Genomic DNA, 144,179 nt, shown 5'->3' on the forward strand with positions numbered 1-144,179 from the left:
TCCAGGGTGCACGTCAACATGAGGTGTTTGCGCACGGAATGATATAGAAGGGTCGACCTCCATGTGGTCGGAGCACCCGACGGGCGAAGACGACATCTGGTCCGGAGCGGGCAAGAAGTCCATGGCGGAGGACGGCTGGTCACGGGAAGCAAGCGGCGGCGCGTGACCCAGGGAGGCGCGAGGCGGCTGCAGCGAAGCGTCCGCTGCTGGCGGCGCCGGCGGCGGCTGCGGCGGCGCGACGCCATGAGGCATAATGGAAGGCATCGTCGGTAACACCTGGGGATGAGGCGAGCCAGTAGATGGGTCCCCAGGGCGCTGACCTGACGGCACCGTCGCTGAAAGCAGACGGGGAGCGGCAGAACCCAGGCGACGACAGAGGCGCAGCTGATTGAGATGCCGACGCACCTCACCAGAGGCCCCCAAAACCAAATACATCACGCGGCCGAGGCAGCGAAGAATGCGCCCTGCGAGCCAACGCCGTGAACCGCGATAGTTGCGATAATAGACAACGTCGCCAGGAGCAAAAGCAGGAGTCTGCCGCTGCACAGGAACCTGATGCGGCGGATGCAGCAAAGACATCAGAGTTCGATGAGGACGACCATGGAGCAATTCAGCCGGCGAGCGACCATCGCGGGGCTGAGAGCGATAAGAAGACAAAAAGAGCAACAAAGCGTCCTCCCGAGAATGCGACTCTTTCAATTTCAACATCCGGGACTTGAAAGTCCGGACCAATCGTTCAGCGGCACCGTTTGACTGAGGCGAAAACGGCGCGGATGTCAGATGTTGAATACCATTGGCCTTGCAGAACGACTGAAATTCTGCGGACATGAATTGTGGGCCATTGTCGGAAACAATAGTCTGCGGAAGACCTTCAATGCAAAAGATAGCAGACAAGGCTTGGATTGTGGCAGAAGACGTCGTGGAAGACATCCGGACAACAAAAGGAAAATTACTGAAAGCATCGACCACAACCAACCATCGAGCATTCCAGAATGGACCAGCAAAATCGATGTGCAAGCGTTGCCAAGGGGAAGTGGCTTTCGGCCATGCAAAGAATTTCCGCGGCGGTGCGGATTGTTGTTCGGCACACGCCACGCAAGAGGAGCACATATTCGTAATCGCAGCATCGATTCCGAACCAAGTACAGTGCTGCCGAGCAAGTTGTTTCGTTCGCACTATACCCCAATGTCCTTGGTGAAGAAGCTTTAAGACAGAGGACTGTAACGAACGTGGGACCACGACTCGGGATTGATCATTATCGGAACGCAACAACAAAACACCACGTCGTACAAAAAGTCTCTCCTTGTGAGCAAAAAAACGGCGAACCAAAGGATCCTCGATCCGTGACTTTGACAAGGGCCATTGCGTAGCAACAAAACGCAAAACGGAAGCAAGGACAGGGTCAGCAGCTGTGGCAGTAGCTACACGACGACAATCAATCGGAAACGATGTGACCACGTCATCGGCTTCCGAATCAATGAACATGCAAGCAAGTTCGGAAGAATCGAATGCTTTATCCTCAGCAACAGGCAAACGGGACAACGCATCAGCGTTTCCGTGCTTAGCAGTGGACCGATACAAGATATCGTAGCGGTACTGCGAGAGAAAAAGAGACCAGCGAATGAATTTCTGCGCTGTACGTGGAGGTACAGGCTTGTTTGGATGAAAAAGTGATGTCAAAGGTTTGTGGTCCGTGATGATTGTAAAGTGACGACCATACAAGAAATCGTGAAACTTTGTTACACCAAACACAAGAGCCAAAGCTTCCTTCTCTATTTGGGAATAATTTCTTTGCGCAGATGAGAGCAATTTTGACGCAAAGGCAATAGGGCGATCATGCGAACCATCTTTGTGCGCAAGCACAGCACCGATCCCGAAATCCGATGCATCGACCATCAACAAAAGGGGTTTTCGGGGATCGAATGGCGTAAGGCAAGTATTTGAAAGTAACGCCGATTTCAACTGGCGAAAGGCGCGTTCGCATTCCGTCGTCCAGACGAACGGAACACCTGTACGGCGTAAGCGATGAAGCGGAGCTGAAATAGAAGAAGCATTGCGCACAAACCGATGATAATAATTTACCTTACCCAGCACACTCTGTAGCTGTTTTAAGTTCTGCGGTGACGGCAAGTCCTGAATGGCACGAAGGTGCTCTGGACTCGGATGTATACCTTGGGCGTTAAGGACATGGCCCAGGTACGGTAAGTCACGAGCAAAAAACACACATTTGTCCTTCCTCAAGCGAAGACCATTCTGACGCAAGACCTGAAATAAGGTCCGGAGATTCTGCAAATGTTCGGCTTCTGTCTTTCCTGAGATCACAATATCGTCCAGATAGTTCGCAGCAGTAGGGACCGACGCACAAATAGTTTGTAAATATTGCTGAAATAAAGCAGGGGCGGATGCACACCCGAATGGCAGTCTGTTGAAGCGATACAAGCCAAGATGCGTGTTAACCACTAAGACGCGCTGGGATTCTTCGTCCACAGGTATTTGCAAGTACGCATCTGCTAGGTCCAATTTTGAAAAATATTTTCCCGGGCACAGTTTGTCAAAAAGATCTTCCGGGCGGGGCAAAGGAAAAGTAGCAGTCACAAGTTGTGGATTCACAGTTGCCTTGAAGTCCACGCAAAGTCTCAGTTTTCCGGAAGGTTTTGGCAAAATGACTAAGGGTGAGGCCCAGAGAGAAGCCTGCACACGTTCAATGACACCTTGAGATTCTAATTCGGCTAATGTTCTTGCGACCTCATCACGCAATGCGTGGGGAACATTGCGCGCTCTGAAAAATTTTGGTTGCGCGTTATCTTTCAGTTCCAAATGCGCTTCATAGTTCTTAGCGCAACCAAGGCCCGGTGCAAAAATGTCTGCAAATTCGTCACAAAGACTAGAAACGCTGGCGGAAGGCACAGTCTGATTCACTGATAGGACCTGATTTACTATAGACAAATTAAACAATTGAAACAAATCTAAACCAAACAAGTTCACTGCACTAGAGGAACGAAGAACATAAAATGACACAAGTTTTGTCTGTCCCTTGTATGTGGCCAGAAGGCTGCACTGTCCTAACACAGGTATATGCTGTCCTGAGTAACTAGTTAACGTAACATTTGCGGCACGCAATGGCGGTTTGCCCAGTTGTTTGTACGTGTCGTGATTGAGCAATGAAACAGCAGCTCCGGTATCGAGCTGGAATGGTATCACTTTTCCTGCAAAGTCTAAGTCCACAAAAAGTTTATTGTCTTGTTGACGACAAGAGCGACTGTCTCGTGCAATTTGAACGGAGACAGGTACAGAAGCACTTGCGACTTTACGGGATTTCCGGCGACGTCGACGCACACTTTGGGTGGGACGAACACAGTCACTGTTAGCTAAAGTGTCACTGGACGGGTGGGCATGAACTACATGAATGTCCATGGGCGAAGGTCCACGAGCCTGATTGTCCTGGGTTCGATTCCGGCGCGAAGCAAAGGGCCTGGAATTGGTGTGATTGTCTGACCTAAGCTTTTTCTGGCAAACACTTTGTACATGTCCTTTCTTTTGACAGTAAAAGCAAATAGCTTGGCGTGACGGGCAATTTTCACGCGAATGTCTAGTTGCACACCGCGGGCAAGATTTCACTGCATTTGCTTGCTTACGCGGCGCACGTGGTTGCAAGCTAGGCGGCCGCAGCGAAGTCGGGCGCGAGGGCCGCTTAGCGTCCCGTGCAGCGGGCCGGGCGGGCCGATTAATGTGACACACTGCTGGCGAAGTTTCAAATGATTCCTGAGCAAAGTCAAGTGTGTCTTGCCTGTCCAATATGTCTATCACTTGTTGCAGGGAGGGATTAACTAGTTTCAAAATCTGTTCCCTTATGCGAACATCAGAAACGTTCTGTGCAATTGCATCACGCACCATAGTATCTGAATATGGGAGGCCACATTCACAGGCAAACGCGCAGTCTCTAGTAAGGCCTTGCAAAGTTGCTACCCACTCCCTGTTAGTCTGACCGGCCGTACGTTTTGTACGAAAAAACGTATACCGTTTGGCAACTACATTAACTGTTTCTTTGAAATAGGCATCTAAAGCCGACAAAATTTCCTCGTAGGTCAGAGTTGCTACGTCGCGTCGGGGAAACAATTTCACTATCACACGGTAGGTAGACACACCGACACAAGAAAGCAAAAACGGCTGCCGCTCTTTACCTTGAATTCCATAAGCAGTGAGGTGGAAGTTGAACTGATCGGCCCACTCAGTCCAGCTTTCGGTTGTGGCCTCAAAGGGCCTAAATGGCGGTGCGACAGCGTTGTGTGGCTGCGGTAGCGAAGAAGCGGCTGCCGCCGCATCGGTTTGCAGCGCACGTTGACCCTGGACGAGCTGTCCAAGGGCTTCCAATAACGCCTGCGTCTGCTGATTCTGCAAGCGAAAAAATTCGGACAGTACATCTGGAGAATGCGGCGAAGCCATGACACAAGCAAATTAGAGCAAATAGAACACAAAGACTGCAACGTGGGCGCGGCACCACACCTCGGCGCCAAAATATTGTTGTGTCGATTCCCTAAGGTCTCGACACAATGAGTGGCTAGGTGCACGCGAAACTAACGCAGACGGGCGTAAATTCTGAAACAGGAGACTGGATGAAAACTATAAAGAAAAGAAGAGAGATTTTAATATACTTAACTTTAATGTAGTCTTGTTCTTGTTGAAATACATCTCTTGCATAGTAGTAAGCAATTAGCAATGATACACATGGCGCCTTGCTAGGTAGTAGCGATGGACTAGCTGAAGGCTATTCTATCAGTCTCTCGGCAAATGAGAGGAAGACTTGGTAGGTCTAGTCGCAAGCTATGTCGTCCGTACAACTGGGGCGAGGTCAAGTCCGTGTCTTGTGACCTGCCCTGTGGTGGCGCTACGTTTGCGAATACACAGTGGCGACACGCGGGTCCGACATGTACTACAGGACCGCGGCCGATTTAAGTTACCACCTAGCAAGTGTGGTGTCTAGCGGTGACACCACACTTCGAGTGCCCAGTCACAATGCTGCTCTGTCTGCATTAATCTCTAGCACTGTTACATATAGTTAGTAGATAGAGATCGTCATGTGAAATGGTCTCTTCAGTTCCTCATGGTGTGGATATAGTTCAGAATCAGCCAAGCTCCCATAGCATATTCCAATTACTACATCTTCATGTGTCATGTGTAAGATATTTTACATTCTACTTTTAACTTGCCAAGAATTACAATGGTTGAGTTTAGCTTCAAAAAATTAACTGCTAATGAATTTTAAACCAAAAACATGTCAGCAGACAGGGAAACTATTGGACAATTTGACAAAATCTCTTACATAATGGCACAACCACTTTATTTCATGAACATTTTCAAAATGTTGTCTCACAGGGAACAAATACTTTCAGCCTCAGGTAAATCAGCAACAGGCAATGGGAAAGGAGAAATTGCAGTACACACAGTACATTTTAGCTATGAACAATATTTATTTCTGTATCTGCATTACAATGTGTTTCAACAGACAAACAAAGAGACATAAATACTAAGAATTATTTACAGTTGAGGAAATTGCTTGTAGTTACTGGAATTTGAAGCGTCTGTCCCTATAGGCAACCTGTCCAGTACGAAGTTTGTGTTCTTGTTCATCCTGAAAGACAATTAAAAAGAAAATACAGTATTACATTAATGTAAAATACAATAATTATCAGTGGCAAGAAAATATTTAATTTATGTATCACACTTCAGAAACTTGCATTTTTTAAAGTGTACTCCAGGGTTCTCTTACACAAATACAAACACCTGAAGCATGAGAGATAAATGTAGTGTTCAAAAGACATTTCTTAGAAATAATATAAAGTGCATCAGTGAGAGTCAAAATCTTGGCTGCAAAATATACACAAACTCAATAAATGTTTTGAAAGGGTGTGGCTGTCTACAGTTAGGAGGGGAAGCAAGGCCAGGGGTAGAACGTGCTGGCAGACTACGTTCACTGGCCGTATCATAAAACCATGTTAACTGAATGGCGTCAAAATGAAAAATCAACACTTCGGTTATTAGCTACACAAAAGGAAAGTGTTTGTTTACATTAATTACAAATGATTCATATGCAATGTGACTGGCCTTGTTAGTGGAACTCCTACTTATTTGTAGAATCATTTTTACACTAGTATTCATTTTCTGTAGGTCATGTAAATTAAATTATTGTCAGTTACAGTAGGCCACAAGCCAGACATGATCATATCATCATGTGCTGAAACTGCATACCTCCACCACAGTTTACTGACAGAGAGAAAATTATAGGCAATTCGAAGGGAAGTTGTAATGTCAACATGACAATGTCAGCAGTTTCATGACCAGAACCAAGTAATACAAAATAAAGTTAAATTTACAACCTAAACAGGAGTACATTTAGATATGGTACTGCCTTCTGCATGAATGAGTATCTGGTTAAGCCTATACTCTTATCCCTGCCCCCAGTAAAAGGCAAGGTGAAGTCAACACTCATGGGGGAATAAGTGCAGATTACAAATCTCTATGCACTCTACGTACTATGTGCTCGGTATCCTCTACATTTGCCTTTGAGTTTTATTGTCATCAATAAAAACGAACCAGAAACATCATTAAAGGAGCAGAGTATTGGCACATGAACTGTACCAAGTCTCTACAAACCTGGTAGCTCCCAAAATGTAATTCAAGAAGAACAATATGAAGCAAGTAACCACTCACAAAATCACCTGATAAGGTAGAAGTTTTTGTAAATACCTTTGCGAATACCATTCTGAATTGGGATTCTGGCTGCTTTTTCACCATGCTCAACAAAAGCAAACCAGATGAGGAAAAACGCAAAACCAGCCTTTTTTCATACCTTTTATGAATGGAATACAGTCCACCATGAATTTTTTCCTTCAAGAAACTATAGTACACCAACACTACCTTCAAGTGCTCAAAGAATTTTGTACATTTCAGAAAATAGGCATGCTTTGTCATTACCAAAGAACAGGCTGCACCACCATGAAAATGCTGTCAGTGACACAGAACTTATGAGGTTTTAGGTAAAAAAAAATAATATCATGGCAGTTCTGCACCAACCAGATCTGACCACTGTGATTTTTTCCAGTTACTTGGAAAGAAAAAGTGACCTAAAAGGAAAACGTTAGCAGAAAACAGTAGAGATGAAACAAGTATCACTGCAGGCACTATGTGGTATAACTTCAGATGGCCCTAAAAATGTTTCCGTCAATGAAATGTAAGGACAAATGTAGTATGTCCAATGAGCATTATTTTAAAGGTAATGCAATTCTGTACATTTCCTTTGGCATACACAATGTACAACTTAACAATTCTCATTATTTTTGTATCTCAATATAGGAGCTCAATTTATAACAGGAATACTGTCCTAATGGGTTTCTACTATTAATAATAGAACAGTAAAAATTAATCAAAAGGCATCTTTCAACTTTTATTTTCACAATAAAGAATTCCGTTTTTACCATTTTTCCACCAAACTTCGTGAAGTATATATAGAACAATAGGAGGGGTGAACTAACCACTGGCACAACTCATTTTTATAATACTGCTGTTCTGATAATTACAAAGGCATTTTGTTGCATTTTGCTTTTGTCAGCAATTCCTGCCTCGAATGAGGATAGTCGCACTGTTAGAAAGGGTGTGACACCGGATGCTGGAATGTAACTTTACAGCCAAATTTCCTGTGTTGCTGTAGTTACTTGCCTCAACAGTTAGATAGCGTTCTTTGGCCTGTAAAACTGTTTTCAATCATGTTGTGTCTGTAGGTCATACTAATAAAGATATTCAGCACATTCTAGAAAACTCATATATTTAATCAGAAATTATATATCAGATCACGATGGTATTTATCTGCCAGAGTCAACTGACAATGAAAGTAGTGAAACAGAGGAAGAGTTGCAGTAGATGTCTCCCCATCACAATTCTTTCCACAACAATCTCAAGAGTTAGCTGGCATAACAGTGAAGATGGCAGCTAGAGATGGGACACAATGGATGGACACTAACATGTCGTCACAAGGAAGAACAACATAGGAGGGCCCACTGCATATTCCTGGCACCAAGTGTGTGACTCAGTCATGAGTGCCTTCAGGCTTCTTTTAGAATTGATGCCATGTACCATAAAAACACACAGAACTGAAGACTCTGAACAAAATAAGAAAAACACCACTCGGAACATATTGGAGGAACTAGAGACAATATTAGTTGTGCTATAGGTGTCCTGTTGAATGACCCTTAGTCACATTTTTGAGAGCATAATTTTATCACTGATAAAATGATGACACATTTTGAGTGTATCAGATTCCTCCACTTCGATGAGAAGTCATACCGAGCTCAATGCACCCCTGCTGAAAAGAGCGCTCTTATTTCTGAAATAGTGGATAAGTTTGTGCAAAACTACCTCCCCTGTCACCATCCTGCTGAAAATAATACAACTGATGAGCAACTACTTCCAAGTAAAGCAAGGTGCAGATTTACCCAGTTTATGCCAAATGTAACTGACAAATAGAGACTCAAGTATTGGATAGCTGTAGATGGGGCATCCAAGATCATTGCAATGCCTTACCGTATCTTGGTAAGAAGGTAGGTCAACCAAACAACCAAGCCATTGGAAGAGTAAATTGTTCTTAGGCTCATGGAGCCTTTTCTAAACCAAGGAAGGAACATGACAATTTTTTTCATATTCATTTAGCTTGACAAGAAAACACAAAAGGAAATGTTATTAGTGGGAACAATGAAGAAGGTTCACCAACTTGTGAAGAAGAACAATTCTGACAGAGATCCCATCATTTTGAAAAAGACTGATAAGCCAGAGTGCACCCAGACAGGATACCAAGTAACAATGAATGTGAATGGCATTATTCCAGCACACTACATCTTGAAGTAGCAGTGAGGGGAGAAGGAAATAAGAAACCAGAAACTGTGACCTTCTATAATGCCACAAAGTATGGTGTAGACATCGTTGATCAAATGATTCGTTAAAAGCAAACTAAAGTTGCTATCAGAAAATGTCTGATATGTCTTTCACAATAACCTGTACATGGCAACAATGTGTAAACCATGTAGATAAGGGTTGGCCAAGGAGTAAAAGCTTTACGCATATGTAATGTGCTGCTTGCTTGGGGTCCGACGCTCAGCCTGTCTCATCACTACTCGGTAAGTCTCAGCTTTGTTCGGTCCATCTCGGCTGTGCTCAATCCATCTCTTCAGGAACAGCACGACAGTTCATTTAGCAATGTGATGTGCCACTGTTTTTCCCGACATTTGGTGTAGCATCCTCTGCTCGACATAACTTTCTTCAGTTCAGCAGAATCTTAGTGACAGCACTGTTTATCCCTCACTATCTGCTCATGATATAAAGGAAGTTCAAAGGTCTAGCGGTTGCTGCTCAAACATACACAGTCTACCAATCTATCATCACAAGCCTTCAAAAATGAATAGAAACCACAGTTCTTTTTTGAAGAGAAGGCTGGGAATTCTTGGTATCTATTATGCAATCATATAATTGATGAGCATCACAAATTTACTACGGAACGGTATTACACCACAACACAAACAGAGTTTAAAGAATTAGTTGACAATGAAAGAGCAAAAAATTACAACAGCCAATAGATTTATCCAGAATTTATCATTCTGTACAACAAGAAGCACTTTGTGCTAAATTTGCAGGCACTTTCATGATGAAATTGGGGGTATAGACAGTAAATTTTCTGAAATTGCATGCACTATTACTCAGTCAGTTTCAACAGTTTTTAATACAAATAAACAAAGAGTATGGGTACATTACACTGATGGTAGGCAATGAAAACCTCTTACCGCTACCTCTACCTCTCTGTGGAAATTTGTAATTCCACTAACAAGTGACTTAACAATCAAAGAAAGATTTGTAAGTGTGTGGATTTCTCTTATCTGTCAATAACTAGGCCTCTATTACATGGTTACACATGCAGCAACTTTCTGTACTTTATATTATTTTTTAAGAAACCATTTTTGCTTCATCTCAAAAATGGAGTTACAAGGTTTTCATTGACTACAATTGATATATTCCAGTGGAATATGGTGTGTGTGTGTGTGTGTGTGTGTGTGTGTGTGTGTGTGTCACTATACTGTTTGTTCTGTTTCAAATGCACCATATGCTGGAACCGAGTAGTTTCGTATGTACCACTAGAAAATGCTGTCTACAATATAAATTACTTTGCCTTTCCGGGTTTTTGGGGAGCAAAATAACTGATGATGGTTCGAAGTAGAGAGGATATAAAATGTAGACTGGCAATGGCAAGGAAAGTGTTTCTGAAGAAGAGAAATTTATTAACATCGAATATAGATTTAAGTGTCAGGAAGTCATTTCTGAAAGTATTTGTATGGAGTGTGGCCATGTATGGAAGTGAAACATGGACGATAAATAGTTTAGAGAAGAAGAGAATAGAAGCTTTCGAAATGTGGTGCTACAGAAGAATGTTGAAGATTAGGTGGGTAGATCACATAACTAATGAGGAGGTATTGAGTAGGATTGGGGAGAAGAGAAGTTTGTGGCACAACTTGACTAGAAGAAGGGATCGGTTGGTAGGACATGTTCTGAGGCATCAAGGGATCACCAATTTAGTATTGGAGGGCAGCGTGGAGGGTAAAAATTGTAGAGGGTGACCAAGAGATCAATACACTAAGCAGATTCAGAAGGATGTAGGTTGCAGTAGGTACTGGGAGATGAAGAAGCTTGCACAGGATAGAGTAGTGTGGAGAGCTGCATCAAACCAGTCACTGGACGAAGACAACAACAACAACAACAACAACAACAACAACAAACCCTGGGTGGTTAGTGCAAATTTTACCCATGTGCTGCAATACAGTTTTACAAAAATTAAGCAGATTGTGTTTCACTATGTCTTAATGACTTAATATAGTTATGGTATTAGTTTTACCTAATACGCAAAGATCAAATATGTTGGTTTTATGTTTATGATTTCTGCTATTTTCATTTATTAACGCATAAATGTGTCCCACATCTTTCACTCATCATGTACGCTGCACACCATTGTTCCTGAAGAACATGGTAAGCAAAAAAGTGCACTGTGAACATCACACTCACAGATCCAACTCTTTTCATACTGAATTTCCCCAAGTACTCATTTTTTTACCACCACCACCTATTGTCTTTTGACCTACAAGGGTAGTAATCATAACGAAACTGAATATATTAATTTTACATATATAAATTGAACTGTTAAAAATATATTTAAATTTTATAATTAATTGATTAACATAGCAAGGGGGTGGGGAAAGAGGGAGTGAAAACGGGAACCCAACCCTAGCCAACAAATTGCTAGTCAGCGTGCTTAACCACTGGGCCACAGTAGCGATATGTCAACCACTACTCAAAACTCCATCATATCCTATGTTTACACAATACTTTACACACATTTTCAAAGAAAGCGAAGGAATGATGTCATATCAGGGCATGTGTAATCAAAAACAAGACAGCTGTGTCCCTTCTCTGAGCTGATTGTAGTACAGCTGACGATCATTTCAGCACTCACTCAACACTGGTTTCTAGTTATTGCGGAGGGAGCACTACGAAACACATCTTGTTTCCATTTTATTTGCCTAACAGCACCCCATTTTAAAAGAAATGGCATACTTTAAATGTGTTTTTCATCTCATATTCAAAAATAAATGTAAATATTGCACTCAAATTATGCCAGTGTGCTGTAATGTATTAGCACATGATCACTAGATAAGCATGCCCTATGGAAATATATGTTCTTGTACACTAATATTTTCATGCACTAACACCTTCAATTTAAGAGCCAAGTAACTAGACATTAGACAAAATAAACATGACAACAGTTGTGAAACTGTCAATATTGCTCTACAACATACACATGAATACTGGACAGAAAAGATGAAAAATGGCTGCATATCACAACACTTATTCTGATAAATTGAAAAGCATGGGCATGCGATAGCATAAGTAGAACTATCACTAGTGGAAATATTTATCCAGTTTTATGTGAAAGTAACAGAGTACAGCAAGATAATAAATGATTATAATGATGCATTACAGAACAGTGTGGTCTAATTTTAGCATAACATGACATCTTAAATTAGATTCTTCATGCTACAAATATGGGTGGCTCCTAGGACTGACAAATATATACTTTATTTATTTGATTACTGAATAATAAAAACTGTACAAAAAGAATGTGCTGAGAACAACTTGTTTTTAGTGGTTAAGAATGTAACCTGTTCCGTACAGATTCAAAGAGGGAAAAAACCTATCTTCCAAAGAACAAGCAGGATGCGATAGCAAGATAATATGCAAATGAACAGGACCATTCAAAAATCATACACATCATCATCATCATCATCATCATCATCATCATCATCATCATCATGTGTTCTGCCCTAGGGCAGGTCTCCATACTTTGCTCTCCATACAGTCTTGTCATTTGCTACCCTCTTTGTTTTCTTGTAATTGTTTTCTATCCTTATACTCTCCACCAAATTATCTTTTATCTTCTTCTCCTTCCATTGATCATTCCTTCCACAGCATCCATCAGTAAACAATCTCTTTATAAAAAGTCCAAGCCAATCGTGCTTCCTCTTCCTGTTAACTTTAAAATTCTCTCTCTTCCCCCAATCTTCTCATTGCCACCTCATTTCTCACTTTGTCTACCCATTTTATCCCTTCCATCATCCTCCAAATCCACATCTCAAATGCTTATATTCTTCTTTCTTCTACTTTCCTCAGAGTCCGTACCTCATCTCTGTACAAAGCCATGCTCAATATCCAGCACTTCGCCAGTCTCTTTCTGAAATCCCTGACCATCCACCCACATACAAGTCTCCTCTTATTAAATGCCTCTTGGCAATTGCTATACATGTTTTCACCTCCTTACTGCATCCCATGTCTTCTGTAATTATGCCTTCTGAGATATTTGAAAGCACTAACTTGTTCTGTATCTTCCTGCCCTATCTTTATAGTAATAGTTTTCCTGCACTTATTGCTATACATTTTGTCTTTTTCTTACTAATTCTCATTCTGAATTTCTCACAGGTCTCATTTAATTCTTTTAAAATTACAATCCTAGTCCTTTCACACTCTGCCAATAACACCACATCATCCGCAAGTCAATCACACACTTATCCTCCCACCACCAACCCGCTCTCCTCTTTTTCGTCTCAAACATTTCTGAGTAATATACTCCACATACATGTTACACAATACTGGGGAGAGACAGCAAGCTTGCCTCATTCCCCTTCCAAATGTGCTTTCCTCTGTCATCTCACTCCCAATCTGCACTGGTATCGTCTGTTATAGGTATCGATATTTAATCAACCTTCTATGCCTCCAGTTTACTCCATTCTTCCTTAATATGTAAATTCACTTATTCCACTGTACTCTATCAAAGGCTTTCTCCAAGTCAATAAAAACAGTTTAAACTTCTCTTTCAATGTGCCTCTCAACTCTAATTCTCAACAGTCAAACTGAATCTCTTTTACCTTTCCTCTTCTAAATCCATACTGTTCCTCTGCAATACTTTTTGCCAGTCTACTGTGAAGTCTTCTGTTTATCACCCTTAGAAATTTTGCTGCATGAGAAATCAAACTTATGTTTCTAAAAGCCTAACATTTCTTGGCATTGCTTTTCTTCTCAGTTGGTATCATTAATGCCGAGATAAAGTCATCCGGCCATTTACCTTTTTCATTACCTTATTATCTATGTAAGTTAACTTTCTCACACCACTACTCCCAAGGCTCTTTATACAACTCTATTGGTAATCCACCAATTCCACTTGCTTTATGATTCTTTCTCTCTCTTAAAGCCCTTTCTACTTCTCCTTCCAAGAAACGGCATCATTTGTCCTGTTCTGTAACTCTCGTCTCTTCTTCTAACTCAATATTGTTTGGTTTTTCCATCAGCCTTATATATGCACTCTATGTATTCCTGGCACCTGCCCAACACTTCCTCTGGTTTATGATCCATTACACTGTAACTTATTTCTATTTGGATACTTGTCCTGCTTTTCTTTGCTTCAAAGACTAGGTCAGCAGCTAATCTATACATTACTTCATATCTTCCTCCCTTTTCTAGTTTCTCTATTACTTTACATTCCTCTTTCATCCATCTCTTCTTGCCTCTTCTGTCTCTGTTCTTAATTCATTATTCCGCTTTCTGTAGATTCTTTTCCCTTCCTCAGTTCCTAATGCCTTACATCTTACCAAACAGTGTCTTAGTGAACTATTCCTTCCTTGTTCTTTCGAACTTCCACGCCCCTCTAACTACTTCTGCTGATTCCTTCAGGTTTTGTCTCCTCCTCTCCTATTTCTCACTTGCACTCTCTTCTTTGGATCCTCTATACCCTTTTGACAAATGTGTTTTCCAACTCAGCTCCCTTACCTTCTTCCTTCAGTCTTTCTCAGTTAAAATTTCTCTCTTGGCTTTCCTCCTCTCATTCTCTTCAACTTTATTTGCAAGTCCATCACCACCAAGCTGTGGTCCAAATCTGTTGGCTCCTGGGTAAGCTCTGACATATTTTATGCAGTTTTTGTACCTATACTGAATATGATATAATCAATTTGGGATCGGACCTGCTTCACCCTAGATATCTACATATATCTTCATCTTCTATGATGTTCAGGAACATTGTGTGTCACAAGAGATAATTCTCTGTGGAAATTAACCAGCCATTCACCCCTCTCATTGCTGTTTCCCAATCCAAATCATCCAACCACATCCCCCTTCTTTTCCGTGTCCTACAACTGCACTCAAATTTTGCATTAGGACGATGTAGGCATTAATTTTTTCTTTATTCATAATTTCTTGAATCTTTTCATTATATTTCTCTGCTTCTTCAATGTGTGGGCTTTCATCATCATCATCATCATCATCATCATCATCATCATCATCATCATGTCGTTTATCTATGTACTCCACTTTCAATACATTTTTCCATCTGCCATTTTCCTATCACAATTGCTACACCACAGCTGTCACTGTTCTCTCTGTTCGAGTAAAACAATTTATACTCTCCACAACCCAATTCTCCTTTACATGGGCATCTCACTTCACATGCACCTGATACACCCAGTCTATTCTTCATTATTTTCTGTTTGACATTTTCCAGCTTGTCGGTCTGAAATACTGTGTTCCAACCCTTAATTTCTCTTTTCTCATCCTACAATGTTTACTTTTCCTTCTTCATCCTCCTCCAACGCTTCTGCATTTGATCTTGATATAATCTCCTCCCACAGATCCGACAATTATACAGATGAATATTACATGACAATATAACAATGGCTATGTAAAAAGAGACAGAAAAGTCACAGAAGATTGTGAAATAAACAAACCTGACATGAAGCCAGAGACTGCAGTAGGAAATGTGTCAGTGTGTCAGATCTGAAGAGATGATGGCCTTGGCCACACCGCACACTGAACAAATAAACAAAGGAACTAAAAATAATGTTGAAGTTTGTTTGTTAGCTGGTTTGAGGGAACGAACCAAACACTGAGGTTATCAGTCCCATCGGATTAGGCAAGGATGGGGAACGAAGTCAGCCATGCCCTTTCGAAGGAACCATCCGGCATTTGCCTGAAGCAATTTAGAGAAATTGCAGAAAACCTGAATCAGGATGGCTGGATGCGTGTTTGAACCATCATCCTCCCGAATGAGATTCCAGTGTGCTAACCACTGCACCACGTCACTCAGCTGTTGAAGTAACAGATCAAAAAGAAAAGTCAATAATGGTGAAATTGATACATGATGCAACAAAAAAGCAAATATTCTGAAAAATTTGGAAATACCTAAATGTGGAAACACTATAAAAGATGCATCAGAAACTGTTACGTAAGTGAAGGTTCTGGATGTAAACCAAGCAAAACTGACGGAACTTGTGTAGTTAAGCATTCTAAATCTACAGCCTATGAACACACCTCTCCAAGGAAAGTATATTGAGAACAATCAATGAAGGGCAACAGGTAGATTCCACATTTCTAGATTTCCAGAAATGCGTTTGACATGGTGCCCCACTGCATGCTGATAACGCAGGTACAAGCATATGCAATAAATTCACAGATATGCAAGTGACTCGAGGACTTCTTAAATAATAGAACCCAGTATGTTGTCCTCGACATTCAGTGTTCATCAGAGAAATGTGTAGCGCAAGTGTGCCCCTGGCAAGTGTGATAGGGCTGCTAGTGTTCTCTATATACATAAATGATTTGGCGGACAAGGTGGGCAGCAATCGGCGATTGTTTACTGATGATGCCATGGTGTACGGTAAGGTGTCCAAGTTAAGTGACTGTAGGAAAATACAAGACAACTTACACAAAATTTCCAATTGGTGTGATGAATGGCAGCTAGCCCTTAATTTGGAAAAATATAAGTTAATGCGGATGAGTAGGAAGAACAAACCTGTAATGTTCAGATACAGTATTACTAGTGTCCTGCTTGACACAGTCAAGTCATTTAAATATCTGGGCGTAACAGTGCAAAGCGATATGAGGTGGAACGAGCATGTGAAAACTGTGGTAGGGTAGGTAAATTGTTGACTTCGGTTTATTGGGATAATTTTAGGAAAGAGGAGGAGACTGCGTATAGGACGCTGGTGCGAACTATTTTTGAGTACTGCTTGAGTGTTTGGGATCTGTACCACATCGAATTGAAGGAAGACATCCATAAATTCAGAGGCGGCAGCTAGATTTGTCACCAGTAGGTTCGAACAACATGTAAGTGTTAAGGAGCTGCTTCGAGAACTCCTATGGGAATCCCTGGAGGGAAGGCGACATCCTTTCCGAGAAACACTATTGAGGAAATTTAGAGAACTGGCATTTGAAGCTGACTAACGTTCTACAGCTGCCAACACACATCGCACATAAGGACCACAAAGATACATGAAACTGGGGCTCCTATGGAGGTGTACAGTAATTTTTCCCTCACTATTTGCAAGTGGAACAGGAGGCAAAATGACAAGTAGAGGTACATGGCACCTGTCACGCACAGTACGGTGGCTTGCAGAGCATTTATGTAGATGTACAAAGTTGTAAGTGGAGATACAAGTATTAAATGCATAAGGAAATGTACTTTTGTACACAAAATAAAAATATGGTCTGATTCCCACAATCAACAGACATAAAAAACAGTAGTTAGTGAGTTGTGATACAAAAAATTCTAATCACAGTCCTTGCTTACTGAAACTAAGCCAGCAGATACTAGACAGAGGCAAGTAATACATGCCTTCACGAATAATAAACACCTGCCTGTTTTAAATGACGCTTGGAATGGAGCAGCTGCCTTCGACAAGATAGCTGAGAACCTTTTGAAGTAATAACGTAAGATCTGGGTTTCAATAGCAGTTGGTGGTGTGATTTCGTGGTCATTGTTCAAAAATTTGTTATACACATGACGGTTTTTCCAATAAACAAGACCAAAATTACTGCGACATTATTCATCATTATCACTTAACAAAATAGTGAATGACCAGCTTCGTAAAACCAAAGATAAATGTGGTGTCTAAAGGTTAAGGAGAAGTTTGCTGTTTGTCCAACGAGTCGTTTTATTCAGCGCATAAAATTAGTGTTCAACTGTCATAAAAGTGGTAATGGTCATAGATAAGGTCAATATTCAATCACATTTATGTTATGTGGGAAATTACTTCATGTACTCAGCAAGTGTGACTAGAAGTTTGAATCAGAATCACTACTACACCTGGTTCAAAAGAAAAAGAAGTAAAAACTAATTTTATATACATAATATAAAATGAAATAAAAGTCAACAGATTCAAAGGAAAATACCAAAATTACAGTGGCAAAATTCTTTCACGAAGAGGAGGAGGTGAGTACAGTCCACTCCTAACAAATTAACTGCTACAGAATGAATTGAATGGGGCTGTTTAGAATTGCACATCACAATATTACAATGGCATCCAAAACAGTTTTTATCACTTTATGTACTATGGAATTAAATTGATTGGGTTGAGAATAAGTATTTACACTGAATCAACAGTAGGATAATTTTGACAGCTGGGTCAGTTCAAAAATTGCATATTCACATGCAGAAACACACCAATTTCTAATTCCATACATTTCAGGCATCCTTCAATAACTCTAACTGAAGCAAGCTGTTAAATGGGCCCAGTACTACCTCACTCTAATGCCACTATATATATATATGGGGGGGGGGGGGGGTACATATCAGTTTCAATATATTGGCACATGTAGATATCACACATGAATTCATAGCTATCCATAATCAATTTCTGTGTTGTTCTACTAATTTTCACTACTGTACAAGATGGAAAGAAAGACAACACAATGATTCACCTAAAGAGCAAATGAAATAGCTGTGTATTTAACTCTGCCAATTAAATAGACATTATCTACAAAATAAAAGAAGAAGCAGTTTGTTAAAGTTAATTTGCAATGATTAATACAATATGGAACTATTTTACAATTGCTTCATCCCTACACACTGTCAATTGTGTCATCATAAAATTTGTTCCTGTAACAAATCGTGTACCACTGTTTATAAACCAGTTCATTGCAAAATGTTTTTCTCCTTCTGTATGAAAATATTTAATCAATTATATTATTCAATAAGTTATGCTCTAGAATACTTGCTCTCTCTCTCTCTCTCTCTCTCTCTCTCTCTCTCTCTCTCTCTCTCTCTCTCTCTCAGAGAGAGAGAGAGAGAGAGAGAGAGAGAGAGAGAGATAGAGAGAGAGAGAGAGAGAGAATATGACTAATTTACTTCTTAACTGCCGGACTAGTATAGGGCACTCACACCTATCATCAATGCTATCTTATATACAGGGTAAGTCAGGAGGAAAGGTAAATGCTTTGAGTACTAGGGATTCTGAACAAAAAACTTCATACAGATATATGCCCTATTCCGAATGGTTTCCTTTAATGTCAGTCTTTAACCGTTTTCTTGAATAACTAATACCATGGCATCTAGCAAATGTGTATCACAGTAAAAAATAAGATTAAATTTTCTGCAAAAAAGGTCCTTTTCATTTATTTTTTTTTTTTTCTCTAGGGCTAATAGTCTGTGTGATGAGAGCGAGAGAATAAGGAGAATCTCTCTCAACGCACATGCACTGTACCTTAGGTAGTTTTTGAGGTACTATCCCAATCTGATAGACCACAAGTGCCCTATTTCAAATTCTTCATCTCAAATTCCCCTACATTACTGTGTTATATTTTTAACAATGACAATGTACTGAATAATGTAGAAAATAAACAACAATGTACATCAAATATGTTTTGTCTCTGAAACCATTCGCATTAGGGTGCATGTCCATACGAAGTTTCCGTTCAGGGCCACCAATACCATCACCCTTCAAAGCAAGTATCTTTCCTCCTCACTCGCACAGTGTATAGTTTTCTTTGGGTCTGCTTTCTGTGAAGAACAATGCTTTTCTTGGAGTGCCTATTGTTGAAACATGCTGTGCATTTCTGTGGAAGTAATTCTGGGGTATTACTCTGAATTGTCCCTCAATTAACTGTTTTTATATATCCTTTCTGGACATGTATATTTTTTTTTCTTTCTCTCTGAAGCGTACCCATTCTAACACACATGCTCTCCAGGCTTACAAAGACATTTCTCTGATGTAAAAAATCCTAATGTGCACAATTCATGAACTGTTCTAACCAAGAAGCTGCTATCTGTGCACTATGTACACCTTACCTATTTAGAGAGCCCTACAGTTCTCTACCCAGCACACCAGGTCGACAAATTTGCACGCAAGAGTGTCAGAGAATCAGTATAGCCTTTGCTTTAAGCCTTCTACGCAGATCCGAATCAGAGCCATCCACTTGGTCCAGGATACAGTACTACTAATTGTTAGCTAAGCTACCAAACCCCACTGGTGATGGTAGTCGTCAACACTTCAGCCAGCTACTAATATGAACTAAAAATTATCTTAGAACCCAGGCTCAGGAATCTTAGTAAAATCATACAACTAACATTTGTTGTTGAAGTATGCAGGAGCAGCCTGGTAACTAGTATCCCACGTTCACTATTAACCTGTTGATGTACAATCTGTGCATGGTTGCCACTGACACATGGACAATGGCAATCCAGATTTATGAGGCACACTTGGATGATGAAGAAGCATCAGTGCTGCCAGGTAACACCAGTATAATGAGCTCATCCCCATTACAATGTAGTGCATCGTTTTGTAGCCTATTAACTGTACCTACTGTAGCTGCTGAATTTATGTTGCTATCAATACAAGTAACTATGTCTGAGAGATTTAAAAGGTGTCTCATCTGATCTGAGACTGACTAATTAGTACTGAATCACACAAAAAAGTGCTAACTTTGCTACAGCTGGCTGAGGTTCCAAACACTATTAAGGTTTGCACACATGGCCCCATATGTCATGAAACATACGAATAAGTAAATATGCCAGGCTAAAGAAAAATCTTGAAGGAGTATGTAAATTAGACTGCATACAACTACCCTATGCAAAAAAGATAACTATATGAGTGTCATGAACACGCACAGACAGCAACAAGAAATTAAAAAGCACCAATGAACAAACAAAAAAAAGCTTGTAACTATTCACTTCCACACACAATCACATAATAAAGTGACTAAATGTATTGCTCTGTACATTTTAAGCACTATTATGACTGGGCACTTAGAGCTTGATTAATTTTCTTCCCTACGTAATATCCACATGCATAACAATCCCCAGTTCAATAGATTTTTGTTGTTCTGTCTTGCACTGTGCGTCTCTCGAAAGTTCCTTCTACACAGTCATCAGGCGGCAGAGAAATGACTAACCTAGGCATAGACAATATCAACTAGTCCTTAAATTTTGAACATTCTTACTTTTTCTATATGAATCCATAAATGTTCATTTACAAGCTGTAAGTGCAATACAGCTGAACTGTTTTGATGTACTTATTTCCCAAAATGAAAACAAAATAATAATGAATATGTTTTTGCCTTATCCATTATCTCTAAACTATTTACAAAAGAAGGAAATCTACTACCTTAAAACTCAAAAGCGCCTAAGCACGCAGCTACAATATAATAAGTAAGTGTGGTGTTTAAAAACTTTGTCTGTGACATGACAAAGCACAAGGATTTAGTTAAAAATTTTTTTGCTAATGTCAAACTCACCCTCTTATTCTTTATAAACCATATGAACAGTGCCATAGGTGCTGCAACCAATGCAAGGCCATAGAATGAAGACTTTGGTGTTGGGCGAAAATGTTCATATTGCGTAGCACGCATGGCCATAAATCTTTGCACTCCTGTATCCAGCTGAAAACAAAAAAAAAAAAACACACATAGCAGAAATTCTTGTAACTGGCACTCAAAGAACAGGAATGATAAGCATTTATTCAGTGTGTACAGAGGCTAAACGAGTCAGAATACTATAACAATACTGGTTTTTAAAACTCAACTCTACATTGTACGGAAATGTATTTTCTGAAATGTTCCTTTATCTTTGGAACAAGTAAACAATTAATAAAATTGGCAGCTTTTCTAATTAATTGTCAATTTCCTGTATCAATACAGATCAGAAGATATTCCATAAATGTTGAAATTATTCAAGAACACATGGTTTTCAGTAAGAAAACTACTTTCATTGACAAGAATGCTCACACAGCAGAGGAATGGTTATCCATTCTTCACTCTTTACCTGGTGACCTATGGAAGACTTTCAACCACTTTTGGCAGATAACACTTTTACAAAATTATATAATTCTTCTTAAGCTGCATTACACATGAAACAGAGGTGAAAATTACACTTCAATATATGACGCATCATCTCCTGCAGACTATTAGTTATCTTGAGAAAGAAGTGCCAAGTACAGGCAAGTTATTTTAGTCATTGTAATTTACTTAACTGGGCATACTTGATTAAACACTGTAATAATTATACCAACTCTCATTTTTCTATATAAAACTCTTTCATAGTGTAGGAGTATTCTTTATATAAAATTTACCATACTATTTCTGCTCGTATGCCTAAGAGCGTCAGCTATTTGATACTCGCCAATTATCAATATCACGTTGTTCACTTCTTCGGCTTCACCTCTTGCTAAAGTTCTGAGGTGCACTTTATGTGGATTACATTCTAATATGACAACATTAGAGTTATAAGGGTCCACCAAATTTGGACGAATTTCCGGTGCTGATAAACTGTCCGGACCATATTTTACCCTGGCATAGCGTTAAAATTTATCCATTTTAACAAAACAAGAGCAGCATGACAACTTTAAAAAGTAGTATAAAAACCATTCTGCAAGTCACAGTGATACTTCTGATACTGTACAACACGTATCAAGGTGGCAAAATCAATGTCATTGATATACACACCATCAGTCAGGCAGAGTACTTTCATAACATTTCCTTCATTAAATACTGCACACAACTGTTAAGGGGAAGACTAGTCTCACCACATATTATGTGAACAATAGACCTGTATGTGGAGTATTAGTCCAGTCAAAAACGGAAAATTAGGATAAAAAATTTGTTTAAGTGCAAATTTTTGTACAGTCATAGGAGGAAATGCCATCAACAATATACCAAAAATCCTGACTGATGGGGTACAAGCATTGGGGTGTGTTTAAAGGTGACCCCCCCCCCCCCTCTCTCTCTCTCTCTCTCTCTCTCTCTCTCTCTCTCTCTCTCTCTCTCTCTCTCTCTCTCTCAACTTCTGTTCTGACAAAAATGTTTCCCAGCATAAAATTAAACTACATCAAATTTACTCCAAAATATGATTTTTCTCTGGAATTATTGAAGATAATGTTTTAATAGCATAAAATTGATGTTAACTGTGAAATGATGTGGGTTAAGATCAAACATTGAATGTGCGTACCCCATCTCAGTGAAGTTGAATCATATTAAGGGATAAGTTGTATTTAGGGGGCATGACAGGCTGGACAGTGATAGGGGTATTGCATTTGAAGAGACTTCTGTTAATACACAGGCTAATAGTTTCTGGGATAGTGTAATAAAAGACGCAACTGAGATAAAAATTTGTGACAACACCCTCAACAAAGATGGCAGCTTGCAGCTAAGCAAGGCTTGGAACCCGTCCATTAGAAGGTTGAAGCAAATGCGTAACGAAAACATTACCTTACATAGCGCTGGAGCGAGTGCCAAAGACATTGCAAAAGGCAGCACTGCTATACAAGGATGGTAGCAGCAACCAAAAGACAGTCACCACTCAACAATGGCCGAGGAGTACTTGGCCAAAAGATTGTGCATTTTAAACCACTTGAGGTGGGTGGAGGCTGGAGAGAATTTTGTCAACGGTTGAGAAGTGTTTAATTTGTAAGTAATCTGTCGTCAGTGGCCTATGTAGTGTTGCTGGGAAAGGGACTGGATTATTAAATGTGGCCCCTAGTAGCTGTCTATCATTGTGTATTGTAAAGCAGTGTAAGTGTGTTTGTGTACTTGGTCAATTAATAAATTAGCAGAAATTTACTCCTTTTCTCTCACCATTGATTGTGTTACTGGTAGACTTCATAAATCTATTCCCTTCAGGAACTCTTAGTATATGTATTGTGGGCTGCACTGAGTGGAGCCCCTTACTGCCCAGCCACAGCTTATTCAGAAATGTGGATCTGAATCTGAGTGATGGAATGAGGCTGAACACATCCAAGTATAAAACATTAATCTGCTGCCAATGATTTACTTGACTTATGCTGAAATTCAATAACACCTACATGACCTACTTTCACCACAGAATAAGCCAATTTAAGGCTCTGGGCCTCTTTGTATCTTCGGAGAACTGAGGCTTGGGTGATGCATTTGACATTTCATACGCTGTGGAAAGTATTCAAGCCAGTGATAATGGAGACAATGAAATCAACATTGTTGAATACATTTAGGGTGGTAGGCAGTTGACAGATACAGCTGCTAAGCTTTTTTACATAACAGCTCAATTCACGAAAAAAAAAAAAAAAAATTAAATAAATAAAAAATCCACCGTAAACGTATGAGCTCCTTGAAGTTATTTTATGCATTCACATAAAGGAATTGGACAGGAAATGCCGGGGAGGTATAGTCAGTCTGTAATCTGAAAAGAGAGCACTGCTTGTGGTGGTGGAAGAATACTACCGCTGCCACGCAGGATGACGAGAATCAGTTCCTCCTTCAGCAGTGTAAAACAGTAGGCAGAGATTTACATTGATTCTGTCACATGCTTTTCTTGTGTTAGTGTTATTAGTTACTCTTACCTGCATTGCATGTAGTGTTAATGCACTTTCTGGAAAATAAACACCCCCTATGCAGGTCTGTACACTGTGTCCCAGTGATTTCTAAGCTGAGCTGCAAAAGTATTGGTGTAACCCTGTGTTTACTGCTTGTGACAAGAGTCAGGTGGAGCGAATGCAGATTCACCTGCCCCACTTCAGTTTGCAGTGTATTTGGGAAGCGCATGACCATTATCTGGCAACCTGACTTCCATCACACGTCTATGCACAGGGTTCTTTGTCACACTTCCAAAACACCATTTATCCCATACACGGTTCTACTGCACATAGATGGGGTACATACACATTTAATATTTGTTCTTAATCCACTTTAAGTTAACACTAATTTTATATCATTAAAACACTATCTTTAATTATCTGCAGTTTTTGTTTTTTTTTTCAATTTTCCATCTCCTGCAACGTGGGAATTATTGGTCATAGCGAAAAATATGAATAGGACCTTTTTTGCAGTAAATCTAGCGTAGTTTAATTTTGTACTGGGAAATATTTTCGTTGGAGGTAGCGGTTTTAGAGTTATTCCAGAAAAACATAGCGTGACCTTCAAAATGCACCACCAACCCCACACTCACATCCCATCAGTCAGTATTTTTAGTGTATTGTTCATGGCAGACCGGCCTACCACTGTACAAATATTTTCGACTACACGAATGTGAGAATACACGAATTCCAACCTCCCCCCCCCCCCAACCTTCGATGACTGGGCTACATAATTGGGATATAAAACGATAAGTGATTTATTTCGGCGCCAGAGAGTACTGACGAAAAGAATAGTTGCTTTCAGAATCCATGTTACATATGACCAGAAATTCTCTCAAGGGTTCTTTCAAATATATTTTGTCTGGGCTTGTTGAGGGATTCATTGACGTCTACACACATAGGTTTTCATACAGAAGTGTGCATTTCTACGAAGTTTCGCCTGCCTGCCTCCAAGTTTTCTCTTTAACCACTGACGCAATGGCTCTCGCACTTTTTCCCTCAGTTTAGTTGGCATGAACTTATCCTCTGAACTTTTAACAGCATACCATCACACAAGCTAGCTTTGTGTTTGACTGATTAATACAAGCAACTCCTTGTTGAGGCACCATATGCAGTAAATCTAGATCAAAGCGGAATTTATGTAATTCGGAAGTCTGGCCAAACCTAACAAATATTTCAGTCTTGAAGCATTCAGTATACTTTTATACGCAAATTTTTTTGTGTAAAGCTGAACGTGCCTACATCTACATCATTACTCTGCAATTCACGTATAAGTGCTTGGCAGAGGGTTCATCGAACCACAATCATACTATCTCCCTACCATTCCACTCCCGAACAGCCCGCAGGAAAAACGAACACCTAAACCTTTCTGAAACTTCCTGTTCGAGCTCTGATTTCTCATATTTTATTTTGATGATCATTCCTTCCTATGTAGGTTGGGCTCAACAAAATATTTTCACATTCGGAAGAGAAAGTTGGTGACTAAAATTTCGTAAATAGCTCTCGCCGCGACGAAAAACGTCTTTGCTTTAAAGACTTCCATCCCAACTCGCGTATCATATCTGCCACACTCTCTCCCCTATTACGTTATAATACAAAACGAGCTGCCCTTTCTTGCACCCTTTCGATGTCCTCCGTCAATCCCACCTGGTAAGGATCCCACACCGCGCAGAAATATTCTAACAGAAGACGAACGAGTGTAGTGTAAGCTGTCTCTTTAGTGGACTTGTTGCATCTTCTAAGTGTCCTGCCAATGAAACGCAACCTTTGGCTCGCCTTCCCCACAATATTATCTATGTGGTCTTTCCAACTGAAGTTGTTCGTAATTTTAACACCCAGGTACTTAGTTGAATTGACAGCCTTGAGAATTGTACTATTTATCGAGTAATCGAATTCCAACGGATTTCTTTTGGAACTCATGTGGATCACCTCACACTTTTCGTTATTTAGCGTCAACTGCCTCCTGCCACACCATACAACAATCTTTTCTAAATCGCTTTGCAACTGATACTGGTCTTCGGATGACCTTACTAGACGGTAAATTACAGCATCATCTGCGAACAACCTAGGAGAACTGCTCAGATTGTCACCCACGTCATTTATATAGATCAGGAACAGCAGACGTCCCAGGACGCTTCCCTGGGGAACACCTGATATCACTTCAGTTTTACTCGATGATTTGCCGTCTATTACTACGAACTGCGACCTTCCTGACAGGAAATCACGAATCCAGTAGCACAACTGAGACTATACCCCATAGGCCCGCAGCTTGATTAGAAGTCGCTTGTGAGGAACGGTGTCAAAAGCTTTCCGGAAATCTAGAAATACGGAATCAACTTGAGATCCCCTGTCGATAGCGGCCATTACTTCGTGCGAATAAAGAGCTAGCTGCGTTGCACAAGAACGATGTTTTCTGAAACCATGCTGATTACGTATCAATAGATCGTTCCCTTGGAGGTGATTCATAATGTTTGAATACAGTATATGCTCCAAAACCCTACTGCAAACCGACGTCAATGATATAGGTCTGTAGTTCGATGGATTACTCCTACTACCCTTCTTAAACACTGGTGCGACCTGCGCAATTTTCCAATCTGTAGGTACAGATCTATCGGTGAGCGAGCGGTTGTGCATGATTGCTAAGTAGATAGCTATTGTATCAGCGCAATCTGAAAGGAACCTAATCGGTACACAATCTGGACCTGAAGACTTGCCCGTATCAAGCGATCTGAGTTGCTTCGCAACCCCTAAGGTATCTACTTCTAAAAAACTCATGCTAGCAGCTGTTCGTGTTTCAAATTCTAGAATATTCCATTCGTCTTCTCTGGTGAAGGAATTTCGGAAAACTGAGTTCAGTAACTCCGCTTTAGCGGCACAGTCGTCGGTAACAGTACCATCGGCACTGCGCAGCGAAGGTATTGACTGCGTCTTGCCGCTTGTGTACTTTACATACGACCAGAATTTCTTCCGATTTTCTACCAAATTTCGAGACAATGTTACGTTGTGGAACCTATTAAAGGCATCTCGCATTGAAGTCCGTGCCAAATTTCGCGCGTCTGTAAAATTTAGCCAATCTTCGGGATTTCGCGTTCTCCTGAACTTCGCATGCTTTTTCCGTTGCCTCTGCAACAGCTTTCGCCTAACACGGAAACTAAATGCAAATTTTAAGATGTAAATGATAAGTCACTCTAAGATTCGGAAAAAAGCTTGTACAGTACTACTGTATTACTTTATACCTTAGTTATTCACGTCTACGCAAGGACGCAACTTTTAACACGAAGATAGTGTAAGCCCTGACTATGATGATACGTGAAAAACGTGATTGTTGTTCCTTTAAACAATGGTTTTACCCGGGAAGGTAAAAAATTGCAAAGAAATCCGCATATTTTCTCTCAGTTTCAGTTGACTTTTAACACTTCGTGATTACATGACGTAGAACAAAAGGTATGTGCCACTAACATTTGACGAAATGTTTTAGGTAATCTAGGCGACTGAGAAAGACAAACTCTATGGGAGAAATAATGTTGGGATTAAAATGTGGTAAAACACACATTTATGAAACTCTAAGGAACGACGATAGGATACGACATGAATGAATAAAGAAAGAAGAACAGGCAAAGAAAGGCGAAGACGTCGGGAAATGAAAGTAACACGATAGCGTGGGAATGGTTCGTAAGTGTGCGGGCGAGCTTATCTTTGCCTGGACCCATGTTGCAGAGTGTGACCTGAAAGCCGCTAACGAATACTGCACAACCCAATTGCGAATTATGACACGAAAGGTATGTTCAGCGTCAACGAACCAGGACTGGTTTATCGCGCACTGCCTTCAAAATCTCTAGCAATTCGAGGTGAAAAGTGCAGCGGCAGAAAAATGTCAAAGTAAAGACTCACTATACTGCTGTGTAGAAGCATGTTTGGTGAAATGGAGAAGCCACTGGTGATTAGGAAGGCGGTAAAACCGCATTGTTTCAAAAATAAAGACGTCACTTGGCTTCCAGTCAGCTGGCGAAGCGATAAAAAGGCATGGATGGCCTTAGTAGCTGATTTCTTTCGAAGTCAAAATAAAAAAAATAAAAATACTAAACACGAAAGCGCGAAGTTTTCCTTTTCCTAACCAATGCAACTAGCCACCCGAAAGTCTAGTTTTCAAACGTGAGACTGGTTGGTTCCCGCCAGGTTCAACCAGCCTCACACAACCCATCTTACAACTTACATATTCCAGTCACATTATGGGCGATTTTTGATGCAGTCTCTTATTCTTATTGTTAGTGTTACGGCCGAAAACGCATTTGCTCTTATACGATTAGTTTCTGTCCTGGATGCAGTCAACTGAACTGGCTTAGCAGTACGGGAAATAAAACCCAAAACTGAACTGTCACCAAGTGCTTCACAAAGGGGGGATTGGAAGTGATGAACAGGAAGCTTCTGTACTCATAGAAGCTCAAGAAACTGCAGCAAAAATTGCTGAATTAATTCAAATGTAAAGCATTTCATGTAGTCCACATGACTACATTCGAAATGATGACTTTCTGTCAACTCACTGCACTTTTACTTCGGCAACATATCTAATGGAAATCTTCAACAAAGGGGATGAGGAGGAGGAAAGAAAGGAAGGAAAAGAAGAGAACCAAAATGGAATTCCCAGAAAAATTAAAGCGCCTGAAGAAGCAATTGCATGCATGAACGATGTTATGCAAGTTTTGTCCCAAGCTGTTGGAACTAATGTATAGAACACAACATTCCGTAGAAAGAAACGATTTTGAACAGGAAATTCGAACGAAAGTGAAATGTAAGCCAAATTAACATGTGAATAATATGTGTGTGTGTGTGTGCAACAATACAAGAATTTACAGATACACTAAAAATACACACACACTGTATTATATATCAATTAGTGTAATAGTCGTGTGTGCTATTGTACTGTGGACAGTAAATTTACGTCTACTCTACAGGAATAAAGGTACGTAAACACGTGCATAATTTCAAATTTATTCTTTTGTGCATCATACCTGACATATTTCATGTAGCGTAGTGCGTTTTGTGCAATCCGGAAACTTGTTCAAAACGGAATCGCATGGGACTAAAATGATTTTCCAAATTATACAAGTTTTACTGTACTAAATTTGTTGTCTTACGTGATTTTCTGAACGGGTAATACCCGTTCAGTTTGGGAAGATGACCTGCACATCACTTTTGTGTTCCTAAATGTGTCTTTACAATGAAATAATATTTATTGCAAAGTATCATGTCTTGACACCACTCAAACCCACTGTAAAAGCATACTGGTTCTACATTCCAACGAAAAGGTCTACGCTGATCACTTACTGAAGTCAAGTCATGAAATATTGGACGAAAACAGACTGTAATGATACTGACTAGTAGTAAGGGTACCAACAATCATTCGCTGTGGAATCTCTAAACTATTATGCTGGTGCATAAGTTCGCACCGTTTTTTCACAAGTTTAATAAGCACAACAGATACACATAGCAGAGGCTTTAGTCATCAGTAATATATTCTCCTAGACTATTTAAAACAGTCCGCCAACGCAGGGGTAAATTTCCTATTTAGAAACAGTGAGGTGAAGAACTCATCGAGCCACTTTTGCAGAGCATTTTCATTCGGAAAGGAAGTTCCTTGAAGGTTGTTCGACAACGAGCGGAAAAAGTGAAGATCTGAAGGCGCAACATCAGGTGGATAAGGTGGGTGCGAAATGACTTCCCAACCTAACTCCTGTATATAGTTTTTTTGTCAGTCTAGCAGAATGTGGGCGGGCAATATGTGGAGCAGCATCACTTCACGTAGTCTTGCTGGTAGTTTTTCTTGAACTGTGTCTACAAGGCGTCTCATTTGCTGGCAATAAATGTCAGTAGTGGTGGTTACGCCTCGGGGGAAGCAATTCGTCGTACAGCACGCCGCCGCTGTTCCACCAGATACATATTATTATCTTTTGTGGGTGTGCGCAGGTCTTTGTACAGAGTGTCGCTGCTTTGTTTAGTCTCAATTATTCCTTTATGTTACCACAAAGACACCATTTCACGTCACCAGTAACGATGCAGGAAAGGAATAATAGTAGCTGTTCACGATCCAATTGACGATGAGCAAGAAGATATGCACGTACTGCCATCACTGATTTTTATGATTTTGGCTTAGAGCATACAGCATCCATACACCCGATTTTTGGACCTTCCCCACTGCATGCAAAAGGTGGTAGAATGACCACAGGTCGTCACTTTTTTCAGTTCTCGAGTACACGAACATGGATCATTGTGGATTAATACGTTTAAATGATCATCAAACCCTGCCTGAACGGGATGGATCACTAACGTCAAAACGCACTGCAAGAAAAACCATTTTCTTGTGGTGCTCAGTCCAATGGCATTGTCCTCATACAGGGCGCAAATGTTTCTGGCTGCCTCCACTGCTGTTACCCCCCTACTGAATTCAAACAGAAGAATGTATCGGAAGTGTTCCGATTTCTCCACTTGGCACTCCATTTTCTAGCGTCCACAGCTCCACTCATTATCTCCAAATGACAAAAGACAACTTATAAACTCAACAGAAACAGTGAACTGCAAATAAAAAATTACAATGGATAAATAAACCCATAGCAACGGGAATACCAACATGCAAAACAAAAACGCTACGAACTTATGCGTCAACCTAATACTCCGTTATTCATCATGACGCTAATAGTAAGAGTGCCCGGTCCCCCACAAAACCCCATGACCCCAACTGAGATCCTGGATACGCTTGTGAGTAGTGAAAAGATTTTAAGGTACAAATTATGTTCAGAAAAGGGGAGAAGTTCTGAAAATACATGCAGAAAGGTGGAAACAAAAGTGCTGATGAAATGACTTTATTTGGGCTTAAACCAGGTACATGAACTTTCTTGTACCATTTACATGTTCCGTTATCCTGGATCACTCACATCATTTCATTTCCATGTTTATGAAACGCGTAATTCGCTGGCGCTTTGAGCTCAACAGCTCCTTATATGCTGAGAAACTCTGCTACGCATGCACACAAACCAATGGAGCATATCTTGTCAGCACCCGTAAAGGAAGTTCAGTCACAGTTGCAAAGGCTTCCACATCTGGATTGTTATTCCAATTTAATTCGAATTTGTCCTTAGTATATCCATCAAGGATATCTCTAATACTCGTCAATTTCTTCCACAGTTCCTCCTCCTCCATATCTTTTACCAAACTCTAAATCACACCATGCCAATATTTGGAGCCATACACTGCAAAAAGTCACAACTCTAGGTCTTTGTTGTTGACTGTAACTGTTGAGCCTGCTTGATAGCTGCTGCGTATATTGAGTCTAGACATATAAAGTGTTTGATTTTACCGAACTTCTCGCAAAAGAAATTTACCCCACCTTGTGACAACAGGGAACTGTAGAAGGTGGAGCCCTGTCCCTTCTTTTATTAAAAAAAAAAAAACGGTGCGACTGGGAGCCTTTACCAGAATCTTCTTTAGAGCAACACTGAAGTCATTTACCCTGCAGTAATTCTCCCTGATACTTTCGCAAACACGGAGCAGACCAAGCGTGTCCCATCTGCGGCCCATGGGCCGCATGCGGCGTCAAACCACGTATCAACGCGGCCCAAGAAGTGAGCATCTATGACACGAGTGGTAAAAAAAAGTTTATGTAATGTTATGAAAACTCAATATTTTCAATTTGAAACTCCCGCCACACAATGCTATTCTCATTGGTCCATCTTTTGTTTTCTTCTCAGCGTTTATTATTAGTGTTGCGTATATTATGTGCGGCCCAAAAATACTCATCTTCTTCGAATGTGGGCGAAGTAAGCTAGAAGGCTTCCCATCCCTGGTGTAGACCTTGTGCAATAAACGTCACATGATTTAGGTTGGGGTACATGCAATTCAATTGCTGGAAAGCCGGAAGCGTGTAGCGTGCTTGATTAATCACCACAAGCATGACTTTTTCGTCTTGTAAGCTCCCCGGCCACAGGTTCACATGAGTCGTAGAATGATTGCATTATCGTTCAGGTATTTCTTTTCTTCTCGAGTTGGTACATTTTAACAAGCATAAATGTTTTTCCCATTGCCAGATAATGGAAAAACCAACACATTCAAAATATGTCTTTGCAGCTCATCAGTAGTTTCAACTAAAACGAATTCCACTTCATGTTTGCCAACCCCCCCACCCCCATATTTTCTCTAAAACGTTCTCATAAATTAGCTGTACGTAACTTTTTCTCAGCGTGCTCCAACCCGGTGTTGACCTTTGTGTGTACTTCTCAGGAAATGATTTGACTGCAGGATTGTAATTCCTGACTGGATTAATGTCAAGGTAAGATCCGCACTAAACTCATTCAATGACAGCTGCTTTTCAGATCCTGATGCCAAAGCGTATCATAGTAGTTTCCTTAGGTTTTGACTTGCGAAGATCAATGTTCTTTAAATGTTTGTCGTTCTGGATGTGCTGGTTTAATGTTTCTTTGACGCTTGTCATCGATTGCAATATTTACCTCACAGACGACACATCGAAGAATGATGCAATCCGTTTCGATACACTGAGACCTGAATTCTTCTGAAAGTGCACACAATTTCTCCTTCACAAACTTCGGCATGATTTTGTTGTGAAAAATCCGTTCTGGTAAAACACATGGCCAACAAGATGACACACAGACGACAGGCAGGAACCGTTAAATTCATACCAGCACTAACTGAATTTAGGTTTCAACTTTTGCAGCATGATTGTCAACATTTTGATTTCACAGCTGCTGGTTGACCATTGATGCTGAGGTTGGCCATTGTGCTGGGGGTATAAATAAATGCTAGTGCTTTCCATATATTATATTTTAATATTTATTGACCGTTGTTGACTTCTGATTAAACAAAATCTTAAGATCCTGTCCTGTCCAGAAGAGACGAAAATTCTATCTAATCTATTAAAAACGCAGATAAAAATAGGGGAAAGGTGCTTAAGCTTGGAATAGAAGGGGAAAGGTGCAAAACTTAGTAACCTCGAAAAAAGTGCTTCTTTTGCATCACATCGTGTCCCCAAATTGACTTGTGTGAAAATAGCTATATTTTTGCAAGAGTGCTGCACCTTACAATTGTTTTAGTGATGAGTGCGTCATATGTTACTAGAGAAATTGAAAATCATTAATGTAGACCATCAAAGATCGTAATATGTCGTACCAAATAGGAGTTACATTGTGCTTTAATACATCAACAAGGTTTTGCTGTGTGATGACAAAGAAGCTGCGAAACATGTGCAACTTTGATCTCTCAATTGGATTATTGTGGTAACAAATGGATAAACAAATATACTGAGTACTTATGTCGCTGTACTCTAGATAAATCATGAATCACTAAGTAATCAAATTACAATAGCTATGAATCATCGCCTGCGACTCACTGCTACTGTACAGATTATGTCTAAAGATAAAAGGGGAATCCCCCTAATATCATCTCGCATAAACCAAGCAGCAAGGAAATGGGGGAACCCCCGAGTTGACAAGTCACGCTATTAATATACTGTGCGCAGTGTCGCAACTGATATGCTCTCTTATCCGTCGGTCCGTAATGCGATCCCCTCAACTTTATTGGTATTTATAATTTAAAGTTTTTCGGCTCAAGTAAATAATATCTGCACAACTAACACATTTATTTGGAATTTCTGTAGCATACGGTAATCTATATTCGAGGAAAATATCTTGCAAAGCTCTTAAGAATTCTGAACTGTTTAGCTATTGTTAGTCTCCTAGGTGCAGAGATTACATACATCCCTTCAGTTTTGAGTAAGACTAAATCACACGAGGGGCATTCAGTAAGTAATGCAACTTATCTTTTTCTGATAGCAGCTTGGTTTTATTCAGTATTCCAATAATCATATTATTCCCCACTCTTTTGGCTAGAAAACTATTTTTCCAACACAATCTCCGTTCAATGCGACGGCCTTACGCCACGTTACTGGGAGGGCCTATAGGCCCGCATGGTACGACTCTACGGGTCTTGCTGCACCAATAACCTCCCCATCATCCACGTACTGCTACCCGCGGAGTGCGTCCTTCATTGGGCCAAACAGATGGAAGGCGGAAGGTGCGAGATCCGGGCTGTAGGGTGAATGTGGAAGAACATTTCAATGAAGTTTTGTGAGCTCCCCTCGGGTGCGCAGCCTTGTGTGAGGCCATGTGTTGTCATGAAGGAGGAGACATTAGTTTGCATTTTTGTGGCGACGAACTTGCTGAAGTCGTCTGCGCGACCTTCTTGCGATGATGACAGATGCATTGCTTTTCTTCTCTGCCAGGTCTCCGTACAAATTCCGCAAGCGCCTGTGAATGTCCCACAAATTCCACCTTTTTCCGCCGAAATTGGCCGAGGAGAAAATGTGTAAAATTACTTATAGAACACCCCTCCTACATTGATGGCCAAGTTCGCTTCGCTGACAGAGACAAGTTAGACCTTAAAGGGGTTCAATATTTGTTGCGCAACATTGAGCATTCCGCAATAACATTGGGCGTCTGAGACCGGTATTGTCGGTTCGCAAAATTTAGTGAAAAATACTGCAGAGTTTAAAAAAATACTGACGCTCGCTTAGGATATTGTACCGTGTAAGCCTGGTATTGCGCAGTACAAGGCAGTTCCTGCCTACACCGAGAGAAATTCAAGACGCTCCAATCGGTTTCCGCAAAAAACTAGACAAAATGAAAAGATCAGGAAACGGACTGGAAGATGTAAATAAATGCACCACTCGGTGCGCAGAGAAATGAAATTCCTAACTGATCAGGAAACGCCAGATACTACGTTGTCCACAATAGCAGAGCAAAATTGAGTACGAATCTTTGCTGCCGTGAATGATCTCCTGGCCCACTGAAATGGCCACTGGGAAGTTTTCAGACTTGTTTCGCCCGTTCTGCATAATTTCTGCTTGTGTTTTGCAAGGCAAGCAACTAAGTAGCAATGCATGCGAGGTCCACATCGTCAAGCGCTGACATGTTCGCTATGAAGACACACTTCTAACTGAAGCTCCATGGAAATGCTGCGCAACATTGTTGTGCTGTTATTGGCCTCACACACCCGCGCAATTTATTAACAATACTATGTTGTGTTGTGTAGCACTAAACCTGCATCAAATGAACAACATCCGGTGTTGATATAAATTAATACGAGACTCGCTTCGCAACACCGCTAACTCGGCTGTCGATACGTTTATGGCGCTTCGACAACATATTAATCGTACATCGTACATACACGGTATTGTTGAAAGTTTCGTGTTGCTAAGATAGAAAAAAAGAAGCAGAAGGAGCACTTCTCAAACTTCGCCACAGCCGAAAAATATTTACTGTGGGAATCGTCTTTCAGCATAAGTGTTAGCAGTGGCATGCAACGTGGCTGGTTTATTTTGGTTGTTTGGTTTGTTTCAGTAGATGTTCTCTCGGTCTTACAAGGGAAACTCCCCAGCGCACCCCCCTCAGATTTAGTGGTAAAATGGCCCAGTGGATAGCCCGCCAAAAACTGAGCACAAATCAAACATGATAACAGGAAGACGGTGTAATGAACTGTGGGGAAAAAAATAATCAAAATAGAAATTGTGAACGGTCCAAGATCAACATGTGCAACACAGAGCGACATTGAATGACCGTGGCATCTTTGTCAAGTGGTGCCTGTGTTAAGACTGCGAAGGGGGAGATCTGGGTTCAAATCTCCCTCATGACTTTTTTTTCACGAATTTATGAACTGTCCGTGTGGTCATTGACGTATCTCTTCTGCTTCTGTAGTGTTGGCAATTGTCATACTATACAATGGTTATAAAAAATGAGTCATGAGGTAAGGTTATATTACCGTCGCAAGTAAATGTGATTAATAGTGACATAGACCTCTCACAGAAATGAAAATAGCAGATAAACGGGTGTGAACTATGTGACAACGAAGGAATTCAGAGTCAAAAACTTCCAAAACAGAACGCAAGAGGCATAATATGTGGTACTGGTGTAGAATGAAGAGGTACGTTCGTCTGGAGGTCCTTAGTTACACGTCGCTGTTGTGGACGGACGTTACACCACGATAAAGACACAAACTTGAATACAGCGAACAGACACGTCAATGACCGGACGCACGGTTCATAATTTCGCGGGGAAAAACGATATTGGACATGAGGGAGATTTGAACCCTGATCTTCCCCTTCACAGTCCACCATCGTGATTACATAACCACAACTCTACGGTCGTACGAAGTCGCTCAATGTTGCACATATTAATCTTGGACCGTTCACTGCTTCTACTTTGCTTCTTTTTTTCTCAGTGCATTATATCATCTTTCAGTTTTCATGCTTGATATGTGGTCAGTTTTTTTACTAGCGATGCAATGGGCCATCTTATCGCTAAATCTGAAAGGGGGAGGGGGGGTACGATGGGGAGTTTCCCTCGTTAGTTCTAATCATTGCACCATACTTCTGACCAAGTGAAAGCTGAGTTTAAATTGTTCATTTTTAATTCCAAGAGAGCGGTTCTAGGCGCTTCAGTCTGGAACCGCGCGACCGCTACGGTCGCAGGTTCGAATCCTGCCTAGGGCATGGATGTGTGTGATGTCCTTAGGTTAGTTAGGTTTAAGTAGTTCTAAGTTCTAGGGGGCTGATGACCTCAGCAGTTAAGTCCCATAGTGCTCAGAGCCATCTGAACCATTTGAAATCCAAGAATTGGTTCGCTGTTTAGTGAAACATGTGGGGAGTTCGTTGGGACTCATTTCCCTCCTCAATACATACAGCGAAAGTGTCATATCTATAAAATAAATTTATAATTCTCAGCGCTAAAGGCTCTTGCACACAGAACGCTGTCCACCACTGTAGTAGAAGGCTAGGAAAACAGCAAGAAGCATATCCTGGCTGTGTTACTGTCAAAATTTTCTTTGTAATAAATACAGAACAAAATACATCGTTCGGCTATAATTCATGGCCTCTATCGGATAAGTGAGGGGCCAATTTTACCTCACTTTGACGTCGTTTCGCATCGGGATTTCAACTGTTTGCCGAGTACGGTAAACATACATATAACACATCGTTGGCCGTGATTTACACAGCTTTTTGTGTGGACGAAAGTTTAAATAGTTCGCAAGTCTTAAAGCCACTGTTAAAAGAAGTGGTAAAACTGGCACATACCCGACATTCAACGCTGCAGAAAGTATCGGCGTACATATCGGCAGAGGTATGCATTTGCATTGCCGGCTTAGGTAAAGCTGACATAAACCCGAAGGTTGGTATGAAAGCCACACTGATTTACTAAGCATAGTCGTTTTGGAGGTGTTATGCACCTGCCTTCCTTCGACCTCTGAGCTGGCTGACGTAGCTATTTATAGGGGGACCAATAATTTAACGTGGCGTTCGAACCGCAGTGCAACTTGGTACTTTTCACAACAAACAGACCCAGAGGTGAAAGAAGTGCTAAGTGCCAGAAAAAATTTAAGATTGACCGGGAACCGAACATCACATTTTCCTATTCTACCGAGCTTATTCACCGATTAAACAGCCATTGCTAACTGACCTACATGTGCTTGCTATCACCAACGCGCGCAGTTGTCATAGCAGAAACCACGGGTCAAAGGCGAAGTCGGTATCGGTAGGTTAAATTTATACGCAATTTGAGTCATACAAAATAACAGCGTAATTCGAATTATAATGGCCTTTTGTGGTTCTCGTCGACTCACTGGTTGGAACTTTGGAAATAAAAAGGAAAGCTTTCTCTCTGAAGCGTTTGTGCGCGTTTAATATTGTCGCAAACGAGTTTATACAATGTTTTCGTTATCTTCTCCTATAATAATTAACTCTTCAGCGTCGTAGGCCATGCAACGCTAATCAATAAGAGCTTCTCTTTTACTCAAAATACATGTAGAATATCGTCCGTCCAATCTCTTAATGCCATTTTTTGCAAAACTGATGCCCCAAGGCTCCAATGTATTGTGCTTTGTTATCTGCAAAAGTGAAAAAACTGTGGATTATTATTCCACTGGAGCTGTCCAAATTGAAGTCTAATCACTCTGTGTTCGAACATTGTTTCTCTAAATTACTCAAAGCGAAAGTTCTTCAAGAGAGCCACTACACTTTCTTCTTCCGAAATGTCGAAACTTGGTTCTCTCCTGTGTTCCATATCCAAGAAACCACAAGTATAACAAAGAAAAATCACAAAAAATTTTATTACGTAAGTTTTTGAAGACACTGATGTGTCTGTAGAACTTAAATTTGAAACACACTAGTTATTTGTGCTACAAGAGTGATTAAACTGTTGTATTAACTACAGAAGAGGATTTTGCCGTTTCTGGGCACGAGGTAATGTTATTGCCAGTCATGCACGACACTGATCGTGCTCAAAATTCCCTTAAAATCTATTGTATTATTGCGTAAGGTATCATTTTTCTCATCAATGTCCTAATAACAACTTATGTTCCAAAATAATGGCATTTTCACAGACGCCTATTCCGTACGTTTATTCTGAATAGCCAAGTGGCAACTAACTGAGGCTACTGGTACTGGTTCGGAGGTGTATTTTGATATCTCAGTTGGTGAGATCGCTATATGTGAAAGGCAGGGGGGTCCTGGTCCTAGTTCCGTTCCTGCACGATGCTTTAATCGGGCAGGAATTTTCTTAAATTATGCTGATCTTAAGAGAAACTGGATACACCATAGAGGTCTCATAATGAAAAGCATGACATCTGACACACATTAACTTAATCACAAAAGCAATTGTAGTACTTCAGACCACTGGAACTATATTACTAGGACAGAATCTCCGTATTTGTAAGACCAGTGTGAAGAAGTACAGTAAGAACTTCTATTAGTTCCATTTGGTAGGAGGATAGCTGGGCTTGAAACATGAGAATTAAATGTCTCTGGTTAATTATTAACCATCCTATTATGTACACTCGTGAGTGCAACAGTAACAACTGACCACACTGAAAATGATCAGCTGCAAAAATAAGAGTACAGAAATATTATAGTTTCACGGGAATAATATATTTTTGGGTGCGCCTATATTTGACCACCATATATATGTTTAGAACATTACAAACATAATATAGTTACAGTATTTAGAGAAACCCCAAATTCTTCAGAATAATTTAATGTTTAATGAAATATCACACTTTCTGTGTTAGCATCACGGGCTCAGTTTTTTGGGTTGTTAATGCTTTACAGCTTTGAGGCATTTTCGAGCAGTGGCATGCATACGTTTAATCAGGTGTTCCAGTGCATTTTTTGCCGGCAAGAAGACGTGGTTGCGGTGGTATGGTACACGCAGCTTCCACAAAGCGTGAACAACTCGGTGGCTATTTGTGCGCTTCATGCAGCCTTTCTTAGCTCCAGTAACGTGTCATGCAACATTTATCGGCAATGTCTAGAGTATAGCCTTTGCATAAGTTCTGATAAACGACTTTAGGCACTTTTTACGATAATGCAATGTTCTACGCTCGGGCCCCTCGAGTTCTTTGGTGAAAAGTAAATGTTCATTTCAGACGCGTCAGCTATCATTTGAGGAGATGCACCATTCCACTACATTTTTAGCTTCTTAGGTTATAGAGTCGTCTGAGATTTGTGTGAGCTGTGGGATTAAGCTAGATAAGGAAATACTTCGGCGTTCGCACTTGCCAAATTGCAAAGATGTACGTTGTCTGATCGGTGAAATACGAGGTGGAATCCAAAATTTTCGGGACTGGTGCTGCCATCTGGAATGTAGCAGTAGTAGAGCTTTGCACCGCTAGGTGGCGAGAGCTGCATATCTGACGAGTCAGTGTGCGGAGTGGCATTCTGCTGGGAGGACATGTTGCATGTCCACTGTGATTCCCGTAATTCTGTGTGTTTGGTGTGTAGCGATTTTAAGATGGGACCGCGACCAGAACAAAGCGTGTGTATCAAATTCTGTGCGAATCTCGGGAAAAGTGCTACGGAGACCCTTGCAATGATTCAACAAGTGTTTGGTGGACAGAGCATGAGCCGTACGCGTGTGTGTGAGTGGCATACTTGGTTCAGGGCCGGGCGTACAGACGTCGAAGATGATGCTCACGCTGCAAGGCCCGTTAGCCGCACAACGCCAGACATTGTAGCCAAACTTCAACAATTGGCTCGTGCGGATCGACGTAGAACCATTCGAGACCTTGCGGATGAAGTGGGTATTAGTTATGGGACATGTCAACGAATGCTGACTGATGAATTGGGCATGCATCGTGTCGCCGCAAAATTTGTCCCAAGGCTCTTGGCTGCCGATCAGAAGGAACAGCGTGTTGAAGTGTGCACGGACCTTCATCAGACCGCATCTGATGATCAGACTTTCTTGTTACGAGTTATCACCGGCGACGAGATCTGGATTTACGGTTATGACCCAGAGACAAAGCAAAAATCGTCCCAGAGGAAGAGCCCAGGCTCTCCAAGACCCAAAAAAGCGAACAGGTGAAGAGCAAAGTGAAGAGCATGATCATCGTTTTCTTTGTCCGCCCCCGGTAGCTGAGTGGTCAGCGCGACAGGATGTCAATCCTAAGGGCCCGGGTTCGATTCCCGGCTGGGTCGGAGATCTTCTCCGCTCAGGGAGTGGGTGTTGTGTTGTCCTAATCATCATCATTTCATCCCCATCGGCGCGCAAGTCGCCGAAGTGGCGTCAAATCAAAAGACTTGCACCAGGCGAACGGTGTACCCGACGGGAGGCCCTCGTCACACGACATTATTATTTATCGTTTTCTTTGATACCAATGGAATTGTGCACAAAGAATTCGTCCCACCCAACCAAACAGTGAATTCCGCGGACTACTGTGACGTTTTACGATGGCTCCGTGAAAAACGGCCCGAACTTTGGCGTCAAGGGAACTGGCTGCTGCATCACGACAACGCGCCCTGTCACACGTCCTTTTTCACCAGGACCTTTTTGGCAAGAAATAACATGGCAGTTGTGCTCCACCCACCGTACTCGCCAGATTTGGCACCTTGCGACTTCGCGCTATTCCAAAAACTGAAAATCTAGTTGAAATGCCGTCGGTTCGACACACTGGAGAGGATTCAAGAAGTATCGCTGGCAGTGATAAACACCCTCAAAGAACAGGACTTCAAGAAAACGTTTGACCAGTGGCAGAAGCGCTGGGCCCGGTGTGTACGTGTGGATGGGAACTACTTCAAGGGCGATGGTGACCATTAGTCCAAAGGAGGTTTTCAACAAATGGCAGCACCAGGCTCGAAAATTTTGGATAGCACCTCTTACGTGTCAAATGGGTAACTTACTGAATCAGCTGTTCCTCTACGGAAAGGGTGGGTTGTTATTTTTCAGAATATATACAGTCGTATGTTGCCATGACAATATCTGGAGTGTGCTGAAGGTAGTGTATCACATAAGTTTCATTAACTTCCCATAAATAACCGTAGTCGTTGAGAGTACCTATAGTTGGCAGCAATCTATCTGAGCAATGATACCCACACCATAACGCCTGCCATCATTTAGGATTTAAAATTTACTAAACCACAACATTCACCATAGTTTCGTTTGATGAAATTATTCAGTTGTCCAAGCTAAAGCGAGACGCTCATGTAGACCTAACCCATTTCCACTTATCAGGATAGTGCTCTTGCTCATGGCCGTGTAGCACCACTACCCTCAGATGGCTTTCGAGTCCAGCATGAAGGAATGCTTCACTGGGGAACAGTTAATGTCATTTCTCTATGACGTTTTCATTGTAGTGCTACCAACCGAGAAACTGGTCGGTCCATCACTTCGGTCTGGTATTTCTTTCTCTCTCTCTCTCTCTCTCTCTCTCTCTCTCTCTCTCTCTCTCTCTCATATCTTTTCTTTCAGCCAGCTGAGAAGGACTTCTGAAGCATGTCACGATATACCAAGAAAAGTACGTGAACCAGAGATAGTGCAAGGGACAACGAATGTGATGACCTGCGCAGTGCATAATTCGATACCCTACTTTTTCTGTATACCTTGTGGTAAGTTCTCTACCATGGTGGTCACAAGAAATTCATGGCCATCAGAAACAGACGAGGAGTAATACAGTACGAAGGACGCGTTTCTCCGCTAATAATCTAATTTTATGTAGACGTACTACAAGCAAAAGCATACAATTTCATCGGACAGCAGAAACAGAATTACAGGGAACAGTATGTCGTTTCATTGAAGGTACATACAAAGGCATCGTACGTCTGAGGAAAACAGCGACGTACCATCGGACATTCCTAGCCGGAATACCTGGAATTTTAGATCGAGGAGTACGTCATACCAATCCTTGTGATGTAAGGAAATTGCCGGGAACGTATTATGATGAAATCTCAGCTTCAAACAGTTTTCACTTAGATTTTATTCTACATCGAATTTTAACCGAACGTAGTACTCTAGTCTTTTAACACCCGGCAGATACAGTCCTGTAACACCACTTTCACAGGCTGATAATTCAACAGTACGCTACCATAATGCGAAGATACCTCCCCAGACTCAGATACCATACACATGTAAATGTTTCATCATCTAGTAATTATAACAAAGGATCCTAATGATGTTTAACGAAATGTGGCAAGAGGTAGTTTTCCCCCCACCAAATGGACAAAGTACCTTTGGGCCACTGTTTAAACGTGGTAAAATATAAGTAAATAAAATATAGACAGTTACACACACCGATAAGTTTAGCGGCGTGTCTATTCAGACACCTGAACCGGATGGCCAATCAGTCTTCGTTAGTGTCTGGAAAAAAGAAATTTCCTTTTACAATTTCAGATTCTGACGATACAGATCCACAACAGGCTACAGGTCTTCGTCCGCTGTCGGAAAGACATTTGCTCTTTGTCGACACCCGATGGTGGTCTTCCTAGACTTAAAAATGTCATTCAATACAAAGTCACGTCGCCGCATCTTAGCTACGATAAATGGATGGGGCTTCCGAGGCAGTGTACCATCTTGACTTACACAAATTATGTCATCTGCATTTCCTAGTTACTTTTGGTACGGCCATTATGAATCAAGATTTACCGGAAAACGGGCTCCCACAGTGTTTAATCTTAAGCGCAGCCCCCTTTGCAACTGCCATAAACAAAATTGCCGCCGTTGAAGGATAAACTATATCATCAGCCATAACTGCCAACGACTTTCGTTTTTACTGTAGTTCTGCATTACAGTGCTCAGCATAACGTCTTCTTCAAACGGCCTTTCAGAAGATATTGGTATAGACGTAGTTTTTCGCCTATAGAATACCGAGTCATGCACGTCTGCAGAATTCGATCTGCTCACCCACACCCTTGGATAATCGACATCTGGAAATATGCCGTTAAGAACTCATTAAGGGTATACGGGATGCCCTATACTTACAATGTTAAACTGTGCCAGAACGTAGGAACATTTTCTCACGAGTTACTGGGACTATACTCTTCTTTCATAGCATGCGGGCGTATGTTTCGCCTTTCTACTGAATTAACCATTTTCGAAAAAGAAAATTACCTTTCTGAATTTTATTTTTTCTAAATGTTAAAGTTACACTTTTTTTAATTTGTGGTAAGTTCCTATGGGACCAAACTGCTGTCATCGGTCCCTAAGCTTACACATCTGCTGTAATCGGTCCCTAGGCTTAAACGCTTCTTAATCTAACTTAACGCTAAAGACAACACACACATACAAACACACCCATATCCGAGGAAGGACTCGATCCTCCGATGGGGGAAGCCGCGTGAACCGTGGCAAGGCGCTCATTAGACCGCGCGGCTAACCCGCGCGACTTACACAGATTACATTTTAACAAGTGTTTTAAAATACCATTCCTTAACCCAAAACGAATTCACAATTTTTTTAAATTCAAATATACTCGACGTTAAGGACAACTCCCGAAAATTTCATCTATCTTCTATAAATAGACTCTGAAAAAAATGTACCTTGTATACGAAAAAATTATAAGTTATGGGAAATGAGCTTCAAACTTTTCACTTCGGTGCATACCTGCTCCATAACTAGTATCATAACAACTGTCCAACAGCTTCCTCTTGATGGTTCCCCTATGCTGTCTAGTCATCTCTGAATAGATTTTTACTGCATTATCTAAAAACTTGACCTGTTCCTTGTGCAAACAAAACATAGCTGGTGCAGCTCGTAGTCCTATGGAAAGTGCCACCTTCTGCAAAACTTTGCACTTCGTTGTACTGCCCTGATAGAATGAAGAAACAGCATCATAAACGCAAAAAGTGAAGTGTGTTTATACCTGAAAACATAATTTCAGGTATACTTATATGGATATGATGTCTGTTCTTTCGGACATGTCCGAAAGAATAGACACCTTATCCATGTAAGTATATAGTTCTGGCAATACCGGCCATGACCTACCTCTTCTGTGCGGATGCACACATATTACCCGAACTCTTACGGGACTTGGTAAGAATGTCTTCCACCAGTAGTGAGTGTGTTGGGTTGGGACACTACGAATGTAATGTGTAGACATATAAGATGAGAATTTGGGTCTCGCGGGAGGCGTGCACGAGATAATCCCTGCAGTCGCACTATCCTCTGTGCCCTCGGTGGCTCAGATGGATAGAGCGTCTGCCATGTAAGCAGGAGATCCCGGGTTCGAGTCCCGCTCGAGGCACACATTTTCACCTGTCCCCGTTGATATTTATCATCGCCCGTCAGCAGCTGAAGGTATTATATATAATTCTAATTTCGTTTAATTTCAGGTAGTCTGTTCAGTAGCACATGGTTATCTCTCTCTCTCTCTCTCTCTCTCTCTCTCTCTCTCTCTCACTCTCTCACTCTCTCACTCACACACTCACACAGATTTAGATTCAGTTCCTCAATGTCTATGAATGCCTTGGTCACCGTCTCCAAAATAGTTTATACATCTAACGTTGTACCATTTTACGGGTAACTGATAAATACTTCCTACTCCAGAAACTTCGATACTACACTTGAACCATAATAATTTGCTTGAAAAATGGCATAGCGTGCCACACCGTATTCGAAAGGTTGGCTGTGACTTTTGGCGGATCTACTACGAATAACTTAAGAGTTTCAAAGTGAGTTGAGAATACGCTGAATACGACGACGACCGCCCTGGGCGCCCCAGCACATCAATTTATGACAACACGGTGGCAAACGCAAAGAAAATTGTTCTGGAAATTCGCGAATCACTATCAGAGAGGTTGCTGATGCTGTCGGCTTATTCTCTGGCTCATCACAAGCGTTTTTTCAGGTGTTTTGGGCATGAAAAGTGTAGCAGAAAAGTTTGTTCCGAAATTGGATTTCGACTAAACCGTCGTCGCGTAGACATCGCTCAAAAATTGCTGAATGAAATCGACAACGATCTAAAACTTCTAAAGAAGGTTGTAACACGTAGCGAAACAAAGGTCTATGGGTATGACATCGCCAAGGCACAATCTTCCCAATGGAAATTGGCTGAAGAGCCATGACTCTCTCTCTCACACACACACACACACACACACACACACACACACACACACACACAGAGAGAGAGAGTTAGATTCAGTTCCTCAATGTCTATGAATGCCTTGGTCACCGTCTCCAAAATAGTTTATACATCTAACGTTGTACCATTTTACGGGTAACTGATAAATACTTCATACTCCAGAAACTTCGATACTACACTTGAACCATAATAATTTGCTTGAAAAATGGCATAGCCTTATGGTCTCATGGTCAATGAGGAATATTACCTGGAAGTTACGTGCCATTTGCGTGAAGCAATCCAAAGGAAACGACCAGAATTATGACACAAACACTCTTGGAAATTGCATCACGATAATGCTCCCGCTCACACTTCAACGCTTGTTAGTGATTTTTTGGTAGGAAACAAAACCGTTATGTTGCCTCAGCCACCGTATTCGCCAGACATGGCCACCTGCGACTTCTTTCCATTCCTGAGGCTGGAGAGAACCATGAAACGACGTTGTTTTGCCACCACTGATGACATAAAAACAGAATCGCTGAAGGAGCTGAACACCATAACGGAAAGTGAATTCCAGAAATGCTTCCAAAACTGGAAAAGGCTCTAACACAATTTTATTATATCTGAGGGGGGTTACCATGAAGGGGACAGAGCTGCTAATGTTGATGAATATAAAGATTCTGTAGGAGAAACAAAACTTTCCGTTACTTTTGATCACACCTCTATGTATGTTTTCAGTGGAACTCCACATTTTCCACATTGTTTGCAGGACACATTGTTCACCGAAACATCTGATACTAGACACACATTAATTATCTCATATTTTGTACTCCCAGCATTTAGTTGCTTCTATTGGTCTTGAATTGCAATTGTTTTTCTTTTTGAAGCACTTTTAGGTGTAGTAGCAGCCGCAACGTTCAATTTATGACTACTAGCGTAGAAGTTAAGGCGCTGCTGTGATGTCAAGTACTGATGCAGATGATGAATCAAACGAATTCTGAGTACGCTTTACTTTCTTGCGCCAATGAACATGCTTTTAAATTACTTCAGACTAGATCTTGGCATGATGAAGGCAAAAAACTCAATGATTTCGCCAAATATGACGTTAACAACAAGCACATTGATTTATTCCTAAGGAAACAATATAAATTGCGCAAAATCGACTGTCAACTGTCTTGCAGTGTAGCTAGCAGAAAAGGTAACTCTCTTGTGCTCAATTATATCCTTGCAAGGCAGGCTGTATCAAGGGAGATTTCTTGCCTCAAACATGGTGCGGATCATCATATGCCCCAATAAAACAAAATAAAATAAAAAACAATAAAAAATATGTAAAATACTTCTATACACTTAATTTCGGTATTTTATACACGGTTCTAAACGGGGGAATACAATTTCCCAAAAACCGATTTTCTCATTGAAAAATTCATTCCGTATACCCTTAATTAATTCTGCTGCTGAGATTTATTTTAGACAATAAAATCCACATTATACGATACTTCCCCTGAAACCATATGTCTGTCTCCTTATGAACCGTTCGACAAGACGGAGGACAGCAGCGGTTACACAAACAGATACAAATCCGGAGCTTATTTCCACGCGATAACTCTAGTGCCCACCCCCAGACGAAGGAGCTTCACCCATAGTGTATCCTCAGACCAACTGTACGAATCAACTTCTGGTGTGGCATTAATGATTGCACATGCCCTAAAATTAGTCGCCGTACGCAGACCATCCATGAATGGGCAGCCATAAGTCTGATGTATACTGGTGTCCCAACTACGATGATAAATTTGCTTACGAATTTCTCGGAAAAAGTTTGTGAATAACACTTCCTTTCCATCATAATACAGTATGCACACGGCGTAATTTGTAGCGATCCACAGCACTCTCACACAAGTAAAACTTTATCCTGCCAAAAATATTCTCCTATTCTATGACACCCTCAGTTGTACAAAAGTGATTATTACTCTCCGACTCCACCATTCACGAGCTTTTACACGACCTCCATATTACAGGAACCTCGGTGGTATTCATCTGGACACAGAGCAACATGTGCCTCGCAAGCAATGATCATGCTGTCACATTAGCTACGGAAGCCTCCACAATGGACCTGCTGCCAGTGTACACTGAGGTGACAAGAGTAATGGGATAGCGATATACACATACACAGACGGCGGCAGTATTACGTACACGAGTTACAGAAGGGCAGTGCATTTATGGAGCTGTCATTTGTACTGAGCTGATTCATTAGAAAAGACTTCCGACGTGGTTATATGGCCGCTATTAACAGACCCTGAACGCGGAAAGGTAGTTGGTGCTAGACGCATGGGACATCACCTCACCACAGACAACGCAGTGGGCCGACGGCCTTCATTAACGGCCGAGAGCAACGGGGTTTGCTTAGAATGGTGAGTGCTGACAGACAAGAAACACCGCGTGAAATAACCACAGAAATCACTGTGGGACGTACGACGAACGTATCTGCTAGGAGAGTGCGGCGAAATATCTCGTTAATAGGATATGGCAGCAGACGACCGACGCGAGTGCCTTTGCTAACAGCCCCAGAATACACGGAAATGGTTGGTTAGTTAGTTGCATTCCACAGTATAGTTTTATATTATTATTATTATCTTTACTTTCTCAGACGTTAAGTCTGGTGAGGAATGGAGTGACGCGGACCTTTATCAAGCGTCACTTCCTTTTTGCTGTACGGTATATGTTATATTGCATTTAGGAACTTTCGGGTAATTGAACATGTATCAATAATTACGGATTTATGTAATTGTATATATATGTTTGGATGTAGCTGTATTGCATTGATGTATTGGTGGATATTGTGTGGTATGACTCCTGTAGTTGATAGTATAATTGGTATGATGTCAACTTTATCCTGATGCCACATGTCTGACTTCCTCAGCCAGTTGGATGTATTTTTCAATTTTTTCTCCTGTTTTCTTTTGTATATTTGTTGTATTGGGTATGGATATTTCAATTAGTTGTGTTAATTTCTTCTTTTTATTGGTGAGTATGATGTCAGGTTTGTTATGTGGCGTTGTTTTATCTGTTATAATGGTTCTGTTCCAGTATAATTTGTATTCATCATTCTCCAGTACATTTTGTGGTGCATACTTGTATGTAGGAACGTGTTGTTTTATAAGTTTATGTTGTAAGGCAAGATGTTGATGTATTATTTTTGCGACATTGTCATGTCTTCTGGGGTATTCTGTATTTGCTAGTATTGTACATCCGCTTGTGATGTGATCTACTGTTTCTATTTGTTGTTTACAAAGTCTGCATTTATCTGTTGTGGTATTGGGATCTTTAATAATATGCTTGCTGAAATACCTGGTGTTTATTGTTTGATCCTGTATTGCAATCATGAATCCTTCTGTCTCACTGTATATATTGCCTTTTCTTAGCCATGTGTTGGATGCGTCTTGATCGATGTGTGGCTGTGTTAGATGATATGGGTGCTTGCCATGAAGTGTTTTCTTTTTCCAATTTGCTTTCTTCGTATCTGTTGATGTTATGTGATCTAAAGGGTTGTAGAAGTGGTTATGAAATTGCAGTGGTGTAGCCGATGTATTTATATGATTGATTGCCTTGTGTATTTTGCTAGTTTCTGCTCGTTCTAGAAAGAATTTTCTTAAATTGTCTACCTGTCCATAATGTAGGTTTTTTATGTCGATAAATCCCCTTCCTCCTTCCTTTCTGCTTAATGTGAATCTTTCTGTTGCTGAATGTATGTGATGTATTCTATATTTGTGGCATTGTGATCGTGTAAGTGTATTGAGTGCTTCTAGGTCTGTGTTACTCCATTTCACTACTCCAAATGAGTAGGTCAATATTGGTATGGCATAAGTTTTATAGCTTTGGTCTTGTTTCTTGCTGTCAATTCTGTTTTCAATATTTTTGTTAGTCTTTGTCTATATTTTTCTTTTAGTTCTTCTTTAATATTTGTATTATCTATTCCTATTTTTTGTCTGTATCCTAGATATTTATAGGCATCCGTTTTTTCCATCGCTTCTATGCAGTCGCTGTGGTTATCCAATATGTAATCTTCTTGTTTAGTGTGTTTTCCCTTGACTATGCTTTTTTCTTACATTTGTCTGTTCCAAAAGCCATACTTATATCATTGCTGAATCCTTCTGTTATCTTTAGTAATTGGTTGAGTTGTTGATTTGTTGCTGCCAGTAGTTTTAGATCATCCATGTATAGCAAATGTGTGATTTTGTGTGGGTATGTTCCAGTAATATTGTATCCATAATTTGTATTATTTAGCATGTTGGATAGTGGGTTCAGAGCAAGGCAGAACCAGAAAGGACTTAATGAGTCTCCTTGGTATATTCCACGCTTAATCTGTATTGGCTGTGATGTGATATTATTTGAATTTGTTTGGATATTAAGTGTGGTTTTCCAATTTTTCATTACTATGTTTAGGAACTGTATCAATTTAGGATCTAGTTTGTATATTTCCAATATTTGTAGTAACCATGAGTGGGGTACACTATCAAAAGCTTTTTGGTAATCAATGTATGCGTAGTGTAGCGACCTTTGTTTAGTTTTAGCTTGATATGTCACCTCTGCATCTATTATCAGTTGCTCTTTACATCCTCGTGCTCCTTTGCAACAGCCTTTCTGTTCCTCATTTATAATCCTGTTCTGTGTTGTATGTGTCCTTAATTTCTGTTTAATGATTGAAGTTAATATTTTGTATATTGTTGGTAGGCATGTTATGGGGCGATATTTAGCTGGGTTCGCTGTGTCTGCTTGATCTTTAGGTTTCAGATAAGTTATTCCATGTGTAAGTGTATCAGGGAATGTGTATGGGTCTGCAATGTAACTGTTAAATAATTTAGTTAGATGTGAATGTGTTGATTATTATTATTATTATTATTATTATTATTATTATTATTATTATTATTATCTTGTATGATAATTACTGAATGATCGGTTTATTTATTACAACAGTGACTATTTCAAAATTAACTATTTTAGTCCATAAAAAGAAGCCAAATGTACGAAACATTTTGAAATGGATACATACTAGTGTATAAATCCTGCTTCTAAAATCTTTAAAAAATGACCTAAGAGCATTGGAGCACAAAGAAAACTTTTACTTCCGCCAGAAATAAAGTTCACCTCTGAAAGGGTGAAAGACAGGCGCGAGAAATAGACTACGATGTGACGGTTTGTCTAGCAGGTACAGTCAACAGGCAACCATATCAAACAATAAACATTCTCGCGAAACAAAATATGGCTCTCCAATTCGCAGAATAGATTTTATGAGTACTTTCAGTGACTTGCGAAGGTTCGACTGTCGACTAATATTCCAACAGCAAGTGCTGTTTCTTCTCCACCGGAGTACATGGTCTGGATTGATTTACTCTACGGACGCTCCCACACCGATACAGAAAGGCACTGCTACCGTAGCACAATGTCAACAAGAAGTTCTACCAACACCATATCAAAATTCCCCAATTCCCTTCCCATTATTATTAATTCGAAATTAACGTTTTATAGCTATTATTGTTATTTTTATAATTATTATTATTCAATGGATTTAAATACTATTCATTTAATGTAATTAAACGTTCATGATCTTGTTACGTTACCATTGTACTAACAAAAAATAAGATATAAAAAATAAAAACTACGATGGTTGGTGCAAAAGTCTAAACGATCCACAGCTCTTTAAATCGAAGTCTGGCCACCCCAGAAGTGTTTTCACGGTGTCCCTAAATCACTTCCTGAGACTGCCAGGATACATTCACCAACACTACGTTTTATTCTTCTTAACGTTCGTATTCTTCCATGCCTATAGAATCTCAAAGTTTCTGGATTAATACTGCCACGACTATGTTAAACCGTAGCACCACGCAATAATCTCGACATTTCATGACATAACGTCGCAATTTGGGAGGAGAAAAGGTCTATGTTAAATAGCGAGAACCATCTCTCTACGTTATACCTAAAGAGTATAAGACAAGTAAGCTTACGTCAGAAGAAATCCGTTTTCTGTATTTTTCCGAGCACTTTTATGAAAAATGAGAACAGAAACCGAAAGAATTCGATACTTCCGCCATCTTAAGCAAAGCTCCTTTGCAGAGCTTCATAATGGGGCCAGAATCGTCAGTTGTCATTGACGCATGGTCCTCCTCAGCTGCACATTGATCTGAAGATGACTGAGGAGGTCGCAATTGGTAATCGAAAAGATAAAGGCGAATTTTTGTGGCAACAAAAATCATTTAACTATAAAAAAATTCTCTGATGTCTTGCAACTTGTATATATGGCGGTTGGAACAGTCTGAAAAGCTTGTAAGGCTGTTGCAGGGTAGGTTGTGCTGAAAAATAATTTATGATAAAAAAATTTTGATTGGCTAACTTCAATGCTAATTAACTCGGAAACGGCACAACGTATCGAATTTTTTCCGAACAATTATTTCTCAGCACAATCAACCCTGCAACACCCCCACAAGGTTTCCTGTCTGTTTCTGACCACCTGTAGGAGGTTCGCCTGCGGCTGCACGACGCGGATCTGACGGGATGACGTAGCTGAACCTGCAGCGCCTCTATGAATGCAGTACTCAAGGATATCTTGACCTTGGCAACAGCTACCAACGGTAGCTTGGCTCAAAGGCTCACCGTGCCCTTCGGTGTGTTTCTCTTCAGCGCTCGCTCTCGCTCTCGCTCGCTCTCTCTCTCTCTCTCTCTCTCTCTCTCTCTCTCTCTCTCTGTGCGTGTGCGTGTGTGCGCGCGCGCGTGTGCGTGTGTGCGCGCGCGCGTGTGCGTGTGTGCGCGCGCGCGTGTGCGTGTGTGTGCGCGCGCGCGCGCGCCACAATAACATGATCAAGAGAGCGATTTGAAGTTACTACAAGATATACGAGCCATAATCCTTATAAAACTGTGTTTTTTACAGTTGCTGCAGAAAGAAAATACAGCCAAAATTACTGAGGAATATGAGTGAGTCTGACTGTGTATAGCGACAGTCTCTCACAAGCAGTTCAAATATCGACAACAAATTATTGTAATGAACTATAAAGCAGAACGTCTGTGATGTAATTCCCATTTGTTTGCATAACACTCCAAACTGACCGCTTTTAACACAGATCCAGAGGCGCTCTATCGCGTGGGCGAAGTAGGTAGAAGCCTAGGGTAGCGAAATTGAAGGTGGTGGGGGCGCCAAATTTAGACAAGGTTCCAGAAAATTCCAACGAAATGAGTTTTATGTTCGATACGTTATTAGCGATTTAGCCACCAAGTCGGCATGCTCTCAGTATAAATGAAAGCCCTTGCGGCCACAAAAGCACCATCCACTAGCAGTTCCCATCGACACTGACTCAAGCCGGCCAACAATGTCCTCATCAGAAACAGCTGCGATAAAAAGACGAACTTCCGTTCTGCCTCGCACTAAGAACACCGCAACCCCCAAAGAAATTAAAACGGGATAACCTAAGTGTGAGAAAAGATTCTTACCCGTCCCTTCACGTCATACCTGCCTTGCCATAAATTGTTTTTCTGTTGATAAACGCGAAGTGTGTCCATTTACACTAGTCGTTTAACACAAGCGGATGTGTTGTCACCGTCAGTCAGGCAGTGCCCTCGCTGACAGCCTTCATTTCCGTATAGTTTCGTATGCCTAAGCTACTTGAGTTCTGTACACTGTGAGCAATGGAAATAATTACAACGGAAGGGAAGCCGTGTCTTGTCAAAGATGGTCATAGCAACCGGCTGCACACAAAATATAACACCTAGTTGTGAGTGAATTTCGAGCGGGTATGTGTCGAGGCCGTTTAAAAACTGGTAATGGCAGTATCATGCTGAACAGCAACATTCTTGCCCACCTGACGAAGTAGATGTGCAGATTAACAAACGAATGCGTAACTGCAGAAAAAGGGTTCACGAAGAAAAGACAGTGCCTGTTCCCAAATTTTTAACGAGGAATTTCGAGATCTGAGGGATAAAGGTTTAAATTTCGTCTCAAGTATGCCAAATGATGAAAACTCCAAGACTGCAGTGTGTAAAGCAACAAGGGAAGCTACTGGGACGACCCAGAACCCTGGCACTAGTTCGAAGATTCAAGTGAGCGAAGACATTTTGAAATCCAATTAAGGTAACACTTAAAAAAAAAAACGATAGGTCTGTTCCTCACAAAAGACTCGTGTGAAGAAGAGCAGAAAATCTCGTGTCAAAATGGAACTGTTCTTATGGAAGGGAAATTTAACACTTGTATGAAACAAAACAACTGTACGCCAGACATGTTGCTATTGGAAGCAGAGAAAAAGAGATGAAGGTATTAGCTGTTTTATTCGCTTTGCTCCACGTCAAACGTCAAAATACATATCAAAGACTTTTTTCTGGATTGAAAAATACGATGCCTGGCTGGATACCGCCATCTGCAGTGCTAGACTTTCAAATGGCTACAATTAAAGCCAAGCAATCAGTGTTCTTAGATATCGCCCTTTCCGGTTGCAATTTTCACTTGAACCAATTATTTGGAAGAAAATACAAGAACTGGGATTTCAATACAGTGGTAGAGAAGAAGTCAGATTGTTTTGCCGCATGTGTGCGGCACTGGCACATCTTTCCTCAAACAGTATCGATGAGGCTTGGATGCTAATAATGGAGGAAATGCCCAGTGGAGAAACGGTGATGAACTTCGCAGACAATATGGTTTATCAATGGACAGAAAATCCCAGTATACCAATTGAAACGTGGAATGTTTTTAACCAGTGGCACAGAACCATAAATGCTGTCGAAGGATGGCATACGAAACTAAATTCCACAATAAATCAAAATACATGCGAACAGATACTTTCTGATAAACAAGCTGAAGGAGCAGGCAGTAAAAAAGATGCAATTTGCCTGCCTTTTCAAGAAAGAATAAAAAGGTACACAGAGCTTGACAAAAAATTAAAAGAGGTAAGACGATGTAAAAACTCAGTTTAAAATCCCTGGCTATCTCACAAGAAGTTGAGTGAGAAATTAAAATTCATGAAAAGTTTAATAATTTGCTATAGTAATGTTGCAGAAAGGACAAAGGTAAATATAAAAAATGAAAATAAAGGCAATAACGAACAAACATTTAAAGATAGCTATGCGCTATGTAATATGTGCACAGCCAGTCATAAGTCTGGATAAAACGTAAAGGGATGTATGTCCCGCTAAAATATTTGTGATCGGAAACACCATGCTGACGTCACGGGTCGCAAAGTCCACGACACCGGTATACCGGAGACGTTCCACAGCGCTTCCGTTGTGGAATATTACTGGAGGCGAATTAGCGTACTGTTGTCCTGAAAGCTGTGTAGCCGCACCATGAAAAAGACTGCACGTCAAGATTTCGCAAGACATTCTTTAGTTTCCACAACTATTAAAATATTAGCATATACCTGCTAGAAAAAACTAGTTATGATAATGACAAACAAACAGTAGCGCAAATGTTACTTGCGGTAACTTCGTATATACAAAAAATGAAAAGGCCAGACAACTAATAATCATTGACAGCTGTCTATTTTGCGACCTTTTTCAGTTATTATCGTGATGTTTGCTATTTCAAGCCGGCCGGTGTGGCCGAGCGGTTCTAGGCGCTTCAGTCTGGAACCACGCAACCGCTACGGTCGCAGTTTCGAATCCTGCCTCGGGCATGGATCTGTGTGATGTCCTTAGGTTAGTTAGGTTTAAGTAGTTCTAAGTTCTAGGGGACTGATGACCTCAGATGTTGAGTCCCTTAGTGCTCAGAGCCATCTGAACTTTTTTTTTTTATTTCAAAGTACTCCAAATACCCCTCATTTAATCAGCATTTATGGTAACATGTAACGGCAATGTTCTTTGCAGCTGTAAGTACCTTCACTGACAACCATTTACGGTAGATTTGACGGAGAGAGTACTGAAAAGTAATACCTTTTTAATTAAAACAAACTTTATTAACATTCTACATATTTATTCTTCTTGTCAACATATTTGCAGCCCTTTGCCGCTAGAAGGCTCTGAATTGTTGCGAGTAACACGCCAGTGTGTAACCTATGACCGTGCAAGGTGTAATCGAGTTTCGAATTCGAAGAGTCTGTCCACACATCGAGCACCATCTCCTTCAGCAAGACAATGCCAGGTCAGACGCGAGCGCTGCGACATCTGCAACAACCCGACGCCTGGGGTTCACTGTCATCGATCATCCTCCGTATAGTCCCGACTTGTCCCCATCTGATTTTCATCTATTTTCAAAACTTGGAAACACCTTCGAGGACGTCAATTTCATAGTGATGAAGCGGTGCAAGGAGAGGTGAAGTTGTGGCTCTGTCAATAAAGTCAAACACTCCACAGTGGCGGTATCAACAAACTGGTTCCCTCGTCATGAGAAATGTGATAGTCGCCAGGGTAACTATGATGAGAAATAAATACGTAGACATTACAAATAACAACGTAGAATGTTAAGAACGTTTGTCTTATTGAAAAAGGTGTAAGAGTTTTCACACAAAAATTCGGAGCCATTACTTTTCAGTACGTTTTCGTAGAACTAGCCTTCGGATGGGATGAGAACGGCGAACTGAATGGAGATGAGCTACATCTTGACTTTGCGATTAATCTACAGCAATTTTATGTACTGCGGGAAAATAATTCGTATCCCCAGCAGTCCTATACCCTGACATCATATATTCATCTAAAGCTGCAGCACGAGAAATATCTGTATACCCTGTCATCATATATTCATCTAAAGCTGCAGCACGAGAAATATCTGTGTTTTTCATATGGTTGAATAAAACCTAGATTCGTTCACCAACAGTAACCACGTTCGGCTAAGGCCAGGAATTTCTCATTGTCACTGGCTGCAGCATTCTAGCTTATCAAATCCTCTCTTTATCAGCCTGGATATTGTTACAGAAGGGCCGCACCGAGTCTGACGCAGAGGAAATTAACTGCAGACGCTGCCGGTTCCGACAGGCGATCTGCAGTGACTGCAAGACACCGCAAGAATCTGCAACGTAAATGTTAGATATGCCATGTCATACTATACGTGTGCGCACATCCTCACGACGACTCATCCTTTGACGTTAGACTGCCCTAAACGATCTCTCAAGCTATGTAAAATGGATTTTCAATTTTATTATTTAAACAAGTCCTCCCTTTGCTTTTCACCACACATTATCTTCATCAGGCTGATTTCTAGGTACTTGGACCACACTACTACACGGAGAAGTTGCAGAAGTAAATGCTGAAGCTACCGATTGCTTTGATTCAGTCATATTGTATTTTAGATAACTGACGTTACAACGCACAAGAAAATAACCACGAATTTCTGAGAAGTGATGAAAAACTCAAGGCTTCTAAAACTGAGACTGAGACAGACTGAGAAGCCTGTTCAATTTCTAGCACTTTCTGTAGTGTCTTATACCGAAGCTGCAAATAGCAAATTCTGCTCTAAATAAAGAAAATATCAATGAGGAAACCGTGAAAGTTAATAACTGACTAAAATGGTTAATAATACATACGACTTCTGCACGCAATATTGATTACACTCTTAAATTGGCTAATGTTCGTTTACTCCTACTTATTTCTACACACCTGCTCACCTAACAATAAAAGGTGAACAGATGACAAAGCATGTCAACTCATTTGACAGCTATCCCGTGCCATATAAAATAATCACTATTGTCTGTCTCTGAACTCCTGACCCAAAAGCGCTGCATCGCTCAGCAGAAACAAGTATCATAAAAGAAAAATATTTTATCCAACAATCGTTTAAAATCTTGGAAAAAGTTACATGCAGACAGAGAAAACATGAAGCACGCAAACACATAGGGCATAACACTCTGAGGTGACAAAAGTCATGGGATGGCGATAGGAACATATACAGATGGCGGAGTATACCGTAGACAAGGTATAAAAGGGCTGTGCATTGGCGGAGATATCATTAACACTCAGGTGATTCATATGAAAAGGCTTCCGACGTTATCATATGAACGCACGACAGAAATTAACAGACTCTGAACGTGGGATGGTAGTTGGAGCTAGACGCATGGAACATTGCACTTCGTAAATCGTTAGGGAATTCAATATTCCAAGATTCAGTGTCAACACTGCACCTAGAATACCAAACTTCAGGCATTACCTCTAGTCACGGCCAACGCAGTGGACGGACGGCCTTCATTTACGACCGAGAGCAGTGGCCTTTGCGTAGAGTTTTCAATGCTAACAGACAAGCAACACTGTGTGAAATAACCACAGAAATCAATGTGAGACGTAAGGTGAACGAATTCGTTAGGACAGTGCGGCGAAATTTGGCGTTAATGGGCTACGGCAGCAAACGACCGACGCGAGTGCCTTTGTTAACAGCACGACATTCCCTGCAGCGCCTCTCCTGGGTTCGTAGCCATATCGGTTGCACCATTAACGACTGCAAAACCGTGGCTTGGTCAGATGAGTCCCGATTTTAGTTGGTAACAGCTGATGGTTGGGTTCGAGTGTTACGCAGACCCCACGAAGCCATGGACTCAAGTTGTCAACAAGGCACTGTGCAAGCTGTTGGTGGTTCCATAATCGTGTGGCTGTGTTTATATGGAATCGACTGGGTCCTCTGATCTAACTGACCCGATCATTGACTGGAAATGGTTACGTTCGGCTACTTTGAGACCATTGCCGTCATCCATGGACTTCATGTTTCCAAACAACGACGTCATGTCGCCGCACCACAATTGTTCGCGCTTTGCTTGAATGATTTGGCCACCCGTATCGCCCGACATGAATCTCATCGAACACTTCTTGGACATAATCGAGAAGTGAGCTCGTACGTAAAATCCTGCACCGGCAACACTTTCGCAATTATGGACGTCTATAGAGGCAGAATAGCTCAGTATTTCTGCAGCGGACCTCCAACGACTTGTTGAGTCCTTGCTACGTCGAGGTGCTGCACTATGCCGGGAAAAAGGTGTTGTGTCTAGACAAGACAGCCTAGACACAATGAGAGGAAGCCGAAAGGCACGCGCTTAAACTCACGCAGGCTGGCGTGAGGTCTGAAACAGGATACGTAATGAATGCTATAAAGAAAAGTACGTAGCTTCTGGAATACTTAACTTTAATCCACATTTGTAGAACATCGCTCTTGATGATACATTAATAGAATCTCAATATCAATTGAATACGGCGCCTTGCTAGGTCGTAGCAAATGTAGCTGAAGGCGATGCTAACTATCGTCTCGGCAAATGAGAGCGTATTTGTCAGTGAACCGTTCCTTGCCAAGTTGGCTGTACAACTGGGGGCGAGTGCCAGGACGTCTCTCTAGACCTGCCGTGTGGTGGCGCTCGTTCTGCAATTACTGACAGTGGCGACACGCGGATCCGACGTATACTAATGGACCGCGGCCGATTTAAAAGGCTACCACCTAGCAAGTGTGGTGTCTGGCGGTGACACCACAAAAGGAGGTCGGACACCATGTTAGGAGGTATCCCATGACTTCTGTCGCCTCAGTGCATTGACTACAATGGAGTGAAAAAGTCATTACTCTACCTGAATGTTAACATTTGTGGAGGATTTTATCGTATTGTAATAGATTTAAGTAACATCGTTGCAAGCTGCACCACAAGGTCTACAATCTCTTGATTTTCTCGTAATATTTTATCCTTTTCCTTCCGTGATCATTTTTACTCTGGTGAAGGAACATTGGGACATAAAATTCCATGGGCAACGAGGTCATTACAGCGTGAGCACAAGAGAGGGTTGGACAAGGATGAGGAACACGTCACGGCGCAGGAGGTAGCCGGTAGAGAACCATAGTCCCTGCGAGAAGCCCGCATGGTGGACTGCCACACATTCGTATTCTCCTTAATGGCACGCAGTTTGTTGTGCGTACTGAGGCTATGCCATTCCGTCTCCCAAAGCCGAAAAACCTGGCGACGTAAAAACGAACGCAGATCAGTTATTGGAATGACGATCTGCATAATCGGTTTCCGTGTAGCCTGTCTGGCCAGTCTGTCAGCAAGTTCGTTGCCTCGGATTCCGACGTGTCCTGGGGTCCACACAAACACCACTGAACGACCGGAACGTTCCAGGGCATAGATGGACTCCAGGATGGTCGCTACCAAAGGATGACGAGGGTAGCACTGATCGATAACTTGTGGCAGTGAAAACACTGCAGTCATCGGGCAAGGAATGCTGTTCAATATGTTCTCCATGGACATACGCAAAGCCGACGTGACCATCAGCCAACGAGCAGTCAGTGTAAATCACTTCATGGCCTCGGCACATGTCGAGAATAAGAGATGAAGCGACAGAGGAGAGCCGCGGAGTGAACTGAGTCCTTTGGACCATGTGAAAGGTCCAGGCGAAGCCGCGGCCTAGATGTACACCATGGAGGAGTTCGCGAATGAACCTCAAGTATAGGTGGTAAAGGCAAGGACTGTAGTTCGAATAGAAGGGATCGGACACGAACTGCAATTGTTAGCCTTGACCTGGGCCGCCGATGCGGGAGATGAACCGTCGTGGATGGGAAAAGGAGACGGTAATTCGGATGCGACGGAGAACTACGAACGTGAGCAACGTAACTGGCGAGCAGTTGTGCGCGCCTGACCTACAGTGGAGGGACTCCAGCATCCGCCAGGACGCTGGTCACCGGACTCGCCCTAAAAGCTCCCGTCGCTATTCGAACGCCACAGTGGTGCACTGGGTCGAGTAAACGAAACGCTGAGGGCGCCGCCGAACCATAAACCAGACTCGCATAGTCAAGGCGGGATTGAACAAGGGCTCTGTATAGCTGCAGCAGCGTAGTGCTATCTGCACCCCAGTTGGTGTTGCTGAGGTAGCGGAGGGCATTGAGATGTTGCAAGCACTTCCGCTTAAGCTGTCGAAGTTTAGGAAGCCAAGTCAATCGGGCATAGAAAACCAGTCCTAAAAATCGATACGTCTCCACTATAGTGAGGGGATCGTCAGTAAGGTAAATTTCTGGTTCCGGATGAACGGTACGACGCCGACAGAAGTGCATAACACACGACTTTGCGGACGAAAACTAAAAGCCGTGGGCTAGAGACCACGACTACGCCTTGTGGATGGCTCCCTGAAGGCGCCGCTCAGCAACAACAGTACTCGTGGAGTAGTAAGAAATGCGGAAGTCGTCTGCAACAGAGAAGGTGAGACGGACGGCCCTACAGCTGCTGCTAGACCGTTAATGGTCACTAAAAATATACACTCAATATGGAGCCCTGCGGGACCCCATTATCCTGGATATGGGGCGAACTATGGGAGGCACCAACTTGGACACGAAAGTACGAAGCGACAGGAAATTCTGGATAAAAAGCGGATGCAGGACTAAGAAACCCCACTCGTATAATGTACCAAGAATATGATGTCGCCAGGTGGTGTCATATTTTTCGTAAGTAAGGAAAAAAAGGCAACAAGGTGTTGGCGTCTGTAAAAGGCTGTTCAGATGGCAGACTCGGAGCCAACCCAACCGCCGACACACCATACGTTCAAGCAGCTTACAAGGAACGTTGATGAGGCTGATGGGCCGATAGCTATCCACATCAAGCGGCTCTTTGCCGGGTTTGAGCACTGATATGGTGGTGGTCTCCCGCCAGTGCGATGCAAAGACACCATCGCACCAGATCCGATTGTAGATGACGAGGAGACGTCGCTTGTAGGCACATGAGAGATGCTTAATCATCTGACTGTGGATCCGATCGGGCCTAGGAGCTGTGTCGTGGCAATGAGCAAGGGCACTGAGGAGCTCCCACTCTAAATGGGGCGTTATAGAGTTCACTGTGGCGTGTAGTGAACGAGAGGACTTTCTTTTCCATCCGCCGTTTGAGAGTGCAGTGGTGGTAATTCTCCAACGGAGAGGCGCGAGCATTGTGCTCAGCAAAGTGCTCGGCCATTGCGTTTGCGTCGGTAGATAACACGCCATTTATGTTAACACCAGTAACACCTGTAGGGGACTGGTACCCAACAACTCGTTTGATATTTGTCCAGACTAGGGAAGGTGACGCATGGCACCCAATGATCGACACGTACCTCTCGCAACACTCCTGTTTCCGCATTTTGATAAGCTGGCGAACGCGGGCACGGAGTCTTTTGAAGGTTATGATGTGCTCCATGGAAGGGTGCCACTTATGACGCTGTAGAGTCTCGCCGACGCTCCATAATTGCCTCAGCGACTTCCGGCGACCACCAAGGGACTGTCTTTCGCCGGGGGCACCCAAAAGAACAAGGGATCGCGTTTACTGCCGCAGAAACGATCGCTGTAGTTACCTGCTCAACCACCACATCGATGTTACCGTGTGGCGGAGATTAAACGGTGACAGCAGAGGCGAAAGTTTCCCAGTCCGCCTTGTTTCAAGCCTATCTGGGCAGACGATCGTGGGCCTGACGCCAGGGCAGTGACAGGAAGATGGGGAAGTGGTCACTACCACACGGGTCGTCATGTGCTCTCCAGTAGATAGATGGGAGAAGGCCAGGACTGCAATCAATGGCCGAATACGTGCCATGTGCCACACTGAAATGAGTGGGGCCACCTGTATTTAAGAGGCAGAGGTCGAGTTGTGACAGTAAATTTTCGACATCTCTGCCTCGGCCAGTAAGAACTGTGCCACCCCACAAGGGGTGGGCGTTAAAATCTCTCAAAAGTGGGAAAGGTTTAGGGAGTTAATCAGTGCAGCCAATGCGTTCAAGGGTATTGCACCATCTGGAGGAAGAGATACGTTGCAGACAGTTATTTCCTGCGTCGTCATCCTGATAGTCATAGCTTCAAGAGGGGTTTGAAGGGACACAGGTTCACTGCATACTGAGTTCAGGACATAGACGCAAACTCCACCTGACACACTATTATAGTTGCTACGGTTCCTATAATATCCCTTATAGCCACCTAGGGCAGGCCTCTGCATTGCCGGAACCAGGTTTCCTGGTGGGCAATGCAGAAAGCAGGTGTAAAACTTAATAGTTGCCATGGCTCAGCCATGTCGTAGAAAAAACCGAGGCAATTCCACTGGAGGATAACGTTATCGTGAGGCTGGTAAGGCATGAAGCGCACAAGGAGGCAGGTTATGCCTCAGGGTCACCTGCTGCCTCCGACTGAGTATTTGTAGCCGTTTCTATGGTGAATGAGGCATCAGTGAGATCCAGGTCCGCAGGGGACACTAAGATCTTCACTGCATATTCAGATGCAGAACTGATAGGGAGTGGTGGTGTTGGGGCCACAAGAGGGTCTTGTTTCTTAGCAGACTACTACTTAGTTTCCTTGTTCTCTAACTTCTCTTTAGGGGCTTGCTGGGAAGATTTCTCCGAAGCAGCTTCAGACACGGAGGAAGACCGTGAAGCTCTTCGTCCAGCAGCTTTTGGCTCCTTGAGCCACTGGCGAGTGTCTGCCATAGCGTTAGTGGAGACCTTGGAAGAGAGGGCCCCAAGGGACCTTTTCCACACGACAGGAGCCGGAGGACGTTGTTGCTTCCCCGGCCTGGGGGAAGGGACCGATATCCCCTGTGTTTGGGGAGCCTTGCTCCTGAAGTAGGTGCTTTGGGAGCAACAGAGGAAGATTTACCCCCTACCACCAAGGGGCGGATGTATTCTGGTGGCTCAGCGGGTCCACTGTTCGCGGCACACAGTGAGGAACCACTGGCACATGGGACAGCGATGGTGATGTAGCTGCAGCTTATGTTGACATCAACCGAATGAGGTGTAATCTTTCGAATTTACGTTTAGCCTCTGTGTAAGTCAACCGGTCCAGTGTCTTGTACTCCATGATTTTCCACTCCTTTTGGAGTACTGGGCAGTCTGGTGACCAGGGGGAGTGATGTTCTCCACATTGATGCAAGTGGGAGGTGGCGCACATGGAATATCTGGGTGCAGTGGATGTCAGCAGTCGCGACATGTGGCGCTGGAAGTGCAGAGGGAAGACATGTGCCAGAACTTAAAGCACTGCATATCGAGAGAGATGTATGGTTTAACGCCACATCGGTAAACCATCACTGTGACCTTTTCAGGCAATGAATCACCCTCAAAGGCCAAGATGAAGGCACCAGTAGCAACCCTGTTGTCTTTGGGTCCCCTGTAAACGTGCTGGATGAAATGAACACCCCGCCGTTCTAGATTGGCGCAGAGCTCGTCATCAGGCTGCAAGAGGAGGTCCGAGTGGAAAAGAATCCTCTGGACCATGTTGATGCTTGTAAGGGGAGTGACGGAAACAGGAATATCACCCAACTTGTCACAGGCGAGTAACGAACGGGATTGGGCTGGGGATGCTGTCTGGATCAAGACTGCGCCGTTTCGCATCTTGGCCAGCGCTGTCACTTCTCCAAACTTATCCTCAATTGAGGCTTCGTCGGTATAAAAGTGTCCCCATCAATTCTGATACAGACTAAGAACCGAGGCGAATATAGGTCTCTCCGTTCTGTAGCTCTACACTCCTCCCAGAGTGTAGCAAGGGAGGGAAACTTTTTGGGGTGATACCCGTCGTCGGCATTGTATTCTATCTTGTCCTTCTTAGAGACTGCTGGTGCCGTACGGTCACCAGCAAGAGATGAGTTAGTACGCTTCATTGCGGGTCATCCGCCCTGATGCCACCCACTCTGATCAGGAGCTCTCCCCACGGGCGCCACCCAGCCACAGCAAAGGCCAACTGGTATGATGGCCGTTGCCAGGAATCCTGATGCCCCAGGAAGACAGGCATGTACTCCTTGGCATACGTGGGGAGTTTACAGCTCAGGCATCAGCAGTGCGATCCCTGTGTTTTCAGGGGGCTACCACCAGATGGGTACATGACGGCCACACCACAACAGACTGGCTACCGTGCTGGATATTGGGTGCAGAGAAATCCAATATTGTCATGGAGCGAAAGGGGACAGGAAACAACGGAAGAAGACGACATACCCCGGAAAGTGTCCTCGTCCAAATAGTTGAATCGCAGGTGGAGACGCAAAGCCATGACAAGAGATTCAGGAGATCGAATCTAAGGGTACTCGTGCACCACATAAGGTCCGCACTTTTGTAGAATTTTGAAAGTGGCAAGTCAAACCATGAAATGGAACTCATAGGGCCGAAAAGTGAGAGACTCCTTTTAGTTGCCTCTTACGACAGGCAGGAATACCTCGGGACTATTCTAACCCCCCCCCCCCCCCGACCCGAAGGGGGCAGGGGAACATGACTTTGCGCGTCTCCCATACGCCATTGAGCAATAATTTAGGACTGGGTAGATTAACAAAATATACCTCTATCTTTCAGAAATTAAGTACACAACAAAACATCATTACACCTTCGATCGTTTACATAAAAAGAACTGAAATGTTCAACAGGTGTCGGAAACAACGTGGAAACCATCATTCATCCCGTCATCCTGGGTGCTTTTCATTGGACTTTGATACCTTCAATGACGCGTATCCCCTTCTCGAGCTTTTATCACTGCCTGACATCTTCGCGGCATGTTCTGTACAAGTCTACGGACGTTACCCTTTCGTATCCATTCCCATTCTTCGACGGCAGCCCATGTGAATTCTTAGAGAGTCTGTGGTGAAACAGGACGACCCACATTTATCAAGCGTGTCCCACATATGCACGATGAGGTTTAGGTCTCTCAAGACATCCCTGTTGACGCCCGCAACATAAGCCCTGGCATTAGAAGGACTTCAGGCAGCCACCGTATTCAGCAGTTACCCCATGTCCGAACTGTATCTGTTCGATGCACTGTATGGCGGTAAGCCGATCACGGACGACGACAAGATCTGTATAGCTATAAACACTGAAGCCTGCCCACATCGTCACAGAACCTTGGCAATCAGTCTATTTCCTGGATTACAATTGGCAGGTACTTCTCACTACGGCGCTCCAAATTCGAACGCGGCTATCACCTTGCGTCAGAGGATATCTGGACTTGTCTGTGAATAACACGTTTCATCAATGACGAAGTTGCCAGGTGACATGGTAATGGCGGAACTGAACGCAAGCTGTAAGATGTGTGAAGTGTTGTTCTCGTAAAGGACTTGTGGGTCGTAAGGCCCCTCCTCGCAACCTGTTCATTGCCGTCTGATCGAACACAGCGGCTCCAGTGGCCCTGAGAGCATCTTGCAGAGCTCTGGCGGTATCTGTACGACACCGCAAAATAGAGATGGCCAGAAATCGGTCTTCCCGTGGGGTTTTAATGCGTCGACGACCTTGTCCAACTCATCTTGTGTATGACCTGTCTTTCAGTAGCGTGTCCACAACCTATGGTGACACATGGAGAGGCGTTGGCGTCTGCAGCAACACGGCCGAAAGTCCTTCCTTTCTGGATCGAAAGACCACCCTTGCAACTTGCACTGCATCAAGATGTCGTACTGCAATACAACGCCCATAAATGACAACTGCCATCTACGTAACTCAGTAGAAAACATTCGCACACCAGTACTCACTTTCTTCTGAGGTGTCACCTGACCCTGTAATGGCTTATACAGGCAATATGGCAAATTATTTTAATTGTTGCCTGCACTGAAAGTAAAAGATCTCAAGCCATGCAGTAAGACCACAGGTACAGCTTGTATCAGAACACTTAACATACCATATTTTGATCCACGTATTACCCTAATTCTTCTGAACAGTGTATTCTTAAGTTTTAGAACTGCTCGTGAGAGCAGTTGGTTGGTTGGTTGGTTTAAAGATTAAAGGGACCAAACTACAAAAGTCATCGGTCCCTTGTTTCGTAAAAACACAGAGCACAGTAATCCATCCACCAGTCAGGCGAAGCACTAAAATAAAAATTTCGGGGGAAGAAAAGCCCCATGGTCAATGGTAAGACAACACGGAAAACGGAGCACAGCAACAAAAACAACATAGAGAACAAGGGCAGAAGGAATTAATACTGCACAGCAGAGGACTGTGGCTGGCTGATCACGAAAATAATAGGATGAGCCAGCCACTCTGCAACACGTTAAAACCTCCAGCCTAAAAGATTAGGGTGGAGTCGAATTACAACACAAAACAAAGTACAAGATACAGCACAAAAGAGGGTGATGCAATAAAATTAGAGGGACCTATAAAAGCCACTTGCTCGAATAAAACTTAAAACACGATCTCCCATAGAGACATCGTCACCTAAAAGAGACGATAAATCACCCAGGAGATTAAAAGTTCGCCTGAGGGCGGTTAAAAGAGGACAGTCCAACAATATATGGGCCACCGTCATGGTTTCACGACAGCGACAATGAGGGGGGTCCTCTCGACGCAGCAGATGACCATGCGTCAGCCAAGAGTGTTCAATGCGGAGCCTACAGAGAATAACAGAATCCTTAGCCCGCATGGAGGAACCCCACACGGTCGTGGTCTCCTTTACATGCCGCAGCTTGTTGGGTACAGACAGAGTGCGCCATTCGTCTGCCCACATCCCAAAGACCCGACGGCGTAACACCGATCGGAGATCAGTTGCCGGGAGGCCGATCTCCAACGGCAGTTTGCGGGTTGCTTCTTTAGCTAACTTGGCGTGTTCGTTTCCCGCTATCCCAACGTAGACTACTGAGAGAGTCACTGCAAATGACAAAAGACTCGCCAGTGCTGGTACGAATACGCTCAATGGCACGAAAAATGGCTGTTAGCTCTGCGGTGTAAACACTGCAGCCGTCCGGCAAGGAGCGCTGGTCTACATAGTCCGCATGAGCATAAGCGTACCCCACACGGCCATCAACCATCGAGCCATCTGTATAGATAGCCTCCGAGTCGCGGGATGCGTCGAGGAGAGCAAGAAATTGGCGGCGCAAGACTGCAGGAGGAACTGAATCCTTTTAACATTGTGAGAGGTCCAGCCGAAGCTGCGGCCTACGAATACGCCAAGGTGGTGTATGTGGGTGGACCTGAAAAGCAGATGGAAGAGGCAAAGACTCGAGGTCACGAAGGAGTGACCGAACACGGATCCCAATGGTATGGCCTGATCGAGGCCGCCGGTGTGGGGTATGGACTGCCACATTAGCGAAAAGGAGACGGTAGTTAGGGTGACGAGGCGAACAACGAACGCGGGCAGCATAGTTGGCTAAGAGTTGTAGACGCCGAATGTGGAGCGGAGGAACCCCAGCCTCAGCAAGTAGGCTATTAACAGGACTGGTGCGGAATGCTCCTGTCGCCTGTCGAACCCCACAGTGGTGAACGGGGTCCAGCAGTTGCAACGCTGAGGGCGACGCTGAGCCATACGCCACACTCCCATAATCCAGTCGGGACAGCACAAGGGCTTTGTAGAGCTGCAGCAGCGTGTTACGATCTGCACCCCAAGTTGTGTTGCTGAGGTAGCGGAGGGCATTCAGATGCTGCCAGCACTGACGCTTGAGCTGACGAATATGTGGAAGCCAAGTAAGCCGGGCATCGAACAGCAATCCCAGAAAACGGCAAGTGTCAACAACCCTGAGCATGGCATCCTGAAGATAAAGCTCAGGGTGGGGATGGACAGTTCGACGCCGACAAAAGTGCATAACACAAGTCTTCGCAGGAGAAAATTGAAACCCATGGGCTAGGGCCCACGCCTGCGCCTTGCGTATGGCTCCCTGCAACCTACGTTCTGCAACACTAATGGTGGAGGAGCTGAAAAAGATGCAGAAATCGTCAGCATATAACGTGGGTGAGACAGACGACCCTACTGCTGCTGCAAGGCCATTAATGGTCACAAGGAAAAGGGGCACGCTCAATACAGAGCCCTGTGGAACGCCGTTCTCCTGGATATGAAGTGAACTATGGGATGTGCCAATTAAAACGCGGAATGAATAAAAATGGGGAGAGAGCCCCGGAGACCCCACCCGTGCAACGTGGCGAGAATATGGTGCCGCCACGTCGTGTCATATGCTCTGGAGAGGTCGAAAAAGACGGAGACGAGGTGTTGGCGCCTGGAAAAAGCAGTGCGGATTGCAGACTCAAGGAAGACCAAAGTATCGGCGGTGGAACGGCCCTGACGGAAGCCGCTCTGGCACTGAGCCAGAAGACCCCGAGACTCGAGCAGCCAACACAGCCGTCGACTCACCATACGTTCCAGTAGCTTGCACAGATTATTTGTCAAGCTGATGGGCCGATAGCTATCCACATTAAGCGGGTCCTTACCAGGCTTCAGCACCGGAATGATGGTACTTTCTCGCCACTGCGACTGAAAGACACCATCGCCCCATATGCGGTTGAAGATGGCAAGAACACATCGCTGACAGTCCGGGGACAGGTGTTTGAGCATCTGATTGTGGACGCCATCTGACCCAGAGGCTGTATCGGGGCACTGTACCAGGGTGCTTTGGAGTTCCCACAAACTAAATGGGGCGTTATATGCCTCAGGGCGGCGAGAAGCAAAAGAAAGCCGTTTGCCTTCCTCCCGGTGTTTGAGCGCGCGAAACGCAGGCGGGTAATTCCCCGACGCAGAGGCCCGAACATAGTGCTGTGCGAAATGCTCGGCGATTGCATCGGCATCGGTGGATACCGCCCCGTTGATGGTAAGCCCTGGGACACCTGTAGAGTACTGCAATCCAAAGATGCGCCGAACCTTCGTCCACACCTGGGAGGGCGAAGTACGGGAACCAATGTTGGAAACGTACCTCTCCCAGCACTACTGTTTCCGCCGTTTGATAAGCCTCCGGACCTGAGCACGGAGACGTTTGAATAAAATGAGGTTCTCCAGAGACGGGTGCCGCTTATGTCGATGAAGAGCCCGTCGACGTTCTTTAATAGCTGCAGCGACCTCTGGAGACCACCAAGGCACTGACCTTCGCCGGGGGCACCCTAAGGAACGAGGAATGGTACGTTCTGCAGCGGAAACAATCGCTGCAGTCAGTGTCTCAACCGCCACATCGATGGTACCGTGGGGGAGAGATTCAACAGTGGCAGCAGAGGAGAACGTGTCCCAGTTTGCCTTGCTAAATGCCCATCTAGGCAAGCGTTCAAGGGAGCGACGCTGTGGGAGTGAAAGGAAGATGGGAAAATGGTCACTACCGCCCAAGTCCTCGTGGACTCTCCAGTGAACCGATGGTACAAGCCCTGGGCTGCACAACGACAGATCTATGGCCGAGAACGTGGCATGCGCCACACTGAAATGTGTGGAGGCGCCAGTGTTTAAGAGGCAGAGGTCGAGTTGGGAGATGAGATTCTCGACCTCTCTGCCTCGGCCCGTAACCTTCGTTCCACCCCACAGAGGATTGTGGGCGTTAAAATCCCCCGGGAGAAGAAAAGGCGTGGGGAGTTGGGCGACAAGTGCAGCCAATTCGGTCAGGGAGACTGTACCACCTGGAGGGAGATAGACACTGCAGACGGTTATGTCCTGGGTAGTCCCTACGCGGACAGCCACAGCTTCCAATGATGTTTGAAGGGGCACAGGAGCACTATATACAGAGGTAAGGTGAAGGGACACAGGAGCACTATATACAGAGGTAAGGACATACACGCAGGCTCCACCTGACACACTATTGTAAGTGCTACGGTTGCAGTAATAACCCCTGTATCCACGAAGGACAGGGGTCCGCATTGCCGGGAACCAGGTTTCCTGGAGGGCAATGCAGAAAGCAGGTGTCATGCTTAGAAGCTGTCGTAGCTCAGGGAGATGGCTAAAATAACCGCCACAATTCCACTGGAGGATTGTACAAAGCGTGTCCTGTAGGGGCATTAAGGTACTGAAAAAGCAAATTACTTCACAGAGTCACATGCTGCCACCGACTGAGTGACTGACGTCGCAACTGCCATCGTTTCTGAGACGGCGAGATCGAGGTCATCAGGGGACGCAAAGAGCTCAACCTCATCCTCAGAGGCTGAGCTGACAGGAAGCGTTGGCGCGGGAACCACTGGGTCCTTAGGCTTCTTAGAGAGCTTCCTCTTCTCTCTCTTGTCTTTGGGAGGAGGGTTCGCATGCTGGGAGGGCTTTCCTGGTGCATTGTCAGGAACAGAGGAAGAGCGTGAAGCCCTTCGACCAGCAGCTGGTGGCTTCCTCAGCCACTGGCTAGCGTCTTGCGAGACACTGGTAAAATCCTTGGAAGGGACTCCCCCAAGGGACCCCTTCCGAACGAGTGAGGCCTGAGGAGGCTGTTGCCTCTCCGGCTGGGCAGCCGGAGGAGGCTGTTGCCTCTCCGGCTGAGAGGTGGGGATGGATGTCCCCAGTTGTTCGGGGTCCACTGCTCCCAAACCGGGTGGTTTGGGAGCAGTGGAAGAGAGTGTGGCCCCTACCTGCGGTGGGGCAGTCTAACTTTACTGTTCTGTGGGCCAACTGAAAAGGGAGTCTTTGCAGGAACTGGTGGCGGCAGAGTTGCAGCAGCATAACTCCTCAACATAGATGTGGGGTTGAGCCGTTCTAGCTTCCTTCTTGCCTCTTGGTAAGTCAAACGGTCCACGGTCTTAATTTCTTGTATCTTCCGCTCTCTTTGGTAGACTGCACAGTCTGGCGAGCAGGGAGAATGATGCTCCCCACAGTTAACGCAGGTGGGAAGCGGAGCACATGGAGCATTAGGATGTGAAGGTCGTCCACAATCACGACACGTGGGGCTGGCAGTGCATCTGGAGGACATATGTCCGAACTTCCAGCACTGGAAGCACCGCATAGGGGGCGGGACATAGAGCTTGACATCGCACCGGTAGATCATGACCTTGACCTTCTCAGGCAAGCAGTCACCCTCAAAGGCCAGGATGAAGGCACCAGTAGCGACCCTATTATCCTTGGGCCCCCTAAAGACACGACGGACAAAGTGCACACCTCGTCGTGCCACGTTCTCCCGTAGCTCGTCATCAGACTGTAGCAGAAGATCTTTATGAAAGATAATCCCCTGGACCAAATTTAAGGACTTATGGGGAGTGACGTTAACGGGGATGTCACCGAGCTTCTCACAGGCGAGTAACGCCCGTGACTGTGCAGATGAAACTGCTTGTATCAAAATAGAACCCGCTCCTCATTTTGGAAACAGATGCCACTTCCCCAAACTTATCTTCAAGATGGTGATCAAAGAAGAGAGGCTTAGTCCCCAAAAACGAATCCCCATCGGTTCTGCTGCACACAAGGTATCGCGGTGAATACGGCTCCTGTCTGTCCGCAGCCCTACGTTCCTCCCATGGCGTGGCTAGGGAAGGGAACGATTTGGGGTTATATGTCACAGCATTAAATTCTGTCTTACCGCGCTTAGAGACGTTGGCGGTCGTGCGACCACCGGATTGAGACTTCACCCGCTTCATTGCGGGGCATCCGCCCCGATGCCACCCACTCCGACCAGGGGCTCTCCCCACGGGCGCCACCCAGCCACAGCAAAGGCCACCTGGCAGGATGGCCGTTGCCGGGAGTTCTGATGCCCCAGAGAGACGAGCATCGACTCCTTGGCTTACGTGGGGAGGTGTCAGCTCAGGCATCGGCAGTACGATCCCTGTGTTGTCAGGGGGCTACAACCTAGAGGGTACATGACGACCCCACCACAACGGGCTGGCTACCGTGCTGGATTTTGTGTGCCATGGGTAGTCCATAGTGATCGTGGGTGCAGATGGTGACGCACTAAGGGCGTAACTTACACAATCCATCAGCTGTGTAAGCCCAAAATGAGGGATGGAGGGTGCAGTGACGACGCAAGACGATAAAGAGTGCCAAGGTCTTAGGGCACAGAGGACTCATGGTGCACCACGTAAGGTGTCCTTCCCCAAAAGGCTCGTACTTCTGTTGAATTTCGAAAAATGGAGGTCAAACCCCAATGGGGACCATCACATTAAAGGCCGAAACAGTTGAGACTCCTTTTAGTCGCCTCTTACGACAGGCAGGAATACCGCGGGCCTATTCTAACCCCCCGACCCGCAGGGGGGGGGGGGGGGGGGGTGAGAGCAGTGCACCATTACTGAGAGAGGTCTATGAGACTGCACTCTCTGAATTGCAAGTGAGATGCACATTAATGATTTCCAGGTGTCTTCGACCTAGTTAAACAGAAACTGTACAAAAAAAGGAAATCGCACAATTACGTAATTAACTTCAAGTAAAGGCGTAGAGGAGATGTTAATAGAAAAATTTGTTGCTGACATGAAAATGAAACTTCTTGTTATCCCCTCACTTCTTACGTATAAATCCATAAAGCCTATCAGTCAGGTTTTGTGCAAGAATTGAGTGCGAACAAAACTAACATTTCGAGTGAGTAAGGTCAGAGTCACTTTGTAGTCGATGAGTGCTATGACGAAGTCATAAAAAAAAATGCCAATGATAACTCTCGTCAGTGGATTACTGTTTCCGCAGCTTCACATCTGTCTACAGGAACCTCAAGACAAATTAGGAACAAAAATTTTAAAAAAAGACTTTAGTTGCAAAAATTTTTTGCAGTCGGCATACAAAAATCTGGAAAATAGGCACTATATCCGATCCGAAATGTCTTCTTAAAAGTTGCAGAAAATAATTCATTGCTTTTATTGGACGCTTGGCCTGGACATAGCCCATCTGTCTTTAGCTGCACCCCGTAAAGAGAATATACAGTATTGCGGACTCAGGTGGAGTGTGATTCAGCCTCGCAATAAAGATATTTTTCAACAGTGTAAAGCATTTTTCAGCAAGTTGTCAGACAATATAATTTCCGATAGCTCTTTGTCATTTCCAGCTTATCAGCGGAACAGTATTCTTAAACTTCCGTCATTTGTACGTTGTCAGTATTTATCACCACGTTTTACGAATTTGATAAAGCATGTCTCGTCTGCAGCATATGCAGAATAATGGCCATGACCATTTCTTACTCCATCCCAATTGTGTCTAAATAAAACTAGGAATTACTGTGAAGTGCCTGAATGCAATAAGTTTTCTTTCATCGTGTGCCTGGTGTATGGAACATGTTTGTATACGTCATCCAATAGACACTTCGCATTCAAGGAATAAGCAAGCAACTGTTTCACTGCTAATAAAATATACATTACTGAAAAATTATCACACGAACTGTGTTACACGAATTGTTATATACTATTGCATGTCAACAAATTAAAGTTCCGACTGAGTAAAGTCTTCTGTAATGTAACATTATACAACTGATTTTATTTTCTCTATTAGTCACTTGTGTAACAACTACATCTGCAACAGTTTAGCTGTCGATATGACCTGCAAATATATCAAAAAATTAATGATTTGAGGGAATTTGTAACGATTTAAGTGCTTAAAATTCGTTTCTGCAGTTTGGACTTGGCTCTACGTTTTCTTGTAACGGCTGCGTCTGCTTATTCGGCGACTCGCGCGCTCGGCACAGAAGGATTGTACAAAACCACTGCTATAAACGATTCTTCGTACAGCAAAATTGAGTAGCTTTAACTTTTTTTTAATACTGGCGGTGCGCCTTAGCAGGTACAGTTTTGACAGCGCATTTTTTTTTTTTGTTTAAGGCGCAAAACTGCTATGGTCATTAGCGCCCGGTCCGTGACTTAGGAAACAGTAAAAACCGGAAACCAGCAGCAATGGGAACGAAACTCAAAAAATTGGAGAAACTAAAAGCAGAAGGAAGGCTTAAAAATCTACTACAGACAGGGGTTGGTTGTCCCCAAAAAAAAAAGCTTCAAATGACTGACGTCATTTCACTGGCACTAATGAACTCGAGAACGCGATCGGCCGAGCGCGTATCATCTGCTAAAATTGACGATATATCAGGCGACAGCTGTAGACGGGCGCGTAACGGAGTAAAATAGGGGCACTCAATTAAAAGGTGTCTTACCGTCCACAGCTGAGAGCAGTGGGGACAGAGTGGGGGAGGATCGCCGCTTAAAAGATGTCGATGGCAAAAAAGACAGCGCCCTATCCGGAGTCTAGTTAAAATTACCTCCTCCCGACGACGCGTTCGGGAGGAAGAGGTCCAAGCAAAAGGAAGAGCTTTCACGTCCCGCAATTTATTATGGGGAAATGTCGACCAATATGCGTGCCATAAAAGAACACGACGACATAAAACGCTCCGTAGATCGGCGAAGGGAATCGATTGAATAGCTGGCCGAAGAAGAGAGACTGCAGCCTTGGCCGCAAATCGGCCGCCCCATTTCCACCGATACCAACGTGTCCCGGGAGCCAGAGGAACGCCACCGAGACGCCCCCCAGGTGGAGCAAGCGCAGACAGTCCTGAATCCGGTGGACCAGAGGGTGCACAGGGTAAAGAGCTTGGAGACTGAGGAGAGAGCTGAGAGAATCTGAGCAGATAACATACTGTATCCTCTGATGGCGGCGGATGTAGTGGACAGCCTGGAGAACAGCGTAAAGCTCCGCAGTATAAACCGAATACTGGTCGGGAAGCCGAAATTGATATGGGGTGTCGCCAACAATATAGGCACTCCCTACACCTAACGATGTTTTCGAGCCATCAGTGTAAATAAATGTGGATTCCTTCATTTGTGCACATAGAGCAGCAAATGCCCGACGATAAACAAGTGAAGGGGTACCATCCTTGGGAAATTGACAAAGGTCACGGAGCAGGCAGATCCGGGGACGGAGCCAAGGCGGTGCTGTACCCCAAGTTGTCAAGAAGGATTTAGGAAAGCGGAAGGAAAGAGAATGGAGCAGTTGACGGAAGCGGACTCCCGTTGGTAGTAGGGAGGAGGGGCGGCCTGCATACCATACATCAAAGGAGGCGTCGAAAAAAATGTCATGGGCTGGATTAGCAGGCATGGAAGACAGATGGCTAGCATAACGACTCAGAAGGACTGCTCGCCGATTGGACAGCGGAGGTTCAGCAGTCTCAGCATAAAGGCTTTCCACAGGGCTGGTGTAAAAAGCTCCAGACACTAAACGTAATCCACGGTGGTGGATACAGTCGAGACGACGAAGAATAGACGGCCGAGCAGACGAGTAAACTATGCTTCCATAGTCCAATTTCGAGCGCACTAAGGTGCGATAGAGGCGGAGAAGGACCACTCAGTCCGCTCCCCAGGAGGTACCATTCAGGACACGGAGGGTGTTGAGCGATCGCAGACAGTGAGCCGAAAGATAGGAAACGTGGGAGGACCAGCACAGTTTTCTGTCAAAGATAAGACCCAAGAATTTAGCGACGTCCGAAAACGGAAGGTTGACAGGTCCTAGATGTAAGGAGGGTGGAAGAAACTCCTTACGTCGCCAAAAATTAACACAAACGGCCTTACTGGGAGAAAAACGGAAGCCGGTTTCGGTGCTCCAAGAGTTGAGGCGATCGAGACATCCTTGAAGACGTCGTTCAAGAAGGCTTGTCCCTTGAGAGCTGTAGTAGATCGCAAAATCGTCCACAAAGAGGGAGCCCGAGATATCAGGAAGGAGACAATCCATAATTGGATTTATGGCAATAGCAAACAGTACAACACTTAGCACAGAGCCCTGGGGTACCCCGTTTTCTTGGGAGAAAGTACGGGAGAGAGTAGTGTTCACCCGCACTCGAAATGTGCCATAAATTCGCGAAGAAAAAGGGGCAGCCGACCTCGAAAGCCCCACGAGAACAGTGTGCGGAGGATGCCTGTCCTCCAACAGGTATCGTATGCTCTCTCCAGATCAAAAAATATTGCTACTGTTTGGCGTTTCCGGAGAAAATTGTTCATGATATAAGTGGAGAGAGAAACAACATGGTCAACTGCAGAACGATGCTTTCGGAAACCGCATTGGGCAGGTGTTAAAAGACTGCGGGACTCCAGCCACCAAGCTAAACGGCAATTCACCATACGCTACTCGTGAGAGAAATGGGGCGATAGCTAGAAGGGAAATGTTTGTCCTTTCCAGGTTTCGGAACGGGAACGACGATAGCTTCCCGCCATCGTCTGGGAAAAGTACTGTCGGTCCAAATTCGATTATAAATGCGAAGGAGGTAACGCAGACTATGGGTCGATAAATGCAGCAACATTTGGATGTGGATACCATACGGTCCTGGGTCGTAGGAGCGAGAAGAATAAGAGTGCATGTTGGAGTTCCCGCATGGAGAAATCAGTATTATAGCTTTCGCGATTTTGAGAGAAGAAAGCAAGAGGTTGCACTTCCGCTGCACGTTTCTTCGGGAGAAACGCTGGCGGGTAATTTGAAGAACTCGAAATCTCAGCAAAGTGTTTACCCAAGGAGTTAGAAATTGCGACGGGGTCCACTAACGTATCACGCGCGACAGTGAGCCCAGAGACCGGGGAGAAACTAGGCGCGCCTGATAACCGTCGAATCCGACTCCAAACTTCCGAGGAGGGAGTGAAGGTGTTAAATGAGCTAATAAAGAATTTTTTCCAGCTTGCCTTCTTGCTATCGCGGATGACGCGACGGCATCGCGCACGGAACTGCTTATAGCGGATACAGTTGGCCAAAGTAGGATGGTGGCGGAAAACGCGAAGAGCACGTCGCCGCTCACGTATTGCGTCACGGCATGCCTCGTTCCACCAAGGAACTGGGGGGGGGGGGGGGGGGGGGGGCGCCGGGGCAATTCGGAGGTGCGTGGTATTGAACGTTCCGCAGCTGTAAGAATAACGTCGGTAATATGTGTGACCTCATCGTCGACGCTAGGAAAGTGACGGTCATCGAATGTCGCTAGAGACGAAAAAAGTGTCCAATCGGCTTGGGCAAACTTCCAGCGTCGCGGGCGCATATAGGGCAGTTGAGGCTGCAGTCTAAGGACACATGGAAAGTGATCACTCGAGTGTGTATCATCAAGGGCGAACCATTCGAAGCGGCGAGATAGCGGAACAGTACCGACCGAAAGGTCCAAATGAGAGAAATTTGTCGTGGAGGCAGACAAAAAAGGAGAGACCCCAGTGTTGAGGCAAACTAGATCCGCTTGGTGGAAGACGTCTAGCAATAGTGAGCCACGTGGACAAGGATGTGGAGATCCCCAAAGCGGGTAGTGGGCATTGAAGTCCCCAACCAGCAAATAGGGGCGTGGAAGCTGACCAAGAAGATGAAGGAGATCAGCTCGTGCCATTGGTGTGGACGATGGAATGTATACAGTACAAAGAGAAAAGGTATATCCAGAAAGGGAAAGACGGACAGCGAAAGCTTGGTAGGAAGTGTTTAAGTGGATTGGGTGATAATGGAGAGTATCATGGAGAAGAATCATGAGTCCTCCATGGGCTGGAGTGCCTTCAACAGAGGGGAGATCAAATCGAACGGACTGAAAATGGGGTAGAACAAAGCGGTCACGAGGACGCAGCTTTGTTTCCTGAAGACAGAAGATGACCGGCGAGTAGGATCGTAAGAGGATCGACAATTCATCCCGATTGGCTCGAATGCCGCGGATGTTCCAGTGGATAATAGACATAGGGTGAACAGAAAATGGAGGAATGTGACCAAGGTTGCCGTCAACTCAACGACTGCTCAGAGCTTGCGACCAACAGCATGGAATGGCATTCAGCCGAAGGCAGAAGATCCTGATCCATAGGTTGTTCAGGAGCAGCTCCTGCCACCAGCGATCGGCCGGTTGATCGGCCGCCAGCAGTGCGCCTCGGCGACACAGAAGACGGCCGAGGGCGATTTCCGCCAAGTGGTGCTGTAGATGAGACACGCCTTGGCGGAGAAGGAGATGAACTGGGTTTCTTATTAGCCTTCTTGGAAATATGATGTTTAGATGAAGGAGGAACCGATGGTTGTGAAGTTGGGGTACGTAAAAAATCTTCTCGAGTATGCTCTTTTTTCGGAGTCTTGGTGTCTGACTTTTGGGCTCGAGATTTAGCAGAACCCAATGAAGGGTGAGCCATAGAGTGAGCAGGCGAAAGTCGTGAGGTTGAACGGGCGATCTTTGCGCTGGCCGATCTGACGACCGTGGTACTAAAGGTGAGGTCGCAAGTCTGCGTGGCCGCCTCCTTTGTTGGCCGAGGAGAAGCAAGGACAGTGCTGTATTTTCCTGTCTGAGGCACAGTGGGCTGTCGACTGGCGAATAATTTTCGAGCAGCAAAGGTCGCCACCTTTTCCTTCACTCTGATTTCCTGGATGAGCTTTTCGTCTTTAAAAATGGGGCAATCTCGAGAGGAAGCAGCGTGGTCACCCATACAGTTGATGCAGCGAGGGGATGGAGGTGGACAAGCACCCTCATGGGCATCCTTGCCACACGTAACACATTTGGCCGGATTGGAACAGGACTGGCTGGTGTGATTGAACCGCTGACACTGATAGCAACGCGTAGGGTTTGGGACATAAGGGCGAACGTAAATTATCTCATAGCCTGCTTTGATTTTGGATGGGAGTTGAACTTTGTCAAATGTCAAGAAGACAGTGCGGGTTGGAATGATGTTCGTGTCAACACCTTTCATAACTCTATGAACAGCCGTTACGCCCTGGTCAGACAGGTAGTGCTGAATTTCGTCGTCAGACAATCCATTGAGGGAGCGTGTATAAACGACTCCACGCGAGGAATTTAAAGTACGGTGCGGTTCCACCCGGACAGGGAAGGTGTGGAGAAGTGAAGTACGCAGCAATTTTTGTGCCTGGAGGGCACTGACTGTTTCTAACAACAAAGTGCCATTCCGTAATCTGGAACAAGACTTTACAGGACCTGCAATTGCGTAGACACCTTTCTGAATAATGAAAGGGTTGACCGTGGAGAAGTCGTGACCTTCATCAGACCGAGAAACAACAAGGAACTGTGGCAACGATGGAAGAACTGTCTGTGGCTGAGACTCAGTGAACTTACGCTTGTGAGCAGACATAGTGGAAGGTGAGGAAACTATTGCGGAAGAATCCCCCATTATTACCGGCGTCTCCGATGGCGCGCTCCTCCCTTGTGGGGGCCCTCTCTGAGGGCACTCCCGCCTTAAGTGATTGTTCACACCTCAGGTCACACCTCCCGACAAACTGATGGAGGGACCAATCGGCACTTTCGGAAGGTATCAGCTCGGGTAATCATCCCTCCCTGGGCCTGGCCGTTACCAGGGGGTACGTACGTGTCCTACCTGTCTACCTGGGGCGGGGAATTACGTGTTACCCCGTCACCAGCTACGCACGAAAATGCGTGGGTCGGCCTTCAGACACGCACAGGGAGGAAGAAAGAGAAAGGGAAAAACAAAGAAAGGGAAAGGAAAGAAGAGAGGTCTCAAACGCCGCAGCGGAGAAAAGGGTAAAGATAAGAGGTAAGGAAAAGAGAAGGACAAAGGAAGAATGAAGACATACAAGCAGAGAAGACGAAGAATGCGTTAAATTTACGAGCGTCCGTCTCCGGACGTAGGCACAAACCATACTCCCAGAGGGGGAGAAAGGGAAGAAAGAGCCAGAGGTGAGGGGAGGGGGGGGGCGAAGATGGGAGATAGGGAAGGATGCGGAAAAGGAAGGTATGCAGCCCGGAAAGGAAGAAGGGCCACATTAGCTCGGGGTCCCGTGCTCGCTACACACGTATCCACAAGAGAGTTGTGGACCCCCTGGGGGGTATTCTTCCTGTGTCAAAAATTACACAGTAGGGTTCGACATATCAGCTTGGACCATTCCCTTGTACGAAACCAGTTCTCCTTGGATGGTTTAGGTAATAAGGTTTGGGGTTAACTTCCCATCGACGACACCATTACAGACGGAGCAAAAAAAATACCATTAGTGGAGGAAAAAATCAAATGGCTCTGTGCACTATGGGATTCAACAGCTGAGGTCATCAGTCCCCTAGAACTTAGAACTACTTAAACCTACCTAACCTAAGGACATCACACACATCCATGCCCGAGGCGGTCACGCGGTTCCAGACTGAAGTGCCTAGAACCGCTCGGCCACACCGGCCAGCCCATTAGTGAAGGATGCGAAGGAAATCTATCTTATCCTTTAAAACGAACCTTATTAGCATCTTCATTTTTTGAGATTATTAATTATAGATACGTTAAATATTACGCCGCTTTCAAGCTTTGATTCCGCAGTAATGCCGTAATACACAATTCTTCGAGCACTGTACCACCTCTACAGAGTAACACATTCTTACACACACTGTGTAACGAAAACTGTGCTGAATTAGTTTTTCCGGCCAGTCAGTTTCGCCTCCATTTTCTTCACTGGGAAGATACTCTACTCGCACTCGAGAGAGGCGAAGTTCAAATCTCCGCCAGGTCATCCAAAATAAGGTTTTCAGTGATTTCTGTAAATCGTTAAAGGCAACCAGCCGGACTTTCGGCTTGCAGCCGATACGACAGTCGTCAACGCAGGGATTGTAGAAGTTATACATCAGCTGACTGATTATTAATCCTAAAGAGCAGGTTGTATTGTAAGAATTTTCACGGGACTTCACTCCCAGTGAGGAACGCAAATATACTGATGAGCCAAAACGTTATGACCACGAAACTGAATGCCGTCTGGTGGCGTTATGAGCACGTGTCGCAATAAGGGAAGTAAGCTACTGTCTGTAAAAAGTGAAACACTCAGAAGAAATGGTCTGCTACATGCCATTATATGAGGACGTGTAGAACAGCAGAACCATAATAAGTGATTTAAATGACTGAGACGTGGCGCGCACGTGGGTGCTACAGTGCTCTCTTTTGTGTACACGGAGAGGTCAGTGTTACGCAATGTTCAGTCGGTGCGAAGGCGTCATACGATGTGGAAACGTGTAACCAAGTGTCAATATGCCTCGCCAATATCGCAAAGCGGAATATCGGCATGCGAGTGCGTTCGAACAGGGCAGAATGATTGGTGTCCGGGAGGCGGCGGCTCTGTCGTTCTGTGATAGTACAGCTAGTACACGGCACGCTGCTTCAACAGAGGCGTATGTGGAATCAGTGGAGAGAAACGGGCCGTACACAGCGCCAACAGGGTACTGGACGACACAATATGACAACGCGAGGTGACTGTCAACGCGTCCGCTTGGTTGTAACGACCCTAACAGCTTCGCCCACAGTGTTGGCCCGACGTTTGAGCACTGCAACGGTAATGGACATGTCTGCGCCGACGGTTTGACGCCGCCTTCTGCGGGCTGGGCTGGTAGCACGCATGCCATAGTGTTCGGCTTCCATTGACCAGAACCAACCAACGCAGGCAAACTGCAATAAGCACGTGTATGCCGACACTGGCGTGCTCAGTGCCAAATTGTAGTGTTTTCAGAGGAGTCCCGCTTCCTCTTGTCCGACACTGATGGCCAAATACGCGTTGGACGCCGCTGTGGTGAACGTAATCGGCAGACTGTACCGTTACGCCGTATAGGGGAAAAACGCAAAGTATGATGGGCTGAATGCCACTGCCTACAACACGTGATCTCACCTCCTACATCTTGAGGGCAATCCGAACAGCTACATCAGGGACGTTTTACAACCCGAGGCACTATCCCTCCTATAGGCCATTCCACGTGCCGTATTTCATCACGACAACGCAAAGGTGTATGTGGTGAGGGATGTGCAAACCGCCTCCGAAGAACAATGGGTGCCACTGCTTGCCTAGCCTGCTTGTTCGCATGATGTGTCGCCCATCGGACATGTCTAGGGTATGGTCGGTGGGCAACTTGTTCGTCCACGTCCTCCTGCAGCCACAGTTCATACAAATCGCGTGGCAGAGTATTCTCCAGCAGAAAATTCACGCACTCTTTTATTCCATGCCACGACGTCCAGCGGTGATGATTGCAGCACGTTGTGGCGCTACTCTGTACTGAATTTCCACAGCCACAGTGCATGTACATGTCCGTAATGCTAATGATTTGTGCAGTGTCATGTCCTTAATCGATGGAATAGATTTCATTATGATCGCATCTCTCAGTCTTCGTATTTCGCTTTTTCCAAACAGTAGTGCATGTAAGAGGAGCAGAGACGAATGGGGAAATAATTCTAGCAACGATACGGGCTGCAAATGGGAAAATTCACTTACGAGATAGACTTTGAGAAAGGACAGAATATTATGGTTTGGCGCCTAGGAACGAACACCTCGGAAACGGCAAAGGTGGTCGGCCTTTCGAGTGCTACTGTCGTGATCATTTACGAAAAATCGTTGAAGGGCGGGGAAACCAAGAGTAGGCGATAATGTGTTGGACGTCCATGCCTCATTACAGAACATGGAGATCAGATGCTTCCAGCTCTGTAAACTAGGTGTGATGACCTCAACCCACAGGAAAAATAATTATCAAAATCTGAACTGTGAAGTCATCCAAAATTCTAGTTGGAAAACCACACTCTTTGTTATACTTCTCAATTGGTCACGATCCCACTTTGTTTATGAACTGAAAACTCTAATATTCACGAGAAACTGCTCTGAAATTAACCTCAACCGACAAAAGGAATTAGAAAAAGTGACAAAATTTCGTGAATCACACACAATACTGTTAACAATCGCATGAACACTGGGGGGTTTCACCATACATCTACCCACTTTTGAGTATAACCAGGGTCTCTTAATACTACGACTCGTAGCAATACAATATCAAAAAACTTATTACTGGGTAAAGAGTCACTACGTGATTTGACAGCTGACATTTATAATTCCCGCTCACGTCAGGAAAAGCACCAATACGGGAATAGCAGCTTTTACATTATTGGTCAGAACGCAAGCAATTATGGCAGTCGCCGTAATTTTCGCGCGAAGCCATATTTCGCGACAAAATACTCTTATTAGTTACTGTCATATATCTAGTCTCATAACAATACATAAAACTACATAAAATAACTACAACCATTTTGACATGCAAGGAGAATTAATCCTAATGAGAGGAAGAAGTTTATATTTACTGGTGTTTCAACAATGATTACCAGGCACCTTTTAATTCACTGATTGTAATTTTATTTTCGTTAGCAGAAAGCAAACAAATTAAACAAAGAATTTAATTAAACAGAGTCTGTAATTCTTATACTTTTAATAGAGAACGAAAGTTTCTAGGTCAGGGGATAGCGTTCAGCGAAGTCCTTTAACTTTTTGTTGCATACGAAGCGTTGCGTTAGGCAGCACGATGTCTGCGGGTTACGATGATGAGAGCAGGATACAGACAGTTCCGCTGGTTAATCTTCTCCGGCGAAACGCAAATAAAGTTTCAGCACAGCTTTATCATTAACCCCGTGGTGATTAACAAACCACAAGACGCCAGTATACGAACGTTGTCGACGTGTCCTCTCTTTCAAAGTACATGACGTAGACATCGCTCGTTTTTACACTTTATGCACTGTCCGTGACGCTATCGTCCATAATTACACGGTTCGTCACATTCATATAGTCTTAGCCACAAATACACAGTTCATAGAATTGTTCATGTATGTGAAGCACACCGTAAACATTGTCCACTCTGTTCTCGCATTTCCAACTTCGACAACGTCACTGAAAGCCATTTATATTTCACAGTTAATTAGTCTTCACTTTCATGGCTTGATAGAATGTGATATACAACAGTTCCACCACCCAAAGTCAATACCAGCAAAGTTCATTCGAATAAAGGCACAGTTCATGTCGGCCACAACAAAGTAATGTTAGCGGCACTTTCACAGTCCGGTTTATTTGCTCTTTAAGTTCGCTGGCGATGGCATTACATAGCGCAGTGGTAAAGAGAATTAACAATCTGATAGTTCGGTATCACTGTTCATACAATTACGTATGCTTTTCATGGAACTATTTTTCCCGCGCACACTTCACAGACATGCCATCCACCAACCCCTCTACTACGCAAAAACCTTTCAACTCTCGATATCACTATCGCTGTCCCCTGTCTATAGATGTTGTATCGTTATCGTTCATTACATAAACCTTTATAAATGTTATTGACTGCATTTTTCACAATTAATAACATTCCAAAAAAGAACTTTAGAAACTTTACCACAGGTACAAAGCAAGAAACATATTTATCCATTGGCAAACGAAATAATCACAATTACATATTTACATTTAAAAACCACAGTAGAATGTTACATAATCACAATTAGAAATTCCCATATGAACAAAAGAAAAAGAATAGAAATCTAAAGAAAATCACGAAAAAAAAATTTATAGGCGTAATTAGCAATGCCTTCACATAGGACAGGTGGAGTTCTATGGCAGGTATGACGACAGAGTACAATGGTGGTGCAGGAACAAGTGTTTCGCAGCACACCATTAGCCGCACATTGTTGAGCATGAGGCTCTTTAGCAGACAACACTTCCGTGTTCCCATGCTGAGCCAACGACATCGTCTGTTGCGAGTGTAGTGATCATGCAGTCATCGAGATTGAACCGTGGATCAATGGAAACCTGTAGCCTTGACGAGTCTTTTTCTTATTCCATCATGTCGATGATCTTGTCCGGAACAAGCACCCGCCAGGAACGCATGCCGGTGAAGGCAATATTATACAACTGGGGGTAGGGGGGAGTGGTTGGGGGGGGGGGGGGGGGGCGACATTCGCTTAGTCTTCCACATCTGTTGCAGTAATCGAAGGCGACAGCTGCGGCTTACGTGAACATTAATGCCGAGGATCTGTATCTCTGCATGCTTCATGTCATAGCAACGGCGATGACATTTTCCGAAAGGATCGTGCTACCACCACCGGCCCCGTTATCTACGGGAATTGCATGACCTATGGGTAGACACTGGTGCCACATACATGTACCTCCGGAAACCTACCAAGGATTTATCGAACCCAAGCCATGGTGTATTGCGTCTCAAAGGGGAACCAACACGCTATTAAGCAGGTGGCCGTACTGTTGTGGCTCATCGGTGTACTTTCTTGCACAATAACCACTAACGCAAAAGAGACGTCTGTATCAGCACAAACCCATACAGATAAATAGATCAACCAACGAGGCAAAATATGTAGACGCAGTGTGACAATTCACTTCCATGAGCAGTCACTGGAATATGTCGAGAATTATTACGAATAGTTACAAATCTTATTTCAACCGTACTCCGTATTCCGGTTCTCACTTCGAATGGCAAACTTCACAAAGTTGTCAATTGCAAGGTAACGACTTTTTCGTATGAACCTACTGAGTGGGTAAACAGCTACGGTGCAAAAATGGGCGATCACGTGAGACATCTTTGTGTGAGCGTACACCAAATCACCGTAACCGAGGTTTAAGAAACTACAAGCGATTACAATTAGTTTTTCCGTGCTAAGTGTTTCTTATATTGTTTTGCGCCAGATGTATGGATAGTGATTGCAAAATTTTATTAGCGAGTTCCAAGAAACCGTATTTCAAATTCTGCTGCACACTGCACTTAACACATTATAAAGTTTTCTGGGAACCTATCACTGGCCTACGAAAACTGAGACTAGATTCAGGGAGATCCCATTTCCTCTTTTACTTTGGCAGGTCGGTTAGATGTTTGTGACAGGAGACAACGTTTATACCGTATCTCGTCAAAAACGCATATTTCCAATTTTGTAGATTTTTAAAAAATATAGCCGATGTACGAAAGTTAGTCAAATGAAAACCTTAAATATTTTTTTAAATATTATTTTTGTGCAGAAGTGGTACAAAGCTGTATCACTTTTCAACATACTCTCCCCCACGCTCAATGCAAGTCCTCCAGCGCTTACAAAGTGCATCAATTCCTTTAGAAAAGATTTTTTGGTAGTCCGCGCAACCACTCATGCCCCGCGTGGCGTACCTCTTCATCAGAACGCAACTTCTTTCCCATTGCGTCTCTGAGTGGTCCAAACATATGGGAATCTCTTGGGGCAAGGTCTGGTGAGTATGGTGGATGAGGAAGACACTCAAAATTCAAGTCTGTGATTGTTGTAACTGTTGAACGAACAGTGTGGGGCCTTGCATTGTCATGTTGCAAAAGGACACCTGCTGACAGCAACCGACGTCGCTTTGATTTGATTGCAGGCCGCAGATGATTTCTTACGACATCTGTGTATGATGCACTGGTGATAGTGCTCCCCCTAGGCATGTAATGCTCCAAAATGACGTCTTTTTCGTCTCAAATGATAGTCATCATAACCTTCCTTGCTGGTGGTTCTGTTCGAAACTTCTTTGGTTTTGGTAATGAATGGCGCCATTCCTTGCTCGCTCTCTTCGTTTCCGGTTGGTGAAAGTGAACCCAGGTTTCGTCCCCAGTAACGATTCTTGCAAGGAAGTCATCACCTTCTCGTTCAAAGCGCCGAAGAAGTTCTTCACAAGCATCAACACGTCGTTCTCTCATTTCAGGAGTCAGCTGCCGTGGCAGCCATCTTGCAGACACTTTGTGAAACTGGAGCACATCATGCACAATGTGGTGTGCTGACCCACGACTAATCTGGAAACATGCTGCAATGTCATTCAACATCTTCCACTGAAGTCACAACATTTGCGAACTTCCTACTCCATTCGTAGACTTGCTGCTGTGACAAACATGCATCTCCGTACTGAACCTTCATTCGTCGATGAAATTCAATGGGTTTCACACCCTCACTACGCAAAAACCGAATAAGAGAACGCTGTCCTTCCCTCGTGGAAGTCGCAAGTGGGGAGGCCATCTTTATACTGATACTGCGACGGTATGTGTGCATCGGCACTATGCTACCACCTACAGGCCATTCTACACGCTGTTTGTAGCGCTTACAGGATAACGGCGCGAAATGTCGATTTGTTATTACAAATTTAAGGTTTTCATTTGACTCACCGTTTTAGATTAACAAATGTGGCTGCTTACTACTTCACCTAAACAGAAATGATCAAGATAAAAACTATCTCCCGAAACGTTATCTTTTCGTTAAGCTATCAGAATACTGACGCACACGCGTGTATGTTTAAAAGGTAGCAATGCTCGTTTGTATACAACCAACTCCTTCCAACATTAAAAACTATACGACACCGAACATTCATGTGATTATTACACAAAGAAAATCATGACGCTGAATAACGGCCACTGGATCAAAAATGACATACTTAAAAATTCTATGGTTGCTTTCCGTTCCGGCAGTCCAAGACAAACAATCACTGCTTTAACAGGTAAGGCCCTGATATAAGTGATTTTTTCCAACAGTCGCCGTCTGATAGGCTAAAAAGCATTGCTTTTCAATACTGACGCATCTGCAGTGTACGGAGTGAGGACCAATCTGCGACTGTTTGGTGATGGCGCTGTTATAAGAGACTGTAGGAGGATACAGGATGATAGATAATTCCTAGTTGGTGTGATGAACGGCAGCTTGCTTGAAATGTTGAAGACTGTACGTTAATGCAGATGAGTGGGTAAAATAATCCTATCTTTTGAATATAGTATTAGTGATGTGCTGCTTAACACAGTCACGTCGATTAAATATGTAGGCGTAACACTGCAAAGCGATATGAAACGGAGCGAGCACGTAGGGACGGCAGTATGGAAGGTGAACGGTCGACTCGGGTTTATTAGGTTAGGAAGTTTTAGGAATGTGTAGGTCACCTATGAAGGAGATCGGGTACAGAACTATAGTGCGACCCATTCTTGTGTACTGTTCAAACGTTTGGGATCCCCATCATGTCGGATTAAAGGAACAACGTCGACGCAATTCATAGGTTTAATGTTATATTTGTTACCTGTAAGTTCTAACAACACGCAATTAATACGGGAATGTTTCATGACTCAAATGGGTATCCCTGGAGGTTAAACGACGTTCTTTTCGCTAAACACTATTGACAAAGGGAACAGGCATTTGTAACTGACTACAGCACTATTCTACTGCCGCCAAAGTACATTTCGTGTATGGGCCGCGCAGATAACGAAATTAGAGCTCGTTTTTAGGTATGCAGATAGCCTTTTTTTCCTCGTGCCATTTGCAAGTGGAACAGGAAAGGAAATGGCTAGCTGTGGTACACGATACCCTCCGCCATACACCATACGGTGGCTTGTGGAGTATATATTTAGATGTACATTCTCTAGCAACTAGCAAATCAGTCTTTTGCTTTCTCCTGGAACTAAACACACCGGCCGCTGTGGCCGAGCGGTTCTAGGCACTTCAGTCCCGAACCGCAATGCTGCTACGGTCGCAGGTTCGAATCCTGCCTCGGGCATGGATGTGTGTGATGTCCTTAGGTTAGTTAGGTTTAAGTAGTTCTAAGTCTAGGGGACTGATTACCCCAGATGTTAAGTCCCATAGTGCTTAGAGCCATTTTTGGAACTAAACAGGATTTCTATTTGTTGCTTGTATACGTAGCTGACGTTCACAAAGATTCATTTACGCCAACCTCTGTGTTAAATGATATCGGTGTAGTCCCGTAAGAAAAAGAGAACACGAACTCTTGGTGCGCGAAGGCTGCATAAACGATTATTCTGTCAGAAGCACGCTAGACTCGATAACACTGGTGACGTCGAAACAAGCGTTGTGCAACTTTACAATTAACACTCAGCGTCCAGGCGCAGCGGCTGTCCCGGATACAACAGGAATGAGACACAATGCCTCATATCCAGGACACTGCGGTTGCGGAATGTGTGTCGGATGCAAGCAAATCAAGCTCAGCTGGTGTTTCGCAGGACAAGGGGCGAGAGAGGAAAACGCGGAGGGGACGGGTGTACATCGATGTACATAAATACACTCCGCTAAACACTATTCAGTTTAAGGCGGAAGTTTCATGTAACTGTGTAAAAAGATATGAGAATTATTTGTAGGAACCTGGATTTCCATTTTGTAAACAGACCAACAGTAATGATACCAAGAAAGAACTGAAGTATGATTTATTATGAAACACTACAAATAATACCGACCGAAGTGCTAAGTTTGAAAAGTAACTAATCCTTTATGAAGAGTGGCTTGGAGGGGAAAAAAAGTAAAGACGAAGAAATCTCTCTGCGACAATGGGCAGCTTAAAACCAGTCGTCCTATTAATTTCAACTCGTGTTCGCTAACTCAGTAAAATAAATGACTATCCTATTTCTCCATCCGATAACAGAAAAACTAAGTGCAAAAATAAAAAAGGAGAGTAACACCTTCCCAACCAGCGTGCATGAAATGAACAGTGACTTACTGAATAGGTAGTAGATGCAGTTGTAAATACAGTTTACCTTTGTTCGGCGCAAACGTTTCTCAAGAAAGAAAACGACAAACAATTAAGTACATGCTTCAGACTCTGGCTGAGTCTCTCTTGCCACAAGAAGTATGTCTCTACACCTACTATGTGCAGTCAACCAGGAAACCTGAGAACAAACTTTCCTACAGTTTATTATTCTGGGAAATAATTAGCCGACATTTTCATTACGTCGTCACCCTTGTTTCACCTAGAGCGATTATAGAAATTACGAAAGTGTCCACATTACTGAGGAGAAATACTGGAAATTTAACTTGGGAACCCTTAGACAATGTGTTCAAAAATGACCGCCGGTATACTACTCCAGTACACAAAAAAATGTCCACTGTATGTACGTATTTTTATTACATTAGCGCCTGTAGAAACCTGAGAGAGAATTTTTAACAGCACATCCTAGAATGATGAAAAATCGTATAAATATGTACTGTACACTTCCACGTATTAACTACAAACTAGATATCTACATAACACTGAGTGGAAAAGCTGGAATGTTCTCTTCGTGTTACAAGGCCCTTCACCAGTTTTATCACTGCTACATCCTTATCAACAGTGATGCCATTGAGAAAACGCCTGCAGTATGTTTCGAACAAAGCGAACATTGAAACGTCAAAGGCTGTCCTTTATCTTAGTACAAACAACGTCCTGAGGTCGCTGATGAAATAGACACTTAGGTTTGCCTAAGCTGCACTTCCATCACACAATTCTAAAGAGAACCAAAATCCATAAACTCACTAAACACTGTAAGTGCATTGAGGTGTGTGCATCTTCTCTATCTCCTACTCGTTCCTCAAAGAATAACAACAAACGAGAACTGCTTTAAGCATATGTCGTCCGAAGCGCCCGGAGTAGAGTCTACATAACCGGCTGACATTTCGAAACAGGAGTGCTGGCCATCGCACACAAATTCAAAGATCAAAATACATTATAACACCGATGCTCTCTCATCTAAGCGACAACAATAAGAATCAGGAAATCCATAAAGCTTGCACAAGAAGCACAATTGTAAGCGGCAGGCAATTAGTAACTTACATTAAGACTGAACTTAAGTCTTAAGAATGTGAGGTATACACTGTTCATGTTAGGCAGGGAGCAGCAGCGAGCACATTATTTAACAATGCAGTTTACATAGTTGGTGAGATTTGACGGTAATAAGCCTCACTGTAAGGTCTAATCAATTCTGTACAAGTTAGCACCAGCCTAATGTCACAAAATGACACTGAAAGTAATATGAATAGCTGCCTTTGGCACGACATCTTTATCAGATACATACTCTTCACTAGGTTCCTCAATCCAAATGTGAGTTTCTATTACCTGTAAAGACGAACAGCAGTATGGTTAAAATGCGACAACAGCCCTTTCTGAGAAAAACGACAAACCGGACGAATTCAGAATTTTCCTTATCTGCGACACTTTCTTCAGTACTATAACTGAAATCTAATGACCAATTTGCTGAATAACGGGATAATCTTATTGTCTGATCCACATTTTTTAAGTATGTAAGGCTATGTCTGTCACAGCCACAAAAAAATCCTCTGTTTTCAGCTGGAATATATGTTTATAATCTGCATATTAACCATACATAATATGTTATAGCTATTTCACACATACATACCACCTGTCTGTCTGTTTCAAGAAGTAACACGTCCACTCTCACTGTATCAGTCTTCCATATGCATTTGAGTTGAAAAGTTTCATATTACTCCGTTATTACAGAGACAGAGGGCCTAGCATCTGTTTGCATATTCAATGTTTTCAGGTTACAAATTTTGTCAACATTATCATAAGGAATACGAAAATTCAGTTTAGACAGACTATTAAAGCATTGGGAAGTATCACCATACCGTACATATAACTTTAATATTTGTTAAACATACACACAAACTAATTGCCTTTTTTTTTTTTTTTCTTTTTTTTTTTTTTTTTTTTTGACTGCTGGAAGACAACAGATCACTACACCTCTAGCAAATCTAAGAAATACAATGGACAAGAAAGTAACGAAATTTTGTGCTATTTGTCTTATCTACATCGATTCCGTGAAAGATCACACACTTCACCAGCATTTCCGTAATTTCAAAACTTAATCATATTTCTTCCCCATTCATGTGAAGCTATTCTCTTACTGAACCAGGTTCCAAGACAGTATATCAACCAGACATCACAGTAAGAAAAATTTTTGATCCAAATGATGCCTCGTGTCACATATTTGCGCCATATCCGCAACAGTAAATCGCGTGAGAAAAATGTGAAATGAATGAGAGCGAAACTGGGTCGTATAACATGTCTCGCAGACTTACGCAATGACGAGCATACAACATATTAAAAACTAATATGTCAACGCAACGGAGAAAATGGTTGTTGGACGCTTCTTTATAGGAAGAAGATCGTAAACCTGCAGTGGAGATGGATAGATAACCTGCAAAAAGTATATATAAACTGCTTTATAAAACTCAAAGTTTTAGCATAGTTTAATGCTTACGGAAACTGATGATGCGGATACAACTGAAATATGAAGAATTAAATACTTTTATATTACGACCAGTTACAGTCTTCTGGCCACATCACATATAAAACACTGAGGGCAGATTACCCGGAGATATAAAACCCATGGCGTCAACTAGCATGAAATCCATTATAAATTACTGTTGTCAAGTACATTTTATTACTGACAATGTTATATATTTTACTGTATTTCTTTGTTTTTACTACTATCGCCATGTAACCTGTATTAAACGACGTTTGATATCCGACGTTGGTCAGAAGCCAAACTGGTCGTAATAAAGAAGAATTCATTATGAGCTCTTGGCGGTGAACTAAGACGTTTTTGAACATTTTGTGTAACTTGCTAACGGCTGCGAATCTTTTACATTATTTACGGGAATGAGATTAACATCCAACCGGCAAATTATTAAGATCCCTGTACGGCTCTCTTTCAGTTACGAACAAAACACACACACACACACACACACACACACACACACACACACACACACAAGCGCGCGCGCGCGCCTTTGAGTCACACGCCCGGGAAACCTATACATCAGAGGAACAAGCTATGTATCATAGGACAGTGACCAATGCGGAAGCAAGTCGTGATGATTTCACAGCGCATCAGCGCAGAGAGCAGAGCAGCGAAAGTGAGATAGTGAGGTGGACTGTCTGCGACTAGTATTCTCAACACCTATTTGTTCTTATGTCCACAAATGACCATCACAAGCTGCGCCTCTTCTACCTACTTCACGTGTACTGACAGTGAACTTATATTCCACATCAACCAAGTCATGAGTCTCTTCCTGTTACAAATTCCACGGCTAGCGACAAGGAAACCACTACTCAGTATTTGTTTTAATTGTTATCTGAGTAATCAAATCAAGTCTTAAAGGCTTATGATATCCCTGGAACTGCAACCTGCGGAGTATGAACAACGCTGTGTTTGACAATATCTACAGGAAAGACAAGATGAATCACTACAAAGCCCTTGTGTTTTCCACAGCGCGAATCACGTTTACTTTTTTAGCTCTTCAACTTATAATGGACGTGTCTAATGTTAACGGTGGTCCATGTTAGTATATATACCGCAAGCCACAGAATAGTGGGTCGTGTGACTGTTAGCAGCCGTCAGAAATGTCAAGGATTTTAGGCCATGTATTATTAATTTACATTTTACGTTCGTTTCCCGAGTGTACAAAAGAAAGTCTAGTAGAGCGCGCGATTAACGAACTGAAGAAAAGTAAGTGTGTAGTGTTACTTCTTGCTGGAGGTAATTTTGTTAGATAAAAAACACATGTCGCAGCTAACTAAAAGAAAAGTCTGCAGTAGTACGCCTACATCAGCGTGACGCCAGTTCAATTTCTTACGGAAGTCAAAATGTGAATTCTGTTAAGAGGCGGTGGCTCTGAAACGCGATAACATTTGCTGCCCTACACATGGTGTGTCTGACATGTTGCAATAAACTTCGGCGGGGTGTAGACGGTGTCTTTAAGAACAAATCGACGGCTGGAACCCGAGTCTGGGAACGTAACCAACGACGCTACAGAGCCTCGAAGTTATAGACGCCGGCGCCTGCCATACCTTCGAGAACATACGTGACTTGTACGCTGACGGACCGTAAGCGGAGCGTTTAGCAATGTTTGTCATTCAGCGGTCGCGACTGATTGCCAAGATCACCGTTGGAGAAGATGGAGCTAGCAACTGCGTAGACAGGTATTGTCACCTATGAATGCGATGCTATGTTGCATTGATGGATGACTGTTTCGGACACGGGTTCCATGTGAAGTTTATTTTTTCCCTACATACCGAAAAACATTGGAGATCTTAGAGGGTTCCGGGAGGAAAATAAACTGCGGATGGAAACCCTTGTATGAAAGTTTCATCGGCCGAAGTAACAGAGCATCGCCTTCATACACGACAAGGCAATTCTACGCAGCAGCTAGCTCCATCTTCTCCACTGGCAATCGTGGCAATCCGTGGCGATCACTGAATAACAAACAACATAGCAAGACGTTCCACCTACGATCCATGAGTGTACAAAACCACGTTTGTTGTGGAAGCGAGTGATCTAATGGCAGGAACATGGGTTCCTATTCTGCTTTGTTCTTCAAGACAGCATCTAGAACCCCTCCCTTTCGTTGCAACATTTCTCCGATACCCTGTATAATGTATTAGCGAACATGACAATGCTTAGCAATTGCTAAATGAGAATTGCATACGCGTCCTAATCTACTCCTCCCTCTCTGTCGTCCTCGGCCTCTCCTCTCTCCACATCCTTCTCCTTTTCTCTCTCCATCTCCTCGCCGTCCCCCCCTTCTTTGTCCACCTCCTCTTCCCCCCCCCCCTCTCTGTGACCATGAGCCTTGTTTATTGTTAGTGCAAAGGATACATTGATTGGGAATTGCAATCGCTTAAAATAAACTGGCAAATCAGTGACAGTATTCGCATACTTTTAATCTGCAAACTGGTAGGATTACAAAGTTTCGGATGATTCAGATTCCATAAAAATATTCTAATCATCACGCCGATAAGCCATAAATACAATGTTCCTTTCTCTGTTAAAACCGACTGCGAGGAAGGAAACAAAACAGCACATTGTAGCACGCACAATCTTTGATAAAATTATGTATAAGGCATAACTATAAATACACTGAAGAGCCAAAGAAACGGGTACACCTGGCTAATATCATGTAGGGCCCCCACGAGCAAGCAGAAGTGCCGCAACACGACGTGGCATGGACTGGACTAATGTCTGAAGTAATGCTGGAGGGAACTGACACCATGAATCCTGCAAGGCTCTCCATAAATCCGGAAGAGTATGAGGGGTGGAGATCTCTTCTGAACAGCACGATGCAACGCATCCCAGGTAAGTTCAATAATGTTCATATCTGCGGAGACTGTGGCCAGCGGAAGTGTTTAAACTCAGAAGAGTGTTCCCGGAGACACTCTGTAGCATTTCTGGACTGGTGGAGGCGGCACTGTCCTGCTGGAATTGCTGAAGTCCATGTGTCACCTTTCAGAGTCGTATCTGGACGTATCAGGGGCCCTATATTACTCCAACTGCACACGCCCCACACAATTACAGTGCCTCCACCAGCTTGGACAGTACCCTGCTGACGTGCAGGGTCCATGGATTCATGAGGTTTGTCTCCACACCCGTACGCGTCCACCCGTTCGATACAATGTGAAACGAGACTCGTCCTACCAGGCAACATGTTTCCAGTCATCAACAGTCCAATCTTGTTGCTGAGCCCTAGCGCGCAAAGCTTTGTGTCGTGCACTCATCATCAAGGTTACACGAGTGGGTCTTCGGCTCCGGAAGCCCATATCGATGATGTTTCGTTGAATGGTTCGCACGCTACCACTTGTTGATGGACCAGCATTGAAATCTGCAGCTATTTGCTGAAGGGTTGCACTTCTGTCACGTTGAAAGATTCTCTTCAGTCGTCGTTGGTCCCGTTCTTGCAGGACCTTTTTCCGGCCGCAGCGATGTCGGAGATTTGATGTTTTAGCGGATTCCTGATATTCACGGTACACTTGTGAATGGTCGTACGGGAAAATTCCCACTTCATCACTACCTCGGAGATGCTGTGTCCATTACTCGTGCGCCGACTATAACACAACGTTCAAACTCACTTAAATCTTGATAACCTGCCACTGAAGCGGCAGTAACCGTTTTAACAAGTGCGCCAGACACTTGTCTTATATCGGCGCTGCCGACCGCATTGCCGTATTCTCCGTTACGTGACCTTCCAGGGGGCGGGGGTTCAAATTTAGACGCCTTAGAAAGTTATTTTAACGCCTTTTTTCGTCAGGGGTACCAGCACGGCGCACCAGTGCGCACCGTCACAAATCAAGCACTATGGGAGAAACAGTTCGTCTAATGGCTAAAAGGCCCTGGTACTGTAGTCAGAACTGATTGCGAGCAAGAAAACGGAACCGCACATTTTCACAGCAAAGCACAGCACAGCATTTTCTTTCTCGCAGTCGGTTTTAGCAGAAAACCAGTACATTGTCGCTAAAAAATTATTGCCTATGTCTATACGAAAGTTACAGTATCTTGTAAGAACTTAAAAGTAAATCGGTCAAGAACTTTTACTGATTTTTTGTAATAACATTGAACAACGACTTGTTTTTATCCAGTACGATACTGATTTCCACAGAAAATTGTTTCTTCTTTTGCGTCTGATGTCCAACAATAAGCGTGATAGCTTGGGAGAGAGCATTAGATTGGTCCTAACGAACCTTCACAAAATAACTAAGGTAGCTTTGTTGTGTGAGCCATGCCACTTGTACCGTTATTTAGGGAATTTATGGAAACCGTCGAACGGTAGGACCGGATGGACATTCCAGTAAACTCAGACAAAATATTCAAAAATTTACTGCCGTGTTACTTGAGAGGGCGTTATTTCACGTAAAATTCATACTTAAATATATGAGCGCTCGTAAGCGTGCAGCTATTTTTTTTGTCGTGACCCGGTCAGGCACTTATCACGCCACGTGCAGAGGTTCCGCCACTGAACTTCACTGACCAGCAACTCAGGCTGTTTACGATCCTCTAAAGTAAGGATTCGCTCGTGGTCGTATCATGTCAAAACAGTAGTACATCAACTACGCCTTACACAGCAACAACAATTAATGTCGGTTCTTGTTTGTCCATGAGGAGACTAAGATAGAAAGGAAATACAGTACACATAGAAAAGACATTAATACTCGCAGTGGGCGCTTTAACAATGCGCTGGATTCCGGACGTGAACGCTAACAAGGAAGCAGCCGTGTGCCACATTCCGAACAACTCGTCGTGGTCAACGGCTGTGCCATAGAAGCCTGAGCAAGTAGCAATTGTTTGCGTACGTGGAGCGACGGCTATCAGACACTGTCCACCAGCAACGGAAATTTTTCACCACTTTCGGAGAAGGGCCTGGTCCCGAAACAAGTCACGTAAATACTTCCTAAAACGCAAGCTACCATCAGTGAGGACGCTTGCTTGCAATGCAAGAGAGAATTAGATGATTTCAACAGATATGTTAGCTTAAATGAGAAAATCTGAAATTCAAAATGTCGTTCCTAATGACCTTGTTTTAATGCTACGTGCTGGAATAACTGTCATCCCATTTAAACGTCTCTACGGAGTGCCAGTGATAAGTAAACGAGGCTTGGTTTATGTCTTGTAAGACATGTTTCCATCCCCGTTCTCAATTTAAATTAATATTTTAATAGCCACTTTATTATTCATAGGAAGAGAGAAACTGTTACTAACGGCGAAGAGTCTATATATAAAGCTCTTGTGCGACGAATAAAGGAAATAACAGAGTTGTTTAATATTTTGGCAACGCAAGAGCTCTGCCAACTCAAATCGTTACTATCGATACGGAACTCGATCCCGCGATCTCCGGCTTGGGCTTCACCGACTCCATCCCGTGAACTCGAAGACAGGAAAAAGGAATTCTAATATCAGAACTCACTAACTTCAAGCCCCATGACGCTTCGTGTAATTAAATGAAATGTCAAGCTGTTAACAAGAATTTCACAAACTTGCCTCGATTAAAGTACCTAGCGTTGTTTGAGTAACTTACAATTCTTCTGAAACTTCCTGGCAGATTAAAACTGTGTGCCCGACCGAGACTCGAACTCGGGACCCGCGAAAGGCAAAGGTCCCGAGTTCGAGTCTCGGTCGGGCACACAGTTCTAATCTGCCAGGAAGTTTCGTATCAGCGCACACTCCGCTGAAGAGTGAAAATCTCATTCTGGATACAATTCTTCTATTTGTCCTGAACTGTATAACTACAGAAATGAAGGGTTAACAGTCACTAAAATTTTGCTACCGATATCTACACCCACAAATAGTACATTAACTAACGTGATAGGCGAAACCAAAATGGTTCAAATGGCTCTGAGCACTATGGGACTTAACACCTGAGGTCATCAGTCCTCTAGACTTAGAACTACATAAACTAACTAACCTAAGGACAACACACATCCATGCCCTAGGCAGGATTAGAACCTGCGACAGTAGCAGCGGCGCGGTTCCGGGCTGCGGCGCCTAGAACCGCTCGTCCACAGCGGCCGGCTAGGCGAAATCAAATGATAACCAACGAACCACAATTTTTTAAGTCTTCATGATTAAACTTTAACAAATCCTGTAACAGCTACTTTCCAGACACAAGGAATCGCGGACATGAGCGATGATCTGCTACTTTTAACTGGATTCGAAGGGTTTTACCAAAACAGAATGTCATAGCAACCCACGTGTCAATGCAGGCAAAATAAAGAACTGAGTTTGACAAACAACTGCTAGGTATAAGAGGAAAGATAAAATATTTTGTTTTGCAGTCCGCGTACAGGCGCTGAACACAGGAGCGCTTTGGTATTGCTTGCTATCGCCTTTCGGTGGTGTGACTAACATGAACCTTAAACTCTGCAGCTCATCCGCAAACAAGGAAAACATCCTCCAAAATCTGTCACATGAGAGAGATAAACTAGCGCATTAGGCGCTACGTCAGAATACTCTTAACAATATGTGCTTACACAATAGTTTCTTATTTGAGGGCACAATACGCTTTGTTTGCGACAGGAAGTGGCAGATGGCTACTATGTTTGCTATCAAACATACCAGACTGCTACTAATCAGAATGGAAAAGCTGTATCAGCGACTAAGACGGATAAGGATACGAGTGACACAAACCAAATACTTTGGGAAAGACTGGCAATGTGACATAACATTCAAGATGCAAATGACAAAGCTACTGTTAACGCTAACGTCGCTGCAGATTCATGAGATCAAATCACGGATGATGCATCTCCTTCGAACCTAGTAAATTTCGAAATATATAGTATGTATACTTCGAAAATACATGCGTCACTAACTTGCAGAAATAATACATGGGCATGCAAAACTTAAGGACAAAAGTAACTTTCGCATTATGTTCAATATATCCTGGACAAGTATGTTCCGAGTAAGGTTTTAAGGGATGGGATCCACCATGGTTTAATAGCCGTGTTAGAAAAGCGCTACGTAAACAAAGAGCACTTCATCTCAGATTCAAGAAAAGTAAAAACCTAGCAGGCAAATAAAAGCTGAACGAAGCGAAAATGAGCGTAAGAAAAGCAATGAGAGAAGCGTTCACTGATTTTGAAAGTAGGACGTTGTCAACCGACCTGAGTAATTACCCTAGGAGATTTTGGTCGTATGTAAATCAGTTCAAAAATTGTTCATATGGCTCTAAGCACTATGGGACTTAACATCTGAGGCCATCAGTCCCCTAGACTTCGAACTACTTAAACCTAAGGACAAATGGTTCAAATGGCTCTGAGCACTATGGGACTCAACTGCTGAGGTCATAAGTCCCCTAGAACTTAGAACTACTTAAACCTAACTAACCTAAAGACAACACACACATCCATGCCCGAGGCAGGATTCGAACCTGCGACCGTAGCAGTCGCGCGGTTCCAGACTGTAGCGCCAGAACCGCTCGGCCACCAGCGGCCGGCAAACCTAAGGACATCACACACCCTAAGGACATCACACACATCCACGCCCGCGGCAGTTTCGAACCTGCGACCGTAGCAGCAGCGCGATTCCGGACTGAAGCGCCTAGAACCGCTCCGTCACAACAGCCGGCGTAGAATCAGTAAGTGGGTCAAAATCATCTATTCATTCTCTCAGTGACCACACCGGCACCGAAACGAAAGATAACAGAGAGAAGGCCGAAATACTGAATTCGGTCTTCCGAAGTTGTTTCACCGCGGAAGATCGTAACATTGTCCCTCCTTTCAATCGTCGTGCAAACGTCGAAATGGCAGATATTGAGATAACCGATCGCGGAATTGAAAAGCAGCTACAATCGCTTAATAGTGGAAAGGCTTCAGGACTAGTTGAGATACCTATAAGATTTTATAAAGATTATGCGAAAGAACTTGCTGCCCTTCTAGCAATAATTTATCGTAGATCGCTTGAGCAACGAAAATACCCAATAACTGGAAAAAAGCGCAGGTTATTCCCGTTTTTAAGAAAGGCCGTAATACAGATCTACACAATTATAGACCTAATATCGTTGACGTCAATATGTTGTAGAATTATGGAACATGTTTTATGTTCAAGAATTACGACGTTTTTAGAAAATGAAAATTTCCTGTATAAAAATCAACATGGATGCCGCAAACAGAGATCCTGCGCAACTCAGCTCGCTCTGTTCAAATGGCTCTGAGCACTATGGGACTTAACATCTTAGGTCATCAGTCCCCTATAACTTAGAACTACTTAAAGGTAACTAACCTAGGGACATCACACACATCCATGCCCGAGGCAGGATTCGAACCTGCGACCGTAGCAGTCCCGCGGTTCCGGACTGCAGCGCCTAGAACCGCACGGCTACCGAGGCCGAGCTCGCTCTGTTCCTGCATGAGATCCACAGCGCAGTGGACAGCGGCGTTCAGGTAGATTCGTGTTCCTTGATTTCAGTAAGGCATTTGACACCGCACCGCATTGCCGTTTAATGAAAAAAATACGAGCTTACGGCGTATCGGAGCAGACCTCCGATTGCATCAAGACTTTCTAGCAGATAGAACTCAACACGTCGCTCTTAACGCAACTAAATCTATAGATGTAAAGGTAATATCTGTAGTACAACAGGGAAGTGTGACAAGACCGCTGCTGTTCACAATATACATAAATGATCTAGCAGAAAGCGTCGGATGCTCTTTAAGGCTATTCGCAGATGATGCAGTCGCTTATACCGAAGTAGCAACACCAGAAGATAGTAAGAATTTGCAGAACGACCTGTAGGGAATTGATGAATGGTGCAGACTCTGGCAGTTGACCCTGAATGTAAATAAATGTAAAATATTGTGCATACATAGGAAAAGAAATCCACTACTGTGCAACTACACTATTGATGACAAACAGTGGGACACAGCGTCTGTCGTAAAATATATAGGCGTAAATATCCAGAGCGACCTTCAGTGGAATGACCACATAAAACATAGTGGGAAAAGCAGACACCAGACTCCGATTCATCGGAAGAATCTTACGAAAATGTAACTCATCCACGAAAGAAATGGCTTATAAGGTGCTTGGTCGCCCGATTCTTGAGTACTGTTCATCTATCTGGGATTCCTATCAGGTAGGACTGATAGAGAAGATCCAACGAAGAGCGGCGCGTTTCGTCACGGGATCGTTTAGCTGGGGAGAGAGTGTTACGGAGATGATAAACAAACCCCACTGGAAAATGTTACGAGAGAGACGTTGTGCATCACGAAGAGATTTACTACTGAAGTTTCGAGACAGTACTTTTCAGGAGTAGTCAGACAACATATTACTCCCCCCCCCCCCCCCCCGCCGCCAGATACATCTCGCGTATCGACCACGAGGAGAAAATTTGAGAAATTAGAGCCAATACAGAGGTTTACCGTCAGTCATTCTTCACACGCACTATTCGCGAGTGGAACAGGGTCGGAGGGGTCAGATAGTGGTACCGAAAGTACCCTCCGCCACACACCATTAGGTGGCTTGCGGAGTATGATGTGGATGTAGATGGTTCACTGCCAAGTAACATAGTTCGACGGAACTTGGCCCATACACAGAAAGAACAGCTACAATATAGTACAGAACGTAATTGACAGAAATATGGCCTACCGCCAGAACTCCTTACCAATATTGTGGCCAGCATGGAAAATGCTGCAGAGCATGCACTGTCGTCCGTCATCATCACACACCGTATTAAATAAGAATCATGTCCCGCGTTTATAAGGTCCAGGGCACCATCACGAATCGTGGTGACTTTAGTGTAAATACTGTCTTGAATAAAAATATAATTTCTGCTGTTCTCATTGCGCATTTCTTTCAGTTACAATCCCTACTATACTGTAGCAGTTCTTTTTATGTAAGGTCATTGTTTAGCAATGACACCATTGAAAGACTTTCGCAAGTTTTGCACACCCGTGTATATTACACGTAAACAGGGGCACTGTTGTTTTTATGCCCCAAAAAAATTTTATAATCGTTCATATGCTTCATTACAAAATATCGCGCGCTAGATCTGTAAACGATCCGGGCATGGATGTGTGTGATGTCTTCGGTTAGTTAGGTTTAAGTAGTTCTAAGTTCTAGGGGACTGATGACTTAAGATGTTGAGTCCCATAGTGCTCGGAGTCATTTGAACCATTTTTGAAAACGGTCAGCAGAACTTAGTTTAACATTTGTTTCCGTTTTTCAAATGATTACGGCGAAATTCATACAACTAATTTGTAAGGTTATGCCACGTTCATTGTCGGCTCTGTCCGTGGAACTACAGTGTCTCATTACAGTGGCTGATCGTATAGGTGCCACTTTCTTTGAATCCATACAGACTGCTGCTATTACATTTTCAGTTTCATCGCTCAACGTAGTAGTTACCGTCGAGCAATGAAGTTTTCTTTTTCTAAAATGATCTACAACTTCCTTCCATGTATTTAGGTAACAGGAGGGAAAAAATGAATTTTTTTTCTCTCTTTTTCACTCTGAAGTCCTACGCATTGTGTCTTCTGATTACGAATTTGCCTCCTTCCAAGAGTCCAAATAAGGTTGCGATAATTAGTTATGGGTGATACAGTTCTAATCTGAGGGGGACAGACAAATTTGACCACCACAACTTAACACGAAGGAAAGTTGTCGCTCCTCTATCGAAAGTAAAAAAGGCTTTACTTCGTTAGATCTGACCAACACAATGTTCCAGACAGCCAGAATAGTATATACCATCCCTTTTTAAAATTACAGTATACGGGTTAATTTTCTTGCTTTGCTTCTTCTTACTAAGGTTATTATTGAAGATGACGTTTCTGTATTATATGAACCAATATGAACCAAGTGGTTATCGACGTACCGTTGGATCTCCAATGATTCGTTTCTTTGTAAAACCTTATCTCTGTTTCTAGTATATTTCGTCGCCTTCCCCAACGGTCTCGTAAGGGTAGCACAATTTCCCTGGCAGTCATAAAGACTAGCTCTGTATGACAAAGATAGGACGTCTTCGCAGACTTCTTATTTCTTTATAATGACACATTATCAGACACGGCCGCCTGATACTTTTCGCTGTAGAGGAAGGCAGGAAAGGGGAGGGGAAGAAGAATGGTCAAAGAGAATAAGTATTTGAATCATGTTCACCTCCATAACGAACACTTCTATCCATTATGTGCACGTTATAATGTTACTCCTCTTTCACCTGATGCGAGTACTTACGATTGAAAAAAAAATTAATATGAAAAACAAGATCTCGTATCTGCACGCAAAATATTTTCTGCGATCTCTTTCTATGTATGAATTGTGAAACAACAAAAGGTGTAAATTTAGATTTGAACGCAGCGGTACTATGTCATGAGAAAGTAAAGGCCAAAGTGCCCAAAGTGCCTGGGGACCCTACTTAGATGTATTAATTTGTAGATAACAAGAATAGAACAGAACAGAAATCATATCAGCAAATAGTTAATTTACTCCTACTCTCCTATCTAATTGTTGGTAATGACAGTTATTTGCTCAAAAAGATCGCAACTAATGTTGTTTTACGGGTCTTCAGTCTGAAGACTGGTTTTGATGCAGCTCTTCATGCTAGTCTATGCCATGCTAGTCTTTGTGTAACTACAGCAACCACCATTTATTTGAACATGCTTACTGTAGTCAGGCCTGGGTCCCCCACCGACAAAGTTTACCTTCCACACTCGCCCCCATTACCAAAATGACGATTCCTATAAGTCTTATCATGTGTAGCTAGGAATCGATACAGTCTCTTAGTCAAGTTGTCTCATGATTTTATTTTCTCTTCAGTTCAACTCAGTACTCCACATTAGTTATCCCATTTATCCATCCAATTTTCGACACACTCCTATAGCATAAGGTTATAAAAGCTTCTGTTCTCTTCCGTTCGAATACCATCAGAAAATACTTCCTAACATTTAAATTTATATTCCATTTTTAAAAGTCCCTCAGGCTCCCCTGGTTTATTTCGACTACATTACATTACCCTCATTTTACTGATGCTGATGTTCACCTTATATCTTCTCCCTGAACTTCAATTTGCCTTCCTTAGTTCTTCTTGGTTTCCTTTGCAGCATGCTCAATGTAAAGCTCTCTCTCGCAACCACTGCTTCCCTTTTATGTCCGAGTCTTATAAGTGCAGAGTGGTTTCTATGCAACTTACATATTATTTTCGCTCACTGTATTTCATCCTAGCTACCTTTATAATTTCGCAGAGTGCATTCCACTCAACACTGTCCAAAAACTTTCTTTAAATTTATACATGCTATAAACATTGGTTTTCCTTTCTTCAACGTCTTTTTTAAGGTACTTCGTATAATGAGCACTGCCTCGTGTGTTTTTATTACTTCTCTTCAACCTGATATTCCCTGAGATCGGCTTCAACCAGTTTTCTCCATTCTTCCGTAAATAATTCGTGTAAACATTTTGCAACTAATTAAACTGGTACCTTTTTAATATTCACACGTCAGCCTCTGCCTTCCTAGGAATCAGGATTATAGCATACATCTGAAAGTCAGAGTATTCCGCTCGTCTCGTATTTTTTGCACCAGGTGAACACAATCAAATTAATCCAATTCGCGCTCCATTACATCACACCCACTGCTCAGTTTCAGAGCTGAATGTAACGACAGACATTACACATCGAAAATCTTAAAGAAAGTTAAATTTGAACAATATAACTTTGGCGTTTACGTGCTGACCTCCGGAAAAACTTAAGCACAATTCGTAGCTGTGAATAGCGACATGGGGGAGGGGGGGGGGGGGGGGGCAGCATGATTACAGTTCAACATTCTTGTTGATGTCTTATGTCACATGACATTCTTCCTTCAGTTACCAGATGAGTCTATTACTCAATGAGAGAAATGTTGCCATGTACAATGCAGGTTTTCACATTTTGTTACTCCTGTGAAAGCATGTAAGTTATACAGAGTGTGATTAAAATGCGTTTATTTACCAAAACTCATTGTTTGCTCACAGTTGGAGCAAATATAGCATTTAGTAGAAGTGTGAGGAGGTACAGTCTTGCCGCATGGGGTAGCGGTGCGGTCTGAGGTGCCTTGTCACTGTCCGTGCTGCTGCCCCCATCGGAGGTTCGAGTCCTCCCTCGGGCATGGGTGCGCATGTTGTCCATAGCGTATAAGAGTAAGTAGTGTGTAGGCTTAGGGCCCTATGACCTCAGCAGTTTGGTCCTGTAAGGCCTTACCACAAATTACCAAAAAGCACAGTCTTGCCATGTGCTTCACCCAACATAGTCTCGATGCTATATGTGTTCCTCCACATTTACACCTGGACTGATATGTTGGTTTGTGACATGAAGCTTGATAGTTGTTCTAGGTTCTCATACATCTCATCTCCTAATGATTTCACAAAATACTCGAGTATGGTCTGTTTATGACAGAAACTGGTTGCTTAATAAAGTGACAAATGTAGCTGTTCGCAAACCATGATTTTTCAAAAAAATTTCTGAGGCGTTGCTATCATTTATTTTTTTTAATAACTGCTATACATCACAATGCAGCAAGGTTATCACAGACTAAAGACTTGTTCTGTTATACACGGACTGACAAAGGAAAAACTCATTTCTGGCAAATCAATGAAGCAGGCTCACATTCCCTTGAATCAAAATTACAAGCAAAGACATACACATGAATACTCAGTCACTATCCTCACTGTCGCCAGAACTTGAACCTTCACCCTGATAAAGAATAGCATGCAACTTTTTCTAACATTCAATATCACTGAACAACATATTGGGGCATAACATTTTTCTTGAGCCAGTTGACCTCCCTTTAATGTTACTTGTTTGGGGGTACCAAGGATACGACAGCACAAAGGACACTATGAGACTCCCAGTTCACTTGCAACATATAGATAAACTGGATTTCAGCAAACAATTATTTCAGCATTTATTACTGTCAAGCATGGAGACCCACCTATCAGTTGGTGTTACTAAGATTTCCTAAAGATCATCGTCCGAGGCAACCAAGTACATTACAGAGTTTGTAAAATTCAAAACCTCCATTAATGATGATTTGGCAGATAATATTAACATCACACACCTTGTGCACGATATGCTTAACAATTGTTAGGAACGGGGAGGAGGGAAGCTGTGTTTGTTGCCGGACAGTGGCATGACTGTCTGTGACAAAAAAGCCAGAGGTGTCTTCAAAGCCCAAGGTTGGTTTAAACACTGCAGCGCTTTATCAGTCCTCATTTCTCTGTAGGTGGTGGTCTCTTCTGGAACCAACTACAGATTTTGAATCCTAGCCCATAGTGCTCAAAGTTTTCCCCTTAGAGATTGAGCCACCTGATCTAAAAGTAGTGAATTGTAAAGCTGTGACTACTGCAAAACTTACTGACAACAGGAGCAACGAGTTAAATCACATCATACAAATTCCTTAGAATAACAACACACAGACAAATTAAATAGAATGATCACAAAAATTTACCAGCCGCAGAATTAGGTTTACTTGACATAATACTGAGGAACTAGTGTTTAGGATATACGTAATGCTCGAATAGTTCAGCACTTGCTTGCATATTAATCCCTTGCCTGTTGCAGAGCAAGGCTCCCAAATTGGTGTTCCATGACAAGTGAATAAGTGCTCTGTGAAAAACTATCAATAACACGACATTTATTTTCAACTTTTTGATGATTTCAATTATTTTTTTAAATGTATTACGATTTATGTGTAATTTTGTTATGAGTTAAAATTGAAGTAATCACTGAATAAAACAAGTTTATCTAGTTTTTTAAAACTTAATTACCCTTCAAAACAAACAAGGTATTCCAGCACAATATCAGCATTCTCAAACCGACCTGTCATAGGAAAAGATTGGGAACCCCTGTAGTGTACGAGGGAGGGACGATGGTTAGTTGGGATTAAGGGACTAAACAGCAAGCTCACATGTTGCTCTATCAAGAGAGAGTTCATCTAGTATTAGTGATGTCAGGCAGAAATATAATGTAGTTGTGAAAGTATTAGGAGTGATAAAATCGAGGGCTTGAAAGTAGTACTGAAACCAGAGCTCTGAAATAATTAAAAAAAGAGGTAAAAATACACTGAAGCACCAAAGAAACTGGTATCGGTATGCATATTCAAATACAGCAATGTGTAAACAGGCAGAATACGGCACTGCGGTCGGCAACACCTATGTAAGACAAGTGGCTGGTGCAGTTGTTAGATCAGTTACTGCTGCTACAATGGCAGGTTATCAAGATTTAAGTGAGTTCGAACGTTGTGTTATAGTTGGCACATGAACAATGGGACACAGCACCTCCAAAGTAGGGATGAAGTGGGGATTTTCCCGTATAACCATTTCACAAGTGTACCATGAATATCAGGAATCCAGTAAAACATCAAATCTCCCACATGGCTGCCGCTGGAAAAAGATCCTGCAAGAAGGGGACCAACAAAGGCTGAAGAAAATCATTCAACATCACAGAAGAGCAACCCTTTCGCAAATTGCTGCAGATTTCAATGCTGGTCCATCAACAAGTATCAACATGCTAACCATTCAACGAAACATCAAGGACATGGGCTTTCGGAGCTGAAGACCCGCCGTGTACCCTTAATGACTGCACGACAAAGCTTTGCACCTCCACTGGGCCCATCACCACCGACACTGGACTGTTGATGACTGGAAACATGTTGGTTGGTTTAAAAGAGGGGAGGGGGGGGGGGGGGACCAAACTATGAAGTCATCTGCCCCTTGTTCCAAAGGAAACAATGCCACAAGAGTGAGAATAAGGCAATGAGACAACACAAAACAGAATGAAAGGAAAAATCGCAACAACGACTCAAGAGCAGCAAACACTTAAATGGGCAAAAGGGGACAAGAAAACCACAAAGACGCAAGAAACAGGTAGAAGAGGTTAAAACAAGAAAGCACGTTACCATGGCTGGCTGACCGTGAGGATAAAAAGAAAAAGCCAGCTACTCTGCAACACATTAAAACCCCCACCCTGAAAGCACTAGGATGGAGGTCACACAGGGACAAAGGACATGTGCAAAACTTAGAGCAAATGATACAACTAATCCTGATGAATAAAACGTGAAACTAAAACTGATGTTGAGGCATTGTCACCCAACACCAAAGGTAGGGTGCTAGGAAGGTTAAAAGTCCGCTGCAGAGTGGCTAAAAGTGGGCAGTCCAGTAAGAGATGAACGACTGTCATTTGTGAGCCACAGTGACACCGAAGTGGGTCCTTGCGACGGAGGAGGTAACCATGCATCAGCCACATATGGCCAATGCGGAGCCAACAGAGAACCACAGAGTCCCTGCAAGAGGCGTGCATAGAGGTCTTCCACACATCCATAGTTTCCTTAATGGCATGCAGCTTGTTGGGCGTACTGAGGTTATGCCATTCCGTATCCCAAAGCTGCAAAACCTTGGGTCGTAATACTGAACGCAGGTCAATTTCAGAGAAGCCGATCTCCATAAGCGGTTACTGCATAGCCTGACTGGTCAGCCTGTCGGCAAGTTCGTTGCCTGGGATTCCGATGTGACCTGGGGTCCAGACAAACATCACTGAACAACTGGACCGTTCCTGTGCATAGATGGACTCCTGGATGGTCACTACCTAAGGATGATGTAGGTAGCACTGGTCAATAGCTTGTACGCTGCTCTTTGAGTCAGTACACAGGAGAAATGACTCACCTCAGCATGAGCGGATGGGCTTAAGTGGATGAGATATGGTCGCCAGCTCTGCAGTGAAAACACTGCAGCCATCTGGCAAGGAGTGCCGTTCTACATGTCCTCCATGAACATAGGCAAAGCCAGCGTGACCATCACCCATCGAGCCATCGGTGTAAAGCACTTCATGGCCCTGGTACATGTCGAGAATCGAGAGGATGTGACAGCAGAGAGTTGCATTGTTAAATGAGTCCTTAGGGCCATGTGAAAGATCCAGGTGAAGCTGCAGCCTACATGTACACCATGGAGGTGTTTGTGAATGAACCTGCAATTGACTCAGACTACTGGTAGGGTACCTGGTGAATCTTCATGAAGTGGCCGGCCACAGTCTTCACAGATCTGGTTGTGTGTACAGTGAGAACAAACGCTCAGAGTGCTGGTATTTAAAGCACCATATTGGGGGTGAGAAAATGTAGCTTCATATCAGTGGTAAACCACGACTTTGACCTTTTCTGGAAATTAATCTGCCTCAAATGTGTGGATGAATGTGTCAGTGTCAACTTTTTTGTTTGGTATGCCTCACATCGCACACAACACACAAAAAACATTCCTCGCCTCTACAAGTGTCTGGCTGGTTCTTTATCTACCTGTAGCATCACATTCCAATGAAAATTAATTCCTGTACCACATTTAGGTTCTTATGGAGTTTTATGGTAACAAGTACATCACCAAATTATTTACAGGAGGGTAACACCTAGAAATGAGTAGGAATTGCTGTCTTAACTGAGATGGAACCACTTCTTAATTTACTAAGGCAAGACATTTCGCCATACATCTTTTTCAAAGTCTGCACCTTCCTACAGCCATTCCATCTTGGCCGTTTTGCACTATATCACTCTCACCCAATTCTGTTTTGCTTCATAATAAAAGAGAATAAGCAAAATAGTACTTTTTTTGTATAGTTAAGTGTAACTCCTCAAGACTAAGGATTGTAGTGTAGCTCCAACTGAGCTATTTCATTCACTCCCTTCAGTTTTCATTCAGAAGTCCTTAACTTCAGATCGGCAGTGAACCTACTAGATTCTGGTACCTATTAACAATAGACCAAAACATGAGGTCACTAAGCACGCACACACGCATGTTTCCCACAAAAATCTCTGCACAAAATGGGGGACCCAAATAGATAGTTACATAGCTACATGCAACCCCCCCCCCCACTCTACTTTAGCGCCGAAGATACAAACAACTCCACATACTCAGAACAATATGAGAACTGGAAGCTACGAAAAAACTATCCTGCATTTGATCCGTTTCAAAACATAACTGTGCATGATAATTTTGTTTCAGGCTGACTGCTTGCATAAAACTTTGACAGTATCACGGACATGAGGAAACACATTCATTTACATTATCAAAATACACTGCAAGGCTAAATTGTTGATACAGCTTTTGCACTGATGCGGTAGTAGTAAACTCAAAGTTTGGTGGGCTGAAGCTCAATTGTAATAATAGAGCTAATATTCTGCGTATAGGAAACTGGATAGTAGATTTGCAGTGTGCATTACCTACTCGTCACACTCTGATAGCAGACAGGCAGGTTAAATCTCAAACATCCAGGCACTGCTGCCACATTAGAAGGGCATATGTCAATGACTGTATTAGGATGCTTTATGTGACAAGCAAAACTGGTCAGAATAAATAAAATGATGACACATTTGGCTGTGTTCTGTATATTAACAAATTTTAGTCCTATATGCAATAGCATTACACTTTGAATACATTATGCCAAGTTGGAGGAAAACTAAACAAAATCCACTTTTACTATGACCTCTTCTGATTTTTCAAAGAAGAATTGAAGTTCCAGATTGTGAAAATAATATACTGATATCCTTAATGAAAATATTTTTCAGGTTTGTCAGCTTAATGCTACGCAAATTTGCAAGATGTTAAACCTTCCCTAGCATGAAACTTTTGTTACTTACATTATTCATAAATGACTAAGGGTCAACGGAAGCATCCAATTCCAACCATCTGCTTTGACCTGTGATTTAATGGTGATGTGGTGTGTGACGTCACTATGGAACAGAGTTTTTTCGAGTTGGATATGTTTGTAGATATTGTGTAGTTGTATTTGATGGTGCCCTCTTGTGGTGGATATGGACATGCTGAGTTTAATGTGTGGTACTGGGTTCATTTGAGTTTAGGTCGTTTGTGTGACAATGTGGGTTGCGGAAGTGTTTTCGGTGAGTAATTAAGGGTTTGTGTGTGTGTGTGTGTGTGTGTGTGTGTGTGTGTGTGTGTGTGTGTTTTGGTAGATCGGTTGTGTTTTAATTGGTGTAGTGAATATGGGGTATTTGCGTTTTTGAATTGTTGGTGTTTTGGTTCTCCTTTTCGGAGTTGTAGGTAATGGTTTTTTGGTATCGATAGCTGCGTTTGAGCTATATAGGTCAAGGGAAATGCCTGATTCCTATGGTTTTGCTGATGTAACAGAATGCTGTACATTATTTTTTATATCATTTGTTTTAGGATGGTGTGGTGTTCTTTTATTGCTGTATATTTAGCTTGTCCTTGCCCTAAACCTCCAATTTTCCGTGGTTGTCCTGTTAGTTTCATTCTATTTTTGGAGTGAGGCGTGTGATTTTTATTTTTGTTCATGTTCAGTGGCGTGTGTATGTAGTGACATTATTGTCATTTTGTATATGCTGTAAGTAACCGTTTTGACATATTGATGATGTCATGGGTCAAAGGAGACGGGTGAATCTGACACTCCTGTAATCCCATGACTAAATACATGCAGAGCATAGTTTCTGTTTATATTAAATTACTTTTACTACAATCTGTTGCAATAAACAGAATTCTACCAGGTTTCTGCAAATTATAATATCTTCAGCTTCCCCAAATTCTCCCATCTTTCCACTTTATTACCAATGTCCATCATTCATCAGAGAATCTATCACAATAGCTATACATCTGAAGGACAAATAAGATTACACACATAATTCCAATTCTCTCTTGTATCATAAGATAACTTGAATTAACCAGAATTAGTTATAGTATTTCTCAAATGAAGTGTGTCGCTGCAATAAAAATTATTTTACTGGCAATGATCGACTGAAAGTGTCCGTGGGTTTGTGTACTGGACAAGATAATTTTACTTATTGTTCTCTGAAGATGAATGATTAAAAAATCAAAATACATGAAGTGAGATTTCTGAAAGATGACACACAATAAATCATGCCACCTTTCATATAAAACAAGAAAAGTGGATGTATTCTTGAAATAATGTGTGTTTGTTTTACAAAGATACACAACACCTAGCGGTACGACTCCTTGTAGCTGTCCACTGGAACTCCAATTCCACAATCTCTAAAGTTCAGAAATATAAAATATCTGAATTCAACTAGTAACATAGGACCATTAAAACTTATAATAGTATAACACCAAACTAAGCAGGAGTAGCAGGGCAACAAAGCAGCTCACTGAACCTTGAATATGGAATCACTTGGGCTCTAGGTCTTTCAATACTCAACACACACCTGTTACTACACAACAGGCATACCTGTTTGATTAATTTTTATTAATGTAACATTAATGAAGTGGAAATAAGTGTGGAACAGATCTAGAACTGCTGGGCCCAAGACTAGATGGGAAGTTATCATAGTAGCTGCAGTGCCACAAATTCATATCCAAGTTGACTGTTCCCATCTTTATTCTTAGACCAATACCTGTGGTACTGTAAGTCCAAGGAATGCATGTACATAATGAAATGAAGTGAACCATAAAGATGTTTTCCAACATCGATACGAAACTGACAGGTGAATGTTAATTTTTCTTGTTCTGCTGGAAGCTTATTGAAAATTACACTGACATAACAGCACAAATTTTTTGTGCACTAAGTGAGAAAGTGCAATCCAACAGTCATGACAAAATGTCCAACTTCAAAGATTGATGCACACACGACAACCTTGTACTTAGTGATCTGAGGATATGAATTTAATTTGCTGAAAGTAGTTATCAATGAACATTATATATATATATATATATATATATATATATATATATATATATATATATATATATATATATAAAATCATGCTAATAAAATGTTCCTACAAAAAGACAGCGTACGTAATTATAGATCACCTCCTACAGAGCTGACAATGTCAGGTGTTTGTAAAAAGTTAATATTAACTGTTTTAAAACAACATTACCATCTAAAACACTGTTAAACATGACGCTGCAAAATTCTAATCCAAAACCCAGTTCTACCCCCTAAACAGCTGTTTTAACACATCCTTATAGAATAACCACATGATTTCTTCCTAAAAATTAAGTGTAAAAACAGAATAATGTTGTACATATTGAATATGTCTTTCAGTTACAACAACATACCGTCTCCACTGTCTTCCAAACTCCCACACAAATCACTACTTTTCTCCCACAACTTTCCAGCTCCTAGCTAATTCCATAGCTGTCACATCCTATAAGAAATGCTAAGTTTAACAATCTAACTGCTATACAACACCAAATAACAACTAAACAGATCCTAGTAGGCTATATCTATTACAAAAGAAAAAGGGGAAAATGTTTGCAAAATAAAACTAAACAAATCTGACCTCCACGATTACCATAAAGAAAACAGAACACTATGGCTGTTCTCTAGGAGACATAATTGTCAGCATTCTGTAAGAATTTTACATTTTCATTTTCTATGTAGACTCCTAGCATACAGACACATTATGAGAAGTGCTGCCCTATTTTTGTCATCTCATAGTGTAAGTATGAAGCATATACATGAGATGTTATTCGAGCTCAAAATGTTTTAAATGACAATGAGGAGAAAAATTAGGTATTTGTGGATTTAAGTAAAACACTTATGCCCAATTATTTGTGTAGGCTGACATGAAATGCAGACCTTTCAAACCACAACAATGCAATTCATTCATTCTCAAACCGAAGAGGCTTTTGTTATAGTCATCCCAGGACTGGCGCAGTATATGCCCACTTTTACGACAGAGAGAAAAATTGCAGAAGAACAATTTGGGAATGACATTATGGAAACACATTCACCACTCCAAGAGTCACAAAATTAAATTAAAATTGTAAACTTTATTTTTAAAGGAAATAAGTGAGAATTTAATTTTGTGATGCAGTGGGCTGCCTATTTTTTTATGAAATAGAGGCTATTCATCTCTACTTTAAGTTCCTACAATGACTGGAGTTACGTTTCTGAAACCACAAATGCAATAAATCGTGAAGCAAATTGCATCATAACAAGTTGGTTTGTTGATTTAGGGGAGGGGACCAAACAGCGAGGGTATTGGTCCCATCGAATTAGGGAAGGATGAGGAAGGAAGTCAGCTATGTCATTTGAAAGGAACCATCCAGGTATTTGCCTCAAACGATTTACAATTTAGGGAAATCTCGGAAAACCTAAATCAGGATGGCTGGATACGGATTTGAACCACTGTCCTCCTGAATTTGAGTCCAGTGTGCTAACCACTGCACCACCTCACTCAGTGCACTGTATTCTAAAGTCTCTCATGTTTCTCTCACATACTTCTGTACATTTATTTGAATATTTATGATACAAATAAACAAGAAAACTGGGATTGCAATGTTTTTGTCAGTTTTCCTAAAATAGAAAATATTCCAAACTCAAGCTGACAACATGAATATTTTCAACAAAAAAGGCTGCTAAGGTTTCGTCAGTCAACCCTTTATATGATTTAACATGAAAGTTGTCTCATTTCCACAACTCATATGACATAGGCCTACTGCAATTCTGTGATATTTCTGTTTTCTTTCCTCCACGGAAGTTGTCAAATAAGAATCTGTAAGAGTTACACAATATGAACGTTTGAGGAGTACGCCTACAGTGTGATTAATGTGTAGGCCTAACTAGGAATAATATGACACTTCTGCATAAGGGACAATGAATTACGTATTGGACCGGACCGCCGCCCCCCCCCCTTGCATTTTTGAATATAACGCTAATGGAAACATTAGGTTTCGCTACAGCTCAGTTTGTTAGCACAACCAGATTTCAGATTTCCTGCTGCCACATTCGTTGAATTCGCCAACTCTTGTCACCACAACACAGATTTCAAGGGGGGGCACTCTTTAACCAATTTTTTTATATATATATATATATATATATATATATATATATATATATATATATATATATATAACCTTCATGATTGCAGTATGCCATGGAAACTAATATTCTTTATCTTTAAATGTGCACAACACACGAAGCAGCCAACATAACCTCCTTCCCTGAGCAACGACGGACTTCTGTTCACCAACACCAATTGCAATAATAATTCCACAAGATGGGTTTGCACAACAAACGACTTTTGATTAAACCCTGTGCTGAAAATTCAAACTTAAATTTTGTTAAAAATCTTGGATCTTTTTGAGTTGCTTTGTACCCGGCAATTTAAATCCCAAACTGCATAACATTGTATTGGACAATACAAGATTACTGACTTAAGACAAATTGTTTTGTACTTAAATGCCTAACCAACAACTGCAAACAAAGTATCAATATACTTTAACACTTCAATAAATACGCGATAATAGTTTTTAACACGAACCTTACCGATAGGCAACATTGAGATTTCTACGTTACAGAAAACATACCAGTACTCCTCCTTCTCCAGTTGCATGTCGATGTGGGTTCGTTGTTAATTTAATATACTCTTGGCGTAATAAGGCCCTTCTTTTTGCTGCCGCTTCAATTAAGTCACGATTTTGTCTTGATACACCGAACTGCTGATCCGCCATTTCTTTTTACTATTAGCAAGCAAAGAGTTTTGCAATAGCGGACGAAGCGTAGATAATATAATGAAGCACAGTTTTTTGGAGACAAATGGCAAAGTATTTCTACTTCATTTCTCGCTGAATTACTTAACTTTCTCCAAATATTGTTTATTAATGAGAATACCTATGTTTATTGGTCAGTATAAAAAACACTGGTCTAGTTTTGTATTAAAGTATTAAACTCGCCGTACTATCCGTGTTTACAGCAAAAATCAGGTGGAATGGAATTATAACACGCTAAATTATAATATGATAAACTTGAAAACTAGTTTTCCATCTGCTTAATCCTGATTGGCTGTTGGGCGCCATGGAAGTGGTGACAACGAAGAGTCCCGTGACTTCTGACATCGTGTGTATATATACAGCTGGTTCTGCCTTTGTGCTTTAGTTGGCTGATGGTTTCGTGTGGAAGGTAGCGGCTGTATTGAGAACTGTGAAGTTTTTCTATATTTTTTTTTCGATCCTTTATTGCCTTGTAAGTAATTCTCTGTTTTTAAAATGTTTTTCTAGTTTTAGTTAATGGAAGTGTTATACCTGAAGGAGAGACTGTATTCAATCATTGTTTCGTTTTGCATCAGAATTTCGAGGACGTTATTTTGTCGAACAAAGGCTTAGAACCTTCTTCATATAATAACTTGTAGTAACTTTCAGTGCGTTGTTATAGTTAAATGCAATAATAACAAGAAAATTTCTTGTATTCAGACCATGATGAAAGTGTACGTGATGCTGTTATGTATTGTTGCGGGAGCGCAAGCAGTTGCGTTTTTCGATCTCTTTCTCGAAGAGTGGAATACTTTCAAGGTGAGGTTGGTTTAAAGGTATATATATAAGTTCTATTACGCATGTTCTGGATATGAGGTAGGCTTACATAAAGATCATTGTTTCAGTTGAAACATGGAAAAAAGTACTTGAGTCCAATCGAAGAAAAATTCAGAATGAAAATTTTTATGGAAAATAAAAAAAGAATTGCCCAACACAATGCTGCGTTCGAACGAGGGGAAGTATCGTACCAGCTCGAGTTAAACAAGTTCGGTGATCTGGTAAGTTTATTAATTATGTTTATTAATTATGAACACGGTTTAAAAAAAATCCATTGCAGTGTGGTGACTGTTTGATGTGTTTAACAGTTGGCTCATGAATTCGGTGCAACCTACAACGGCTTTAATAAAACTCATAACGCAAAATTAAGGGAATCTCTTGGTATAAGAGGATCCACTTTCATTCCACCTGCAAATGTAAATGTACCGCCCTATATGGACTGGAGGAAACATGGCGCAGTTACTGAAGTTAAAAATCAAGGATCATGTGGTTCCTGCTGGGCCTTCAGTTCGGTGAGTCTAGAGAGAGAGAGGGGGAGAGAGAGAGAGAGAGAGAGAGAGAGAGAGAGAGAGAGATTACTTTGAAATGTGATTGTGATAAATATTAGTAGAGTACTTCAGCTTTATATTTGGAAAAATGTGCCTAGTATTGTTTAACTTTTAATGTCTTTCAGACATTCTAATTAGTGTATTTCTTTGTCATTCTTATAGACAGGTGCACTGGAAGGACAACATTTCAGGAAAGCAGGCTATCTGACTTCCCTGAGTGAACAAAACCTGATAGATTGTTCTCATAAATATGGAAATCAAGGCTGCAATGGTGGCTTGATGGATCAGGCGTATACTTACGTTAGAGATAATCGTGGAATTGATACAGAAGAATCGTATCCATACGACGGTGATGTAAGTAATTGCTGTTGTTTTACATGTTTATGAACAAGTTAGAGTGCATGGAAATTTTGCTGTTAGTGTTTTGTTAATAAGCTAATATAGCAAACAAGTAGCAGTCACTGTTGTGATAAGTGTGCTGATTTTTCCATCATTGATTTTGACATGTTCCCTTCTTTCATTAAAGGATGAAAAGTGTAGATTCAAACGCATTGATGTAGGAGCTGATGATACTGGCTTTGTAGATATTCCACAGGGTGATGAAGAGCAACTTAAAGTTGCTGTGGCTACAGTTGGTCCAATTTCTGTAGCTATTGATGCTGGTCATGATTCATTCCAATTTTATTCTGAAGGTATGTCTAGTGTTGTTACATTTCATGAAAACTTATTAGTTTGCAAATGCTGCTATAATGAATTTGTTTGCAGGAGTTTACTATGAGCCAAAGTGCAGCTCTGAGAACCTTGACCATGGAGTGCTTGTTGTCGGTTATGGGGCAACAGAGGATGGTGTTCAGTACTGGTTGGTGAAGAATTCTTGGGGACCAGAGTGGGGTGAAGATGGTTATATTAAAATGGCAAGAAACCGTGATAACAACTGTGGCATTGCAAGTTCTGCAAGCTACCCTCTTGTTTGAGAAACTGACAAAGTGGTACATGTGATTTGAATTTATTTAATGTGGCATCTTGGGAGGACAAGTGGAACAAACAATGTGAAACATTTGTTTTTGAACAACTGAACTTGTGTTAAAGTATCATTGGATAGGTCTCGACTGAAGAGGGGTAATTATGCTGGAATACTGTGTAAAACTTAAGTATTGTGCCTGTTTCTTGTCTAGTGAAAGCAATGGGTTCAGAGGAACATACCATGTTTTTTACCTTTAGTGGTAAATGATTTATTGTACAGTTTTCATAAAATACAATAATTATCTTTGAGTGGTGCCTCTTTCATATACTTCTACCCATTACCTCTGTCCTCACGAACTTTTGTGCTAAGCATGGCAATTGGTTTACACACATACTTACAAAAAATGGCTTACATAATAAAAACTTCTCTAGAGTAAGAAATGAATGTACACAATAAATAGGCATTGGAGGAAAATTGTCCAGCCAGTTGAAGGTTTACATAGGACAAAGAAGACTAGAAATTTGGTCTATTTAATCTTCTTTTAAAAAAAGTCTGAGACAAGACTTACTGTTTCATGATATTTTTGATTATATAAACAAGTCTTGGATGTAGCTGCTCAAGTAACTTACTTACACCCCCCCCCCTCTCTCTTTCTCTCTCTTCCCCCCCCCCTCCCCCCCTCTTAAAAAAAATTGCTGCATTTATGATGTAGTGCATGGTAAATGTGCCTATGTGGTGTGATAGCTCTCATTTTGTTGATAAGAGCAGTGCTAAACAGGTAATGTAATTGTTAACAATGTAGTTGTAAAACTTAACTACTTTCTCAACAGAAGTGCTTGGCAGGGTCAAAATGAATTCATAACAGTCTTGAATTTCTCCTTTGCTTGTAATACGGAACTGTTAACAGGAAATTTTTTAAAAAAAGTGGCGGCTTTGTCTCAGTAAAAATTGGGAGTTCTGCCATATGCAAGAGTATTATGTTACTTGGTTTTATTTGGAAGCCTTTATGAAAAATTACAGCAGGTTAACATCTTGTGGAAGTTATATTGCCAGCTTAAAATGGTTACAAAGGAGAAATAATGGTTAATATTTTTGTTTACACATACAGCTAAAGAGACATGTCACAGACGTGAAGCACTAAATATTGTATGCTTTTTGTTATGTTGAAAATTAGGCATAGGACAATAATTTGAAAATGTTAGGTATACAGTTACATACCTCACTTGTTTTTAATGTGATCTTGCTCATCATGTTTTAAAATAGTTATTTCATTTGCTGTTGCAGTTTCTAGCAGCTACCAAAGCTTTTTATTTTATTGAGGGGGGGGGGGGGGGGGGAGAGAACAAGGTTCTTGCACCAATTTCACCAAAAGGTGGTTATTTTTCCCCACTGATTCCCACTTGCTGGCCATACAATGTTGTGAATGCTGTACGTACTTAAAAAAAGGGCTTTCAGGAAGCTGCAAAATTTTCTGATAAACATTGAATTATTCCACTTAATAGCATCAATGCTTGGAGGATCGAAAAATCAACATCTGTATATCTGCGTGTTGGTGTTAACTGTGTTATGGTTGTTGTATGTAGATTTAGAGGTTTCTGTTGGAATAACATATCTTCATTTCTAGGCTAGGAATTCTGGCAGAGAGGAGGTACCAAATGTAATGTTTTATTCAATGGTATTTACATGCCAAGTTACAGTTGGTTGAATGCTGCACATGAATGATTGAATTTTTACGGAAAAACATGTAAAGGAGGATCTCAGGATCTCCACATTTCTTTCAGCTCTGACTATAGTATTTTTCTCTCCAAACTAAACCCAACTCTATGAAAGACATCAAATTAACAGTGTAAGGAGAAGAAATATTGCTACTTACTGCAAAGATGGCACATTAGGTTACAAACAGGCACAACTACATGACACACATCAGCTTTCAGCCACAGCCTTGTCAGAAAAAAATTGTTGCACTGATAGGCACAAAACAAGACTTCGAATGTTCACTAGCTTTCAGACTTAGTGTGTACAGGTTTTAGCAATATTTTTAATTATCAAGACTGAAGATAAATGAAAAGCTTTCATAGAAACGTAAGTTTAGGATCATGGCTAGAAACAAGTGTGACTGTCTTAACTATAAGAATAACATCCACAAACACAGAGATGCAAGAGCTTGTTTACATTGCATATTTCCACCCTGTGATATCCTGTGGCATCATATTTTGGAGCAACCCTGTGCATTCATAAATAATATTTTTAGCGCAGAAAAGGGTGATCAGAGTAGTCCATGATGTCAGTTTGCCCCTAAATGTAGTTGTTGATACTTTTCTGAACAGACATAGATTGAGCAGGTTTCCATTTGGAACAGGATGTTGGTATGAGGGGAGGAAGAGGACTGTAAAGTGATAAATATTGGTAAAGTGTAGCATAATGCTGGAAGTAAAATTGTGATATACACTAGGATGGAATAAATGGGGGGAAAAAAACATGAAGTAAACATGTGAAACAGTTGCAGGAAATGGAAAAATATTCACTTGAGAAAGCTGTAAATGAATTTGTGGAAAATAATGTTAAGGTTTGGATAGTAAAATGCAAGAGGAATTTGCACTGTGGGTTATAGGGTGGTTCTGTTGCATGCAGTTGTTTACACACCTGATCATAGTGCACAAGGAAAAAACTTGCCTTGTAATATTACATGAAATGTTGACAGGAACAATGTGTAGAAGAAGGGTGGATGGATTTGGAGATAAAAATGAGGTAACTGGCTATTTAGAAACTGTTGGAATGTGATCCACGGCTTGGGTAGGTATACAGGCAGATTACATGTGCAGTCTAAGTGGCTGCAACCAGTGCTACAGAAATTCGTCATAGTCTAGCAATCCACAGCTGTAAGACAGATACTGATTTAATTGTCCTCACTGTACACAAAAGCTCCATGATTGTCATGACAAACCACAGTGATTAGATGACAGAAGGTATCTGCCAGCTGACTGTCTCCTCCACCTACAAGCACTGCAATACCGATCCCATCCCAGAAATTCAGCATAACCTTCAATCCCACTCAGATCCTTCGGCCCAACTCAGAACCTCTCGTCTGAATCCATCTCCCTCCCCAGACCAACTACCCCCCCCCCCCCACACACACACACACACACACATACACACACTTCCTACAGGTTTCAAAAAAGCAATAAATCTCGTCATCTTGGCTTTGCAATTGTAGCTCCCACAGAAAGTATCTACACTTCCAGCCCACTGCTCACAGCATAGTGTATCAAAGAAACAAAACACTTCCTTCACTGTCTCTCAACTATTCCCACCCCATTACTAACTTGACCCCTACTCAGTTCTGTTGATGCCACTTCCTGTGCACCAACATCCCCAATATCCACTTCTTGTGTGCCACCATCCTCAATACCCATAGCATTGTCACTATTGAATACTAATTCTCCAAATGTCCAAACCCACCACCCCATTCCTTATGTTTTGCACATCTACTTCTCATTTGGGTACCTGCATAACATCATCCTACACCTACTGATTTGTGGCACATCTAAAGAATGCCTTTGTAGCCACCAAAACCCCTGTTTCAACATCTTCGTTATCTGGACCTGGTGAAACCACACTGTCCTTTCCTGTCTGCTTTACTTGGACCTCCTCAGCTTGCTTTGCTTTTTTGTCTCTTGGTTAAGGTAAAATACGCAGCACACACCTATGGTGATTAGGTTGCTAAACAAGTCATCTGGATTGGCGTGACACAACTGCAAAATTTACTAACCTCCTGGATGTTAAACTCCAATTCTAATGGCTCCATCCAAACCCCTGTCTATATCGAGCCCACCAACCATCAACAGTACGTACATTTTGATGGATGCCATCCCTTCCACACTAAAATATCTCTCCCATACAGTCTGATCACCAACAGCTGGCATGCTTGCAGCAGTATTCTTAAGGCTTTCATGGAGGTATTATCCCAAAAACCTACACTGCACACGGATTTCCCACGTGATATCCACATGTGCCCCAAATCCTCCAACCACCCTCAGGGACAAGCTGCAAAGAAGCAGCCATCTCATTACCCAATATCATGCTGATCTGGAACAACTTAACCATATCCTTCACCAGGGTTTTGAATAATAATGAAGAATGTTCTACCGACAACCTTTACACACCTCTCAAAGTGGTATACTGCTCTCCACTGAATCTATGTATATATGAGGGTGGTCCCATAAGTACCCAACCCAACAAAGAAAACACAAAAATTTTGGAAAAGAATATATTTATTTTTCATCATAATCTCTTTTCATCTCTATACACTTTTCCCAGTGATGTTCAATAAGTTTGATACCCTTTTTATATGGAGAACTGTCTAACTCCTCAAAATAGCCATTAACTGCCGACATGTCTTCATTTGTTGACAATCTTTGACCACTGAGCCATTTTTTTCAAGTTTGGGAACAGAAAATAATCCGAGGGAGCTAAATCTGGTGAATAGAGTGCGTGAGGTAGCAATTCAAACTTTAAATCATTAATTTTGGCCATTGCAATAACGGACTTGTGAGCTGGTGCATTGTCCTGAAGAACTAACACTTTCCTCTTGGCCAAATGCGGCTGTTTTTGCTTGATTTCTTCACCCAAGTGTTGCAATAAGTTCGCATAATACTCGCCATAGATAGCTTTCCTTTTTACAAGGTAGTCAATGAAAATTATCCCACACGCATCGCAAAACACGGATGCCATGACCTTGCCTGCAGATAAAATGGTCTTCGCCTTCTTTGGAGTTGGTTCTCCAATTTGTGTCCATTGTTTTGATTGTTCCTTTGTCTCAGAGGTGAAGTGGTGGACCCATGTTTCATCCATGGTTATGAAACAATGCAAAAAATCAGTTTTGTTGCTGCAAAACTTCACTAAACACTCAACTGAAACATCTTCACAACACTGTTTTTGCTCGAGTGTGAGCAAATGTGTCACAAACCTTGCACACAGTTTCCTCATGCCCAAATTTTCAGATAATATGCGATGTTCTGCACTTTTTCAAATGCCTACTATGTCTGCTAGTTCACACACTTTGTGAATTTTCTTCACCATTTGTGGAGTCATCACCTCATTTGGTCGACAACTGCGATGCTCATCTTGGCAGCTCGTATAGCCTCGTTTAAACTCAGCTACCCAATATTTTACTGATGTCAATGAAGGAGCAGACTCTCCCAAAGTAGAATCTAGCTCAGCTTTCATATTGGTTGCTCTGAGGACTTTCAAAAAAAAAAAAAAAAAAAAAATTGCATTACATAACGATAACCAATTTTCTCCATTTTCATTGTTCACTCACAACATTCACTATTAATGGCTACCAGACAAATACTAAACAATGCGCCATCTTCAAACTCGAAACATATGCTTCGTAAATCATAATCTTTCTAATCCAGAGATATTTTTCAATAACTATTCCCATCTCTCAGTCGGGCTGGGTACTTGTGGGACCACCCTCATACTGCCTCAGCCTCAGGCTACGTCTACTTACAACCCCATGCCAGAGGGTTCATACCCCTGTAGGAGATCCAGATGCAAGACATGCACTGAAATGCAATTAAAATTATAACAAAAGTGTACTTGGAGATGCTCACTACATACCCAGTTGATATGTGAGGAAAATGTGTAGTTTTACCAGGTATTTATAGTATAACACAAACAAAACATGGATACAGGCGGCCGTTCACCGCCACCTGGTTCGTAAGCATGGAGCTTGTTTTGGAGAGGCGCTCTGATAAATATGGTAGTGTCATCTTCATGTGACCAAACATGAGTTTCACATCAGCCTTACTGACTGAAAGAAATACGACCGAGATTTTTTCAATGTGTATTCCACTTTTTGGCACAAGTTCTACATAAAAGGCTCTCAATATAGACTTCATATATGAAGAATAGTTAGCAGTCAGTTTCTATAAAGTACAAATAGTTGAGTTGCAAGTTGGGCAGCGAAAGCTAACGGAACACTTTACCCTGTGATGTTATGAAGACAACGAAGGAGTTGATCATGTAATTTGATAAGCTCAACAGAAGCCAGTTTACACAGTTATTAAATAAATGTCATCTGGAGGTTGCAGCTTTTTTCAGAAATGTAACATCACTTTATTTGACAGGAAAAACATCTAATAAAAACAGAATATTGTAACATCTCAGTCATTATTAAACCTGGGTATAAGTCCATATAGCTTATATCATAAAATGTCAATGAAACTGCATGTATATAACTTTTCTTCTGACATCTTGACATTTGGGTCTGGCTAAGATAAAAAAGTAAACACAAGTTTCAGACTTCTTACATAGTAACTCGTAATTTAAGAACAAAATATTGTTGAATATGGAAACTGAAGAGTAATGGTATTTCATTAAATATGACAGTCATCAAGAAAGTAATTTCCATTGACATCCACACACAGTACCAGAAGTTAAGTGCAACAGAGGCATATTTCTCTTTAATCTGTTGCAGTTACAGTACTGTGGACTTCTAATATACTCACTTGAAAACTGCACATTATGTGCTGTAATTGGATGTTGTGCATACATGGATGCAGATGCTGGCATCGATTCACCGCCACCTGGTTCGTAAGCATGGAGCTTGTTTTGGAGACGCCCTCTGATAAATATGGTAGTGTCATCTTCATGAGACCAAACATGAGTATCACATCAACCCTACTGACTGAAAGAAATACGACCGAGATTTTTTCAATGTGTATGCTACTTTTTGGCACAAGTTCTACATAAAAGGCTCTCAATATAGACTTCATATATGAAGAATCTACCAACTTCAACTATCAATAAGTAAGCTTCATCGCTGGGAACCACAAGTGCCAAGGTACATCTTGAGAATACAGAGATTCAGGTACAAATGGTAAAAAAATTGGAAACCTAGGCACAGACTTATGATCTGCATCAAATGCGTGATCCAAATCTGCCATCATCTTTGAACAGCAGTCTGTGGAAGAAAAGCTACAATGCATATCATATTTCTGTGTCACCCAAAGTTGCTGGAAGCTGTGTAAAGACAATTGGTAAACACATCCCATCTACTTTACATAGGCCTGGGATCTGCAAAGGGATTTCATGGTAGTGCCAGATGAGGTGCCTTCCATGTGAGGGTTTAATTTGCAGAAGACCAATTGGGAAGCTTCACAAGTGATGTCAATACAGAATTTTCCAAGATCCCACCACAAACTGAGATTTATGAGACATTCATTAAATGTGGCCAGGGTGTTTCAAGAAGAACCGTCCCAAGAGGTTGTAGAACAAGCTATATACTAGGACTGACTGGCAACATCAGACAGCTGATGAACCACTACAAGAATCTTTTTGAGACAGACCTGTTTCCTGATGACACTATCTACCTTGGTGAAGAATTATTGCAAACCATCTCGACAAATCAATTACCTAGCTGGATCACGCTGGTAGAGAATCTTGACATGAAGATAAATAGTAGGTGGGTCTGGAACCCCCTGAAAAATGTTAATGGTGAGCCAGCAATATCCAAAAACTTGGCCTCAACAACAGCAGACCAGATTTCAACTCAATTACTCATAAATGGCAAGACTGCAGGCTGTAGAACACGGGAATAACTGGAATGAACCCCAAGATGTGAGAACCATCTCCTCGAAGAGCACTTGTGTTTGAATGAACTGGAATCTGCCATCTCCTCTTTGAAATTGAATACAGCTCCTGGTATCAATGATCTCAGACTAGAACAGATAAAAAAGTTTGGCCAGACCACACTGCAATGGTTGTTTAAGTTCATGAATGGGTGCGTAGATGAGCTTTATATCCCCAGGCCCTGGAGGAAGGCTCAAATGATTGCATTGTGTAAGCCTGTTAAGGAGCCAAACGACCCTAAAAACTTTCATCCATTACTATTGTGCAACACTCGAAAAATCTTTGAACATGTTATTCTTAACTTAATTAACAGCATAACTGAAGAAAAGTTCATTCCTCAACAAGTTGGGCATCGATCTGGAGAATGGTGCTATGGTCAGATGCTGAAATGCACTTAACAGATTGAGGATGGTTTTGGACAGGGTAAAATAACTGGAGTTTGTTGACTTAACAGCTGCCTACAACCACAGAAAGTAGTTGAAGAAAATTTACCAGCTCACCAGTGATTACCAACTAACATCCCGCAGATGCACTCTCCTGCAGAGCAAAAGATTCCAGGTCTTTATCCAGGGTGAGAAGAGCAGATGGCACATGGAATAAGTTCACAGATATGTGAGTGGCTCAAAGACTTCATAAATAACAGAACCCAGTGTATCGCCCTCAATGGCGAGTGTCCATCAGAGAGAAGGGTATTGTCAGGAGTGCCCCAGGGAAGTGTGATAGAACCACTATTGTTCTGTATACACACAAATGATTTAGTGGACAGGGTGGGCAGCAGTCTGCAGTTATTTGTTGATGATGCTGTGGTGCACGGTAAGGTGTCGAAGTTAAGTGACTGTAGGAAGATACAAGACAACAAAATTTCCAGTTGGTGTGATGAAGGGCAGCTAGCCCTGAATGTGGAAAAATGTAAGTTAATGTGGCTGAGTGGGAAGAACAAACTTGTTCTGATGTTCAGATACAGTATTAGTAGTGTCCAGCTTGACAGAGTCAAGTCATTTAAATATCTGAACGTAAGGTTGCAAAGTGATATGACATGGAACGAGCATGTGAAAACTGTGGTAGGGAAGGCAAATGGTTGACTTCAATTTAGTGGGAGATTTTTAGGAAAGAGTGGTTCATCTGTAAAGGAGACTGCATACAGTATGCTGGTGTGACCTATTCTTGAGTACTGCTTGAGTGTTTGGGATCTGTACTAGATCAGATTAAAGGAAGAAATAGAAGTAATTCAGAGGTGAGATGCTACATTTGTTACCGGTAGGTTCAATCAACATGCAAATATTATGGAGATGGTTAACAAAATGAAATGGAAATTCCTGGAGAGAAGACAACATTCTTTTCATGAAACAATATTGAGAAAATTTAGAGAACCAGCATTTGAAGCTGACTGCAGATTGAGTCTACTGCTGCCAGTGTAACATTTCGCCTAAGGACCATGAAGATAAGACAGGAGAAATTAGGGCTTGTATGGAGGCATACATCGGTTGTTTTTCCCTTGCTCTAATTACGAATGGAACAGGAAAGGAAATGACTTGTAATGGTACAAAGTCCCTCCACCATACACCATATGGTGGCTTGCAGATTATGTAGGTATTTATTGATCACCTCAATTGAGGTGCAAATGCAGCAAGCACAGTGACTGCTGATGAATTTGCATTGCATACAATGAATGGTGTGTCTAGTTAACTTGTTTATGTGTGTCTATTACTCAGTATTTATGTATACCTTACCTGCCTCCACAGATGAAGTCACTAACATACACCTGTTCAGTGCTGTTTGACTCAGAGGTAAGAAGACTCAAATGGATGAAATATTCGCTGCCAGTATTTGGCTAACAGAGGGAGGAGAAGTGGTGACATGAAGTTTCTGATTGCCTGTCTTTGTCTAATGAAATGAGGGCATGTGACACTATTGATAGTGATCCATCCATTGGCTGGGGACATTAAAGTCGGTGGCCCCCTTGGTGCTTTTTGAAAGAAGTAGGCTACATACAGAAACCAGGTTTCATCCTCTCCCTTCCCTTTATCCATAACAACATGAACCCAACACTGCACTCTACAAGCACTCATCACAGTTGTCCAGATGGCACAGTTACACACTTGACTCTTCATAACAGGTTGGAGGAAGACAATGGCATACCACCTCCACTAGGAGCTGGCCACGAGTGGTGGTACAGGATTGCTGTATCTGGCCCCCCTATGCTCATTTTCTGAGTATGGGACTATTTATTATCATTGGGTATACTTTAGTTTTGTAGGAAATATATGATGAAATGTCCTTTAAGAACTGTTCAAAAACAAGGAGAACATTTTACCGTTTACATTTTTTGTATATTTCTTCAGCAAAGCAGAATGATTTCAGAGTCTTAACTAAAAAACTTTTCTTATCATGTTCTACTTCTTGCTGCTGCAACAGTTTAAGCAAAAAGGCAATATTAATTAGCCATTAAATAGATCAAATGCAACACCAGTATTTGATATTTATAACATCAGTTGTAATGTATCATAACCAGTATGTTATAAATTCACTATTACTTTTGAGACCTTTCTCATTGTGTGGAACATTGATCAGCCTGAACAGTGTAAACACTTCTATGCTAAGTAGTGGATGGAAGAATAAGTCTTATTTAAGTGACTTAGGCAAAATCAAATTATAATTGTCTGAGGGCTATGAACAGATTTCATGAAATGGGAAGGCTTATTTCATTTTAGTGTGCTGCAGTCGGTAGAATCTATCAAGAGCTGGTAAATGATAATGTAGCCATTATTAGATGCCATGGCACTAAATATCAATAGTTAATTAAAAGCTATGTTTATTAGCAACTTGCCCACAATGTAGAGCAGAACAACAGCAACTGGTGGTACAAATGACAGTAGTGCACTATGATCAATTTTTTGCAGTATAACATTCATTTGATAAGCAAATGGGGTTCCACAACAAATCTGTATGTGTGTCATTGTTGACCAAATTGCATTTTCATTGCTAACTTCCACAAGCATGGTAACATTGCAGTTTCCCTATGTAAAAACAGAAAAATGTTGCGTAATCAAATATCTCATTTATTTCAAAAGAACAGAGTGTTTTGCAGCCATTCTCAATGATGTTGAGTACTGAGACAATGTCATTTCTGAGAATCATCTGTTTTGGTCTTCTTCCAGCACATTGTCAAATTCTCACAAATTTAAGGATGGTATCTCCCATGCTCATTACTGTAAATGTTAATTGGCTATTCGATGATGGTACCATGACTGTTAGAAGCATTCAGCTGGGTATTAGTGGCTGGAAGGTGGGATGTGAGTGGCACCTTACTTGTGTTTGTTGTTGTTGTGGTCTTCAGTCCCAGGACTGGTTTGATGCAGCTCTCCATGCTGCTCCAACCTGTGCAAACCTCTTTATCTCCATATAACTATTGCAATCTACAGCCTTCTAAATCTGCTTAGTGTATTCATCTCTTGGTCTCCCTCTACGATTTTTACCCTCCACGCTTCCCTCCAATACTAAATTGGTGATCCCTTGATGCCTCAGAACATGTCCTACCAACCAATCCTTTCTTCTAGTCAACTTGTGCCACAAATTCATCTTCTCCCCAATTCTATTCAGTACCTCCTCATTAGTTACGTGATCTACCCATCTAATTTTTAACATTCTTCTGTAGCACCACATTTTGAAGGCTTCTATTCTCTTCTTGTCTACACTGTTAATTGTCCATGTTCGACTTCCATACATGGCTACACTCCATACAAATACTTTCAGAAAAGGCTTCCTAACACTTAAGTCTATACTCAATGATAACAAATTTCTCTTCTTCAGAAATGCTTTCCTTACCATGGCCAGTCTACATCTTATATTCTCTGTACTTCGACCATCATCAGTTATTTTGCTCCCCAAACAGCAAAACTCCTTTACTACTTTAAGTGTCTCATTTCCTAATCTAATTCCCTCAGCATCACCTCATTTAATTCAACTATGTTCTGTTATCCTCATTTTGCTTTTGTTGATGTTCATCTTATATCCTCCTTTCAAGACACTGTCCATTCCGTTCACCTGCTCTCCCAGGACCTTTGCTGTCTCTGACAGAGTTACAATGCCATCGGCAAACCTCAAAGTTTTTATTTCTTCTCCGTGGATTTTAATTTGTACTCCAGATTTTTCTTTTTTGTTTCCTTTACTGCTTGCTCAATATACAGATTGAATAACATCAGGGATAGGTTAAACCCTGTCTCACTCCCTTCTCAACCACTGCTTCCCTTTCATGTCCCTTGACTCTTATAACTGCCATCTGGTTTCTGTACAAATTGTAAATAGCCTTTCACTCCCTATATTTTACACCTGCCACCTGAATTTGAAAGAGAGTATTTCAGTCAATATTTTCAAAAGCTTTCTCTAAGTCTACAAATGCTAGAAATGTAGGTTTGCCTTTCCTTAACCTATCTTCTAAGATAAGTCATAGGGTCAATATTGCCTCGAATGTTCCAACTGATCTTCCTCAAGGTCAGCATCTACCAGTTTTTCAACTTGCACATAAAAGAGTTAGTGTTAGTGCTTTGCAACCATGACTTATTAAACTGATAGTTCAGTAATGTTCACACCTACATTTGCCTATTCTGGTGGTATCCTCATAGTGCTGAGGGCAGGCAGTTATGCTGCTGGGAGCCTAAAGCCATCAATCCGTTTAAAATATTCAGCCATTTAGCAACCTCGACTACATCTCTGACTCTCCATTTATATTGGTGTGGTGCTTTAGCTAAATTGTGAACAACAACCAAATGTTTCTCTATGCTCAGGTATGGCTGACTTGCTAGGCTGCTTGTGATGCACATGTTGTTCTTGCTGTTTTAAATGTGCTTTAACTGCACCATCTGTCTACCCTATGCACAATTTTTATCACATTTGTACCTAATTTTGTACACCCAATCAGTCTGTAGCATTTCTGGTTGTGCTTAATTGGTCTTACCATATCTTTTATTTTATGGTTGCTTGAAAAAAAAAATAGCATCAAACCCTTATGCCAGAGCATCTTCATGATGTAATCAGTCACATTCTTTATGTCTGGCAGAAACTCAAGTCATTATCATGCTGCATCCTCTTTGTGTTTCTTGCCTGTTACTTTCTTATGCTTCAAAGGTCTGTTTATGACTTTGGACTGTTTGTTACCAATGTTTCCTTATATTACTGAATTCTTGTTATAAACTGACATTGTCACTGACAAAATACACTCTTGCTGCCAGTGTGCTGAGAGTTGCTTGTTTTTGTACCGCATTGTTATGAAAATCTGGATATGGGTATCTCCTGGTATTTGTGGGTTTCCTATGTGCTTTGTGTGCTAATTTTCTATTGGTTTGTAAACAAGGAAATGCAGGAATAACAAAGAGTAGCCTGTCTTTCCACAGTGAAACTGATTTTATCGTGGATACTGTTGGGATACCATAGTAAATCCTTTAGATTCTCCTCTCCATGTAGTCAGGTGACAAAAATAACATTCACATAACAGAGACAATGTGAGGGATTTATTAGTGTTCCTCCAAGAACCCTTCTTCCATTATCTCATTAAAAACATAAGCAGCCAAAAGATATAGAGGAGACCCCATACTTACTTCATATGTCTGTTTATAAAATTTTCATCATTGTTTGAAGCAGACAGATTGCAGGAAGTGTTTCACTAACTCTGCTATGTCTGGCTATGGTTTCTCCTCCAGTAGGTCTGAAACTTCTTGTGTTGTATCATTTGCAAATAATGATTTATGTCAATGTCAATAAAACTCACCAATATATCTGTTGAAGAACTCATTACCGTCTGCAGAATTTGAGTGGTTGATAGGGACATAAACAAGACAGAGAATTTTCCTAAGCCTTCAGACAATGTTCTTCAGAGATAACTGATAGAGAATACGCATACATGCACCTGCATGACTATATTGTTCTGGGTGGTTACAGTGTATGAGCATTGCAACTGGTCTGGGATGAGTTATTGTATTGAGTGAGGAGGAAAGGAAGGGGAGAGTGAGTCAGAGGGAAGCATGGCTGATGTCAGAGAGAGAGAGAGAGGCAACAAATACACAGGATACATGCCACAGGTGAGCTCACTGTGACAGAGGCAGGAGAATCTTGTGGGGTGTACAATGACATGCAGGAGTTGACTGGGAGGAGTAGGGCCTAAATACAACAGAGGAAACTGTGGAGAAGACAGTGTGAGTGTAGAATGAGTGAAGTGGGGAAGGGGTTATGGGGACGAGGATGGAGGTGGGTGTAGGACAGAGAGGCTAATGGTGATTGAAGCAAGGAGTATTGTGAGATCAAGGGATGTATTGTAAGGTCAGCTCTCATCCACATACTTCAGAGAAACTGTATTGGGTGTGGGGAAGCCAGATGGCTTTGCTCATTGCTCCAGGTGAACCATTCACTGATGGCCAGACTGTACGAGAAAGACTTTTTGGTGTGGAAGGGATGGTGATTATCAAAATGGAGGTGCTGTTGATTGTTAATGAGCTCGATATGGACAGAGCGTTTTAAGGCCCCATCGGAGATGTGTTAGGTGGCAACACTTGAGCAGAACACATGAATGGTCACACTAGTGTTCTATACATTGTATCCTTTACAGAGGAGATACACTTTCATAAAATTGTCCCAATAAACTGAAGTCAACCACTCACCTTCTCTCCTAATGCCATTACGTTATCATTTCATTGTAAATCACTTTGCAGTGTTATGCCTAGATATTTAATTGACATGACTGTGTCAATCGGCACAATACCAATGCTGTATTCAATCATTACAAGACAGTTCTTCCCTACTCACCTGCATTAACTTGCATTTTTCTACATTTAAAGTAAGCTGTCATTCATCACACTAACTACAAATTTTGTAGACTGCTGCTCAGCCTGTCTGTAAAATCATCTATGTATACACAAAATAAGAACGGTCCTATCACACTACTATGGAGCACTCATGACAGTACCCTTGTCTCTGATGAACTCTCATTGTCGATAACAATTTTCACGTTCTATTACATAAGGAACTTTTGAACCACTCGCATATGTGGGAACTTAATCTGTATACTCAGACCTTCATTAAAAGTCTGCTGTGGGGTACCATGTCAGATGCTTTTTGGAAATCTAGGGCTGTCTGTTGCTCATCGTCCATGGATCACAGGATAATGTGTGAGAAAATGGCAAGCTGAGTGTTGCATGTGTAATGCTTTCTAAATCTATGCTGATCTATGTCTTTTGGAAATTTATTACATTCAAACTCAGAATTGATGAACATAGAGAGATGGGTTATATGAGAATCTCGGTTTTCTCATAAAAAGATCATGCAACATTCATCAGACATTCATTCATGATTACAATGTAATTAAAGAAAGAATAAAATGATACAACTCATCACAGTACAGCAACAAATCAGTGGTGGATGACAAATATTATGAGGCACTGAAACACTGATTTGACATTGCCTTGTATGCATAGGTTGAACAAATCAAACAAGTCTAAACCAAAAATGTTAGCACTTGTTTCTAGAATATAGTAAATGGAATGAAACATGCTTTGTAACCTAATGATAAGGGAAACAGATGCACTCTGTCTAATTGAAATTTAACTGGTTTATTAACCACTCTTAACTGAGCAAAAAGTTTGTTCTTCTTTCTGTGTATTACACCAGAAGATTTCTGCTAAGAAGACAAGCCAGACTTTGTTTGCACTGGCTTGGCTGTCAGAACATGAACTTCCTAAGAGCTACATTGTAATTGTGTGGTAGACTGGTACTGTGACTGGCAATGTTGTAAACAAACAATCTGGATATGACATTACTAACCACACTTGAAATGCTGTGCTTCATGACAAGGATAAGCTTTCCTATCACATGTGGAAAACCACTAAGGACATCACTTCCTCACCTTATTCTGAAGTGTGTACAACATGACTGAAAGGTTTATGTTTACTTTTAATCTGAGCCCTGTTTTTGTTCACTTTAACATTAACTGCAGATGGAGTGTCTTGTGCACTACAAACAAGAGAAATAGGTGGAGCCTCAAAATGAACCTCAATTGTATCCACAATACCTTGGGACTCTATAACTGACAGAACTGTTTCCAGTTACAGATCTTGCAGTTTTAGGATAGCAACACATATGCATGCATCTCACACACTCTGCAGGATTGCATCATGTAGCATAACACCACTGTAACTTTGTCCACAAGAACACTTAAACCTCCAATGTCTTGTTAGCCTTTAAAGTACAGCAGTCCACTGTTTTAATAACTGTTCATGGTGCTTCATAAGATAAAAAATTTTAAATCTTGCCTCGGTGACAAATTTGCACCTCATAATGCTCATAGATTTTCACAACAAGTTCTCCGTAATCAACATCTTTCAGACAAGAGCCGGTAAACAACTTGGGACATTTAGTCCTGTGTGCAGGGCAGAGAGTTTCCAGTTGAGCACAGTATTCTGACTGTTCCTCTTCTTTGCAGTTAGACTGTGAAACTTTGGTGCACCCACTGGTTGTGGTGCTTTTTGTTATGACAGTATGTTCATCATCTGTTGAACGCTGAGCAGTCTGCTGCACCTCAAATTGAATAACATGATTTAGTGATAGTTCCTGTGAGGGCTCAGGCATGGTTAAACATTTTATATGAGATACAATACACAAATATTATTGGTACTGAGACTAGCAGAACACCAAGTACATCCACATGAGATGGAAGTCTATTCAGACTTGAACATACATGAGAACATAAATTTTGCCATTTTTATGTATGCTACTCCAAGCCTATAAGGCAGTTCAACAGTTTTACTTCTGGAGGAGGTAAAGAGGGAGCTTCAATATATATAAAATATTGGTTGAGTTTAGTAAAGCTATTTATCATAGAATACTTGGATGCAGTGCATGTCCACGTGAAGACAATATATAGTTAGTACTGTCGCAAACACAATGATGACTCTTTATTACTTTGCATAGTATTGAATGGCAGTTGAATATCACATTAACTTAACTATAAACTTTGGTAAACAGTCCTGCATAATATAACAAATCATGTTCTGGAGACACACAATGCTTTGTTCACAAGTAAACTAGCAGTCTAAATTTAAATTGCAATAAAGCAACATACAGTTTACACTATTCTGTTTCCACTGATATTAAACATTCTCATAATTGTGCTTTTCTAACTCTGAACACAATAAAAGACACAGTCATGAGAAACCAACAAGGTCACGACATGAGAGCATAAACATAAGTAGGACAATACAGATTATTTAAATGTGCAAGACACATACAGACTTGTTGGTACATACACTGCTATGGGACCTCACTCATCAGTCAACACCACAGAAAATATACTTATGGGATAGATACTGCAGTTCCTCTTCAACAATTTCGTGTTGACAACTAGAAATCCCGTAAGTGATGAGATTGACTATAATGTTACCGTAAGACCACTGAAGTCCCAAATAGGAAACCTTGCTGCAATGGCCAACTCCATTGGCAACAACAACAAGGGCCCATGCAGCACCTCTGTCTAGCTCCTCTTGCTCCATACAACATGGGAGCAGCGTGTGGACACCAGAGCAGCAGTTTTACTTCTCAACTCTCCAATGTATGCATGACTGGACTCCTCACTGTTGGCTCCCAAACAAATACCATCTGGTAAGCTGCAATATGCTACTATGTCAAGTTACTGGCACCACAGCTTACAAACCTGCAGTCCTCCTAGCAATTATGTTGTTGTTAATGATCGTCATATTGAGAATTTGCTTGAGTTGGATGCTTTGTTGCTTTTGAATTTTCTGCTAGTGCAACATACTCTTTGTCCTTCTGCCCTACGCCGTGGCACACTGCACTGTCTCAGTCACCCATTGGGGCCCAATCTGTGTTTGCTCTGGTTTACGATTTCTGCTTCTGCAATGGCATCCTCCAGCATCACAGTTCATTGTGGCAGCACACTGCCCATGCTGTGCCCACCCAGCTTCCTGCCAGTGTACTGCCCCATGTGGACAACATGTTTCAGCCTCTTAATGCATTCTGTACTGACACAGGTGTCTCACATCTACACAGGTGCCTATGGCATGTATGTGGGTACCTCCAGGTGCCTCCTGAATCTACGCGGGCACCTCCCACACACTAATACAGGTACCTCCTGGCCGGAGTGCCCGTCCCTCCTGGCCCTGCTCATATGCCAGTATGGACCCGAAACTGTGCGGCACACTGCCCATGCTGTGGCCACCTAGCTTCCTGCCAGTGTACTGCCTCCATGCAGCCAGCATGTTTCAGCCTCTTAATGCATCCTGTACCAACACGGGTGTATCACACCCATGCAGGTGCCTCTGGAACATATGTGGCATCTCCAGGTGCCTCCTGCGTCTACACAGGCACCTCCCACGCACTGATGCAGGCACCTCCTGGCCCTAGTGCTCCCTCCCTCCTGGCCCTGCTCGCTTGCCAGTATGGACCCGGAACTGTGCACACACAGGACAACTGCTTCTGACACAATGGGTCACCTATCAGCATGTTGCATGGGAATGGGAATCTGGTTTTTCTTCCCCCCATGGAAGGAGGCACGTAGCAACCTGTACATTTCTATATTTTCATTGCCACTACCACGGTACACATCAAGTAGTTTGAGTAATATGTTATTCAGCTGCTCCCAGTCCTCACCAAAGGATGCTGATCACGGTCCGTCACCTCAATCACCCACAGCTGAGATACAGCAACCCCTTGTGGGCAAATGCTTTTTACACTCCTGGAAATTGAAATAAGAACACCGTGAATTCATTGTCCCAGGAAGGGGAAACTTTATTGACACATTCCTGGGGTCAGATACATCACATGATCACACTGACAGAACCACAGGCACATAGACACAGGCAACAGAGCATGCACAATGTCGGCACTAGTACAGTGTATATCCACCTTTCGCAGCAATGCAGGCTGCTATTCTCCCATGGAGACGATCGTAGAGATGCTGGATGTAGTCCTGTGGAACGGCTTGCCATGCCATTTCCACCTGGCGCCTCAGGTGGACCAGCGTTCGTGCTGGACGTGCAGACCGCGTGAGACGACGCTTCATCCAGTCCCAAACATGCTCAATGGGGGACAGATCCGGAGATCTTGCTGGCCAGGGTAGTTGACTTACACCTTCTAGAGCACGTTGGGTGGCATGGGATACATGCGGACGTGCATTGTCCTGTTGGAACAGCAAGTTCCCTTGCCGGTCTAGGAATGGTAGAACGATGGGTTCGATGACGGTTTGGATGTACCGTGCACTATTCAGTGTCCCCTCGACGATCACCAGTGGTGTACGGCCAGTGTAGGAGATCGCTCCCCACACCATGATGCCGGGTGTTGGCCCTGTGTGCCTCGGTCGTATGCAGTCCTGATTGTGGCGCTCACCTGCACGGCGCCAAACACGCATACGACCATCATTGGCACCAAGGCAGAAGCGACTCTCATCGCTGAAGACGACACGTCTCCATTCGTCCCTCCATTCACGCCTGTCGCGACACCACTGGAGGCGGGCTGCACGATGTTGGGGCGTGAGCGGAAGACGGCCTAACGGTGTGCGGGACCGTAGCCCAGCTTCATGGAGACGGTTGCGAATGGTCCTCGCTGATACCCCAGGAGCAACAGTGTCCCTAATTTGCTGTGAAGTGGCGGTGTGGTCCCCTACGGCACTGCGTAGGATCCTACGGTCTTGGCGTGCATCCGTGCGTCGCTGCGGTCCGGTCCCAGGTCGACGGGCACGTGCACCTTCCGCCGACCACTGGCAACAACATCGATGTACTGTGGAGACCTCACACCCCACGTGTTGAGCAATTCGGCGGTACGTCCACCCGGCCTCCCGCATGCCCACTATATGCCCTCGCTCAAAGTCCGCCAACTGCACATACGGTTCACGTCCACGCTGTCGCGGCATGCTACCAGTGTTAAAGACTGCGATGGAGCTCCGTATGCCACGGCAAACTGTCTGACACTGACGGCGGCGGTGCACAAATGCTGCGCAGCTAGCGCCATTCGACGGCCGACACCGCGGTTCCTGGTGTGTCCGCTGTGCCGTGCGTGTGATCATTGCTTGTACAGCCCTCTCGCAGTGTCCGGAGCAAGTATGGTGGGTCTGACACACCGGTGTCAATGTGTTCTTTTTTCCATTTCAAGGAGTGTATATTGCCATGCACTGTCTCCGGCTGGCAGTCTGTATGTATCAACAAGGCTGTATGTGTCTTGCACATTTCAATAATCTGTATTGCCCTACTTATGTTTATGCTCTCATGTCGTGAACTTGTTGGTTTCTCACGACTGTGTCTTTTATTGTGTTCAGAGTTAGAAAAGCACAATTATGAGAATGTTTAATATCAGTGCAAACAGAATAGTGTAAACTGTATATTGCTTTATTGCAATTTAAATTTAGACTGTTAATTTACTTGTGAACAAACCGTTGTGTTTCTCCAGAACATGATTTGTTATATTACGCAACTTGTGGTCTAAAACTTTCATGACTTGCTTGTAAGATTCACAAATGAAACAAATTTAGTATTACCTGCTATGGATGAGGGCAAGTCATTCATGTAGATCAGGTAAAATAGCAGCCCTGGTCTGAAACTATGCTGAAGACCCCAATGTTACAGCCCCTATGGGATGCTAGCTCTCTTCCTGTTATGACACTGTGAAACTGCTTCCTGCATTGTGCTTCTAAGGTATGGCTTCTTCAAACTGAAAGCATTGCCTATAATGTCATAATCTAATTTATTTAGCAGTGTCCAGAGTTCAACATAGTCAAAAGCCTTTATCAAGTAACAAAAGGTACTGCAGGTTTTGACCAATACATTCCACTAGCTCATGGAGAGGACTACTTTGCCTCACCAACAGAAGAGGCATTCCTAAAACCAAACTGCAGACATGTAAGTTATGCCTAGAGAAATGTGTTACTTTTGTATTGCACATTGCTCAGGTTTTTTTTAATAGAGATAACAAGATACAGGCAGTTAGTTATCAACACCAACTCTTTGTCCTTTCTTTTGCAGAGGTCTCAATGTCAGGTCCCATGCTATAATCATAGATACACTGACTCTCACATTAGCACCAGTAGTTTAAGTTTGTGTATTGCTCTTAGTTTAGTTTCCTTTTGTGCTTCTGTTTGGAAGCAAGCAGTTAGTAATTTTTATGTGTATGTCCTGATTTTTAATTACTAGGTTAATTTTTGTATGTACCAAAGGTAAATTCTCATGTATATGAAATAAACTGTATTTCAATGTCACTATTAGTCTCAGGGTAGTCTGATTCAATTCGAACCAGTGACCATTAAATAAATTCACTAGTCTCTCAGATTCCACATTATCAGCAACAGAGACAGTGACTTACACAGCATCAGGTCATGTTTGTGCATTTCTCTTTTTTAAGTCTTTACATTAGCACAACCCATTTTTGCATCTAAATTCTCTACTTCTTTTTGTCATTGAAACAAACGAGTTCATATATAGATATAGCCAGAGATTGTGGCCACTGCCATGTTGTAATGAGGGCATTAGTTGCTGTCTGCGTACAGCTGAGAGCTGCATTGGCCACTGTCAACTGGCCTCAAATAGTTGCCGCAAGATTCATTGGTGATGGAGTGATCAGTTGGTCTGAAATCGCAAACACATCACAGAAGTTGCAAGCTATGTTTTTGTTGCTGTGGTGCACAGTGATCCTGATATGAAACAAGTTATCATCTAATGGTGATTCAATTCAATTCAATTTATTAGCGTCCTTGTAGTACATCATCAAATTGACATAGGACTTGTCAATAAACATTACAATTTAAAATGCATGTACATGAAAATTTATAATTGAATTTACTTGTCACTTAGACATTACAATTTTAATAGAACTATAAGAACATTAACATAAAAATATACAAGTAGGATAACAACATACCAAAAAAAAGCTAGTGATTCTCACATCAAAGATTATTGCCATTCTTACATTAACACTGTTTCACACTTTCATAAAAACAGCAAGTATTTAAATGTGAGCAATTACACATACTTATTACGGCAGGGAAATATTAACTGGCTTTTATTGTCAATGATTATAAACTCTTCAATACTGTAAAAACTATTGCTCAATAGCATGTTTTTTAATTCTCTTTTAAATATGTGCAGTTTTGGTATTATTTTTAGTTCTTTGGGGAGAGCACTGTAGAGGATTTTGGGTTGGTATAGTAAACTTTTGTGATACATAGCTGTTTTATGAATTTCTCTGTGGAAATCATTCCTATTCCTCATTTCGTAGTTGTGAAATTCTCTGTTTAATGTAGAAAATTCCTTGTGTTCTTTTAAGAAACATATGCTTTCATATATGTATAAGGATGGTAGTGGCATGATTTTTAATTCTTTGAAAGCATGCCTACATGAGTCTCTATATCCTATACCTTTTATTATTCTGACTGCCTTCTTTTGTAGTCTAAATGAATGTTTTGTTATACTGTTGTTCCACCAAAACTGTACACCGTATCTCAATAAACTGTGCATGAATGAGAAATAAACACATTTGACTTAATTTTTTGTTCAATGATATTATATGCTTTTCCCATCATAAGTGTTCATCAAACCATACTCCCAAGAATTTAGTGTATGATGCTTGTTCAATCTTACACTTACCCAGTTCTACTGTAAGGTTAGTTTTTATTTTATTTGTAATATGTCTGAACTTGATCCACATTGTTTTTTTGGCATTCACAATGAGTCTGTTTTCATTAAACCATCTGTCTGCTTCGTCTGTTGCTAATGTGACGTTTTCCTGTAAGTCAGCTTTACTATTTGCTTTAACAAACAAACTTGTATCGTCAGCAAACAGAACTGCCTCTGCTTCAGATAGTTGACTTGGTAGGTCATTGATAAATATTAAAAACAGTAATGGCCCTAATACAGATCCCTGGGGTACTTCATACAAAACTCTCTCGAATCTTGATGAATATGTCCTATCTACAGGGCTTATCTCCACCTTCTGATACCTGTCCGACAGATATGATTCAAACCATTTGTGGGCAACTCCATGTATCCCATAGGCATATAACTTCCTAAGCAGTAACTTATGGTTGATGACATCAAAGGCCTTTGATAAGTCTAAAAACAATCCACAATTTAATTCCTTCCTATTTATGGAATTTAGAACAAGTTGCAGAAAATTGAAAGATAGCTGTTTCAGTTGATTTATTTTTACAGAAACCATTTTGCGCATTAACCAATATTCTATTCTTAATAAGAAATTTGTATAGTCTATGATACATTATCCTTTCTATTATTTTTGAGAAACCTGACAACATTGATAAAGGCCTAAAGTTACTAACATCATATTTATCACCGTTCTTGTAAAGTGGCTTTATAGTTGACATTGTAAATTTTGATGGAAACATCCCTGTCTTAAAAGATTCATTTATAATTTCAGTGAGATGTGAGGCTACGTTTCTTGCACTTTGCTTAATGACTTTGTCAGGAATCCCATCACACCCACATGACATTTTATTTTTTAACTTATTTATAGCATTTAGTACCTCTGATTCAGCTACTGGATAAAGGAACATTGTCATGTCATTCATGGGGATTTTTACCTTGCTATTGGAATTGCATTTAGTTTTAATTAAATTTATGGCTACATTTGTGAAATGTTTGTTAAATATGTTGCCAATCTGAAGTGGTTCCTTAACAGTTTTACCCCCACTTTTAATGACAAAGCTGTTATCTTTTCTTTTGTGTCTACCTATATTTTTATTTATTACCTCCCATGTTGACTTCATTTTGTTGTTACCTTTCTCAATATATGGATCATTATCAAGCTTCTTAGGTGCAATCATTACTTTCTTGTACAGGCTTCTATAACATTTCACATGTGCTTTCAGTGCTACATTCTTCCTGGCTGATTTATTTAACTTTCTGAGAGTGTCTGATGACCTTCTAATCCCCTGTGTTTTGGTTTTATGTTTAGTTTTGGCACTTTTTTTTTTATAGGAAAGGCAACATCAAAGCAGTGTTTGTAGCTTTCAAGGAATGAATCAAACTTTGTGTTGACATCACCACTTGATTCACTACCCCAGTTGTTATTTTCCAGAATGTAATTAAAAATTCTTATGCTGTCATCATTTATAAATCTCCTTTCACTGTAATTGTTATTGATAACAGGGTCCTTGTAAGATGTGACATTTAAACTCAATTTGATACCCTTGTGATCCGAGAAACCAGTGTCAGTTACTTCAGCGTTATATCCACACTTGTCCTTGTTTATAAATACTTGATCTATTATAGTTTCAGATATATTTCCACATCTAGTAACTTCATTTACAGTTGCCGTCATATTATGACACAAAAACAGATTGCACAGTTGCTGTTGTTTACTACAATCATTCTTAAAGTTAACATTAAAATCACCAAGAACAATTACATTATGTTTAAGTTCATTCAGTAGTCCCTCAAGGTTTTCCATAAAAATGGCAAAGTTGCCCAATGGTGATCGGTACAAACACACAATATTAATTTTTAATTTGGTTAGCTCACATACACTGTATTCAAAATCTTTGTCTATGCTTTTTAGTTTACATTTAATTTCTTTTGATTCTATCCCTGTCCTAACATAAACACATGTCCCCCACCCCCTTTATGGTTGATTCTACAAAATTTGCTAATCATTTCAAAATTTGGAATAATTATGCTAGACGCTTGCATTTCTTTTACCCAGTGCTCACTTATGCATAGTATGTTAATGTATTTTAGATAGTCAGTTAATAGAACTTCTGTTTCAGCTAATTTACTTTCTAGTCCCTGCAGATTTTGGTATACAACTGTTAAAGTTTCATGTAGTGGATTTGCTGCACTATTTACCTTTGTACTCTCTTGTTGCTGACGCTGTAAAGATTCTGCCTTTTCTTCTTCTTCGAATTGTGAAGATCCCATAAAAAATAGTCACTATGCACAGCAGCTCTTCTTATCCTGAGGCTCTTCCTTTGAGATGTCTGCAGAGCAGCCAATGAGTTTCTGGATCTAGTAGAATGGTTATTGGCTGTTGGTGTGGTTGCAGTCCTAGTTACAGGTGAGCATGAGCCACTAAGTGTGTCGAATTTGCTGACAGCTTCATCCTTGGAGGTTTCAGGTGCACATGAGTTTACACTAGGTTTGTAGGCTTTCTCATCTGAAGAAATTGTTGCCTCTTCAACTCTGCTGGATGTTCCTGACATTTTTGCTGGTACCCCATATTCTACCACTCCTTCAGATACTGGTACTGGTATGTTAGGTATCTCTCTCATCTTAGACGTTTCCTTGCAAATTTCCATTTGCTCAGTTACTGCTATGGTGAAGATACCAGGCAGTTTGTGTTGATCATTGAGATTACTTATTGTTTTCATAATTTGAGCACAGACATACAGTTGTCTTGCTCTATTTAGGAGATCTCCACTGTTTATGAAATGTCGTTTTCTGAAATCTAGCTGGACAAATGTTGAATTTGGGTAGCACTTTGTTATTTTGTGAAGCAGTCTGTTAGTTTTATTTTTTATTTCTTCGTTAACATGAGATTTATTAAAAAAATTGTATGGAATGCTGGTTACCATCACATGTACATTTTTGAGCTTTTTGAGCGTCTCTCTTAGCGCTTGTCTTGCTGATAATACATCACTGCAGCGGATATCTACTCCGCCCCCTTGGATTAGAACACAGTAATTTTTCTTTATCTTGATACTCAGATTTTTGCAGTTATTGACAATCTCTTTCAGTGGAGCATCAGGTTTTTTTACGCTAGTAACACTGCATCCTGAGTTATATAGGGTTTCTGCCAGTCTTTTTCCGAGACTGTTGGCAAGTATATATACAGTAAAAGCATTATTTGTTGTGCTCAAGTCTTCCGAAGTTTTGCAGTCTATTATATGATCATCTTTCTTTTCACAGTCTCTATATGTATTATATTATTAACAGATTTTTAACATTTTGAGCACATCATGGCCTGAGTTTTTAAGTTTTCGCTCAAGGTTATTGTTAACAGTTGCTTGTATGTTAGGTGTAACGAACTTTTTTGAAGGCTTGTTTACTTTCAGTTCTCACGACACTTACTTCTTCTACCCTCTCGCCACAAGATTTTATTTCATTACATATTTCCAGAGCATTGTATCTGGACATGCCCAGATCCGAAGCTGTTTCTTGAGGAATATTGTAGCCGGCCGGAGTGGCCGAGCGGTTCTAGGCGCTACAGTCCGGAACCGCGAGACAGCTATGGTCACAGGTTCGAATCCAGCCTCGGGCATGGATGTGTGTGATGTCCTTAGGTTAGTTAGGTTTAAGTAGTTTTGAGTTCTAGGGGACTGATGACCTCAGACGTTAAGTCCCATAGTGCTCAGAGCCATTTGAACCATTTTGAGGAATATTGTATGAGGTTAATGACCAAAAGACTAGCCCCATACCACTAACAACTAAGTTGGAGGCATTGCCTTCTGCTGAAAATAAGACACAATCAGTGGGCATTGCCTCTCCTGATCATGCAGCAGTCTCTCCTCTGTCACATTCAAGTTGCCTGGAGAGGGAGAAACAAGGAGCTGTTAGTGATAGGCAGATCCAGTATTAGGAATGTGATTGTCCATCTAAGAGAAATAGCATGATGTCAAGGAAATGGACTGAATGTCCACTTGGTGTGTATCCTGGAAGGAATTGTCTGCCTTGTGGAAGAGGTAATCCCAGGAGCAAATGAAAGCATAGGTAGCATTCAGCAGCAGATCACTGTTCATGGTGGCATCAACAGTATGCGTCACCTTGGTTCTGAAAGCATCCTCAGTTCTATCCAGAGACTGGTGAGCATAGCCAGGACAGTAGGCCTCATTTGTGCAACCTCTCCACAGCTATCAACTTGCAGCTTCATTCTGAGGGCTGACTGGGGCACTCTGGTGTGTAGCTGAGTGGAAGGTCTAAACCAAAGGTTTTGCAATCTGACTGATGAAATCATCAGTCATGGGTTCCTTGACCTA

The 144,179-nt window shown here is 42.2% G+C and overlaps 2 protein-coding genes across 2 annotated transcripts; one reads left to right on the forward strand and one right to left on the reverse strand.

Moving 5' to 3' along the window:
• Positions 1 to 5,448: 5,448 nt before the first annotated feature.
• LOC126248418 (uncharacterized) lies at positions 5,449 to 115,428 on the reverse strand. The gene is made up of 3 exons (XM_049949383.1): positions 115,064 to 115,428; positions 21,139 to 21,282; positions 5,449 to 5,629 (listed from the first exon to the last, which is right to left on the reverse strand). Exons 1-3 carry the CDS (start codon positions 115,205 to 115,207, stop codon positions 5,561 to 5,563), a joined length of 357 nt encoding a protein of 118 aa, XP_049805340.1. The 5' UTR covers positions 115,208 to 115,428; the 3' UTR covers positions 5,449 to 5,560.
• A 143-nt stretch (positions 115,429 to 115,571) lies between these two features.
• Positions 115,572 to 117,882, forward strand: LOC126248417 (cathepsin L-like). Its single transcript, XM_049949382.1, has 7 exons — positions 115,572 to 115,718; positions 115,946 to 116,044; positions 116,131 to 116,283; positions 116,371 to 116,574; positions 116,773 to 116,964; positions 117,137 to 117,302; positions 117,376 to 117,882. Exons 2-7 carry the CDS (start codon positions 115,949 to 115,951, stop codon positions 117,582 to 117,584), a joined length of 1,020 nt encoding a protein of 339 aa, XP_049805339.1. The 5' UTR covers positions 115,572 to 115,718; positions 115,946 to 115,948; the 3' UTR covers positions 117,585 to 117,882.
• The last annotated feature ends 26,297 nt before the right edge of the window (positions 117,883 to 144,179 follow it).

This window comes from Schistocerca nitens, chromosome 3 (genome assembly GCF_023898315.1).
Source record: "Schistocerca nitens isolate TAMUIC-IGC-003100 chromosome 3, iqSchNite1.1, whole genome shotgun sequence".
Classification (NCBI taxonomy): domain Eukaryota; kingdom Metazoa; phylum Arthropoda; class Insecta; order Orthoptera; family Acrididae; genus Schistocerca; species Schistocerca nitens.

What these genes read in the sequence shown, in the direction of transcription:
- LOC126248417 (XM_049949382.1), top strand. Translation starts at nt 115,949, where the DNA reads ATGATGAAAGTGTACGTGATGCTGTTATGTATTGTTGCGGGAGCGCAA. An exon ending in AAGAGTGGAATACTTTCAAG is followed by an intron (nt 116,045 to 116,130) that starts GTGAGGTTGGTT and finishes TCATTGTTTCAG; the next exon opens with TTGAAACATGGAAAAAAGTA. An exon ending in CGTATCCATACGACGGTGAT is followed by an intron (nt 116,965 to 117,136) that starts GTAAGTAATTGC and finishes CTTTCATTAAAG; the next exon opens with GATGAAAAGTGTAGATTCAA.
- LOC126248418 (XM_049949383.1), bottom strand. Translation starts at nt 115,207, where the DNA reads ATGGCGGATCAGCAGTTCGGTGTATCAAGACAAAATCGTGACTTAATT. An exon ending in CTGGAGAAGGAGGAGTACTG is followed by an intron (nt 21,283 to 115,063) that starts GTATGTTTTCTG and finishes TTTTGTTTTCAG; the next exon opens with CTGGATACAGGAGTGCAAAG. An exon ending in GGTTTATAAAGAATAAGAGG is followed by an intron (nt 5,630 to 21,138) that starts GTGAGTTTGACA and finishes ATTGTCTTTCAG; the next exon opens with GATGAACAAGAACACAAACT.